Source organism: Stegostoma tigrinum, chromosome 7, assembly GCF_030684315.1.
Source record: "Stegostoma tigrinum isolate sSteTig4 chromosome 7, sSteTig4.hap1, whole genome shotgun sequence".
NCBI lineage: Eukaryota > Metazoa > Chordata > Chondrichthyes > Orectolobiformes > Stegostomatidae > Stegostoma > Stegostoma tigrinum.
Genome location: NC_081360.1, coordinates 7,770,885 through 7,915,063, shown reverse-complemented (window position 1 = coordinate 7,915,063; position 144,179 = coordinate 7,770,885). Strand labels below are relative to the sequence as shown.

Sequence of the window (144,179 nt, the reverse complement as noted above, 5' to 3'; positions counted from 1 at the left end):
GATCTTGCTTTTGTGCACCTTCTATGTAGCTGTAACCTTGTCTGCCTCACTCTGTCTAAACACTGCATGACCCGTCCTTGTATATTTATAATCTGCTAATATTTTGACCCAGCAACAACGAAGGCTTGGCCATTTATATCTGAGTCAACATAATGCATGATTTGCAAATAATGGCATTCCCTATGGCCTTTGATCGGAAGGTGCTGCTGAAGAGCACCATGCAAGTTCCAGGAGTGCATTTCTTTATTCATTTGTGGAATGAGGGTGTTGGTGGCGGGGCCAGTATTTATTACCTATATCTAGTTGCCCTTTAGACGATGAAAATGAACTACATTCTTCATCTACTGTAATCCATGTGGTGTAGGTAGACCCACCATGCCAATAACAGCAAATTACTGTGGATGTTGGAAATACTCAACAATTACAGAAGGCTGACGAAACTGAAGTCTGGCATCATCTGTAAAGAGAAATAGAATTAATGTTTTAAGACCTGTATGACTTCTCTTCAGAACTAGAACATTTTGGAAAGTACATTCCTTTTGTCTCAGTCAAAAGTATAAAAAAAACTATTTTCCAACACCTTTCAGTTCTGAAGAAGAGCCAGACCAGACTCAAAACATTAACTCTGTTTCTCAACATAGATGCTGCCAGACCTACTGAATTTCTTCAGCAGTCTGTGTTTGTTCTACAAAGTCTTTTGAAAGGAGGGCTCAGGATTTGACCCAGTGACATTGAAGGAATTGCAGTATATCTCCAAGTCAGAATAGCCAATCATTTGGATCTTGCAAGGGGTTATGATTCTGTGTATCTGATGCCCTTAGCTTTCTAAATGATAGCAGTCACAGCTTAGGTCGGTGCCTGAGGAGCCTTGGTAAATTTCTGTATGCTTGTGGTAGATGGTACACACTGCTGCTCCTGAGCATTGGTGGTGGAGCAAGTGAATGTTTATCGTTGTGAAACCAGTTAAGAAAACTGTTTTGTCATGGATGCTGGCAACCTGCTTAAATGTTATTGGAGCTGCTGTCATCCAAGCAATTGAGAAAATTCTATCACAGTACTGACTTCTGCGTTGTTGATGGTGAACAGACTTTGAGGAGTCAGGAGGTGAGTTACTCAGTGCAGAATTCCTTGTACTGACCTGCTTTTATTGGTAGTATGTTTTATCACCAACCTAGTTCTGTTTCCACTCATTGGTAATGCCCAATGATATAGATAAATTAAGAGTTGTTACTACATGTGGTACTCCGGTGGTTGAGGGAATGAATACTTAACGCTGTGCATGGATACCCGTTAGGAGGCCTGTTTGCCTTGGATAGCATTAGCTACCTTCCATGTTAATAGAGCTGCACTCGTCCTGGTAAATGGGGGGCGTTTTCAATTTTATTCATGATTTGTGATTTATAGATGATGGACAGGCTCTGGGAAGTCAGAAAATGAGTGTCACAAAATGCCTGGTCTTTGATTTGCTGTTCAAAATAATTTTTAAGTGGCTTGTTTAACCTTCAGGATGATGCTGGTAAGAGAATGAATTATGGCAATGTCATTGATTTGTCAAGAAATGATGTTTAGATTCACTTTTGTTGGGATGGTCATTGGCCCTTGTGTGCCACCAACGTAATTATCCCAAACATTGTCTAGGTCTTGCTGCATTATCTGTGATGTTGTGAATGGAACTAGACATTGTAATCATCAGTGAATAGCTCCACTTGGATTTTAATGGAAGGAAAATCATTGATGAACAGTTGACATTGGTTGGGCCTTTTTGCTGCCCTAAGTACCTCCTGGAGTGATTTTGTAGGACTGAGATGATTTGTCTTCACCTTCCTTTCGTGCTCGCAACTGGTGAGTTTTCTTGAGATGGCTGTTGATTTCAGTTTTCTAGGGTTCTTCGATGTCACACTGCCCTCAACACGATGGCAGCATTTGACAATCTCTTGCACTTCGTACCTGGAATTCAGCTGTTGTCCAACGCCTCATGTCTGTAGTTGTGACCCTATTGGAACCCAGCTGGCCATTACTGAGCAAGTTATGGATAAGTAAATAGTCCATACTGCCAATGACATGTACTGCTTTTCTAACTGAGGGAGTAGACTGATAGAATGATAATTTACTGATTTGAATTTGCCTTTCTTGTTGAGGCCATTTTTGCATATTGTGTAAGTGCTAAGTGTAATAGCTGTACTGGAACAGCTTGGCTAGAGGTGCAGCAAAGAATGGCTTTGGAGGGTATGTGACAGAGATTCATAGTCAGGATATTTTGGCTAAGTGTATTTATTATGAAACTCGGTTGCAGTGACAATCTCATGCTGCTTTTAGTATGGAAGATTAAGAGGTGATTTGAATTCACTTGATTGCTGGGTATTATTGCATAGAAGCAGGAAAAGATTAAGTTGCATAAAGGAATGTCAGTTTGCTGGTATTCAAGAAGGAAATAGTGTCACATTAAATGGGAATAAATTAAAATAGATTGCAGTTAACAAGCATGAAGAAATGCTCGAGAATGATAGACTGGTGATCTTAAGTGACATTACTCATAAAAAGTCAAGTGAAATAACACTAAAGGGAAAGGATACGGTGAAATTTGTTCAGGAAATTTTCTTGACTAGTACGTTCTCAGCCTAACAAGGGATCACATATTGCTGAAATTCGTGCTGGAAAGTGAGGTGGACTGAATGAAGAAGGGTCTAGGCCTGAAACGTCAGTGTTCCTGCTCCTCTGATGTTGCTTGGCCTGCTGTGTTCGACCAGCTCTACACCTTGTTGTCTTGAACTGAATGGATCAGTGTTTGTGAACATTTGGAAGAATAATCATCGTGTCATAAGGTAAGGTGGTCAAGAATGCATCTGGTATACTTGCTTTCATTGGTCAGGGCATAGGGTATAAAAATTGGCAAGTCATGTTACAGCTTATAGAACTTCACATAGGTCGCAGTTTGAATATTATGCATGTTTCTGGTCGCCACAATACTAGAAGGATGTGGAGGTTTTGGGGATGCTACAGAAAAGCTTTGGAGGGATTTGACAGACCTGATTTGTTTTAACTTGAACATTGAAGGCTGAAGGGTGATCTGATAAAAGCTTTCAAAATTATGAGAGGCATGGATAGAATGGATAATTGGAGTCTTTTTCCCAGGTCAGAAATGTCAATTGTGTGTAGGTGTCGGCTTAAGATACAAGAGGGAAAGTTTAAAGGAGATTTGAAAAGTAAATGTTTACCAGATGCCTGGAATGTCCTGCCAGAGGAGGTGGCAGTTGCTGTGTGACAATAGCAACATTTAAGAGGTATCCTGACAAATACATGAATAGGTAAGGAATAGAGGGATGTGAATCACATAGAGGTGAAAGATTTTTAAGTTTAGAAAGGCATCGTATGTTACACAGTCTTGGTGGGCTGAAGGGTCTCTTCCTGTGCTGTACTATTGTTTATTTAGATCAGTCATGGAGAATGTGCAGATGCATTGCCTTGTCAAATTTACGCATGCACTAGCAGTGGAACACCCCTACCAGTAAAGAATAAGGGCACCAATTAAGTAGTCAAGAAAGCAATTCCTGACCATAAGAACTGAAGTAGATCATTCTGCCCATCGGGCCTGTTCTACCATCTAATGCAATCGTGGTTGATCAAGCACATCTTTGCTTTAAACCAACACTATCACCATAATCCTGTGTGCCATTGGTAATTGAAATTTATTAACCTTCACTTTAAATATACTAAAAAAACTTCCACAACACTCTGGAGTTGAGAATTCCAAAGAGTCATGAGTAGAGGAAAACGAGAATGATCTTTCAGCTCGCACACTCTGGATGTCTCTGTCTGCCCTTACATTTGCAAACTGCAACTCAACCAACTGGAAGTCTATCATCAGACAGACTTTCCTTAATTCAAACATTCTTTGTGCTTGTGTGTTTCAAAATATCATCCTGATTGGTTCGAAAAACAATATCATCTTGCCCAGCAAAAAGTGTGTGCCACTTAACTTTTTGAGAGCTTCAGAACTCTTCTGATATTTCAGCTATGTAGTAGTTCAACTTTCATTTCAGTTTGTAGTCCCATGAAAGAAAAATTTGTGATCCTTTACAAAACTGTCCCCACCCCAGCTTGATATGTGAACCATATTTCTTAATGAGGTGCATTCCCAGCTGGTGGACAGCAGATATTGTTCTCCATGAAGCACTGAGTATTCTGACAGGCTGTAAGTGGAACACAGCTGCCAGAAAGGTTGATCACATGGAAATGATTGACTTATCCCTGCAATTATGCACAAGATAAAGCATGAGCTGTAAACCTTCCCCAAACTAAGATTGAGACTAATGTGAATTCTACAGCAGAACTTTATTCCAACAAGCGGATGGTGAGGAAACGTCATCTAAAATTGAATGAGACAACTATTTAAAAAGAAGAGAAATGGTCAAGTGAAGGACCCAGAGACAGGAAGTCAGCAGCACCTAAAGTAGATGTATCTAGAACCAATTTGGTACACTAACTTCCTTTACGGAAGGAGATCTGCTATCCTTACCTGATGTACCCTACTGTGACTCCAAATCCATAATTGCCTGGCAAACTACTTAGTTCAAAAGCAATTACAGATGAGCAGTACATGCTAGCCTTTCCAGCAACACCAGGACACATGAAAGAAATATAAGAGAAAAGGTGAGCAAGTGCAGAACCCTGATTTTTAAAAGAAACAAGAAACAGGAACAAGTTGTAAGTGATAAGAGAACTGAATCATTGAACACATGGCTGGGAATCTTGAAAGAAAGGAAGACATCTGATTTCTGATGTAATGGGATCAATTCTGGGGACACCAGATGTTGCAGACATCCTTGTTAAAGCCAACTGAAAAATATTACATGCAATAAGCATTGCGCAAGAGGAAGAAATGGAAAGATTGACATCGTTGAAAGTGGATAAAATCCAGAAATTTACGGATTATGTCACAGGGTATTAAAGAAATCCAGAGTGGAAATGATGTGTGTGAAGGTTATGCCATTATTTTTAATGTGAGGATAGGCCAAGTAGTCAAAGATAGTCAGCATGCTTTTGGTAAGGTAAGATCATGTCTTACCTATGACTGACTGAATTAATTTTTCCTTTTGGGAAAATCACAAGAAGGATTGATGAAGGTAGTGCAGAGGGCATTGTTGACATGGATTTTAAGAAGGCAGTTGACACAGTCCAACATGGTAGACTGCTCAGAAAGGTGGAAATCCATAGAATGCTGGGTAATTTGCAGAGCTTGATCCAGTGTTGGCTGAGAGACAGAGAACAAAGACTAATGGTGACAGATATTTTTGCAAATGTAAAGCAGTTCCCAATGGCATTCCACGCCACACTTTTCAGTGTTGTGTCTTTTGCTATTTGGGTATGTATATTAGTGATTTGGACTTAAACATAGAAAATAGGTGCAAGAGTGAGCCATTCAGCCCTTCAAGCCTGCACCATCTTTCAGTATGATTGTGGCTGATCATGCTGTGTCAGTTTCCCACTCCTGCTTTCTCTCCATACACTTTGATTCCTTTAGCCACAAGGGCCATGTCCAGCTTTCTCTTGAATATGTCTAATGAATTGGCCCCAACCGCTTTCTGTGGTATGGAATTCTACAGGTTTACAACTCTTGTGAAGAAATTCTTCCTCCTCTCAGTCCTAAATGGCTTACCCCTTATTCTTAGACTGTGAAATGTGAGAAACATGATTAGGAAGCTTACAAATGATACTGTGTAGTTAATAGTGAGGAGATCAGCTGTCAAGTCCACAATGATATGGCATGAGAGATAATAGGAACTGCAGATGCTGGAGAATCCGAGATAACAACATGCAGAGCTGGATAAATACAGCAGGCCAAGCAGCATCTTAGGAGCACAAAAGCTGATGTTTTGGGCCTAGACCCTTCTTCAGAAATGGGGGAGGGTGAGAGGATTCTGAAATAAATAGGGAGAGAGGGGAAGGCGGATCGAAGATGGATAGAGGAGAAAATAGATGGAGAGGAGACAGACAAGTTAAAGAGGCGGGTATGGAGCCAGTAGAGGTGAGTGTAGGTGGGGAGGTAGGTAGGGGATAGGTCAGTCTGGGGAGGATGGACAGGTCAAGGGGGCGGGATTAGGTTAATAGGTAGGAATTGGGGTGTGGTGCTTGAGGTGGGAGGAGGAGATAGGTGAGACGAAGAACAGATTAAGGAGGCGGGGACGAGCTGGGCTGGTTTTGGGATGCAGTAGGGGGAGGAGACATTTTGAAGCTTGTGAAATCTGGCATGATATGGTGTGGCTGAGTGTTAGGAAAAGTGACAAACGGATTTCAACCCGGAGAAGTGTAAGGCAATGCATTTCCAGAGGGCAAAACTGGGGAATATTCAATATACAGAAAGATATTGAGAAAAGTAATAAAAGTGCAAGACTCTGGAGTGCATGTCATTGAATGCAGAAGGACAGGTAAAGAAGCAATAGGTGGCATTTTGTACAAAGTTCTTGTCACCACATCTATAGAGGTGCGAGATGCCATCATTAATCACTACAGATTTTAGAATGTGGGAACACCTAAACTGATGTGAAGAAGTTACTTTCAGGATTTTGACAGTGATAATGAAAGAACAGCAAAATAATTCCATGTCAAAATTCTGTATGACGGTGGGGGCAATGAGAGCAATCTAGAAGGTGATTCTGGCACAAAAATAAGGAGAAAAATAGCTCAACTATGATTAACAAGGAGAATTACGGATTGTTTTTTATCCAAAGAAGGTGGCGTACAAATTGGCCAAAATAAAAACATGAGACTGACGATTGGGAGTTGTTTAGATTTCTGTATAGGAGGACAAATGAATTGATTAATTTGCAATGAAATGAACACGAGTAGGTTTGCTGGCAATGTGCAAACTGATAATAAAGTCAGAAACCAGGGGACTTGTAATATGAAATAGAGATGTTGATCACTTGAATGCATACTTTGGTTCTGTCTTCACAAAGGAGGATGTAAGTGTTGTTGGGGAACATAAGGTCAAGTAAGAGGGAGGAACTGATTGACATTAGTATTAATAAACAAATTATGTTGTGGAAATTGATGAGATTAAAGGCTGGCAAATTTCCAGAGCCCGATGATCTACACCCTAGAGTACTTAAGGACATAGCCCCAGAAATAGATAATGCATTAGTGGCCATCTTTCAAAACCCTGTATATCATGGGACACTTCTTATGGACTGGGGAGTAACTAATGCCTTATTTAATTATAACTATTTAATAGAGGATGTAGAGAAAAATATCATCGACGGAATTATAAACTGGTTAACCAGTGTATCTTGTAGTGGAGAATCTGTTCTTAAATGAAAAGTGAGACCTGACTGGCTGTGATTTAACGTGAAGGTCACCACAATTCAGGCAAGCAATGGGATTGAGAAAGTGGGACCTTTGTGGTGACCTTGGCCAGTATATGAATTGAACCCACGTAGCTAACATCACTCTGCATTCATGCACAAGCTGTTCGACCACTTTGGCTCACCAATCCCCAGACCCAATTATAGTACCAATGAACAGCAGTGAACTGCGTGGATACTTGAAAATTGGTGGTGGTGAAATGTTAGTATTTGATACTGGGTTAAATGGTAGTTCAAAATGTTTCAAATATGAAAGCACACTGAGCAGACAAAATTTTAAATGTTGATCTGATCCAAACGAATTGACTTGATGAGACTAGCAACAATAGAGCATTTCAATTTGCAATGTGAATGAATCAATTGAGTTTCAGTTGGAGAAAACGTCAAAATAACACAGATTTAAATAAAGAGATGGAAAAGCAAAAATTTGAAATCAACAAGGTAAAACTGACTAGGAATTGACAAGTGAATCATTTCCACTGGTGTAACACTCAAAAGGGATGACCGCACGACATAGGTGAGATTAGGGACTTCACCTGCATGGTACTGATGAGGGGAAGACACTGCACTAGTTGTAATACCGTCAATGAGAAAAATTGCAGCCAGTTGTTACTAAGGGTAGCGTCTGTAACATTGACCAGACTATGCTGCTCAGGATTTTAGGAGGAATGAGGTTGCTGCATAACTGTATTGGGCAAATGGCCCAGACTGAACTATAGTAAGATGGTTCCTGAATGACTATCCCTCTATTATAATCTTAAGTGTGACTGTTGGTCAAATGCCCATGTTCAGCTCCATTCGTATTCCATGGGTACTAAAACACACAGCAAGACCTAGTCAATATCCTGATTTGGAACAGTAAGTACCAAGTGTGATTCATGCATCATAATATCAAGTAGTAGTCACACCCAGACTTATCCAAGACAATTATTGCCATCACAGAATCCTGACATCCTTAGGGTCATCAGTGACAGGAAATCAACTGTTCAGTACCCAGTTCAGCACTCGACATTGAGCTGTTCACATCTTGTTTCACCAAACTTTCACCACCAGTACAAGCACGATTGGTTATGTCCCTTTATTGTCCCTTTCCTGAATGATTGATTGGAGCTGCAAAAATATTTAGTTTAGTACTAGCCAAGATAAAGCTGCCCACTTGATTGGGAGTCTGTCCACCAGATTGAAGATCCACTATCTACACCACTTGTCCCACTGTCTAGACTGTGTTCTATTTACAAGGTACATTGTAGCAGCTGATCAAGGTATCTTTAGTAGTATTTCCTTAAGTGTGACTTCATCACCTTGTAGAATAAGGACATCATGTCTTCCCAAATTCCCTTCCAAATTGCATACCATTCTAATTTGGCCACTTATTCCTGATACTTATTTAAAATTGTGGAGCTTCAACCTAACAACTGTAGAAGTACAGTTAGTTCTGATATAACGTGATAGTTCCATTCTTGTGCAAACTTGCGTTATAAGAAAATCACACAATGGCAACACCATTTAAACCTTGCGACCAGAATTGTGTCATAGCCAATACAAGTAAGGAAAGTTCGCATCAAACAAATAGCAGACCAAATTCTTCAATTGCATTAAAGCCAATTTGCATTGAAGAAAAACACATTGCAGCAAAACTAACTGTGTCTTCTCCACAGCGCTGTGGTTCAAGAAGAAACCTCACTGCCACATTCACTAACAACTAGGAATGAGCAGTTCATTCCATGTTTGATGTTGATGGCTTCATAACCAAGAAATAATGAAAATAAATGATTTTATCAGTTGTGTACTTCCCAATAGCTATTGCAGTTTTCAGATAAGTATGTTGCCTATGTTGTTATGTTAGCCAGTTTTCCTCCCAGCTACCTTTTTAAGGCAGTACATTAGTTATTCTTAATACGTATATATTTTTTCTTTACTCATTAACGGTATGAGGGCATTGCTGGCCAGTCAGCATTTATTACCCATCCCTAATTGCCCAAAGGGCTGTTAAGAGTCAACCACAGTGTTGTGGGTCTGGAGTCGCACATAGGCCAGACCAGGTAAGGACGGCAGTTTCCCTCCCTAAAGGACATTAGTAAACCAGGTGGATTCATGGTCATTATTAGATTCTTAACTTCCAGCTATTTTTATTGAATTCAGATTCCACTATCTGCCATGGTGGGATTCAAACCTTGTTCCCCAGAATGTTATCTGGGTCTCTGGATTAACATTCCAGTGATAATACCACTTGGTTATTGCCTCCACTCACATAATGGATATGAGTGTTGTCCATTCTTGTCCCAGTGTGCTGTGTTAATCAGCCTGGCTGTTGAGCACCAGCACAGAGGACATCCAAGCCCTCTTGATCATGCCCTTTCTAGCAGTCACAGTGAATGTTAGTTCTAAATATTACACTACAAATTACAAACTCCTGACTGAGGTCAGCTCGTTCATGACACGTTTGAATTAATTTGGAAATTTCCTGGATAAATATCTGTCCCTTCCAATTATTGCACTCCTGTAGGTCATAAGGAGAACTCTGTTACATGTACATTTTTATGAGAAATTGAATGTTAGTAATACATCTGGATAAAAGCCATGTGTATTTGAATGTCTGTTTTGATCTGTTTTTCAGTATTTGGAGAAGAGGAGAACCTAGAGAAATTCTTCTCAAAACCCATTCCGGACTTCAGTCGAGCATGAGATGTTTGCATATTTCATTTCATTTTGCAGTCAATCTGTGTTACTTGTTGAGAAATGGAGAGGATTGTGTCTGCTGTAGTGGTACATTTATTACACAGCGCACTTTAAAGCTGCCAATTCATTGCATTTGTTAAACTTCTTTGAGCTTCTGTTTTGTGAGAAAGTTAAATAAATTGATGAGAAGCCTTTCCTTTGTGAGGCCTGCTGAAGTATGTGAATTGGGAAGGTAATGATAGTTTATGCTTTAACTTGCATTCAAAGATGTGAATTAACAAGTACATCAAACTGGTTCACCATAATTAGCTTAAAGGTTCTTGAATGAAGAATGATGCTTGTCTAAAATACTACACTGTATGCTTGACATCCAATAAACTATCTCAACAAGAATCAGTACCTTCAGAAGAGTATGATGCTGGGGTGAGGTGGATAGTGGGGTTGTACACAGTTAAGAGAACATAACAAAATGCCTTCAGTAGTTTGTGTTAGTCTTTTATATGCATAGCTATATTAATCATGGCCAATTGTAATGGGAGGAGGTATTAACTTCAACAATTATTGCATAGATACTAGTGTGCTGTGTCAGTCTACAGTTGCTATCATGACAATATGATAAATCTTTATCAGAAAGAAATGTTAATTCACCATCCTCCCCAAATTCAACTTAGTGAGGGAGTACTTGAGGTGAATAGCCTAGATGCATTTAAAGGGGAAGTTAAACAAAAACATAAGAGGGTATATTAGTAGGGTGATATGAAGAAAAGTGAGAGGAATCTTATCTGGAGCATAACCCTGTGGTGCTGAATGGTCTGTTTTCATAACGTAAATCCTCTAAATTAGTCACCTTGCCTGTAGCTAATGTGTTTTCTTGCAGTGCTGTTGATCAGTGATATGTCTTCAGAGCTATCAGTTTTCTTGCATCTTTCCATCTCTTGTTGAAGCCCATTCTGTAAGAGTATATAAATATGTTGCTCCTACAAAGCACAAAATTTAGAGTATACAAAAGTCTTGAAAGAGTAATTCTTGCATTCTCAAGATGTTGAAACATATAAAATAATCAGAGGGTTCGATAGGGTGGATAGGGAGAGCCTTTTTCCTAGGATGGTGACGACGAGCACGAGGGGGCATAGCTTTAAATTGAGGGGTGAAAGATATAGGACAGATGTCAGAGGTAGGTTCTTTACTCAGAGAGTAGTAAGGGAATGGAATGCTTTGCCTGCAACGGTAGTAGATTCGCCAACTTTAGGTACATTTAAGTCATCATTGGATAAGCAAATGGACGTACATGAAATAGTGTAAGTTAGATGGGCTTGAGATTGGTATGACAGGTCAGCACAACATCGAGGCCTGTACTGTGGTGTAATGTTCTATGTTATTTGGATGAATTGGAAAATGTTCCTTGAATAACATTGTTTTACTGCTGTGTGGTTGCATGAGTATTACATTTCTGGTCAATAGTATTTGTTTTATTGGTATGTTAATGATTTTAAAGTGGCACTGTATTAAAAGAAGAGATAGTAGGAACTGCAGATGCTGGACAATCTGAGATAACAAGGTGTAGAGCTGGATGAACACAGTAGGCCAAACAGCATCACAGGAGCAGGAAACCTGACGTTTCGGGCCTAGACCCTTCTTCAGAAAAGCATTTTCCAGCTCTACACTTTGTTATCTCTATATTAAAAGAATATTGTTTTGACTTTCTTCCATATTGTGGCCTTTGATAAATAAACACAAATTTCATATAAAAGAATAACAGAAGTAATGAGGAGTAAAAAAAAAAGCTATGGATGTTGAAGATCTGAAAAGAACAAAAAGGGAAAAGGCTGGAGAAACTCAGCAGGCATTACAACATACATGGATAAAAAACAGTTAATAATTCAAGTCCAGTGACACTTCATCAGAAGATAGAAGACAATTATTTGAAGATAATAAGAGGAGTGTTGGAACTAATTAAGGACCAAAAAGGGGACTTATGCATTGATGCAGAGGTAATTGCTAAGATGCTAAATGAGTGTGGTCTACCTTCCTTTGCCAAGGACAAAGATACTGTCAAGTCATCGAGACGGTAGAGTACTGGAAGAGATAAAAATTGATACAGCAGTCATATTACAAAGGCTAGTTGTACTTAACATTGATAAGTCGCAAGGGGTCAGGTGTGATACATGAAAGAATACTGAGGACTGTAAGGGGAAAATTGGAGAAGTATTGGTTATAATCTTCCTATCCCCCTCTGGAGGGGATAATACCAGAGGACGAGAAAAGACCATAAGACATAGGAGCAGAATTAGGTCATTCAGCCTGTTGAGTCTGCTGTACTGTTCGATCATGGCTGATATGTTTCTCACTGCCATTTTCTTGCATTCTCCCCATAACCTTTTGATCCACTTACCAATAAATGCCTCTGCCTCGGCCTTCACAGCCATCTGTGACAATGAGTTCCACAGATCCACCACCTCTGGCTGAAGCAGTTCTGCCTCATCTCATTTCTAAAGGTGCTTCCTTCACTCTGAGGCTGTGTTACTAGTGGAAACATCTCCACATCCACTCTATCCAAGCCTGTCAATGTTCTGTAAGTTTGAATGAAATCCCGTTTTCTTCTCCCCAACCCCAACCCCCGCCCCCTCCCCACACACACACACATCCTCCTCTCTCTCTCTCCCTCTCTTCCCCCTCTCCCTCCCCCCTCTCTCCCTCTCTCTGTCTCTCTCATTCACACACGCTCACAAACTCACTCACTCACACTCACCAGGGGAGCAGGAAAGCTGAAATTTTCTGAGGAAGGGGCCTGACCCGAAACGTTTGCTTTCCTGCTCCTCTGATGCTGCTTGGCCTGCTGTGTTCCTCCAGTTCCACACTGTGTTATCACAATATTACAGATGTGGTCTGACCCAGAGTCTTGTACGCCTCAGCAGTACATTTCTGCCCTTGTATTCCACTTTAAATGAATGCTGAGATTACATTTGCCTTCCTTGCTGCAAACTGAACCTGAATGTTAACCTCAACAGAATCCAGAACTAGGACTCCCAAGTACCTCTTCTTTTTTTTCATGCCTTTCCCTATTTCGAAAATAGCCAATACTTCCATTCTTTGACCACTCTCCAAGCCTGTGCAAATCCTTCTGCACCCTTCCTGCTTACTGAAACTATCTGCTCCTCCATCTATCTTTGTTGCTATGTTTGTAGATGATACAACACTCTCAGTTCCTTCATCCAGATTGTTAATATTAACGTGAACAGTCCCAATGCTGACCCCTGCAGAACTCCACTAGTCTCAGACTGCCATTGGGAAAAGACCCTTTTATCCCTGCTCTGAGTTCTGTTAGTCAGCCAATCCTCTATCCATGCCAGCACTGTGCCCCTGACACCATGCGCTGTTATCTCGTTTAGTAGCTTCCTGTGCGGCATCTTATCAACAACCTTCTGAAAATCCAAATAGAGTATGTCCACTGGCTCTCCTTTGTCTGACTTGCTCATTATGACCTCAAATAATTCAAACAGATTTGTCAAACATGACATTCCCCCGACAAAGCCATGCCAACTCAGCTGTAAAATAAAGAATGCATTTCCAAGTACTTAATAATGGATTTCAAAATCTTGCCAAGTTGCTGAGGCCAGGCTAACCGGCCTATAGTTTCCTGTCTTCTGCCTCCCCACATTAAACAGGGGTGTTACAATGGCCATTTTTGAGCTCTCTGGTGCCCTTCCTTTTGATTCCTGAAAGATCACCCCCAATGTTTCTACGTTCTCCTCAATTATGTCTTTCAGAACTCTAGGGTGTAGACCACCTGGCCTGGATGACTTATCCAGCTTCAGACAACTCAGCTTCTTTGGCACCTTCTTAGTGATGGCCACTAAACTCACCTCTGCCTCCTGACTCTCTTGAAGTTATGGTATGCTGCTGGTGTCTTCCAGTGTGAAGACGGATGCAAAGTACCTAATGAGTTCCTCTGCCATTTCTTTGTTTTCTGTTGGTGCTTTTTTGGGCCTCATTTTCCAGTGGTGCAATGTCCATTCCTGCTGCTCTCTTAGCTTTTAGATACCTTTTTAAAAAAGGTCTTGCAATTTTTTATATTACAAACTACCTTACCCTCAGTTCATCATCTGCCCCTTTATTGGTTGTTTTGGCTAACCATTGCTGATTTTTAAAGGCTTCAAAATCTTCGGGTTTCCAGGTAATCTTCATCAAATTGTATGCTTTTTCTTCTGCTATTAGGGTAACCCAACTTTCCTTGTCAGCCATGATTGCCTTATCCTCCCCTTCGTATGTTTCTTCTTCCTTAGGATGAATTCCTGCTATGCCTCCCCCCTCAAATTATCCCCTGAAGCCCCCCATTATTACTCCACTGTCTTCCCTCTAAGGGGAGTGGCTCTGCTTCCAATAAACTCTGGCCAGCCCCTCCCACATGTCTTTGTAGTTAGTTTTACTCAGTTTGGCCCCAGAATAAGTCCTGATCTTCTGGAATAATACGTGAAGTGATAATACCATTGCCTCCCCTAATCTTTCCAGTTTATTTTTCATGGGCTGATTTTATAATTCCTTGCCTGTGGGTGTGAAATTTTCACAATACTGAAGCCTTAAGTATCCCAGTTTCTGACATATTAAAGACTTCTATGCAAGCTCCTAAGGCCAGAAACTCCACAGATTTTTTTTTTATTCATTCACAGGATGGAGGCATCACTGACTAGGCATTTATTATCCATCCCTAATTGCCCAGGGCAGCAATGAGTCAACCACATTGCTGAGGGTTTGGAGCCACATGTAGGCCAGACTAGGTAAGGATGGCAGTTTCCTTCCCAAAGGAGATACTAGTGAACCAGATGGGGATTTTTTTAACAACCAGCAGTGGATTTATGGTCATCATTAGACTGTTAATTCCCGATATGTATTGAATTCAAATTCCACCATCTGCCATGGTGGGATTTGAATCCAAGTCCCCAAGATGTTACCCGGGTCTTTAACAGTCCAGTGATAACACCACTAAGCCATTGCCTCCCCTAAACCACACAGTATTAGAAAACAATGCTGGAATGAGTAGTTTTCATCAAGTGAACTAAACTCTTGTTTCTCCTTAAGAGAATTAATTCTTCTATTCTTAAAAACAAATGTAATTTTCCCTCCCTGTTTACTCCACCAGTCAAGAACAACAATATCCATGGTCTCCCAGGTCTTTTACATCATTGTTCTACAAGAGTTTCTGACCATTTTTAAGATCCTTCAGAACTGGCCAGAATCCTTCAGCTTCTATTTGAAAATACAACCTTCAAATTATAATTGCAAAATAATAATAATGAAATAACCCCTTTTATCACGCAGGTGTTATGTGTTCATAGGAAGAATGAGAAGAGCCAGTACAGGTATGTATTTGATTGTAGCAGGGTAAATTGGGAAAATAACTTAAAAGGCCCATAGGATTATGTACTTTATAGAGGCGGAGAAATTAATTTCTACCTTCAGGCTGAGAATGAGTTGACCACCTGACTTAAGAACGTCAGCAGTTCCATGTGGAATTTTAGTCTCCAAGAGTTGTGTGTGAGCTGAATGTCAGGTTACCAACTCCCAATTAAGATCAGAGTTTGGCACATAGATAGATGGATGCCAGTGTCAGCATGTTAGAAGACTGGGACATAGTTCTGTAGGTCCAGTTGCTGGGACATAGTTCCATTTCTATTCATGAATTCATGTTTGTTAAGTGCTCAGCACCTCACTCCCACCGACTTCCATGGCCTCTGCCTCCATACCTACATGTTCCACATGCCTCATACCCTGTCCATTCTCCTATGTCTTCACCATGTATCTGTGCCCACTAACTGAGTATCCACAACAGACCCTACATAAAGTCTTTAGCGTGCTCAGGGGTTAAATTATTCAGCAGGGATTCAGGTTCCTCTTAAAATAATGACCCCTCTTAGAATCCCATAAAACTGTCTGTCAATCAATCAAACTCAACCATTAAAATTCCCCCTGAAAAGCTTACTCATCTGAAGTACATCTGCATCTTTCAAAGATACACTGCTCCCATTAGCTCATAGCACTATCAAACAAAGTGCAATCCCTCACAGCTCTGTCAGTATCTCCTGCTGAACTAACTCTTAACAGTGCTTAGAGCTCAGGCATACATTCACAATGAAATTACATCTCTCAATTGTCAATAAATCAGGGTGAATAGATGCACCCATTTTGGCTGATTGGCTCATTGTGAATGCCCACCAAGCACTAAATGGAAAAGACTTTGAACAGAAACTTAAAAATATTAAGCTATATAAGCCCCAAATGCTGCTGGGATCTATCCCAGAATATTGACAGAAGCAAGAGATCAAATTCCTAGAGTATTGACAAATGTTTGTGTCTTCTTTGGCCACAGGTGAGGTCATCGTGGACTGGAGAATAGCTAATGTCCCATTGTTTAAGAAGGGTAGCAGGGATAGTCCAGCAAGTTACAGGCCTGTGAGCCACATGTCCCTGAGAAACTTTATCCAGTAATCCCCCAGCTGCTGACAAGATCTATACACTTTTATAAGCAAATGGACTTATTAGTGATAGGCAGTATGGTTTTCTGCAGGGGTGGTTGTGCCTCATTAATTTGATAGAGTTTTTTGAGGAGGTAACAAAAGTGGTTTATGTGGACTTCAGTGAAATCTTTGACAAGATCCTCATGGCAGACTGGTACAAAACATGGTATTGGAGTGAGCTCACAAGATGGACACAAACTTTACTTAGTCATAGGAGACAGAAGGTAGCATTGGAAGGTTGCTTTTTGGAATGGAAGGTTGTGACTAGTGTTCCACAGGGATCAGTGATGGGACCTCTACTGTTTGTTGTATAAATAAATGATTTGAAGGAAAATGTGCCCAGTCTATTTAGTAAGTTTGCAGATGGTATAGAGATTCCTGGAGTTGCAGATAATGTGGAGGATTTTCAAAGGATACAGCAGAGGATCAGTTGGAGGCACAGACAGAAAAATTGCAGATGGAATTTAATCTGGATAAGTATGAAGTGATGCATTTTTGGAAGGTCAAGTACAGGTGGACACCATACAGCATATGGCAGAATCTTTTAGGAATTTTGATACACCAAGGATCTCAGTGTACAATTCTACAGATCACTGAAGTTGTCAGTGTAGACAGATAAGGTAGTTTAAAAAGCCTGTGGCATGCTTGGCTTCATTGGAAGGGGCATTGATTATAAGGATAGGCAAGTTATCCTGCAGCTTTGTAGAACTTTAGTTAGATCACACTTAAGATATTGTGTACAGTTCTGGTCACCACTGGGAGTTGGAAAGGTTGGATGGACTGGGTTTGTTTTCACTGGAACACAGGAGGCTGAGGGGTGACCTGACAGAAGTTTATAAGATTGTGAATGGCATGGATAGAGTGGAAAGTCTGAGGTATTTTTCTCAGGGTTGAGGAGTTAATTACTAGGGGACACAGGTTCAAGGTGCAAGGATGGGGCGGGGTGGGAGTTTAAAAGAGATGTGCAAGGCACGTTATTCACAGAAAGGGTGCTGAGTGCCTGGAATGTGCTGCCAGCAGAGGTAGTGGAAGCAGACACAATAGCAGCATTCAAGAAGCACTCCAGAATAGGATAGGGATCTTGTAAGTGAGAACTTTTTTAGTATGGAAGGGCAAAATGTGTCAGCACAGGCTTATAGGGCTGAAGGGTGTGTTAGTGCTCTCTACTGTTCTTTGTTTAGACCTAGCAACAAGTTGGGGGGGGGGGGTGGGGGGGGAACCTCGTAGAGACGTATAAAATTCTAACAGGACTGAATTAGGTAGATACAGGAAGAATGTTCCCAGTGGTGGCTGTTTCCAGGACCAGAGGTCATAGCAGGGGGATTTGGGGTAGATGATTTAGGATGGAGATGAGGAGACATTTCTTCACCCAAAGAGTGGTGAACCTGTGGAATTCATTACCACAGGAAGTACCAATATTACCAAAACATTGAATATATTCAAAAGGTGACTAGATACAGCACCTGAGGTGAATGGGATCTAATGTTATGGAGGAAAGCAGGATTAGGCTGTTGAGTTGGATGATTAGCCATATTTGTGAAGAATGGCGGAGAAGGCTCAAAGGGCTGAATGGCTTCCTCCTCCTATCTTCTATGTAACTCAAAGTTGTTCTGCTAGGCACTGCACTGTGAGCAATTATGCAGTATCGGAATGTCATGGCCTGGCATGTTCTCTACTCTAGCATGAGGGTTAGGAGTTAGGATTCGAGCGCATCGATGCAAAAGATGACACAGAAGTGTTTGCATCTATCTCCAACTAGAAGTCCTGAGTAGATGCTGCATCTTGGCCTTCTCATGAGCCCTTGGCATCAAGGGTAAGGGTTAGTGTTAGTGTTGCAGCACATCAATGCAAGATTCCCCATCCTGGCCTTCTCCTGAGTACCAGCAGCACAGTCTTTAGACGATTTAATTCACACCATGCCATATCAAGAAATAACTGATGACAATGGAAACTCTAAAGACTGTGGATACTGAAAACATTCTAGCATCAATACTATGATTTATAGTCCAGAACATTTTGCACCTGTAGCTAAGCTGTAGGGTTAGTGTTAGAGTTCCAGCACATCAATGCAATAGGGTTAAGGCTCCAGGACATCAATACAAAAGATGATACAGAAGTATTTGCATCTATTTTCAGCTAGAAGTGCTGAGTAGATGGTCCATCTTGGCTTTCCCTGCGTCCCCAGCATTCAGGGTTAGGGCTCCAGCACATCAATGCAAAAGATGATGCAGAAGTACATGCATCTGTTTCCAAATGGAAGTGCTGAGGAGATGCTCAATCCTGACCTCCTGACTACCCAGCAGCATAGTTATAAGCCTTTTAGCTAATTTAGTTTGCACCATGTGAATATCAAGAAACAACTAAAGACATTACATACTCTAAAGACTGTGGATACTGAAAACATTCAAGCACTAATAGTTAAGGTTTGTACTCCAGAACTGTTTGTACCTGTAGGTGAGCTCTTTATTCAGGCATATCCTGTTCACAAAAAATAGGACAAATCCAACCTGGCAAATATTCACCTTACTGGTCTACTCTTCATCAACAAACTGATGGAATGAGTTGTCAACAGTGCTATCAAGTTGCAATTACTCAACAATTGTGTTTCAGTTCAGTCAAGGTCATTCATTTTCTGGCCTCATTATAGACTTTGTCCAAAAAGAGAAATGAAAAAGAGCTGAACTCCAGAGATAAGTTGAGAGTGACTACCTTTGATATCAAGGCAGGATTTGACAGAGTATGATGTTAATGAGGCTTTGTAAAATTAGAACCAATGGAAATCAGGATGAAAATTCTCTGCTGGTGGTTGTGGCTAATGGAAATCCATCCACTGTTTAAGGACATCATTGCAGAAGATTCTTAGGATCTATATTTTCTCATTAACCTGTACAAAGCTGCTATTACACATTTCTCCAGCAGGTAAAAGTTTAACCAAGTCCAGAGGTAGAGATCTAATTGCTGAACCACAAGAGCCCAGTTCTTCAGATATATTTTTCTCATCAACCTCTTCAGAGATGTTATTTCACACCTATGGAGCAAGTTGGACTTGAACCTGGGCGTTCTGACTTAAAGGTAGCAACACTACCACTGCACCATAATAGCCCTTCCAGTTCTTCAGATGTTGTCCTAGGCCCAACAATCAATGTTTCATCAATGCCTTTGCCTCCATTGTTTAGAATTGGAAATGCTCTCTGATGATTACATAGTGTTCAGCACGATTCATGATTCCTCAGATCCTCAAGCACTGTGCATTTATTTACAGCAACATCTGGACAAGGTCCAGGTTTGGGATAGCACTAGGGTTAGAGTTAGGATTCCAGCACATCAATGCAAAAGATGACACAAAAGTATTTGCATCTGTCTCCAGCAAGAAGTGCTTGCAAGTCACATTACATGGCACACATATAGCACTAATGGCTATTTTCATTCAACAACTGTTGGCCCACAGTAACCATTGGCCCTCTGCATTCCATGGCATTACCATTATTCTGGAGGCAACCATTGACCAGAAACCAACCTGAACCAGCCATATGAATGCTGTGACTATGAGAATAAGTCAGCAGCTAGGAATCCCGTGGTGAGTAATTCATTTCATTGCCTTTCCAATGCTTGCCCACTTTCTACAAGGCACAAGTAATGAATGTGATGGAACACTCCCTACTTGCCTGGATAGATTTAGTGTCAAGAATACTTGAAGCTCAACAGCATCCGGAGAAAAGCAGTCCACTTGATTGACATTGCATCTAGCATTTGCTTCAATACTGACACACCCTGATATGTGTGTGCCATCCGTGAAATGCACCGCAGCAATTCACTGAAACTCAACAGCACCTTCTGAACGCCACCATCTGCAAATCCCTAAATGTCACACACCAGCCTAACATGGAGATTATATCACAGTTCCTTCCCTGTTGCTGTGTCAAGGTTTTGGAACTTGCTAAAGCCACCGTTGGTGACCCTCTCCACGAAGGACTGCAGTGGTCGAAGAAGACAGCTCATCACCACCTTCCCCAGGATAATTAGGGAGAAGAAATTAAAGCAGCTCTAGCCAGCGATGCTGTCTCATGAATAAATTGAAAGCTATGCTGCAACCCACTAATTGTTTCAGTCCTGAGGGAAATATTTAGACAGCAATGAAGAGGACTAATAGCTTTTTTGAGCTGATGGTTTCCTGGGCCTATTTATCCTACTTATTAAGTGATTTTAAATGCTTATTTTTATTGGATTTGGATTACGTTTAAGAGATTTGGGAAACCAAGTGGAGGCTTGGAGACCGCTTTGCAGAACACCTCCGCTCAGTTCGCAACAAACAACTGCACCTCCCAGCCGCAAACCATTTCCACTCCCCCTCCCATTCTCTAGATGACATGTCCATCATGGGCCTCCTGCACTGCCACAATGATGCCACCCGAAGGTTGCAGGAACAGCAACTCATATTCCGCCTGGGAACCCTGCAGCCTAATGGTATCGATGTGGACTTCACCAGTTTCAAAATCTCCCCTTCCCCAACTGCATCCCTAAACCAGCCCAGTTCGTCCCCTCCCCCCACTGCACCACACAACCAGCCCAGCTCTTCCCCTCCACCCACTGCATCCCAAAACCAATCCAACCTGTCTCTGCCTCCCTAACCGGTTCTTCCTCTCACCCATCCCTTCCTCCCACCCCAAGCCGCACCCCCATCTACCTACTAACCTCATCCCACCTCCTTGACCTGTCCGTCTTCCCTGGACTGACCTATCCCCTCCCTACCTCCCCATCAATACTCTCTCCACCTATCTTCTTTTCTCTCCATCTTCGGTCCGCCTCCCCCTCTCTCCCTATTTATTCCAGAACCCTCACCCCATCCCCCTCTCTGTTGAAGGGTCTAGGCCCGAAACGTCAGCTTTTGTGCTCCTGAGATGCTGCTTGACCTGCTGTGTTCATCCAGCCTCACATTTTGTTGTCTTGGATTCTCCAGCATCTGCAGTTCCCATTATCTCGGACAGAATAAAGAACTGTGGATGCTCGAAATCTGAAGCAAAAACAAAGTGCTGGAGAAACTCGGCAGGTATGGCAGTATCTGTGGAGAGAAAAATAGAGTTAATGTTTCAGTCCAGACAGTTTAGTAAATGTTAATTCTGTTTTTCTCAGATGCTGCTAGAGCTGTTGAGTTTCTCCAGTACTTGGAATTTTTGTGTCATAACCCAGAAGCCTGGGCTAATGAGTTGGAGAAATGGATTCAACTCCAAGGTTTCGGAGTAGATTTGTAGCTCAGGTTGTGGGTGTTGAAGTTTGTTGTTCCGCAGACATTTCGTTACCATGCTGGGCAACCTCATCAGTGCAGCCTCCGATGAAACGTCAGTGTGTTTTCCCGCCTAGTCTTTAAACTCTAGAGTCTATTGAGCTGGATTGCCTCACTTCCGGTTTTCCTTCATGGTGGAGTGTACGTGGGGTCAAGTTCTATGTGTTTATTAATGGCTTTCTTCATGGAGTGCCAGGCTTCTAGGAATTCCCATGCCTGTCTTTGATTATATTGTCCCAGGATTTTGGTGTTGTCCCAATCGAATTGGTGGTTCTCCTTATCCATGTGAATTGAGATGAGTGAGTATCGGTCATGTCTTTTTGTAGCAGTTGGAGTTTGTGTGCCCTTGTTAGTTTCCTTCCTGTTTGTCCGTTTCCTTCCTGTTTGTCCACTGTAGTGGTTCGCAGTCTCTGAATGGGATCTTATAGATGACATTGGTCCTGTCCATGGCAGGGAGTGGGTCTTTAGTTCAGGTGAGAAGTTGTCAAAAGGTTGATGTGTGTTTGTGTGCCACTTTGAAGCCCAGAGGATGTAGGAGTCTTGTGGTTAGTCCTGATGTGATCCTGATGTAGGGTAGTGTGATGAGTGTGTCGTGTGGTATCTTCCTGATGTTATTCATGTAGGCATCTTCTGACCTAGTTTTTTGGATATCCGTTATCCTTGAAAACCTGGAAGAAGTATTCTTCTTCCTGTTGGCTTAGTTCTGTGCTGCTGCAGTTTGTTGTGGCCCATTTAAATAGTGTTCGCACGCAGTTTCATTTGTGTGTCTTGGGATGGTTACTATGGACGTTCAGTACCTGGACCGTGTGTGTGGCTTTTCTGTGTACTTTCATTTGGGGTTCCCCATTTGTCTTGTGCTCTGAACTTCAACAGTAACCATCCCAACACACACAAACAAAGCTGCGTGCGAATACCATTTAAATGGGCCACAACACACTGCAGCAACACAGAACTACAAGACAAATGGGGAATTCCAAACGAAAGTACACAGAAAGGCCACACACAGCGATGTTATTAACTCCTGAAATTTAACCTCTGAAATTGCCTAGCAAGCCAGAGAAACTCAGCAGTAAGGTTTTTAATCTAAGTAAGAATGATTGCCTAAGATGTCAGCAGACCATTAAGCCACATATATAATGCTTCTGCAAAATCTTCAAGATATTGCCAATTGGATACAAAATTACCTTGAAATAGGAGACAGAAGGTGGTGATGGATGGTTGTTTTTCAGACTTGAGGCCTCTGACCGGTGGTGTTCCGCAGGATTGGTGCTGGGTCCACTGTTGTTTGTCACTTATATAAACAAATTTGATGAGAATTTAGAAGGCATGATTAGTAAGTTTGCAGATGACACCAAAATTGGTAGTATAGTAGACAGAGAAGAAGATTAGCTAAGATTATAAAGGGATCTTGATCAATTCAGTCAATGGACTGAGGATTGGCAGATGGAATTTAATTTGGATAAATGCGAGGTATTGCACTTTGAGGAAGGCGGGACTAACTTAATGGTAGAGCCATAGGTAGTGTTGTTGAACAGAGACATAAAGGGTTTCTAGTAAATTGTTCGTTGAAATTTATGTCACAGGTCAACATGGTGGTTAAGAATGGGTTTAGCACACTTGCCTTCATTGCTCAGACCTTTGATTATAGGAGTAGGGATGTCATATTGTAATTGTACAGGACATTGGTGAAGCCTGTTTTGGATTACTGCATATAGTTCTAGTCACCCTGCTATAGGAAGGATATTATTAAATTAGATAGGGTGTGTAAAAGATTTATCAGAATTTTTACCAGGAGTGGAGGGATTGAGCTAGAAGGATAGGCTGGGACGTTTTTTCACTAGAATTTTAGGAGGTTGAAGGGTGACTTAGATAAGGTGAATAGCAAAGGTCCTTTTCCTCTGGGGGATTTCAAGACTAGGGGACATATTTTAAAGTGAGAGGAGAAAGATTTAAAAGAATCTGAGAGGCAACCTTTTCATACGGAATGGTTCATATGTGGAACGATGGGAGATGCAGGTACAGCTTTAACAACTAAAAAACATTTGGACAGACACATGAATCAGAACTTTTGAGAGGGATATAGGGAAAATGCAGGCAAGTGGGACTAATTTAGTTTGGAAAACATGGTCAGGTTGGATGAGTTGAACTGAAAGGTCTGTTTCTGTGCTGTATAACTCTGTCTCCATTTGTATCTTCATTTCAAATGCAGATGATTCCTCTTGAATAATGTGACTTTTTCCTTCCTGATAGCTTTGTCTTCTTTCACAAATTTACTAATAGCTCAACAAGTTGTTTTCTTTCAATAAAAGAAAATAAATATTTATCTTATCACTTTTCTCAGTGTGTGTTAAGGTCAAGCCATTCATTTTGATTATTAGATCAAACTTTATTTTTACAGCCCCCTCAAGTGGCTGTACACACAAGCATTGGCTCAGAAGGTGTTGCATTAATCCTTCCCATGTTTTCTGTAACTACCTAACTAACTTTTGTTGCCCAAGGTTTAACATTTCTTGGAACTAACACATTTACCACGTGATTCCAGTTCCATCAACTTTCTCAGTAGGTTCTTGAAGCCAATCACTGTCTTCCTTTCACAGTTCACAATGCTCCAAAATCTCGTGTCATCTACAAATTGAATTGCGCCCTGGACACCCAAGACAAGATCAAAGCAATTTGATTATCAAGACAATGATCTTGGTGCCAGCCCGTGGGGAGCACCACTGTATACCTTGCTCCAGTCTGGAAAACAAGTGTCACGCGATATAGATAACAAGGTGTAGAGCTGGATGGACACAGCAGGCCAAGCAGCATCAGAGGAGCAGGAAGGCTGACATTTTTGGCCTAGATCCTTCTTCAGGAAAAGGGGAGGGGAAGGGCGTTCTGTAATAAATAGGGAGAGAGGGGGAGGTAGATAGATGATGGACAGAGGAGAAGATAGGCGGAGAGGAGACAGGTCAAAGAGGCAGGGTTGGAGCCAGTAAAGGTGAGTGTAGGTGGGGAGGTAGAGAGGGGATAGGTCAGTCCAGGGAGGACGGACAGGTCAAAGGAGTGGGAGGAGTGGATAGGCGGGAGGAATGACAGGCTAGGGAGGTGGGGACCTACTAGCTTGATATCAAGGATCTAACCCTTATGATTGATATGTTGCAGAGAACGGAAATGGCCATGATAAATCAGAGGACATTTTGTGCCGAATCCTGAGAGGCTCCTTCTGTATGATCTAGGCCACGGTATTGATGCTTCAGAATGCTGATAGTCTGCTCCGTGAAGTGCTTAGTTGCAGCATAGCTGTCATCTTGGGAGCATGAAAATGTGGTCAGGCAATAGGGAGGAATCATCAGTCACACATATACCAGGTAGCTTGTGCTGTTGAGCAGCTACCCTCTGGTTCACCCTGGCAACATAATGACTGCTGGAGTAAGTCATACAGGATGAACAGAGCACAATTCGGGTCACAACAGTGGACATTGATTGTCTTGGCACCATTGCATATGCACTGCATGTTCAGGAATTGGAACTCTTACTTCTGGTACATCTCCCCACCAAGTTGTGATGCCTGAGGAGCCATTAACTTGTACTTGATGGCTCCCTACACCATGAGAAAGGTCACTATTCTGGTATAGTTTTGTGCCCACACTGCCTCTCTGCTAAGTGACAAGATAATAAAGTACCCTCTGTTTGAGAGACCGCAAATCTATGTTTTATTTAAAATACTTAAATTCCAAACTCTCAATTTATAAATGGGATCCTCACTTCTGCTTGAACTAACAAGCTATGAAAACTGCTATTTATGAATCGAGCAAGATTTTGTGAGAACCTAGTAGAAAACTGAAGTTAATGTGGAAGTTTTCAAGACCCAGTATTTATTGAACATTATCAGCTTAGTTAATGGATTTCTCCTCCGGTCTCTGACCAGGTGTTAGATTGAACTTTGTTATAAAAAAATGCATCACATAAATCATGGTATTCTGTGCTACTAACTCTTTTTCCCAATTCCAAGGGCTTCTTCATCCCCTAGTCAGAAATAGTTTAAGTTAATCTTTTCCTTTGTTTTAAGTTTAGGGTTTTCTGGTATCACCTCACCTGTATAACTGCAAACATTACAACTGAAAAGGCAATATTAACCTGCTGAACTTGGATGTAAAGTGATTTAGACATAAATAGGACTGTCTGCGACCACTCTCCTCAGCTAGCTGTAGAGTTTGACAGGTATTTGCAGAGATTGTCCACTCTGGTGATTTAGACAAGTACTACATTGTCAACTTACAGGTGATTTTCAGTTTAGTTCATTTATTGAAACATCAGTTGAAGCTGGGAAATTTCCCGCTTTAGTGCAGTATTTGCCAGGTGTGTGAACCTCCCTTGGTATCCACAAGTCTTCCCAGCTTGGTTTCTTAGTCTTGTACATTTTCAGACATGGAATTCTGTATTTAAGGCATCTCTCACATCTGCATACTTTGAGAAATCAATCAAAAGAATGACCTTGAGAAGTTTTCTTACAAATATATTAATACAGATTTCTAAAGTCAGAATTCATACAATTTTTCCAAGGAGGTTTTGTTCTTGAAGTAGACACATTGCAAATTATGAATTAGTTCTTTAAAAGCAGCCATATTCATTTACCATCATATCTTTTAATGTAGTTTCTGAATCTATCTTGGCCAATGTATCTCTGATACCTCTGTAATTTGCATTGTTTTGTACTTAATTAAATTACTCTAAAATTCAACTTAAAATTACACATGACTATTTTCAAATATATCATTAACTAATATGATCCTTGGGGGGACTCCAGTGATAAAGGTGTGGGCACAGAAAGTAAAGCCTTTGCAAGTGATTCCCTAGTTACAATTACACAGATAAACTAGCTATGTGCAGTCCCACTCAGCTGGACAATGATAAATCATTGGAGTAGGGCAGTTTGATTGAACGTATCAATGGCTACAGAGCAGTTGAGAAGGATGAGGAGAGATGCCATTTGTGCCCTTGATAAGAACCAGTTCCAAAGAAGAATCATATTGAACTCAAAACGTTAACTCTGTTTCTCCCTCCACTGATATTTCCAGATCTGCTGAATTTTTCCAACACTTCCTGAATCTATTTAAGATCTCCAGCATCTGCATTTTGTTTTGCTTTAATTATCTTGGTTATATATTTAAAACCTTACTTTTGTAAATACATTACTCTAAAACTCAACATGGAATTATACAATGTTACTACTTTCTAAAATATCATTAACCAATATGATCCTTGGGGGTATAGAATCCTTAATCGTATTAGGGTTTTAAAGCGTAGTTCATTGCTGTGGCAGGTGGAAACCTGATTGAATGTGGAGTTGGAAAAGGTTTGTATTTACTTGGAAGGGGACAACAAATTCCAGAAATTTTCAGAGGAAACCTAGGCAGCTGTTTACAAGATAGAAGAGTTGAGGATTTTATTTAGAGAAGAGTAATTATGACAATTTTGAAAGAGAGGAAGTGAGTTCCTAATGAGTGGAAACCATTTGCAATATCAGTTAACACTGGGACCATGAAGGGAATTTGCATGTTTAATATTTTAAAGATAATGAGGTGTAAAGAGCAGTAGATGAATGTCAAAAAGCTGGCAGAGGGAAAGTTGAAGTGATGCCAGACAGAGATGTTTGTTCAGAGTTTTGGTGTGAACGGAACAATTTTGACTGGGTAAGCTATGAAGAGAAACAAAAGCAGTCAAGGCAAACTGAATGGATGATCATAATTTTAATTAGCAAGAAGTTTATAAATGCCTTGCAATTGTTGGCAGTGAGGTGGTTGGTCATTGTGAAAAGAAACCAAGGATTAATCCTTAAAGAATGACACTAGAATCATGATGTAAGACATTATAATGTTATATGTGTTCCATCATATGGGGGAAGAGTCTCAGGGTCTTAATGGGGACATGGTGAGGGGAGTAGTTAAGCAGATAATTAACTGCAAACGTGTTGCTGTGACTAGACAGCCAAAGACTAGACAGCTGGGAATTGGAAAATGCTACTGTAAGTAAAATAGTTGAGGCAATGGCCAGACATGAGTAAAGTTTCATATTTTTTTCCATGCAGTCAATTAATTTGTAACTGCATAACCACATCATACAAATGAAAGCCTCTCCAATTTTCCCCTGTTTGTTTCTCAACTTCTATCCAGTTTCACAGTCTTTTATCTTTAGCTCTGTATCTCAGTCACACAATTTTTCTATATTTTTTAACCTTCCTATTTGTCATAGTATTTTTTTTTTGTTTCTTTCTTCCATCCTGTCTCTGTATACTTCTCTTTCAATTTATTTCCTTAATCTCTCTTTCCTCTGTTATTTTCCGTCATAGATTTTCTGCCACTGGAATTGTTATTTCTAAGCTACTCGGGATAAAGGATTGAGTATCCAATCAGCTGAAGGTATCAGAGATAATGGGAACTGCAGATGCTGGAGATTCCAAGATAATAAAATGTGAGGCTGGATGAACACAGCAGGCCAAGCAGCATCTCAGGAGCACAAAAGCTGACGTTTCGGTTGCTGCCACTGTTTCAGTTTAGCAAAAGGAGTCCTTTACCCACAGTGCAGCCACCATCTGTGGTGCCAACATCTGGAGAGGTGGGCACAGTGGGATGGAAACAAAACAATAGCACTAGACTAAAAAGATAATTCTGTTCAGTGTCAATAGTTTCAGCAAGAGAGTGAAAGGGAGCAATAAACATGAAAGACTGTAGGAGGGAGAAAGGGAAATCGGAGACTTATTGTCAGTACTTCTAGTGCAGATATAATCATGTAACTTTCCCCAGCCCCACCCCTTCACTGCCACAAACCATTTCCTATTACACAGCATCATATAAATAATAGGTTCTAAATTCTTAAGTGCTATTTACAACATATGTAGTGCAATACCGACAGCATCAAACTCATGGCAACTCTCCGAAAATTATTGTTAGTTTTTCTTTGGATCTACACAATGCAAAGGCTGAATGGTAAGAATGTCATTTGGTTGTGGATTATTGTTAATAAGGTACAAAGAATATCTGAAAGATTTGGGTAGGCAAAGTGAGTGCGCAGCTATTTGGCAGATAGAACGGGTAAATGTGAGGTCGTCCAATTTGACTGGAAGAATAGAAAAGCAGAATTTCTTTTGTTTTAAAATGGACAGAGATTGCAGAATGCTGAGGGATCTGGATGTCCTTGTATATGAATCACAAAAAAGGTTAGCACTCATACAGTCAGTAATTAGGAAGGCAATGTAATGTTGGTGGAAAAATGTACCAAAATCTTTCTACAACTGTACAGGGTATTAATGAGATCACACAGCAAACGTGTCCAGCTTTAGTCTCTTAAGGAGGGATATACTTGCATTGAATAAAATTCTGAGTAGTTCTCTGGGCTGTTTCCTGGAATGGGGATAATGGAGATGACGATGAATTTCTTCTCTCAGAAAGTTGTTGGTGTTTGGAATTCTGGGATGGGAGGACAGATTTGCCTCTATATCTTGAACTGTAAGGAGCCAAGACTCCTATTTCTTATAACTTGGCAATGGACTCCAGTTGGAGATATGTGTGCATGGACTTTGGATAAGGAGAGGAAAGAGCCCACTTCTGATGAATAGGAGTTTGCACAAAAACAGGATGCTGGAAAATTGTGTAATGACAACAGAAAGAAACAGCATTTTTGATGTTATCGGGATGTCTCAAAGCATTGTCAAAGGGCACATGTTGCGCCAAGGTGTGAGATGGTCGTTCCACAGCTTAGAGATGACCATTAGACAGTCCAAGAGAACCAGACAATTAGTACAAGAGTCTTCTTAGATGATCTCATTCGCAAGTCGGCTTTCCACTTTGGATATGGGTGAGGCTAATGATTCCTCAGAGGAGTGCAGATAGAACCAAGTCTGAATAGGGGATTCTTTATGGGAACAGACTGGTAGCCGTAAACATGACTCCAGGATGGTATCTGAGATAATGGGAACTGCAGATGCTGGAGAATCATAGATAACAAAGTGTGGAGCTGGATGAACACAGCAGGCCAAGCAGCATCTTAGGAGCACTGTTGCCTCCCCGAGACTGGCTTTAGGAAATTCTCCTGGGATGGATGAACAGTCAGAGACCATGGTCCACATTGATACCAAGGACTTGGGGATGAAAGCCTTGAAGAAGATTTCATGGGAGCCAGGATGGAGTCTGAAAAGCAAACTTCCAAAGCAGTAATCTCAAATTTACTCTCAGTTTCTCATGCTAGTGAACATAGCAACAGGAGAGTTCCTCAAATGAATAAGTGGCTGGAAAACTGGTGTTTGAGGGACCTGTGCACTTTGGATGGGTTGTATCTTGGTAGGACCAGACTAACATTCTCACAAGGAGATTTGCTAGTGCAGTTGGGAAGGATATAAACTTGTTTGGCAGTGGGTGGAACCCTAAGAGGGGCCTCAGACTTAAGGACTGCAAAACTAGTAAAAGAGGAGAGTTGTAACTAAACAAAGAAAACAGATGGAGTAGTGGTAAACATTGAATACAAATAGAATGGAGAATAATTTTTAAAAGGCTGAATTGAAGTTTGTCAATCTGAATGCATGAAGTAGTCGCAAATAGGCTGATGGTTTAAAAGCAGAATTTGAAGTAAATGAAATGTAATAACTTCTATTGCAGAATTGTGGCCACAGAGTGACTGAGAATCAAATATTAGGTTTATTCTCCTTTTAGGAGGGATGAACAGAAACAGAGGTGTTTTAGCCCTCTGAATAAAGGATAACATCAGTATATTAGTAAAAGAGAATCTTCACTTGAAGAATCAAGAAGTAGAATCAGTGAAAATTGAAACAGCAAAGGGTAGCAAACATTGATAAGAGTTGATTATAGAACACAAAAACTTAGTGTTCCAGAAACCATCAGGCACACACTCCAGGAATTCATCTTCTGCATCATAGTGCTGACATTGTTAACCCAGTCTATAAACAACTGTATTACCAATGTTACATTTATATATAATTTCCTGATATATGAAGTATTCAACATTAATACTAAGGTTTGTTGAGAAATCAAATAGGACTCAGACTATTTTGGATTTGGTGTGTAATGAGAAAGGACTAATTAATAATCATACTGTAAAGAGGCCTTCGGCAAATAGTATCATGTAATATGATAGAATTTTACATGAAGATTGAATGAGTCATATTTCATCCTGAAACTAATGTCTTAAATTTGAGCAAATGAAAGTGAGGAGCAAGTTGGCTAGGGCGAATTTGGAAAATCACAAATAGTTCACAAACAGACAGGCATATTTAGTATTTATATAAATATTACAAGGTTTATACTAATTAAACACTCCCCTAATGTATAAAGAGAAAGATAAGTCAGTCACAGTTCATGAAAGATATTAATTTTGCATTAGGTCGAAGGAAGTGGCTTATAATGATACCACAAGTAGTGGAAGGTCTGAGGATTAGGAACAATTTATGATGCAACATAGGAGGACCCAGAAACTGATAACAAAAAGGAAACAAGATATGAAGACCAAGGTAGTGAGGAACATAAAGGTGAACTATGAAAATTCATATTGATATGTGAAAGGAAAACGATTAGCAAGGATAAATGTGGGCCCATTACAGATGGGAACAGGAGAATTTTTATTGGACAGCAGGAAAATGGTAGAGAAACTGAACACTTCACAGAAGAAGATACAGAAAATCTCCCAGAAATACTAAGCACCTGAGGGACTTCTGTAACTGAAGAGTTAAAAGAAATTACTGAAGAGATATTGCTTGAAAAAAATAGCTGGATTGAGGGTCGTAAATCTCATTGACCAGATTAGATTAGCTGCATCACAAAGTGTTGAAGGAAGTAGCAACAGAGATAGTGAATGCTGTGTTGTTTATCTTTCATAATTCTGGCAGGACTTTGATAGGGCCCTGGGAAGTGTTGTCAAACAGAGAGGCATAGGGGTGCAGGTACATAGCTCTTGGAAATTTGTGTCATAAGTAGACTGGATGCTTAAGGAGGTGTTTGGCGTGCTTGCCTTCATTGCAGAATCTTGTCAATTGCCTTAATAAAGTCTATGTAGACAAAATCTACCACTCTGCTCTCATCTATCTCCTTGGTCACATCCTCAAAAAACTCAATCAAGTTTGTGAGATTTCCCACACACAGTCATGCTGACTATCCCTAATCAATCCTTGCCTCTCCAAATGCATGTAAAGCCTAACTCTCAGAATTCCCTCCAACAACATACCCACCACTGGCACAAGACTCACCAGTCTTTGGTTTCCAGGCTTCTCCTTACAGCCTTTCTTGAATAAAGGCACAAAATTTGGATTCAGAGAGGTTTCAAGATGACTTGAACAGGTTAATTGAGTGGTCTAGAATATGCCAGATTGGATATACTATATATAGATTGTAAGCTATTGACTTTGACAGAAAAAAAAGAGCAAAATTATTCTTATGTGATGAGAGATTGAGAATTATGGGTATCCAGAAAGACCCAGGTGTCTATGAGTTACTAAAAGTTAGCGTACAGGCACAGCAATCAATTAAAAAAGCAAATAGTATTTTGCCAGGTTAATCCCTTGGATGGTAGGATTCTTATATAAGATGTTGAGAAATCTATATTTTACTTCTCACGTTTTGAAGAGTGAGAGGTGGCTCCATTGAAATTTACGAATTTCATAAAGGACATGACAAGTTTGATATAGATAGGATTTTTTAAAATCATAAAGTCAGAGTTTTACAGCACAGAAACAGACCCTTCAGTCCATCTCATCCATGCTGACCTGATATCTTAAATTAATATAGTCCCATTAGCCAGCATTTGACCTATATCCCCGTATACCTTCCTATTCATGTACCCATCCATATGCCGTTCAAATGTTATAATTGTACCAGCCTTCACTACTTTCTCTGGCAGCTCATTCTATATATACACCACTCTCTGCGTGAAAAAGTTACTCCTTTGGTCCCTTTTAAATCATTCCCTTCTCACCTTACACCTGTGCCCTCTGGATTTGAACTCCTCTAGCTTAGGAAAAAGACCTAGGCCAATCATCCTATTCCTAAACCTTTAGAAGGTCACCCCTCAGCCTTCGACTCCAGGGAAAATAGACCCAGCCTATTAGGCCTCTCCCTAAAGCTCAAACATTCTAATCCCGGCAAAATCCTTCTAAATCTGTTCTGCACCCTTTCAAGTTTAACAAAATCTTTCCTATAGTACCGCACCCAGAATTGAATGTAATATCCCAAAAGTGGCCTAAGTAATGTCCTGTACAGATACCACATGACATCCCAACTCTAATACTCAATGCACTGACCAATAAAGGCAAGTGTCAAAATGCCTTCTTCACCACCAAGTCTACCTTTGACCCCATCTTCAAGGAACCATGAACCTGCACCCCAAGGTTTCTTTGTTCAACAACAATCCCCAGGACCTTGCCATTAGGTGTATAAGTCCTGTCCCAATTACCCTTCCCAAAATGCAGCACCTCACATTTATCTCGATTAAATGCCATCTGTCACTCCTTGGCTCATCTGATCAGGGTCCCATCGTACTCTGAGGTAGCCTTCTTCACTGTCCACAATACCTCCAATTTTCCCGGGCGGGTAGCTTTAGAACCAGGTGAAACAATCTCAAGATAAGGAGCGGATCATTTAAGACTGAGGTGAAAGATTTCATCATTTAAGGGGGCGGTAATGCAAATTTCTGAAGGTTTTTTTTAGTGCTATCTTGAGGCACAGCGGCAGAGTCCCTACACCTGAACCAGGAAACCTGGGTTTGACTCCCATCTGCTCCAGAGGTGTGTAATAACGTCTCTGAAGAGGTTGATCAGAAAAATAGTTTAAACATTTTTAAGAAATCAAGTTCTCTATCCAAGGCATTGTGGAAGCTCTATAATTGAGCAGGTTCAAGGCAGAAATTAATTGATTTTTGGAGATTAATAACATTAAGGGATATGAGGATAGTGCAGGAAAATAACATTGAAGAGATGATCATCCATGAATTTGAATAGTGGGTATGCTGTATGGGCTGAATAGTCTATGCCTGTTGCTATGTTTCTTTGTTTCCATTGCTTGGACGATTGAAGGGGAAGTGAAATTACAAAAGCTAAAAAAAACTCTAAAAACTCCAGAAAAGAAAATGTCAGTATTTCAACCATTTGATGAGAGTTGAAAAGCTACAGAGATCCCTTCTCATTGATAACATGGAGACAAGCAGAAGAAGGTTCAATCTAAGCGTACTTGGATGACGGATGTTACAATTGCAAAGTATATTGAATATGAAGATGGTTCAGGACAGATGAGCATGTCTCTATGGCAAACTATACAAGCATAGCAGGTTAGAATCTGGAATACTCTGACAGAAAGGCAGAGGCATGTTTAATTATAACTTTTACAAGGTGATTGTGTTTACCCCTCAGCATTTGACTCTCCAGGGAAAATAGCCCCAAGCCTATTCAGCCTCTCCCTAAACTTCCAACATTCTAATCCTGACAAAATCCTTGTAAATCTCTTCTGTACCCTTTCAAGTTTAACAAAATCTTTCCTACAGTACAGCAACCAGAATTGAATGCAATATTCCAAAAGTGGCCTAAGTAATGTCCTGTAGACATGAGAATACTGTTAGAATCTGGAATGCACTGACAGAAAGGCAGAGGCATGTTTAATTATAACTTTTACAAGATGATTGGAAGGAGAAAAGTACAAGGCTGGGGAGAAAAAGCAAGGGTGTGGGGTGAATTAAATTGCTCGTGCTAAGATTTATCAAGGCTGAATGACCTCCACTGTGCTGTAGCCATTCTATGATTCAAAAGGGAAGAAAGTATACAATAGGCACTAACGGATCAAACAAAGTTAGGAAGAACTTTTTTTTTTTACACAGAGGGTGGTGAGAATATGAATTTGAAGCGTTGATATGTTTAGGATGATGCTTACGAGAGAGAAGGGATTAGAGAAATACAAGTTCAGAGTTCGAAGAGGTCATGCAAGTCGGAAGAAATTAGTGAGGAATGTAAACCCAAGCCGGGGCCAAATGGACTATCTCTGTGCTGTGGATTTGATGTTATTGCCTACGCTGAGGCAAATAGTGGAGAGGGGGTGAGACTGCTAGCATTGAAATTGATCTCACAATGATAGAAGAGAGTGATAATGGTAGATGCATTTATGGGAGGTGTTTCAGATCCCATTCATTAAAGTACCCCACTGAACAAATCTATTTTATAATTTTCTATGGCAAGTGTGTAATCATTTATGATGTTATTGCAAAAGGATTGCAGGCTTGCTCGGAAGGAGCTCAAAAGTGGACTGAGGAGGGCCAGGAGGGGGCACAAAAAAGGCTTGGCAGGAAGGATTAGGGAGAACCTGAAGGCATTTTACTCATACGTGAGGAATAAGAGAATGATCAGGGAGAAGGTAGGGCCAATCAGGGATAGCGTAGGGAACTTGTGTGTGGAGTCTGAACAGATAAGGGAAGCCCTAAATGAGTTTTTTGCTACGGTTTTCACTAAGGAAAGGGACCTTGTTGTGAATGAGAACTTTGAGGAGCAGGAAAAAAACAGATTGAAATTGAGGAAGTTGATGTGCTGGAAATTTTAGCAAACATTAAGATTGATAAGTCCCCAGGGCCAGACCAGATTTATCCTTGTTCCGGGAAGCGAGAAAGGAGGTTGCTAAGCCACTGGCAAAGATCTTTGCTTCCTCACTCTCCACGGGAGTCGTACCGGAAGATTGGAGGGAGGCAAATGTTGTTCCTCTTTTCAAGAAAGGGAATAGGGAAATCCCTGGAAATTACAGACCAGTCAGTCTTACGTTTGTGGTCAGCAAGGTTTTGGAAAGAATTCTGAGGGATAGGATTTATGACTATTTGGAAAAGCATAGCATGATTAAAGGGAGTCAGCATGGCTTTGAGGGGGTCAGGTCATGCCTCACAAATCTTATTGAGTTCTTTGAGGAAGTCACAAGACAGGTTGATGAGGATCGAACAGTGGATGTGGTGTACATGGACTTCAGCAAGGCATTTGATAAGGTTCCCCACGGCAGGCTCATTCATAAAGTCAGGAGATATGGGATACAGGGTGATGTGGCTGTCTGGATTCAGAATTGGTTGGCTGACAGGAGGCAGAGAGTGGTTGTAGATGGTAAGTATTCTGCCTGGAGGTCAGTGCTGAGTGGTGTCCTGCAGGGCTCTGTTCTTGGGCCTCTGCTCTTTGCAGTTTTTATAAATGACTTGGATGAGGAGGTTGAGCGGTGGGTTAGTATGTTTGCTGATGACACAAAGGTTGGAGGTGCTGTTGATAGTATCGAGGGCTATTGCAGGCTTCAGCGAGACATTGACAATATGCAGAGCTGGGCTGAGAAATGGCAGATGGAGTTCAACCTGGATAAATGCGAGGTGATGCATTTTGGAAGGTCGAACTTAAATGCTGAATATAGGATGAAAGGCAGGATTCTCGGCAGTGTGGAGCAACGGCGGGAACTTGGTGTTCAAGTGCATAGCTCCCTCAAAGTTGACACCCAAGTGGATAAGGCTGTTAAGAAAGCATATGGTGTTTTGGTTTTCATTAACAGGGGGATCGAGTTTAAGAGCCATGAGGTCATGCTGCAGCTCTACAAAACCCTGGTGAGACCACACTTGGAATATTGTGTCCAGTTCTGGTCGCCCTATTATAGGAATGATGTGGAGGCTTTGGAGAGGGTGCAAAGGAGGTTTACCAGGATGCTGCCTAGACTGGAGGGCTTGTCTTACGAGGAGAGGTTGACTGAGCTTGGACCTTTCTCTCTGGAGAGAAGGAGGAAGAGAGGTGACCTGATCGAGGTGTACAAGGTAATGAGAGGCATGGATAGAGTCGATAGCCAGAGACTTTTCCCCAGGGCAGGATTGACTGCCACGAAGGGTCATAGTTTTAAGGTGTTAGGAGGAAGGTATAGAGGAGACGTCAGAGGGAGGTTCTTCACCCAGAGAGTTGAGAGTGCATGGAATAGTTTGCCAGTGGTAGTCGTGGAAGCGAAGTCATTAGTGACATTTAAGCGACTGCTGGACATGCACATGAACAGCAGTGAATTGAGAGGAATGTAGGTTTGGTTATTTTATTTTTGGATTAGGATTATTCCACTGCACAACATCGTGGGCCGAAGGGCCTGTATTGTGCTGTACTTTTCTATGTTCTGTGTAATGTTTGATGTGTCTGTTTTAAATTTTAATCCTTGCTGTTTAATAGGTCAGATTAGCCTTGTTTCAACAGGCCAGGTTATGAACAGATTCAAAAATAACAATTTTGCTGCCCCTGAAAATCCCAGGATTTCCTGGAGCACATTATAGACAATGATCTGCTTTTTGACGCTAGTCACTGTTGTGATGGTTTATCTTTTACCTTTTACCTTTTACCTTTTGCAGTAAGATAAAGAAACATTGCTATCCCATGAATGAATGAGCAAAGTTAGAAAGTGGGTCACTCTCTAGAGTGTCAGCAGCTAAACTGAGTTGCTGATTTATGTGGAATCTTTCCCCAACCCCTCCGGAAGAGGCAAACGATAAACAAAGATCACAATCTGTAAAATTATTGCTGTATCGTTTCCGTGTTAAGTGATAAATTACATCATATCAGATGTCGATTATATTCCATCAACCCTTGTTTTAACTGAGTAATCTATGATTTACCTCACTCCTCACTCATTGTCAGGAATGCTTCAGACGCAAAAGCTACTGATGGTAAGTGATAAACCATGATGTAAGACTTGACTACACTGAAACCCTGTTCACATGCTGAACCAGCGTCAATTTTACTGTTGTTTTAAGTGTGACCAAGAACTGAAATAACAAATTGCAGAAAAAACGTGTGACCAAGTGATGGTTGTGAACAACATCCGTGACCACAGGTTGGAGGAGTCACAGTCGTAGTTCAATAAAGCTTAGCAAAGCCTGTAACACATTGAAAATCCCGATTCCCTTGTGAGGCTAGCCAATAAATATTCAACAGTTATTTAAATGTGAGAGACAGGACAACAATGCAGTACTCACACAAATCCAGCTACCAACCAGAGTTAGGGGAAGGACATGGCTCAATGGCTAATCGTCTTGTCTTCTGAGTAGAAGGATGAGAGTTCAAATACAATTCCAGAGATTTGAGTACAAAATCTAGGTTGAAACAGGACTGTTGTACTATTCTGTCGGCAGCTCCATTTACCCACTCAGGTCGATGTCAAAAATCCCATAGTATTATGCAGAAAGAACATTTACTTTTTATCATTGCCAAAAAGGAAATTATCTGTTCTAGAGTCAAACAGACCGTGTGGCCCAACTCATCCACGCTTACCAGCAGTCCTAAAAGGAACTAGTCCCATTTGCCTACATTTGGCCCATATCCCTCTAAACCTTTCCCATCCATGTACTTGCGTAAATGTCTTTTAGATGTTGCAATTATACTCATCTCTACCACTTCCTCTGGCAGCTTGTTCTATATGTGCACCACCCTCTATGTGGAAAAAGTTGCTCCTCGGGTCCCTTTTAAATCTTTCCCCTCACACCTTAAACCAATGCCCTCTAGTTTTAGACTCTCTTGCTTTAGTCTGCAGACCTTTGCTATTCACCTTTTCTATGCCCCTCATGATTTTATAACGTCACCCCTCAGCCTCCAACATTCCAGAAAAAATAGCCCCAGACTCTCCTTATACAAGCCCTCCTCTCTCAGTAATGTCCTGTAAATCTTTTTCACAGACCTCTTTGAAAGGCCTTGGTCTGTCTAAAATGGCCAATATCCTGTTGATATTGGATACCTACAATGATACTATTTCAAAAGCAATTCACTCTGTGTCTATTTCAGGGTGATTTTGCAAGAACTGCATGAATCCAAGTATTTTTGTTTAATATAATACTGTATTATATTGTGATAATACAAGAGATTAAACTATGTTTATAAAATTATGAGCTGCATTTGTAATTAAATTTCAAAGTTTCAAACTCTACTTGTTTGACACAAACAACATACAGACTTACTTTTGCGGAGGCCGGTCCTAGTGTATTAGCAAGCCTTAAACAATTTAGATGGTACTGTAAATGTGATCCCTCTAATTCAGAATGTCTGAACATCTGGAAACTAGATGCCTGTGTCCATATCCTACCACTGAGACAATTATAGATGAGGCCTCTTGGCCATCTATAACTACGTCCCAGTCCTGGTCATTCGTGTGTTTGTTGTAAAATATCCTATGCCACTATTTCATATTGAACAAAGAACAAGAACAAAGAAAATTACAGCACAGGATCAGGCCCTTCGGCCCTCCAAGCCTGCACCGATCGAGATTCTCTGTGTAACCTGTCATCTATTTTCTAAGCGTCTGTGTTCATTTGCTCCCTGCCCATCCATGTATCTGTCCAAATATATCTTATAAGACGCTAACGTGTCTGCGTCTACCACCTCCGCTGGCAACGCGTTCCAGGCACCCACCACCTTCTGTGTAAAGAACTTTCCACGCATATCTCCCTTAAACTTTCCTCCTCTCACTTTGAACTCATGACCCCTAGTAATTGAGTCCCCCACTCTGGGAAAAAGCTTCTTGCTATCCACCCTGTCTATACCCCTCATGATTTTGCAGACCTCAAATCAGGTCCCCCCCTCAATCTCCGTCTTTCTAATGAAAATAATCCTAATCTACTCAATTTCTCTTCATAGCTAACACCCTCCATACCAGGCAACATCCTGGTGAACCTCCTCTGCACCCTCTCCAAAGCATCCACATCCTTTTGGTAATGTGGCAACTAGAACTATACACAGTACTCCAAATGTGGCTGAAACAAAGTCCTATACAACTTCAACATGACCTGCCAACTCTTGTACTCAATACCCCGTCCAATGAAGGAAAGCATGCCATATGCCTTCTTGACCACCCTGTTGACCTGCATTGTCACCTTCAGGGAACAATGGACCTGAATACCTAGATCTCTCTGTTCATCAATTTTCCCTAGGACTTTTCCATTTACTGTATAGTTCGCCCTTGAATTTGATCTTCCAAAATGCATCACCTCGCATTTGCCCAGATTGAACTTCATCTGCCATTTATCTGCCCAGCTCTCCAGTCTATCTATATTCTGCTGTAATCTCTGACAGTCCCCTTCACTATCTGCTACTCCACCAATCTTAGTGTCATCTGCAAACTTGCTGATCAGACCACCTACACCTTCCTCCAAATCATTTACATATATCACAAACAACAGTGGTCCCAGCACAGATCCCTGTGGAACACCACTGGCCACAGGTCTCCAATTTGAGAAACTCCCTTCTACTACTATTCTGTCTCCTGTTGCCTAGCCAGTTTTTTTATCCATCTAGCTAGCACACCCTGGACCCCATGTGACTTCACTTTCTCCATCAGCCTGCCATGGGGAATCTTATCAAATGCCTTACTGAAGTCCATGTATATGACCTCCATAGCCTTTCCCTCATCAATCAACTTTGTCACATCCTCAAAGAATTCTATTAAGTTGGTAAGACATGACCTTCCCTGCACAAACCCATGTTGCCTATCACTGATAAGCCCATTTTCTTCCAAATGGGAATAGATCCTATCCCTCAATATCTTCTCCAGTAGCTTCCCTACCACTGACGTCAGGCTCACCGGTCAATAATTACCTGGATTATCCTTGCTACCCTGCTTAAACAAGGGGACAACATTAGCAAGTCTCCAGTTCTCCAGGACCTCACCCGTGTCGAAGGATGCTGCAAAGATATCTGTTAAGGCCCCGGCTATTTCCTCTCTCGCTTCCCTCAATAACCTGGGATAGATCCCATCCGAACCTGGGGACTTGTCCACCTTAATGTCTTTTAGGATACCCAACACTTCCTCCTTCCTTATGTCAACTTGACCTAGAGTAAGCAAACATCTATCCCTAACCTCAACATCTGTCATGTCCCACTCCTTGGTGAATACCAATGCAAAGTACTCGTTAAGAATGTCACCCATTTTCTCTGACTCAGCGCATAACTTTCCTTCTTTGTCCTTAAGTGGGCCAATCCTTTCTCTGGTTACCTTCTTGCTCTTTATATATGAATAAAAGGCTTTGGGATTTTCCTTAACCATGTTTGCCAGCAATATCTCATGTCCTCTCTTAGCCCTCTTAATGCCTCGTTTCAGATTCGCTGTACATTCCCGATATTCTTGCAAAGCTTCGTCTGTCTTCAGTCACCTAGACCTCATGTATGCTTCCTTTTCCTCTTGGATGGTCTCAATTTCATCTGTCATCCATAGTTCCTTAATCTTGCCATTTCTATTCCTCATTTTCACAGGAACATTTCTCTCCTGCACACTAATCAACGTCTCCTTAAAAGCCTCCCACATATCAAATGTGGATTTACCTTCAAACAGTTTCTCCCAATCTACATTCGTCAGATCCTGCCAAATCCTGGTATAGTTGGCCTTCCCCCAATTTAGAACTCTTCCTTTAGGACCACTCCCATCCTTGTCCATGAGTATTGTAAAACTTACGGAATTGTGGTCGCTATTTCCAAAGTAGTCCCCTACTGTAATATCAACCGCCCGGCCGGGTTCATTCCCCAACACCACGTCCAGTATAGCCCCTTCCCGAGTTGGACTACATATGTACTGCTCTAAAAAACCCTCCTGGACACCGTACAAATTCTGCTCCATCTTGACCCCAACACTGAGTGAATCCCAGTCAATGTTGGGAAAATTAAAATCTCCCATCACCAACACCCTGTTTCTCCTACACCTTTCCATTATCTGTTTACATATTTGTACCTTTATCGCACGCTTGCTGTTGGGAGGCCTGTAGTACAGCCCCAACATTGTTACTGCACCCTTCCTATTTCTGAGTTCTACCCGTATTGCCTCACTGCTTGAGTCCTCCATGGGACCCTCCTTCAGTACGGCTGTGATATCATCTTTGACCGGTATTGCAACTCCTCCACCCTTTTTACCTCCCTCTCTATCCTGCCCGAAGCATCAATATCCTGGGACAACTAGTTGCCAATTATGCCCTTGCCTCAACCAAGTCTCAGTAATAGCAATAACATCATACTTCCAGGTACCGATCCAAGCCCTAAGCTCATCTGCCTTATCTACTACACTTCTCACATTAAAACCAATGCACCTCAGACCACCTGTCCCTTTGTGTTCAACATTTGCTCTCCAACTACTATTCCCGTTATTCACACTGACTCCATTGTCTAGTTCCCTACAGGCTTTCGTTACTACCTCTTTTCTGTCCAATATTTGGTTCCCATCCCCCTGCCATATTAGTTTAAACCCTCCCCCACAGCATTAGCAAAAGCACCCCCAAGGACATTGGTTCCAGTCCAGCTCAAGTGTAGACCGTCCAATTTGTAATAGTCCCACCTTCCCCAGAACCGGTTCCATTGCCCCAAAAATCTGAACCCCTCCCTCCTAAACCATCTCTCAAGCCACGCATTCATCCTGGCTATTCTTTCATTTCTGCACTGACTAGCACGTGGCACTGGTAGCAATCCTGAGATTACTACCTTTGAGGTCCTACTTTTTAACTTGGCTCCTAACTCCCTAAATTCTGCTTGGAAGACCTCATCCCATTTTCTGCCTATATCGTTGGTGCCTATATGCACCACGACAACTGGCTATTCACCCTCCCCCTTCAGAGTGTTCTGCAGCTGATCGGAGACATCCCTGACCTGTGCATCCAGGAGGCAACATACCATTCGGGAGTCTCGTTTTCGACCGCAGAACCGCCTATCTACTCCCCTTACAATTGAATCCCCAATGACTATCACCCTTCCACTCTTTTTCCTGCTCTTCTGTACAGCAGAGCCAGCCACGGTGCCATGAACCTGGCTACTGCTGCCTTCCCCTGGTGAGCCATCTCCCCCAACAGTATCCAAAACAGAATACCTGTTTTGGAGGGAGATGACTGCAAGGGACACCTGCATGGCCTTCCTGCTCTTCCTCTGCGTTTTGGTCACCTCTTCGCTTTCTCCCTCAGCAATCCTAATCTGCAGTGTGACCAACTTGCTAAACGTGCTATCCACAACCCCCTCAGCATTGTGTATGCTCCAAAGTGAGTCCATCCGCAGCTCCAGAGCCGTCAGGCAGTCTAACAAGAGCTGCAGCTGGACACAACTTTCTGCACGTGAAGGAGTCAGGGACGTCAGCCCTGTCCCTGAGCTCCCACATTGAGCAAGAGGAGCACAACACGGGTGTGAGATCTCCTGACATTATTAAACTTAACTTCGATAAATGAAAAAGGAACCAAAAAAGTTTTTGGCAATCACACGATATATGTAAAGAAATGTGAAATAGAAAAAGCCTTACCTTATCTACACACCACCGAGTCTCTTTTTTTGGTTAGAGGAGGAGGGTGGGTGGGAGACACTTCACGTGCAGTGTCTCGGGTTCAGCCGCTGCCCAAATAAATTAAGACTGCTCCCGCTCGAGGTAAGCTTTTTAAAGTGGGAAAAAAAATCCTTACCTTCCCGGCAGCCTCCTGGTGCTTTCTCTGTCTCGCTCTCCTCTCGAACAATGGACTTCTTCTAGCTAAATGTATCCCTCAACCATGATGAGAAAAGCAGATTAGGTTATTTTTCTCACAACAGATTGTGTGACCTTGCTTTTTGCAAAGTGGCTGGAACATTTTTTCTGCAATTTGCGATTTCAGTTCTAAAACTTCTCAATTTCTCTTCCCTCTCTCTCTCTTTCTCATTTCTCTTTCGCTCTCTCTGTATTATTCCTGGTGTTGGTATTCTTAGACCAAAGAAGAATGTAATTCCAACTGGAGCCAAGTGCACTAATTTCTTTGAAGGGGGACAAAAAGACTGCAGATGCTGAAATCCAAGGTAGACAAATGAGAGGCTAGAAGAACACAGCAAGCCAGGAGGCATCTGGAGAAAAAGAAAAGTCAACATTTCAGGTTTTACCCTTCTTCAGTCCTGAAGAGCTGAACCATTGACCTCTCCTTTCCTCCAGAAGCTGGCTGGCTTGCTGTGTGGTTCCAACCTCCTGTTTGATTACCTTGCACTAATTTCTTTACTGCTGGGAGGATCTTGGGCTTTGCTTGGTTCTTCTGAATGGCTTGCTCCAGATGTTGCCTGGTACAAGTACCCTGGCGTGGCACCTTTTATGTCAGCAAGACCATTGGAAGTGAGGGATTCGTTTGCACAATACCTTCCACTTGACCTTCAATTTGAAAAGCACTGAAGGATAGGAAGAAATTGAGATGAGCCTTAAGCCGCACAATTTTCCTTTCCTTGATTGGAGACCTATTACTTGTGCCATCGTCCCGGCTGAATTGTCAGGTTGTTAGTATTTATCAGTATTGCATAGAGGGAGTGGAGTTTCTGTATGTTTCTATAGTTTGACAGTACTGAAGGAAATGTTCTACTGCATGGCATTTATTGGGCGGGGGTGGGACAGGGGGAAAATCTATATAGGCCTTTGATATCCCTTCACTCTGGTGTCCCTGTGAAAGAGAACATGAGGTTACACCTGAAAAAGAATTCAAATTAAAACAAAAGGAGTCACTTTGAACTCAATTTTCAACTTGCCACTCATTATAAAAAACAGCTGATTTTGATTCCCAGATCAGAAAAGTGAGTCAGGCAGTTTCTCTACTGGATGGTTGGTATGTGATGCCAATTTTGCTCCCAGACAGTATATTGAAAATTAATCCAGGGCCTGCCCATCTCAAATCATTTCACTTTCCCGACTACATATTGCACGATCTGAAGCCGTTGTATTGAGGGTGATCTTAATGTAACTCACCCCATGTGAAATTGGCAGGACTAAATCAGCTTCTGGTTTCACCAGTAAGTTTTAGCTTTCAAACAGTAAAGCTGAGTGAGGTATGAACCAGATGAGTATAAATTTGGGTAGGATATCAGTCAAGTGGAGAGACAAATAAGTGTAAAAGCAAACAGGAGTGATTGATTATAATGGACATAACAAATTGAATAAGAATGAATGATTATAATACCTCTAACACTTTTGACCAGATGAACAATTTCTCCTTCTATCTTTTTTAGTAGCTGGACTAAGAGTTGACCAACCTATGTCCGTGGAGGTTGAAAGCACTGGTGAGGCCACTCTAGAGTGTACTCACAACTGCAATGAAAACACTGAACTAAAACTAACAATCCTTAAAGGAAGCAATGAAGAAGTGATTTGCATTGGGAGAACAAATTCATCTGTACACCGTGTCAATTCTACAGAAGTCCTGCATTGTCAGATTAACCGGAAACCAGGCAGAGTTTCTGTCACATTATATGGATTTAACTCATCTTTAATTGACAACTATTTCTGCAAGATCGAGAAATTGTACCCACCCCCTTATGAAGGGAAAAAAGGGAGTGGGACCATCATCTTCACCAGCAAAAAGAATTGCCAGAAATGCGAAAGCAGTTATGGATTTGTATAACTTCTGTGTTAACTTGTGTATTTATTAATTTGTTCACACAGATGTATGAGATTGTTTAATTTTAGGCAACTTGTGTTAAAATTCAACACTCCTAGAACAGGTACAACGCAGGGCTAGATAGACAGTTAAGCTCTCTCCGCACCATCCCCATCAAACAGAAAAGTACATCACTGGGTCGTAGAGTCATACAACATGGAAACAGACCTTTCGGTCCAACCAGTCCAAGCCAACCATAAGCCTAAAATAAACTAGTTCCACCTCCCTGTACTTTGCCCATATCTCTCCAAATATATCCTATTTTTGTACTTATCAAAGTGTATTTTAAACATTGTAACTGTAGCTGCATCCACCACTTCCTATGGAAGTTCATTCCACATATGAACCACTCTGTTTTTTTTAAAAAAAGCCTCTCCTGTCTTATAGATTCCGAGCCATATCCTCTGTGTATTATAATTGTAACTATAATAAAACTGTAATAAATTTTAACTAAGCCTGCAACCCCAGGAGCAGCTGGAAGATCCATGCTACCTCCGTGTCCTTTCTAACACTTTCTCCTCTCAACTTAAAAATATTATCCATAGTCTTGAAAAGCCCACCCTAGGGAACAGACACCTGCCATTCACCTTATCTATACCCCTCATGATTTTATAAGCCTCTATAAGATTAATCTTAATGGGGTAGCACAGGGTTAAATATAGAATAAAGCTTTCTCTACACTATCCCATCAAACACTCCCAGGTTAGGGAGAGCACATACACAATAAATCTGCTTCTACACTGTTCCATCCAACAGTCCCAGGGTAGGTATATCACAAGGTTAGATACAGAATAAAACTCACTTTACACTGTCCCAGTCAAACAGTCCCAAAAAGGTATAGCACTGGGTTAGACAGAATATAGCTTCCTCTAAACTGTTGCAACAAACCCAATATCAGAAGAGATCCCAATGTACAAATAGAGTATTTTGGCTTACCCAACATCCCCTCTCCCACCACCTGCTCTCTGATGGCCAACTTCCAAATTAATTATTAAGAAATTAATTGTTAAGAAATTCATAAGCCACTGTTCTTACAGTTACACAGTAGTAATATTTGTGACTTTCATCAGCGCATAACAGTCTAAAACTGATCGGCTGCGTTAAAAATATAAAACCATAAATTTTAGTGACTTTAGCCATAGTTATGTACTTAGTTGGCTGTAAAGTGCTTTGGAAAGTTCAGAGCTTGTGAAAGGCACGATAATGCAAGTATTTCCTTCATTTTGTCACTGGGTTAGATAATGATTGATATGTACCTCAACTTCCTTTGCCAACCTTTGTCCCATAGCCTAAAATAACATTGCATAATCATAAAAAAACTTCCAGCTTTATAATTAAATGGTTCCAGCCATTGGAGTTAGGATGAACTGAATTTTCTCCCTGAAACATTACTTCTTGATTTCACTCCTGAATGGTCTAGCACTAATTTCAAAGCCTGTCCTCCTTTTTTCACCCTGGACTCTTACAGCAAAGGAAATGGCTTTCCCACATTTCCTGTATACAGTACAATACCTGCAATGCAGAAGCAAGCCACTCAGCCTATCCACACCGATTCTCCAAAGAGCATCCCACCTAGACCCAGCCCATCCTTGTAACCCTGCATTTCCCACAGCTAATTCACCTAACATGCACATCTTTGGAACTGTGGGAGGAAACACACACAGACATGGAGAGAATGTGCAAACTCCACACAGACAGTTGCTGAGGGTGGCATTGAACCCAGGTCCCTGGTGCTGTGAGGCAACAGGGCTAATCACTGTGCCAAGCCAAAGGGCCTGTACTGTGCTGTAATGTTCTATGTTCTATGCCACTAATTCAATGAGAATGCTGCAAACTCTACTTTTGAAGACATCTCTGGACATTTTTCAGAATACTAGGTGATGAAATAGATCTGTTTGATAGAAAGGCATGCAGTTATCACAATCTTGATTATATTAACATACCTGACGTTACAGTCTTATATTGCAGTGTTCTTTCAATCATATTTTTTATTGTGTTTCAGGCTTCCAGTTTGTAATGCTCTTGACCATGGGACTTCTCAGTATCCTGACTGTGTTAAGTGTGATCTACAGCACTGTACTGACATTGAAGACATGCAGAGCTAAAGTAAGTGCCTAATGGAACATCACTACCGTTACAGAAAGAAAAAGTATTGAAAAGGAGTGCTTTCAGCACAATGTACACGTTACTATATCTAACTACCATATGAATGACTCAGAACTTTGTCTCCCAATTCTGCTGGCTTTTGATGGCTCCCTGTGTTTGATAAAGTTGCCACGTCATGAAACATTAGGTTCCCTCATTTTGGGACAATTCTTTACATTAACCAATTCTAATCCACTTAGTGTGCCATTCCTCCTTATTTGCTGTTCATAAGGCTGAAGACTTCCCAGAAGCCACTTCTGCTGCACCACAGTCAGAGAGGAAAGCAGAATGATGGAAGATGTCGCCAGTGATGCTATAAAGTGTTTATTCAACAGGGGCCTGTTTACTGATAGTGGATCTACAGGAAGTCAGATTCACTAAGCTCCTGATCTCATTACAGCTTTTATCAAAAGAGCTGAACTCAAAAGGAGATGTTCCAGTGACAACTTTGACATTAAGGCAACCTTTGACCAAGTGCGGCATCAAGGAACCTTTTTTTCCCCTTTATTCTTAATGGGATGAGGGCATCACTGACCAGGCAGCATTTATTGCCCATCCCTAATTGTCCAGAGAGTAGTTCAGAATCAACCACAATCACTGTGGGTCTGGAGTCACATGTAGGCCAGACCAGGTGATGATGACAGTTTCTTTCCCTAAAGGATATTAGTGAACCAGGTGGGTTTTTCCCCAACAATCGACAATGCATTCATGGTCATCATTAGGTTCTTAATTCCAGATAATGTATCAAATTCAAATTCCACCATTTGCCAAAGCAGGATTTGAACCCAGGTCCCCAGAATGTTATCTAGGTCTCTGGATTAACAGTCCAGCAATAATACCACTAGGCCATTGCCTCTCCTGAGTTATACAGGCGCCAATGGAGGGGTATGGGGGATGGGCTTGGTGTTGGAGGTAATTCTCTTTACTATTTGGAGTCACATCAAGAACAAAGGAAGATGGTTGTTGGAGGTCAATTATCTCAGCTCCAGGCCATTCCTTCTGGAGATCCTCAGGGTCGTGTCCTAAGCCCAACCATCTTCAATTGCTTCATCAATGACCTTCTTCACCATAATGTCAGAAGTGTGGATATTCACCGATGACTGCACAATGTTCAGCACCATTCACAACTCCTCAGATACGGAACAATGTTCAAAAGCAATAAGTTCTGGACAATTTCCAGGCTGACAAGTGGCAAATAGTATTCACGACTCAAGTGTGCAAGAGAGAATCCAAGCATCTTCCATTCACATTCAGTGGCATTAACATCACTGAGTTCCCCAGCATCAACATCCCAGAGGTTTCCATTGAACAGAAATAGAACTGGACAAGACATTAAAAGTAGGTCAGTGGCTAGAAATTGTACAGCAAGGAGCTTGCCTCCTGTCTCCTGATGTTTGTCCACAATATGCAAAACATCAAGTCAAGAATGTGATGGAGTACTCTCCACTTGCCTGGATGCTGCAAGGGGTCTCAAGAAACTTCACACCATCCAGGTCAAAAAAAGTCCAGTCGACTGACAGCAATGTGCACCATCCATAAGATGTATTACAGTAACTCACCAAGGCACTTTAACAGCACTTTCCAAACCAGAGACCTTTACCACCTATACAAACAAGGGCAGCAGATATATGGGGACCTGCAAGTTCCTCTAAGTGAAACACCATCCTAACTTGGAACTATATCACCATATGTTCACTGTGACTGGATTGAAATCCCTTTGTAACAGCACTTTGGACATTCCTACACCATATGGACCACAGCAGGTCAAGGAAACAGCTTATAGCCATCACCCCAGAGCCCCATGGAGTGTTCTGACAACATCTCCTAATTTAGATTGATCTTCTGTTTCTACACTCTAGTCACTCAGTACATCTCCCTGACAAATCCCAGGGACGCTGCATACAGAACTTTTCCCCAACGTAGATCCCAGGGACAGTGCACTCGATACATCTCGCCAACATCGAGCCTTGGGACACCATACACAGTACATCCCCAAAACACAGATCCTAGAGGCATTTTACTCAGTACATCTTCCCAACACAGATCCCAGAAGCACCCCACTCAGTGTATGGATCTCTGGAACTCTCCCCATCCATGTATTATCTAGCATGTACCCCAAGGACATGTCATGTCAGGTCCTTCTGGACCCGTATAGTTGATACTTACTATTTTAGTTTGCTTAAGCCATGGATCCTTTTGAAGGATAATATTACTTTTTCCCAGTTGCCGGGTCATAATTAGGGCTTTTTAAAAATTCTCTGTCTTTTCATCTTTTGTGAAAAAGGGCATTAGAATTGACCTGTTTCCAGTTCAGTGGGATCTCCCAGATGCACTGACCCCCTCAAGGTGGCCATCAATCCCTTGTAATTTTCTCCCCACTCTTAATGATAGGTACTAGACATTGGTTTAGATTTGAACATATTTGAGAAGTGTATGGAAGCAATTTTATAACAATGGCTGTGGAGTTTTGGATAGACAAGAGCTGTCATTTACCGTTCATCCACTCCCTAGTTTTTCTGTCATTCAAAGCTGAGATTTACGAACCAATCTCCAAATTCGTCTACCCGACTCATCCTGCCAAATAATTTCTGATCTGGATACAAAGGCATAATGGGAGGACGAAGTGGCACCCAGTGCCACACCCTTCCATGGCATGCTTCTCCACATAAGACTAAGGTACAAGATCAGAAATCTCACCCAAAAAGTCATTTAATAGCTCTCAACTCACCCCGTTTCATTCATGGCAGCAGTGGTGTCAATGGAGTTACAAGTGAAAAGAGAAGTAAGGCAGCAAGTGAAGGAAGAGTGTGAAAGTTGTTGATGTGATTCTAAGCCAGTCAGTGAGACAGAATACCAAATGCACCTTGCTTTGTAGATAAAGTTTATTGACAACTTGGTTATACAGCCCCTTCAACCCCCAGGGTTAAAGATGCTCTATGTATAAACAATTATAATAATAAACCTGATGTTCTTGACCCTAAATGAAGATATTAATAATGTAACAATGTGATTAACCAGACCCTAACAAAGGATATCTCAAACTGGGAGGATTTTCGCCAATCTCCAGTAGAAGTGTGTAGTCATGGCAGCGGAGACATTTTAACAGCGACATGGGCAATTTCAGGTGGCTTTTTTCCCTAACAGTTGTTCTTCTCCCAAACGCTTATGGCAATTAATCATCAAACAAGCTAAAACCATTGTTTTTTGTCCCTATTGAAAAACTCAACTCAACACCATCCCTTTCCTTGGCCACTGCCTAAGATTACACTACTGTTTTGCAACCTTACTACCCTATTTGACTTGAACTAATTGCCATCTCCAGATATGCTCCATCACTACGATCTCTGTGCGAAAATTGCCTATCTTCCACTCTTTACTCCTGTCTAGAGGTTAATAAGAGCGAGGCAATTAAGATAATTCATTTTAGCAGAGAAAAAATACAGAACGGTCGAAAAGCTGACAATGCCCTAGAGGCTGACTATGTACATATTGGGATTTTAAAAGAGATAGCTGTGAAGATAATAGATAAACTGGCTATAATTTTCCAAAATTCCCTAGATTCTAGAACAATCCCAGCAGGTTAGAAGTTAGCAAATGAAACATTGTTAGTCAAGACAGGAAGGAGAGAGAAAACAGGAAACTACAAACTTGTTAACTTTCATTTAGTCATCAAAGTGCTGAAGTCTATTGAAGGAAAAATGCAGCAAATCCTGGAAATTAGTTATTAAGGAAGTTTTGACAAAGCTGCTAGAATATGTCAAAAATGTTTTAAATCATAGAATTCCTATTGTGAAAACAGGCCATTTGGCCCAACAGGTCCACACTGCCTGTCTTAAGAGCATCCCACCCTGACTCATTCCCCTAACTCGGTATTTCCCCATGTCTAACCTAAACATCCCTGGACACAATGGGCAATTTAGCATGGCTAATCAACCTAGCCCACACATCTTTGGACTGTGGGAGGAAACCAGAGCACCCAGCAGAAACCCACTCAGACATGGGGAGAATGTCTTTGTGGAGTTTGCGCAATCACCCAAGGCTGGAATTGAACCCAGATACCTGGTGCTGTGAGGCAGCAGTGCTAACTGCTAAGCCACCCCAAAAGTGAAATGCCATTTGATGAACTTGTTAGCTATTATGAGGATAAAATTAATTAATTAAATAAATAAAGGGGAACTGCCAGATGTATATTCTTGGAATTCCAAAAGACATTTGTTATAAGTTGCTACAAAAACATGTTATGAGCCCAGCTGACGGTAAAACTGGTTGCAGAGTGAAACCTGGCTTGATAGATCATCAGTTTTATTTTTGCACTTTAGTCATTACAGTAGTTGTCCATCACTGAATGTATTTGCAAGAAGCTGCCAAAGTACTTTTAAGTAAGGAGTGTAGGTTTATTAAACAGAAAGAATAATATCAAAAGAATTTGGATAGATCTTATAAATAGGAAGAAGACAAATGTAACCTTACTTCACAATAATATTATTCATAGACATTTAGCCCAGTTCGTTTTTGCTTCTATTTCCCATCTTTAATTTCTTGGTCAACTGACAAGTTTGCAAGCATTTCCTTTCAATAACTTCCTGACAATCACCAGATATCTAGAATATGTCCCTCAGAGGTATACTGACACAAGTTAACTCACTGACGTTTTTCACTAAAATGCACCAACAGCTAAGGTTATTTTCCAGCCTTCTTCATGGCTGCTAAAACAATTTTAGACTTCCTTCCAGCTTTGATATCCTGAAGATTTCTTTCTAGCTCAGACAACCTGGAGCATTTCACAAACTAACTGCACTTCTGCTAATATGAACTTTTTTAAAAAACTTGTTTGTGGGATATGGGCATCAGTGGTTGGGCTGGCAATCCTTGCCAATCCCTAATTGCCTAGCAATCAGGGTTGTGAACCACCCTTTTTAGCTGCTGCAGTTTTTGGAGTAAAGCAAGGCTTATAGTTCTGTTTCAACACTGAAGGAATGGCAATAATATGTCGAAATCAGGATGCCTTGTGGCTCGGATGGAATCTTAAGTGATGTTCCCATCTATCTGCTGCCTTGTCCTTCTAGATGGTGGAGATTGAGAGTCTGGAAGGTGCTGTCTAAAAATTTGGAATTTCTGCAATGCAATCTGCATTGATGGTATATACTTGTTGACACTGTGCATCATTGGTGGAGGAAGTGAATCTTGAAGGTGGTGAAGGAGGTGCCAATTAGCTGGGTTGCTTTAACCTGGATGGTGTCAAGCTTCTTGCATTATTGGCATGACATTCATCCAGGGATGTGGGGAATATTCCATTGTATTTTTGAATTGTGCCTTGTAGATGGTAGACACACTTTGGGGAGCCATTACACACTAACTTATCGTAGCTATTGTATTTCTATGGTTGATCGAGTTCCATTTCTGGTCAATGATAACCCATGATATTGACAATGAGGTTTAAGTAATAGTAATGTTTTTGAATGTCATTGGAAAATGGTTAGATTCTGTCTTGTAGGTGGTGGTCACTGAGGTGCTTATGTGCTATGAATGTAGCTTTTGCCACTTGTCAGCCCAATCCTTAGATATTGCGCAGATCTTGTTACATTTGAACACGGATTGCTTCGGTATCTGAGGAGTTGGCAATAGTGCTGAACATTGCACAAGCATTGGCTATCATCTTCACTTCTGACTTAATGATGAAGGGAAGGCCATTGATGAAACAGCTGAAGTTGGTTGGGACTGGGACACTGCCCTGAGGAACTTCTCTTTGTTGATGTTTCACTGGAATCAATTTGGCCAAGTGGTGTCGACAGCAACTCCTGACTTCATTGGCCCAAAGCACGGATCCCCAGAATGGTGGAAGGGCATTGGCTACAATGATGATAGAGCGGGGACTCTTGGCTGCAGTAGGCTTGGAGTGTGGACTCTTTCAGCAGCAGCAGGTCGTCAACTGCAGTGGTGTCAATTCTGGGAGCAGGAGCTCCTGGCTGCAGTAGGCTTACAGCAAGGACTTTGCAGAAGTCCTGGAGCCATGTTTTGGACTATGGCCATTGAAGCTGAGCTTTACTGAAATCCTTTCTTTTTATTCTCTTGATCTCAAAATGGCGCCAGGTTGTGGCAACAGAACACTTTTCACTGTATCCCTCTAGATATATGTGACAATAAATCATTCATTCATTCTTGCAATGATGTCCAGGGACTGTGACAACTGATATATGTGCCCAATATAATTCATTAAATCTACATTGGCTCCCAGTCCAGTATTACCTCAGCTATGAAATCCTTAACTTTGTGCTCTAACCTCTGCATTGCCTCAGCCTCCCTATATCTCTAATCTTTTCCAGACCTACAACATGCTGAGATCTCTGTGCTCCTCCAGTTCCAGACTTTTAGATAACGCAACTTGGGTAGTTCTGATATTAGCTCTTTGACTTTAAACATTGGAATTCTCTTCTCAAACCTCATGTTGCCTTTCTCTTTTTAGTTCACTTATTCTGTCTCTTAGTTTTAAATTACAGACAATCTTTGTAACCAAGTCAACCCTGCTAATATGTCTGGCAATGTCATGGTGGTGTTTTAGGGGGCATTTCCTTGGGTTGAAGACACAATTCAGATATGGATTGATGTTGAGTACCGAAAAGATATCTTCCAGTTAATTGTTGAATGAACCAGAAGCTATGGCTGGTAATGACCCTAAATATATGCATTTCTTTTACAGAGGGTGACAAAGAAAGAAGAGGACAATTCTGTGTATGAGCAAATGGCTCCCAGCACTGGTGGAGAACAGAGCAGGAGGAACACTGAGTCAGCTACAACTCTTATGCGCAAATACTAAAAGAAAATGTTTATCTAGTTCAGCACAGAACCTTCACCGTATTGGTTGAATTGCTTCAATATTTTCTAACAGCGGAGTTGATGTGGTCTCTGCAGTCTGAAAGCTTCAGAGAAAAGCTGAGTAAAATGGTCAGTGTTACTGCCATGCTACTTTTATTCTCACATCAACAAGTATCAATATGATGTGCAAGTTATTTTTGTATCAATGTTGCATCTAAAGTGCCACTAAAACAGACATTGGAGGAAAGCTTCCAGACAGAGCAAAGAGTGGGTAGTTCATCATTACTGGGGACTTCGTTACATTACTGGACATCTTTTTGAGTGAGGGAGCTTTCTCAAAGGATAGACTAGCCTCTGGCACTGGATTCACAAAGTTTTATATTTAAACCACACCATGTGAAGTTTTGAAATGAATCTTTGAATTCTCATTTGACAGTCCAAAAGGTTTGTTGTTTGTTTACAAACAAGATAATGCTAATGCTATTCCAACACCGTAGAATTCCTACAGCGTAAAAGCAGACCTTTTCGCCCATCGATTTTACACCAAACCTCCAAAGAGCATTCCACCCAGGCCCATCATCTACCCTATCTGGTAACCTTGCGTTCCCCATGGCTAATCCACCGAGGCTGAACATCGCTGGACACTATGGGCAATTTAGCATGGCCAATTCACCTAAATTTCACATCTTTAAAACTGTGGGAGGATACTGACACAGATATAGGGAGATTTGCAAACTCCACACAGTCACCCAAGGGTGGAATTAAACCCAGGTCCCTAGCACTGAGGCAGCAGTGCTAACCACTAACCACCATGCCACCTGTCTCCCCATATCATTTGGCTCTCCCTGAGATAGTAGTCCACATGAATTCCAATACACTCTTTGACCCAATGCCTTCAGGGATTAATTTTTGCTGATTTGAAGGTGAAATCAAATTTGAAGAACTAGTCTTCCTGCAAGCTCACGACAATCCCACTCTCATCTCAGTGTGATAGCTAACTCCCAAGCAGCTCAGCATGCAAGGCAGATAACCTGTGAGCAGTCATTCTCCCTTCCATTTAATGCTTTCATAAGCATTGCTCAAGCAACAGAAAAACAATCCAAACAGAATGCCACACTGAAGCAATTGAGGTTGAGCTACACACAAACAGCTGAGGCAGTGCTACCTTAGGGGAAGATGGTGTTGGCAAAGAATTCATTCCTGGATGTTGTACACATTGATACCCCTCACTGTGCTGTGCCCAGTCTGGCCGCTCAGAATCACTCCGTGATGCTCTGGTGTATCCAAACTGACTGTTTGTTTTGAGAAAAGGTTTGCGATTAAGGTGTTCTTTAGTTCCCAGGTTTGTTCCGGAGAAATATACTTTGTGATGAAAGTGTCTTGTCTTATTTGAATTTGTTCCAGAAAGTGATAATTTTTCAATATATAGCGTCTAATATGTTGGATGGGATTTCTGCGTATGAAAGCCCTGGAACATCTGGCACTTGAAAGATGTCACCCAAACATGTAGACATCATTTGCAGGAAATAGTTTATTTCATTTTCTGAACCTGTAAGATTAAATTTTGGTGACAAGTGCAGTCACGTTAAAAGCAGACACACGGTGGGTGGGTTTCTGTTTTCTGGTCTTGCAGTCTCTAAAAATGAATTTATAAATAAATTTCAGAACTTTGAGTCATTGTGAAAATTTCATGACACCTGCTGTATTTGCAAATGCTGAAGGTGAACTAACAAGCAGTAATCACACGCTGGCTCCCCTGATCACAGAATTAATACTTACCATCAGGAATCGTAACTCTGACTATATTAGATATAATTACATTTCATGTGTAGGGCTTGTTCACTTAAGTAGAAAACCAGCAAAGGCTAAGCTGGAACATTTGCAAGAACATTTTCTGAGAATTTGTGGCTGACTACAGTTTTGAACAGTGACAATTTGTGAACTTGACAGAGACCATCAAACCTGTTCCACCACACGCTTAGATCATAGATATTTTCATGTAATTTTCAAGCTTCAGAATCTCAGTTTCAAAATTTTCACTTGACTCACAATTTTTAAAGGAAAGAATTCCAGGTTTCCATGAGCCGGTAAAGAGCACAAGAGAAACTTTTCATAGAATTGTATACAAAATGATGTCAAAAGCTGTTTCAAGCGAAGAATTGTAAAACCTCAGACGAAACTGACAGGCTATCAGATTGACAGACTAGATTAAACCTGCCAGGAAACTGTGACACTTAAAGCCAGAAAGTAGTAAGTATAACTTTTTGTTATTTTTACTGCAAAATGTGGTGAATTGAAATTTTCAATGCTGACTTACATTTTGCATTGAATATTTTGTAGCACTGATCAAATTATTCTTGACTTCTGGCCTCACATTAGCTTATGTGGTAAGCACTACGTGATATTTTGTACGAGTTAGAATATGAACAACAAAAACAATAGAAGCATAAATCATCTTTGATGTAATAAAACATGCCAAGGCACATGTGGGTGTGCTCAAATTTGTGGAAGACAGTACTTGGAAGGCTAATGCAGTGGTAATGTCACCAGCAAGAAAATTAGAGGTACAGGCTAATTTTCTGGAAATGCATTCAAAAACTTCCATGGCAGCTGGTGGAACTCAAATTCGACAAGATCTGGTAATAAAAGCCAGTCTAATAGCAGCCATAAAACTATTGTTGATAGTCATAAAAGTCCAGTTGGTTCACTGATGTCCTTTAGGTAAAGAAATTCACTACTCTTACTTAGTCTGGGCTGCATGGAATTTTTAAACCCAATGTGTTTGACTCTTAAATGCCCTCTTAAAAAAAAAGAAATGAAGCAAGATAGACCATCTGGCATTAACCTAACACCTGAAAACAACGGCAAACCCTAATGAGTCAACCCTGCAATGTCCTCCTCATTAATATCTGGGCATTAAAGCCACAGCCTGACATCATCATACTCATGGAATCATTTCTTTCAAACAGTATCCCAGACACCATCACCACCATTCTGTGCCACAAGCAGAACAGGCACACCATAGGTAACAGCACAATGAATGCCATTGGGAAGGAGTTGCCCTGGGTGTTCTCAAGATTGACTTCAAACCTCCTGGAGTTTCACAGTATCAGGTCACTTGGCCAAGGAAACCTCCTGCTTCCTAACCTGCCGTCTTCCGTCAGCTGTTCATAGCCCTGACTCCTCCATGCTGAATACCACTTGGAGGAAGCACTGGGGGTAGCAAGTGCACAGAATGTACTCTGGCTGAAGGATTTCAATATCATTGAGAGGTAGTGGAATAGCAGCACAGTGGCTCAGTGGCTGGCACCGTTGCCTCACAGCACCAGGGACGCAGGTTTGATTCTAACCCCATGCAATTCTGTGGAGCTTCTATATACTCCCAACGTCTGTGTGTGTTTTGTTCGGGTGCTCCAATTTCCTCCCACAGTCCAAAGATGTGCAGGTTAGGAGGATTGGCCATTTGGCCATTGTGTTCAGGGATGTGTAGATTAAGTAGGTTATAGGGAGATGGGTCTGGGTGGGATGCTCAGAGCATCAGTGCAGACTTGTTGGACCAAAGGACCTGTTTCCACACTGTTGGGATTTGATGATACTTCTATGAATCATACATCGCGAAGGCTCAGCAGCACCATTGCTGATTGACTGGTTGATTAATAAAGGTCACAGCTGCTAAACTGGGTCTGTGGCAAATGAGGAAATCAACAAGATGAAAAAAAACCTACTTGCCCTGTTACTCACTAATCTGCCTGTCATAGATGCATCCATGCATGACAAAACTGGTAGGAGTAATCAGCACACAGTCCTTGTGAAGTTACCTTCTGTTGTGTGGCACTATTGCTGAGCTGAATGAAACAAATTTCAGACAGACGTCGCAACTTAAAAATGACATCCATTAGGTGCTGTGGGCAATCAACAGCAGCAGAATCATACTCCAGCACAATCTGCAACTTCACGGTCCAACATACCTCCCACTCTGCCACTGCTATCAAGCCAGGGGGTCTATCCTGGTTCAATGAAGGATTCAGGATGACATGCCAGGAGCAGTGCCAAGCATACCTAAAAATAAGGTGTCAACTTGGTGAAGCTAAAAACAGGACTACGTGGGTGCAAAACAGTGGAAGCAGCATATGATAGCTGGATCTAAGAGAAATGACAACAAATGGATCAGATCTAAACTCTAAGCTCATTCACTAGTGAATAGTGTGGTTAATTAAACAACCAACAAGAGGCTCCACGAGCATCCCCATCATTGGCGATTGAGAAGAGCAGCACATCAGTGCAAATGTCAAAGCTGAAATATTTGCATCCACCTTCGGCCAGGTGTTCCAAGTGGATGATTCATCTCAACCTCCTCCAGAGGTCCGCAGCATCACAGATATCAGTCTTCAGCCAATTTGATTCGCTGCATGAGATATAAAAAGGCATCCAAAGACACAGGTTACTACAAAGGCTCTGAACCCTGATAACATTCCAACAATAGTGCTTGATGGAAATCAGTCATTCAGCTCTGGGACATGTCTGCAGGAGCTCCTCAGCCCAACCATCTCCAGCTCCTTTATTCATTCATGGGGTGAGGGAGTCACTGAAGAGGCATTTATTACCCATCTGTAATTGCCCAGAGGGCACTTAAGTGTTGACCACATTGCTGTGGGTCTGGAGTCACACGAAGGCCAAACCAGGTAAGGATGCCAGTTTCCTTCCCTAAAAGACATCAGTGAACCAGTTGGGTTTTTCTGACAATTGTCAATGTGTTCATGGTCATTATTAGATTCTTAATTCCAGATGAATTCAAATTTCACCAGCTGCCGTGGCAGGACTCAAACCTGGGTCCTCAGAACATTATGTGGGTCTCTGCTGCTTCCCCAATGGCCTTTCCTGCAGATTGGAAGTAGGGATGTTCATTGTGCAACCATCAATGGTCAGCACCATCCACAACTCAACAGAGAAAGGGGGAATCCATGGCCAAATGAGGTAGGGGAAACACTGGAAAAAGATGAGAGGTCAAACATTTAATATTCAGTGGGAATAAAAAGCGATAGTACAATTCTTAGATAAAATGACCTCAGAAAGGGATGAAGGAAAATAAAACAGAAAACTAGGCAGAGCTAAAAGTTCAGCACTATGGCAGGAGAAAGATTTGCTCAGTGATGTAGTAGAGATGACTAAAGGATGTATTAGTCCTAGTGACAAAACAAGCACAAGTTCCTCAATTTTTTTGTTTAAAGTGAAAGGAGAAGAGATGAGGAGAGACGTTAAAGAAGCGAAGAAGAGAGCTAATCTTAGTATTCTGGGATTATCCTGGAATTGTTAACAAGAAAATAGGTGAGACAAAATAAGGACTGAATCTCTGAACAGAGGGAAAGGCTCTTCAGTGAAAATGAGTGTGAAGCTGCAAATCTGGAATCTCCTCTCTCCCCCCACTTACCCCTCCCCAAAAAAATGAGGAGTGGGAATGGGTTTTAATTTGTACATCCACAGTTCCTGATCAACTGCACATGGTCAGGTACAGCTGAGTCAGTCAGACCTGATCTTCATTAGTGGGCTTTCAAAAACATGACCATGTATATTTTAGACATGGCAGAAGAAGGTCTCAAGTTCTTAAGAGTTCTTTGGAGAACCATTTTAGTGAGATATGGTAACATTTTGGATAAAGTCCTGGGACACATTTACAAGATGTCAAGTGGCATTTGGGATAAGTAAGGTGGCCTTTGGGAGATACGAGGTGTCCTCTGGAAAAGACAAGCTACCCTTTGGAATGATTAACAGTAACATGGAGCTGTCACAATAATAGTCAAGAGAATTTTCAAGCGGTCAAGTTGTTTAAATTTTTATAGAGCAGATCAAACCCCCTTCAAATATATCAAGGAGATAGCCTAGACATTTGTCTTTGCCAAAAGTGTCTCTATGGGATGTTACTATATTGAAGCAGTTCCTGTTTAGTAATTAAATAATCTATTATTCTATAATCAAGTATATAAACTAAAACTCTGGTTCTGTGGGAGCCTGACTCCACTCATTCATGCTGCTTCTATTGTTCCAACTTGGAAAAGAATCCTGAGGCCTCACAACCTATTTACTTTATTGGCTTGGAAGAGAAAGCTTGATACATTTGGCTCAAACTTGGGATAAATTTAAAACTGAAATGAGATGACATTTCTTCAGCCAGAGAGTGGTGGGCTTGTGGAATTCATTGCCGCAGAGTGCAGTGGAGGCCGGGACGTTGGATGCCTTCAAGGCAGAGATTGACAAATTCTTTATCTCAAAAGGAATCAAGGCTACGGGGAGAGTGCAGGGAAGTGGTGTTGAAATGCCCATCAGCCATGATTTAAATGGCAGAGTAGACTTGATGGGCCGAACGGCCTTACTTCCACTCCTATGTCTTATGGTCTTTGAAAGAAACCAGGACAAAATACACCTCTTAAAGCCATAGTATCGTCACGAAATATCCTGACCCTTAAATATTTGGAAATAATTACTGTTAGTTGTTATTTCACACTGCCCTTTGCCATAGTCTTGAAAGTTCTCACAATAGGATTAGTGCTTCATGACTGGTTTCACAACCTTTCATTATCACAGTGGGGTGTCTATCTTTTTCAAAGTTTGATTGAATCTCCAAATTGTTTTAAGTTCTTTGAAGTGTGACAATGCGTTCAAATGTTTGCTGTTAGAAGAGATTGTGAGATATTAAATCAATTAGAGTGCTTCTTTTAATAGTGACTTTTACTCAAGAACTATATTTAATCTTGACATGGATCTTGGGATCTATCCATCGTGCATATTGGTTAATTTGCCACAGTGCATGCAAGGGCAAAGCGTGGTGTGGGGTAGGGGTATGGGTTGGAATGAAGTGGCACTAATTTGACACAGAAGTTATGAATATAGGTAGAAGGGAATAGGTTGGCATAGATACCCTGAACTGTCAGCAGTTGGCATGATTTGGGTATGGGAAGCGTGTAAAGTGTTGTGAGGGGTGATATGGTATGCGGGCTGTCCCTTTCTATTTTTGTTTAAGCTTTCCACATAACTTTGAAATATCGTTAGTGCACTTTCTGGCCAGACTGTCTACTTACCCAGAAATCTCCAAACATATTCCAGGGTCACTTCTCCAGCTTAAATGAAAATCAGAACATCAGGATACTCTCAATGGACCACAGAGTTTAAAAACCAGGCAGGAAAACACACCAACGCTTCATCAGAGGCTGCACATAGGATGTTACCAAGCATGGTAACAAAACATCTGCAAAACAACAAACCAGCGCAGTGAGCCAACCAACCTCATCAGGGTACTCCTCCTGGAGTCAAGTTTGTAGAGGCAGGAATTTTTCCAGCTCTGCAGAGCAAAATTTAATGCCTAAGAGTGTCTCTGGGTGTATGGGCATCAAAAGTAGAGCTGGGGGTGTGATTCAGCTGCGAATTATGAAATTTGCAAACAACACAATCCTGAAAAGAGAATCAAAATCATATTGTAGGTTGAAAAATAACATTGTAAGTGATGAGAAAGCAATTTTATCTGTGAATAAAGGCAGAAGAAAGGGGGCTTGGAAGGGGAAAAAGCATATCTTTGGAAAGGATTACAAAGAATGTGTAATTTCATCTGAAAATGGAAACAAAGATCACAGAAATGATGGGATTGAGAAATAATCCAGAGCCAACTTTTGAAATATGATTAACTTTTTCTTCACCAGAGTGAAATATTTTATTTGCTCTCAGCTTGATCTCACAAGTACCCATAGAATAAATGACCAAATAATCTATTTTCAAGGTGTTTGGATGGAGATAAGTGTTTACTGATGGAACTGTCCTCCTTCTAATAATGCCAAAAATCTCTGATGTTCATCTAAGGCAGAAGATAGGACTTTGGTTTAATATCTGAGCTGAAAAATGATATTCTGAACAGCGCAGTATTTCCTCAGTATGAGACAGCAGTATCAGTTTAGATTTTGGGCATAATTTCTGGAGTTACATTGAACCCAAGGCGTCTTCATTCAGAGACCAGAATGAAGATTGAACTAATGCTGACATCTAGAGGAACTACTGGCAATGTCAAAAAAACTAGATATGAGGGTAGGAGAATCTGACTACACTATCCCTGATTAACTACTTTTCTCATTTTTGCTCTCAGTTGAATGGCTCCCTGTATCATGGCACTATGGTCAGTTTGCTATAAATAAACTCACTTGCAGTCACACCATCCTGACCCTGAATTTTGATGCCATTGATGTAAGGGTGTGACTTCCTCCTGAAACACAGCATTTAGGTAAATCGCTGATGTGTTGTAGTGTTCAAAGCTCAGACTGGATGCAGAGTGAGCAATTAATGAATATTTATTTAAATATTAAAGAGAAAGCATTGAAAAATGCAACATGGTGATCGGAATAAGGAAAGAACAAGCATGAGCAAGAGTGCAAAAATTAGCATTGGAATCAATGAAGATTAATGAAAATCACAGATGGGTAAATGTTAGAATCAGAGAATCATGAGCTTTGGACTCGGTGAATGGTATTTAATCCATGAAGAATGATTGATGGACTGAACAAACTGTACGATTTGAAACAGTGAAGTGTCAATACGGGGCTCAATGAATAATGAACATTTGAATCAGTAGGCTTCATATAGTCAGTAAGGAGAGATTACATCCAGAGAGAGATATGCACACAGTGAATGTATATTTCATAGAATCCCTACAGTGTGGAAAGAAACTGTTTAGTCCATCTTTTCCACACTGACCCTCTGCTAAGTGTCCTGCCCAGACCCAGCTCTCTATGCTATCGCTGTAGTCCCACATTTACCATGGCTAAACCACCTAACCTAAACATACCTGGACACGATGGACAATTTATCATGACAACCCACCCAACCTGCACATCTTTGGGCAGTGGGATGAAACAGAGCACCCAGAGGAAACCCACAAAGTCATGGGCAGAACGTGTAAACATTCTGGGATTTTGGAGCAGCATGGGACTTGCGGGGGGTGGGGGGGACGGTGTGCAGAAGGGAAGAGGTCCTTTTTGTTTGCTTTTTTGGTTCAAAGTAAGTCCTTTTTAAAAGGAAGAGTTGAAGCCCAGGATTGGGGACCCAACATAAAGCAAGGAGTGACGTCACAAGAAAACCATTCATTCTTTTGTTGGTAATAGCTGCTAATTTGAATATCTAAGTTATTTTAAGATTAAGGGTAAATAGAAGAAATAAATCAGATTACAAACTAAAAAAATGTAAATTAGAAAAGACAAATTGGGAACTAAGTAAACAAAATAGAGATGTAGGAGCAGGTGATGTGATATACCTGCGTGATATGAGAGCAAGTGAACCACAGTGTGGTTTATAGTGACCACAACTGCAGCAAATGTTGATTGCTTGAGGAACTCCATTCAGACGTTACAAGCTGGAGTCTGAGAATCAGCCAACGCTATGAAGGGACAGAAATTGAGGTAAAGAGTAAACCTCATGTAGTAAAGGAAAAGGAGCTCTCACTGAAGATAATTTACCACAGGTTTAAAAAGAAACCCATGGGAGAGAGAAAAAATAAAAACCCTCAGTTTTCTCACTGTGATAAAGTAGGACACATGAAGTCACAGTATTGGCAGTTTACGAAAAGCAGTGTGAAGACAGATGTGGCAAAACAGGATAAGCCGGTGGGGTTTATTAAGTTGGTAAAGGAGATTCCAGTGGAAGCTAAAGAACTGCAAAAGAATGTACAGCTGATCAGGGGTTGGTTAATAAGAAAGTACCAGATCTCTTTAAAGGAATTTATCTGTGTAGTTAAGGTTTACTCATGTATACCAGGAGGAGTGGGAAAAGAAATTAAAATGTTAAGAAATATGGGAGTAAGGCCATCTTTGGTGACAGATGAGGAGGTATTTACTTTGAAAGGAGTATTGACAGAAAAGGTGGTAATATGTGGAATTCAAGGTGAGAACAGTAATGTTCCTTTGTATAATTTAAGGTTGGACAGCCCAGTGAAAAGTGAAGTTGTGGTAGAAGCAAGAGAAAAATTCTCCATTCCAGAAATAGACTTTATCATCGTGAATGATATAGCTGGATCACAGATGGGAGTGATGCCTACTGTGGTTGAAAAGCTAATGGATAATCAGGCAACTGAGGTACTACAGGCAGTATATCCTGGATTTTTCTAGACTGTGTGATAACAAGGTCACAAAACTACAGGCTGAAACAGGAGAAGAAAGAATAAAGATGAGGCAGTTAAAATTCAATGATCAGAAACTAGGTTTGATCAATTGACAAGGGAAAAACAAGACCAGGTAGAGGACACAGTAGATATTTTTAGTTCGGAGATGTTAATTGAATTACAACAAAAAGATGAAAAAAAGGCAGTTGTATCAAACAGCACACATAAAAGAAGAATCTGCATGTATCTCAGAATGTTACTGTCTTAATAAGGTCTTGATGAGGAAATGGAGACAATTACATATTCAGGCAGATGAAAAATGGGCAGAGGTTCATCAAGTTGTATTACCAATGGTTACAGAAAGGAGATGCTGCAGGTAGCACATGAGGTACCAGTAGTAGGGCATTAGGGAATAAGGAAAACAAACTAAAATACAAAAATATTTTCATTGGCCTGGACTGCATAAAGATCTTGTTGAATTTTTCCAGACATGTCGTGTAATAGACAAACCTCAGGCAGTGATAAAAACCAGAACCCTTAACACCCATTCCCACATTTGGGGAAGTTCTTAAGTGTGTCTTAATTGATAGCGTAGGGCCTCTGCCTAAAACAAAAAGTGTCCACCATAATGGATGTGCCTACTAGATTTTTGGAGGCTATTCCATATTGCAATATCACCACTAAAAGGATTGTAGAATGTATTCAAATTTTTTTTTACCAGATACTGCTGTGCCATGGAGATACAGTCAGATCAATGGTCAAATTTTACACCAAAGTTATTCAAGGAAGTTATGGATAGCTTGTGTACCATCAAATGTGTACCATCCAAAATTGCAAGGACCATTAGAATGGTGGCATCAAGCTTTAAAGACCATTCTGAGTGCTTATGGTCAAGACTGCCCAGAGGATTGGGATAAAGGAATTCCATTTATACATTTTTTTCCAATTAGGGATGCACCTAAATCAATTAAATTTAGTCCATTTGAATTAGTTTTCAGTCATGAGCTGAGAAGACCACTGAAATTAATTTTTTTTAAAAAAATCACTAAGTCAGAGTTCAGAGACCACAAATTTGGACTGTGTGTCAAATTTTAGGGCAAGATTAAACGGAGTGGGTGAGTTGGCTAGACAGCATTTGAAAGTTAGCACAGCATGTGATGAGGCAGGAAGCAGACAAGAAATCAAAAATTCATAGTTTGCTAGAGAAGATAAAATGATAAGAACGCCAGATAGAAGGAAAACTCAGAGTGCATCGTGTGAATCTGCTCAAATGACATTTTGATAGGAAAGGAAAACAAAAAGGAGTATGTGGTAACTTGGAGTGAAGAACCAAATCCAGATGATTCTTTAATTTGAGGAATGTCAAATTCATTGGATAATGAGGAAGTTCTCAAAAATTGGGATACATTAAGTTACTTCCCAGAGGAAAATCAAAATGACCTGAAAGAGTTATTATGATCACATGGAGAGATATGGGAATAAATTGAAAGGTACTAACATGATTACTAATAATGTAGAGATAGGAAATGCTGTTCAAATTAAGCAACATCCTTATAGACTTAACCCTCTAAAATTGGTACAGGTTCAAAAGAGACTGAATGAATGCTCAAAGGCAATATAGTTGAAGTGAGTTGTAGTGCATGGAGCTCACCCATAGTTATGGTGCCAAAATCAGATAGAAACCAATGGTTTCTGACAGCCTTCCTGGCTGTTCTGAGTGGACAGGTATGTTTTGCTCCTGCCCCATTTGCAAGGCAGCAGATTTCATGTCATTCACGTTAGTTCAGAACTGCCTCACATATCCAAACTTTGCATGTCATGGGACCTGACCTTGCATCAACTTTGCCTCATACCCACACCAGGCCATTTCTGTGGTACTGGCCCTGAACTTCATCCCTTGAAGTAAACTCTCTCTCTTGCTTAGAGAAGGCACACGGCCAGCATTAGCATTCTTGCTACGTTTTCACGCTCCCCCCAGATCCAGAAATATCAGGTTTAACCTGGTACGGAGTCTTCTCCCCATCAGCAACTCTGCTGGAGTTATCCCTGTAGTTGCGAGGGTTAGTCCTATAATTGAACAGGAGCAGAGACAGTTTGGTTTTGATTAAAGCTGTAGGCTGTTCCTCTAAGCTTGTCTTCAACATCCGGACTGCTATTTCCACTAGACCACTGGACAATGGATGGTATCGAACGTGTTGAATACTATTCAATTTTAGGAAATGCTCAAATTCCCTGCTGGTAAATGATTTACCATTGTCTGTGACCAGTGCTTCTTGGAGTCCATATATCATGAACAATGCTCGCAGCTTTTCAATTGTCATCCCTGATTTTGCCAAATGAACTTATGCACATCCAACCACTTTCAACGGACATCCACAATGACTAAGAACATTGAACCCATGAAAGAAACAGCATAGTCGATGTGTAACCAAGTCCAGGGTTTACCCGGCCAATCCCAAGAATGTGGTGGTTCGGCTGGCAGTAATTTTTGTCCTTGTTGACATTCTGAACACTGCTTCCTTAATGCAACTATGTCAGCATTCAGTCCTGGCAACCAGACACAACATCCTGCCAACATCTTCAACATTTTAGAAACCCCTGGATGACCTGATGGAGTTTAGCCAGCGTCTGGCAGTGACCTTTACTCAGGACAATTGCTTTTGCCCCCCAAGTAATATACCATCCTCTATGATAACCTGGTCCTGCTGGGTCCAGAAAGGTTTTAGTCCTGGCCCTTCTGTTTTCCCCATTACCACCAGCTGTTTTAGTATTGCCAGGACGGGATTTTTTGCTTCCACAGTTGGTTATTGTTAGTGGCGACCGGAAGGGTGTCCAGAAAGTTTAAAACAGAATGGACTCTTCCAGGGGAGGCACAACCAGTGGAGTAACTGCCAGTGGGAGGCGGTTCAAGGCAACCGCATTAGCCAATTGACTTCCTGGACGGTGTTCCAACTTATAATTGTACGCGTTGAGAATAAGGGCCACCACTGAATTTGAATGGACAGCCTTGACTTCTTTAAGTAGCCCTAACAGGGATTTGAGGTTCATTACTATGACAAAATTATGTCCATAAATGTATTGGTGAACCTTCTCACCAAATACGAGCACCAAACCTCCTTCTCTATCTCGGCATATTTGCATTCAGCATCAGCCAAAGTCCAGCAGCATATATTCCTCTCCATAGGGCTACAACTGATACCAGTTCAGGAGGCGTTGCATGTCAGCACCATCTCTCTATTGGGATGGTCATGGACTAACACCTTAGATGACAATAGCTGCTTTTTTCACTTCCCTAAAAGACTACTTCTTGGTTATATAGGATAACAAGGTGTAGAGCTGGATGAACACAGCAGGCCAAGCAGCATCAGCGGAGCAGTAAGGTTGACGTTTTGGGCCTAGACCCTTCTTCAGAAATATTTCCAAAGCTGACTTTTTTTCAATAGTAGGTGTAAGGGTCCCAAGATGGAGGCAAAGTTACGTATGCATTTTCTGTAATAATTCACCAACTAATGACCTAAGATCTGGTACAGATGTAGGAGGCAGGTCACCTTTATTGCCCTCACTACCTCCCAACAGGTGTAGCTTGGTTTTGTCAACACTGTAGCCCAAGTAGATCATCTAGGGTGTCTAGAACACATATGCTTTTCCTTCAAAGGCATTCACCAGCCTGGGAGAAACATGTACACACTATGTCCAAGGTCTCCAAGTGCTCTTTTTATTGGTCTTCCCAGTTATTAACATGTCATCCAGATAGATGTCAACCTTTGGTAACCCTTGTAAAATGGAAAAGGGCGCAGGCTGATGATACCCCAAATGATAGTCTTGTATATTAGTACAAACCCTTATGGGTATTAATCGTGGCATACTTCTGGGACTCCTCATCCAGGCACAATTGCAGGTAGGCGGGGCTCATGTCCAGTTTCATGAAGGACAGCCACAATAAGTCCTCTATTCAAGGGATTAGGTATTTATCCAGCTGCAAGAAGCAGTCCATCATTTGCTTAAAATCCCCACAAAGGCAAACTGAGCCATCAGGCTTCACAATCGGAACAACTGGTGCTACTTATCCCACAAACTGCACTAGTTTGATGATTTCTTCACTGTCTAGCCTGCTGATTTCTGTCTCTACTTTTGCATGTCAGACAAATAGCAGAATTGTTTCCTGGTCAACTTGTAAATTGGCCTTGGCCCCTTCGATAGTCTTTAGCCCTTCCTGAAAAACATCTGGATATTTAATTCAGACCTCACTCAGGCAGCCATTTTCTCATCAAAATGTGTCAAGCCAATCAAGTTGAGTCTTTATCAACCAATTCTGCCCCAGTAGGCTTGGGCCCAAGCCTCTTACTACAATCAGTGATGACTGCACCAACTGCTTCTCATAGGAAAGCAGAATCTGTAAAGGTTCCCTGGTGTATGTTCTCAGTCTGTCTGAGGTCTTGCACAAACTTAAGGATGGAGTCCTGAGTGAATCTTGTTAAAAACAGGTTCTGCAACCACTAATACAGCTGTGTTGGTATCAATCACCATGAGAACTAGGTGCACATTTAACCAAATATTTATTTTTATTAGCTTAATTTCTGAAGGAGAGTCAGGCCCAAAACGTCAGCCTTCCTGCTCCTCTGATGTTGCTTGGCCTGCTGAGTTCATCCAGTTCTACACCTTGTTATCTCATTTATTTTAATTAGTTCTGATGTGGATGTTGCTAAACAATTTAATCATTCTAACCTACATGTCGGTGGACATTCTAGGGTATGCACTCCCCTCAATACCGGCCATGTGCTCTCTTACTGAAGTCAAGCCTCAAAGGACTCCTTTTCTCTCAAGCCTGTGTGCTGGCTCAGATCCTGAAGAATGTTTTAAACATTTAGCCAATGCTCAGCTTTATTGTGGAGTTTTGCTATGGGCCCTAGAGTCCTTCTGCTCAGGATATGTCCTGAGTGAAGCTATCCAATTGCCTACGCTCAAGTGGTGTTCCCCAAGCTCAGGCAGACAGGTGAGGGTGTCAACTTCTGTTGGGATACCCAGTAGCACCTACACTCTATTTCCCACATTTTCTAATGACAGCCAGTTGTACTGCCTATTTGAAGTCCAGTTAGGCCTCAGCTCGGAGGATCTTTTGCATCATTACATCATTAATCCTATGTACCAAATGGTCTTTCAGCATTTATTCAGGGTTAACCCAAAATCACAGGCATCTGCCAGTCATCTTAACTGCATCAAAAATCCAGATACAAATTCACCTGGTTCTCAACAACCAAATAAAACCAGTCATATCTCTGAATTAGAGTCAGTTTGGGGTCATAGGCCTTAACTAATTGTTTTTTATTTATTCATGGGATATGGGCATTGCTGCCTAGGCCAGAACTTATTGCCCATCCCAGGGGATAGTTAAGAATTAACCACATTGCTGCTGGTCTGGAGCCACATATAGTCCAGACCAGATAAGGATAGCAGTTTCCTTCCCTAAAGGATATTTAGTGACCCAGATGGATATTTCCCCCCAACAATCAGCAATGGTTTCATGGTCATCATTAAAATTTAAATTCCAGATTTTTATAGAATACAAATTCTACCATCTGTCATGGCAGGATTCAAACTTGAGTCCCCAGAACATCACCTGGGTTTCTTAATGAACAGTCCAGTGACAATGCCACTAGGCCATTACCTTCCCATAAATTCACCAACACTTGAGATTTTAGTATCTTATGCCTCAGGGAAAGTTAAGCTCCTAATAGCTGAGAATGCTGCAGGTCTGCAAATACTCAGAAGGATTACTAGTTGCTTTTCATCTGCCCCAACATTGCCCAGAAAAAAAAAATCAAATTGTTTCCACTACTGGTCTCTGATTGACTGAGTCAAGCTTCCCAAATAAAGGCATGATGCCAGAAATGCTTACTCCAACTCAAAGACATTTGTTGCAAGTGAATTTTCTTTAGGCACATGCTGTTTTGCCTTGTTGAAACTGAAGCCAATATCCTGTTACCAAATCATTCTCTATGTACATGTGCCCAGTGTTTGGGGCCTGATCAGCCAGCTCAAAACCATTCCCCAGCCTGAGGGCTGAATCTCCTGTTTATATCTGTGAGCCAGGGCTCCCTGATTGGTCCAAGTTAACAACCCCATTCAAGGGTGTCATAGTCAATGGGTCCACCTGGCCACAGTTCCAATCACTTTATGGATAGAAATTTGCTTTCAAAGTGCATGTGTGATAGATGTGTTGGTGCACACCATTAGGCTCTATTATCCAACTCGCTTTCAAGGGTTTTCTATTTGTGCACTGCATTTTTTAAGAAGGGTCAGTTGACCAAATTACATCTGCTGTTAGACGTGTTACAACATCTTGGACTTCTTCAATGCAATTTTTCGTGGCCTGTTCTTTGTGAATGGTCACATATTGTTGTTGTTGGTCCATTCATAATCACCAGTTAAAATACTTTGTGTTTTCCATGTATTCTTGCCATAACTGTATTACATCATTAATAATTCACTGCAATGAATGGATACTGCATTCTACACAATTAGTTTAGTGATAATATTGTAGACTATCTCATGATGTGTACATGTCAGGACTCTGACGAGTAAGGTATTCACACTCATCTCCGGGTTGACTTTGTCTGTGAAGAAGTGTTTGCCTTTAAGCTTGGAGCAGAAGATGCTGAGAGTAGTGAAAGATTTTAACTGTTTGACTTCATCCACACATTGTACCACATTCACAACAAAGAATTCACTTTCTGATTGAAGATACCTTCATCCTGACTCTTCATTCATGTCTGTCTAGTTGCTAAGCTTGTGAATGTGTTTGTGTGCACAAAATGAGATGTGTACACAAACTGAGCTGTGTACGCAGACTGAGTTGCATGCACAGTCTGAATTGTGGATGCAAATAAATCCTGTATTTGCACACCTAGCTGTGTGCAGACCAGGCCAAGATCTGCAGTTTTCACTTCTTTCAGTGCCTGGAATATCATATGAATCAGTCAGTCTGTGGTTTCTCTTGTGGTTGCTTTTACTTATTTACTGATGAATCTTATGGGTCTTCCTTTGTGAGTGAGCAACAGCCTTGAACCAGCTTTTTAAATGTCAGCCTATGGCAATTATGAACAGGAGCAATCATCAACCTACAGATTGTGTGACAGAGGTGTTCGGCATGATTCCGACACTTCACACTTTTCTGTGGTGAGCTGTAGGTTTCAACTTGTCTCATTGTATCTGTGGCCATTAGTTTAAAGGCATATTGAATTTATATTGTGAAAAGGATTAAATTAGTGAATCTCAGTGCCATGAGAATTGGACGCTGAAGGTGCGGATTTAAATAACTCCAGAGGCTGGTATCTCATCAGCAAGTCACCCTGTATTTATGAATGGAGAGTCCTTGACACTGATTCAGCTGCCTCACAGCCAGCTTTCAGAGTGAACAGAACCTCTGACACTCCTGTTACTGTTTGTCAACCAGGTCTCCCTGATTGGACCAGATTAACAGCCCCAGTCAGGGAACACATTCTATGGGTCCACCTGGCTGACCTTGTTACAATCACTATATTCCTCCCCTCTGAGTCCAAAGAGAGAGGCCGGTTCTTTTTTTCTGTCGCTCCTCCAGAGGCATTTAGCACTGGGTCAGGTTTCCCCAACTCTGCCTCTGTTATGGAAAGCATGTAATGCACAGTAGCTTGCTTCTTGTGCCTGAAGCATCTTGGAAGAAATTAATTCACTTTTTCAGGCAGCAAAGGCATCGAATCAGCAACATCTGCCTTATCCATCTCAGATTCCGAGATATCTTAAATGCTTGACAGAGCGGGAGAACCGACAAGTTCCAGAACAATTAGAAAGGCAGTCGAGGAGCCAGGCACATTTTGCTCCCACTTCATTCGTAAATTTGCAGTTTTCATATGGTCTATGTGCTTGTTCAAGACTGTCGCACCTACCTGAATATTCTACGTCACTGGGTCTAACCCCATGTCAACCATGCCTCATACCCATGCAGGGCCATTCCTGTGGTTCCTACACCAAACTTCATCTCCTGAAGTAAACAGTCTCTCTCACTTAGCAGAGTCTTGTGTCCAGCAATGGCATTCCTGATGCCATTTCACCCTCCTCTCCAGGTCTAAAAAGATCAAATTTAACCTGGTGCAAAATCTACTCCTCAATAGCAACTCTGCTGGAGCTATCCCTGTAGTTGCATGAGGCATGGTCCTATAATCAAATAGAGGATTACAGGGACAGTTTGGTATCTAGTGAAGCTGCAGGCTGTTTCTTTAAGCTGCTTTCAAAGTTTGAACTGCTTTTTCTGCCAGACTGTTGGATAATGAATGGTACGGAGCTATCTTTATTTGATGAATGCCATTTGACTTTAGGAAACACTCAAAATCCTTGCTGGAAAATGATGGCCAATTACCTGTGACCAACACTTTCGGCAGCCGTATGCATATTGCAAAATATGCATACGGCTTTTCTACCAGTATCCTCATGTTTGACAAATGAACTCTATGCATGTCCAGCCACTTTGAATGAATGTCCACAATGACTAAGAACATTAAGCCCATGAAAGAGCCATTACAGTCAACATGTAACCGAGTCCAGGATTTACCCAGCTATTCCCACAAATGTGGGGAATCTGCTGGAGATCATTTTTGTCCTTGTTGGCACTCTGGGTACTGGCCAACCAACGCAGCTATGTCTGTGTCCAATCCTGGCCACCAGACATAACTTCTCACTAATATCTTCATTTTGGAAACCCCTAGATGACTCTGGTGGAGATCAGTCAGCATTTGGCTGTGACCTTTGCTTGGGAGAACCACTCTTGCTCCCCTTAATAACATGCCATCCTCTACTGTGATCTGGTTTCTCTGAGTCCAGAAAAATTTCAGTTCTGATTGTGATGACCGTTTGGTTTCCCCCATCACCACCAGCTGTTTCCATTTTTCCAGGACTAGATCTTTCTGTATCCAAAGTGATATTGTCAGCTGTGACTGGTAAGCTGTCCAGAAAATTTAAAACCATTATGGACTCTTCCAGTGGCAATACCTAGTGGTGTATCTGCCAGAAAGAAGTGGCTCAATGTGTCTGCATGCTACTTGGTTTCTCGGATGGTATTCCAACTTGTATTGAAGCCCACAGCTGCATTAGACCCAAAGCTACAGGTAGCACTGTCTCATCTTCTTTAAGTAGATCTAGCAGAGGTTTGCAGTCCATTATTATTAGAAACTTATGTCCGTGAAGGAACTGGTGGAACTTCCTGATTCCAAAAATGCCTGCAAAACCTTCTTTCAGGCTTGCTCGGAAGGAGCTCAAAAGTGGACTGAGGAGGGCCAGGAGGGGGCACGAAAAAGGCTTGGCAGGAAGAATTAGGGAGAACACGAAGGCATTTTACTCATACATGAGGAATAAGAGAATGATCAGGGAGAAGGTAGGGCCGATCAGGGATAGCGTAGGGAACGTGTGCGTGGAGTCTGAACAGATAGGGGAAGCCCTAAATGAGTTTTTTGCTTCGGTTTTCACTAAGGAAAGGGACCTTGTTGTGAATGAGAAATTTGAGGAGCAGGAAAACAGGCTTGAACAGATCAAGATTGAGGAAGTTGATGTGCTGGAAATTTTGGCAAACATTAAGATTGATAAGTCCCCAGGGCCAGACCAGATTTATCCTAGGTTGCTCCGGGAAGCGAGAAAGGAGGTTGCTAAGTCGCCGGCAAAGATCTTTGCTTCCTCACTCTCCAGGGGAGTTGTACCGGAAGATTGGAGGGAGGCAAATGTGGTTCCTCTTTTCAAGAAAGGGAATAGGGAAATCCCTGGAAATTACAGGTCAGTCAATCTTATGTCTGTGGTCAGCAAAGTTTTGGAAAGAATTCTGAGGGATAGGATTTATGACCATTTGGAAAAGCATAGCGTGATTAAAGGGAGTCAGCATGGCTTTGTGAGGGGCAGGTCATGCCTTACAAATCTTATTGAGTTCTTTGAGGAGGTCATGAGACAGGTTGATGAGGGTCGAACAGTGGATGTGGTGTACATGGACTTCAGCAAGGCATTTGATAAGGGTCCCCACGGCAGGCTCATTCATAAAGTCAGGAGGTATCGGCTACAGGGTGATTTGGCTGTCTGGATTCAGAATTGGTTGGCTGACAGGAGGCAGAGAGTGGTTGTAGATGGTAAGTATTCTGCCTGGAGGTCAGTGCTGAGTGGTGTCCCGCAGGGCTCTGTTCTTGGGCCTCTGCCCTTTGCAGTTTTTATAAATGACTTGGATGAGGAGGTTGAGGGGTAGGTTAGTATGTTTGTTGATGACACAAAGGTTGGAGGTGCCTTTGATAGTATCGAGGGCTATTGCAGGCTTCAGCAAGACATTGACAGAATGCAGAGCTGGGCTGAGAAATGGCAGATGGAGTTCAACCTGGGTAAATGCGAAGTGATGCATTTTGGAAGGTCGAACCTAAATGCTGATTATAGGATGAAAGGCAGGATTCTCGGCAGTATGGAGGAACAGCGGGATCTTGGTGCTCAAGTGCATAGCTCCCTCAAAGTTGCCACCCAAGTGGATAAGGTTGTTAAGAAAGCATATGGTGTTTTGGCTTTCATTAACTTCGGGAGATCGAGTTTAAGAGCCGCGAGGTTATGCTGCAGCTCTACAAAACCCTGGTGAGACCACACTTGGAATATTGTGTCCAGTTCTGGTCGTCCTATTATAGGAAAGATGTGGAGGCTTTGGAGAGGGTGCAAAGGAGGTTTACCAGGATGCTGCCTGGACTGGAGGACTTGTCTTACGAGGAGAGGTTGACTGAGCTCAGACTTTTCTCTCTGGAGAGAAGGAGGTAGAGAGGTGACCTGATCGAGGTGTACAAGCTAATGAGAGGCATGGATTGAGTCAATAGCCAGAGACTTTTCCCCAGGGCAGGATTGACTGCCACGAAGGGTCATAGTTTTAAGGTGTTAGGAGGAAGGTATAGAGGAGATGTCAGAGGGAGGTTCTTCACCCAGAGAGTTGTGAGCGCAAGAAATAGATTGCCAGTGGTAGTTGTGGAAGCGGCGTCATTAGTGACATTTAAGCGACTGACTGCTGGACATGCACATGGACAGCAGTGAATTGAGGGGAATGTAGGTTGGGTTATTTTATGTTTGGATTAGGATTATTCCATGGCACAACATCGTGGGCCAAAGGGCCTGTATTGTGCTGTACTTTTCTATGTTCTTTGTTCTCTATCTGAGTGTATTTACGTGCTGTATTAACCAAAAGTTCTGGATGCATACGCTATTAGGTGTTCCTCTCCATTGGGTCACCTATGAGTTAATACTATCCTGATGTCCTCACAGAGGCATTGCATGCCAATACCAGATCTCTCTTGGAATCATACGATGCCACTAAAGGATGATAACTGTTCTTCACTTCTCTGAAAGCTGTGGCTTGGTTATACGACCATTTCCAAGGCAGACTCTTTTTTCAGTAGTCGATGCAAATGTGCCAGGATGGAGGCCAGGTTATTCATGGCCATTCCGTAACAATTCACCAGCCCAAGGAGAGACCTAAGCTCCAGTACAGATGCAGGAGCCCGGCCCCTTTGATCGTCCTTGCTTTATCTTCCAATGGGTGTAACTCGGTCTTTTTGACTCTGAAGGCTAGAACACACATTCTTTCCCTTCCAGGATGTATGTCCACCTGGGAGAAACATTTAAGGACAATGTCCAATTTCTGTAAGTGCTCTTTATTAGTTCTCCATGTTATTTGGACATCATCTAGTTAAATGGTGAGCTGGAACCACACAAAATGACCTTGTAAAATGTTCTTCATCATCCAGCTTAAAACTGCATCGGGTAACAATACCCCAAATGACAGTCTCGCATATCGGTACAAACCCTTATGGATATTAATTGTAGCATACTTCTGAGAATCCTTACCTAATCACAATCACAAGTATGCATGGCTCATGTCCATGACAGATAGCACCCCCTGCCATCTTGTGAATGAATCCTCTTTGCAAGAGATTGGGTATTTATCCAGTTTTGAAAAGTGCTGTACTGTTTGTTTCAAATGTCCACAAAGGCAAATTGACCTGTTGGACTTTACAATCGGTACAACTGGTGCTACCATTCATCTATTTTTTTTCCTTAAGGCAAATGGCACTGAGTGGGCCTTGCAGAATAGGGAAATTGCTTCCTGGTCAACATGCAAGGTGGTCTGGGCTCCTTTAATAGTCCCTCGACCTCCCTGCAAAACTTTTGGGTAATTATTAGAACCTCACTCAGACAACCATTTTCTAAATGAAAAATGTTGAGTATATCTAGGTAAATCTATCTCGATCAATTTCGTCCCATCAAGCTCAGATCCGAACCTTTCACAACAATCAGTGGTAACTGAACCAGATGCTTCTCATAAAAGACTGGAACCAAAGTTGTCCCCTTTATCTGTAAAGGTTCTCCGGTATAGGTTCTCAGTCTAGCTGAGGTCTGATGTAAACCTAAGGGTTGGAGTCCAGAATGAATTTTGTTAAGGACTGATTCTGCTATCACTGGAACAGCTGTACCAGCATTGGACATCATTTGAATGGATGACCATTTAAACAGTTGTTTATTTTGATTGGTTCTGACTTGGATGTTGCTAAGCAATTTAACTCTTCCAAAGCAGATGTAGATTGGCTTTCCAGGTTGTGCACGCTCCTGGATACTGGCCTATGAGAGTTCTACTCCTTTTGAATCTAGCAGGGCTCTACTGCTGTCTTGAGTCTGCATACTAACTGCAAACACAATGGCTTGCTGGCCCAGATCCTGAAGAATATTGTAACTGTTTGGTCGAAGCTGGGCTTTGCTTTTGGGTTTTGCTGTGGGCTTACCTAGAGTTGCTCTGTTCAGGATATTTCCTAAGTAAGGCTATGCAATTGACTTCACTCAAGTGGTTTTCCCAAGCTCAGTCAGACTGGAAAAGGTGTCCACTTCCATCAGAATACCTAACAACTCATATGCTCCACTTGCCTCATTTTCCAATAATAAAGCCAGATGTAGTGCCTGTTTAAAGTCCAGTTAGGCTTCAGCCAATGTTTTTTTTGCATAGTTTCATCATGAATCCCACTTTCATGCCACTGAAATAATTCCACAGAAGCCAATATTCCATCCCCGAGTCATCTTTATTTATATGCGGAGAGTTCATGACAATTATCCAGCTTCCCCAGAGCCAGCTGTTAGAGTTAACAGGATGGCTGAAACTCCTAATTATTTCTGTATTCAGGGTTCCCTATTTGGACCAGGGTTAACAGCCCCAGATAGGGAGCTCAGATTCTGCGAGGTGTGCCTGGCAGACCTAATTACAATCACTACAGGAATAAACAAAAATCAGGCTTAAATTAAAGAATGAGTCCCTACACAGTAAATAGAAAGAGTGGCAAAATACCTCGCCTCTCAAAAAGGGACGTTGAAACTGATTTTGGAGGGTAGCAACTGGCAAAGAAGGTGGATGATCTCACCGAAAGACTAGCCATTAATTCCTTTCACATCTTCATCCAAAACCAGCATCTTGAGGACAGGAAACAGGGTCACTGGGCAGTGAGGAATGATAACTTCTTAGCAGGTGTCTGCTTTGGATTTAATGGTATCACTCGCAACTCAGTAGGTGCAGAGTCCAGCCTACCTGGAGCACTAACCCTTACATTCCAGACTAACATTTACTGGGGTGCCTGGGTCCAGTCAATGTGGGTTACCAACTCCTTACTCCGCTGAAGCCTCCACAATCCTCTTGCAGTGTAAGACCTACCACCCTCTCAGCTGTTGCAAAAGTGGTCTGTCAGGCTGTTTATCAACTTCCAAAGCCAACACTTCCAAAAGTTTATTTCCAAATGTGATGATATTTTTCAGTGCCAAAACTTGGAAGTCTGGTGATGAAGTAGTATCAGAGATAATGGGAACTGCAGATGCTGGAGATTCCAAGATAATAAAATGTGAGGCTGGATGAACACAGCAGGCCAAGCAGCATCTCAGGAGCACAAAAGCTGACGTTTCGGGCCTAGACCCTTCATCAGAGAGGGGGATGGGGGGAGGGAACTGGAATAAATAGGGAGAGAGGGGGAGGCGGACCGAAGATGGAGAGTAAAGAAGATAGGTGGAGAGAGTGTAGGTGGGGAGGTAGGGAGGGGATAGGTCAGTCCAGGGAAGACGGACAGGTCAAGGAGGTGGGATGAGGTTAGTAGGTAGCGGGGGGTGCGGCTTGGGGTGGGAGGAAGGGATGGGTGAGAGGAAGAACCGGTTAGGGAGGCAGAGACAGGTTGGACTGGTTTTGGGATGCAGTGGGTGGGGGGGAAGAGCTGGGCTGGTTGTGTGGTGCAGTGGGGGGAGGGGACGAACTGGGCTGGTTGAGGGGTGCAGTAGGGGAAGGGGAGATTTTGAAACTGGTGAAGTCCACATTGATACCATATGGCTGCAGGGTTCCCAGGCGGAATATGAGTTGCTGTTCCTGCAACCTTCGGGTGGCATCATTGTGGCAGTGCAGGAGGCCCATGATGGACATGTCATCAAGAGAATGGGAGGGGGAGTGGAAATGGTTTGCGACTGGGAGGTGCAGTTGTTTTTTGCGAACTGAGCGGAGGTGTTCTGCAAAGCGGTCCCCAAGCCTCCGCTTGGTTTCCCCAATGTAGAGGAAGCCGCACCGGGTACAGTGGATGCAGTATACCACATTGGCAGATGTGCAGGTGAACCTCTGCTTGATGTGGAATGTCATCTTGGGGCCTGGGATGGGGGTGAGGGAGGAGGTGTGGGGACAAGTGTAGCATTTCCTGCGGTTGCAGGGGAAGGTGCCGGGTGTGGTGGGGTTGGAGGGCAGTGTGGAGCGAACAAGGGAGTCACGGAGAGAGTGGTCTCTCCGGAAAGCAGACAGGGGAGGGGATGGAAAAATGTCTTGGGTGGTGGGGTCGGATTGTAAATGGCGGAAGTGTCGGAGGATAATGCAACTTTCCCCCCACGGTGATCGAGAACGCCCTTGACCGCGTCTCCCGCATTTCCCGCGACACATCCCTCACACCCCGCCCCCGCCACAACCGCCCCAAGAGGATCCCCCTCGTTCTCACACACCACCCTACCAACCTCCGGATACAACGCATTATCCTCCGACACTTCCGCCATTTACAATCCGACCCCACCACCCAAGACATTTTTCCATCCCCTCCCCTGTCTGCTTTCCGGAGAGACCACTCTCTCCGTGACTCCCTTGTTCGTTCCACACTGCCCTCCAACCCCACCACACCCGGCACCTACCCCTGCAACCGCAGGAAATGCTACACTTGTCCCCACACCTCCTCCCTCACCCCCATCCCAGGCCCCAAGATGACATTCCACATCAAGCAGAGGTTCACCTGCACATCTGCCAATGTGGTATACTGCATCCACTGTACCCGGTGCGGCTTCCTCTACATTGGGGAAACCAAGCGGAGGCTTGGGGACCGCTTTGCAGAACACCTCCGCTCAGTTCGCAAAAAACAACTGCACCTCCCAGTCGCAAACCATTTCCACTCCCCCTCCCATTCTCTTGATGACATGTCCATCATGGGCCTCCTGCACTGCCACAATGATGCCACCCGAAGGTTGCAGGAACAGCAACTCATATTCCGCCTGGGAACCCTGCAGCCATATGGTATCAATGTGGACTTCACCAGTTTCAAAATCTCCCCTTCCCCTACTGCATCCCTCAACCAGCCCAGTTCGTCCCCTCCCCCCACTGCACCACACAACCAGCCCAGCTCTTCCCCCCAACCCACTGCATCCCAAAACCAGTCCAACCTGTCTCTGCCTCCCTAACCGGTTCTTCCTCTCACCCATCCCTTCCTCCCACCCCAAGCCGCACCCCCCGCTACCTACTAACCTCATCCCACCTCCTTGACCTGTCCGTCTTCCCTGGACTGACCTATCCCCTCCCTACCTCCCCACCTACACTCTCTCCACCTATCTTCTTTACTCTCCATCTTCGGTCCACCACCCCCTCTCTCCCTATTTATTCCAGTTCCCTCCCCCCATCCCCCTCTCTGATGAAGGGTCTAGGCCCGAAACGTCAGCTTTTGTGCTCCTGAGATGCTGCTTGGCCTGCTGTGTTCATCCAGCCTCACATTTTATTAGTCTGGTGATGAATACAGGCAGATCCTCCAGACCCAGTGCAAGTCCAATGGCTACGCATTAAAGCTGATGGTCCTGCAGAAACAGGCTGATCCCAGGTCACTGTGCTCATCTGGCAAGGTGCCAGCCATTCCCTTTCCTTGCCTCACTCAGTGGTGGTCATTTCAAGCTGTCTGTCAGCAGGGTATTGCCTATACCCAGCCCTTTGTTGTAGAAAGTCAAAGCAACACCACCTGCTTCAAGGGGTGGCGGTTGTTAGTATGTGCCAACAGGAGGGACACGCAGCCAGGAATACAGCTGCTCAACCATCTCACCAAAGCTACTGATGCTTCCTTACCACCCTATGGACTAATGGAGGAGCTGCCCTTGATTGTCCTCATTAGCATCTCATTAAATGGGGAATCGGATAAAATGCCTGAGACCAAAAAATATTACAAAAGTTTTGAGGGGTAGGACAGAATATCTGAACTGGCTGAGTTATTCTTCTGGTGGCTGACATAGATACAACAGACTGTTACCATGTTATTGATTCTATACAACATCGTCTCCACTTCAGAGTCATCGACAAGAGCAATAGATGTTGGGTTATTCCATCATTGGCAGACTTAAGCTTTGGTTGGGTGTTCCCTTTTCTCTTCATTGTTACTGTTTTCCTTTAATTGTCTGTCCCATCAACTTTGGCAAAAACTCTTAATAGGTTAAGATGCCTTTTATACCTTTTTGAAGAAGTGTTTGCAGCTCTATTGTCATGTCTCCTTAATTGATCCTATTTACTTGCACTCTGTGTCTGTCCAGTTTTCCACTCTGACTTTAAGTGTGTGTCCCCTAAACTTGCCCAAATCTACACTTATCTCTGTGAATCTTTACACAGCATGTTAGTGACAGCACTGGGATAGCCTGATCCAGGCCTTCTATTTGTTCTACTGATTAAAAGAGGGCAGATGCATTCCCAATACATTGTCAAAGTCACCTCACCATCTCCGCTTCGGGGTTTAACAATATGTCAAAAAATTGAACTCAAAAAGCTCATATTAGACTGGAATGCCATAGCCTAATGGAAGGCATTGCGGAAACTCTGGAATCATGCATTTATCTTAAGATGCAGGGAGTAATGATAGGTGACAGGCAGTGCACTAATACTATCCTCTCACTCAGAATGATTCTCCTTCAAAAACCCTGTTCACACCAAAGACAAATAGCTCAGACTCGCGTTGGGTTGCATCTGCCCACACAGACCTCTTCCTGTCTTTTCATTTATCAGAGAGGAAATCAAGCACTCGGTAATCAAAACTGGTGGAGACAATGGAGAGGGTGAGCAGCTTGGGGGTCTTCATCCTGTGCCTTTCTGCAGCTGTCAAACTGAAAGGTAAAGTTTCACTTTTTCTTTGTTTGTCCTTAACCCTTGTTTCCGATGTCTCAGTGAAATTGTTAGTGAAGTCAGACCTATAATGATTCAGGAGCTACTACAGATGTAAGACCATCTCTAAATGCATGCCCAGCTTTGCAATGTTCCTAACATGCAGATGGTCACTTCAAGATTGCAAAGCCCCTGATTTTAGTCCCCATTAAGCACCATTAACGTCTGTCTCCCGAGTACCAGTTGGTCACTTTCCCTGAGGCCCTGTGCAACAGTCACTCTGTATTACAGACTGACCATTTGCATCGTAGACATTCAGTTTCTGTGCTGCTGGTGAGACAGAGCAGGCAAGCGTGTGTGAGGGAGGGGAGAATTGGCCTCAGTGCCATACACCAGGAAAATTGAAGTTTAGCAAGTTTCTGTGCAATGGAATTTGATTCTTATTCATTCAACATAATTGACTGACATGCAATATGTCGAGGAATGATGTGGGTTTCATGGTGGGTATGTTTGGGACTGATTATACATTATAGTACAGGAAGAGTGTGGGAATGTTGGTCTGAGCAAGAACCAGCAAGGGCACATCATTTGTGCATTTTTTTTTATTCATGGCAAATGTGCATCGCTGGCTTTGTCACCTTTATTATCCATCAGTAATATGTGTATCACGAAACAGAACAGTGATGGCTGACTAAAAACTGAAAGAAATGTGGATGCTGTAAATCAGAAACAAAAACAGAAGTTGCTGGAAAAGCTCAGCAGGTCTGGCAACATTTTTAAAGAGAAATCAGAGTTAACATTTCGGGTCTATTGACCGTTCCTCACAAGTCAGTTCCCACTGACTTACAAGTAGCCAGTATGATTTTTATGTTTAATTATTGTGGAGGCAGTGAGATTGTGGTAATGTCACTGGATTAGTAATCTAGAACCAAAGGCTAATGTTCAGGGGACACGGGTTTGAATGGCAAATAGTGAAATTTGAATTCTGTAAGAATCTGAAAGAATATACTAATGGTGACCATTGTCTATTGTTGTCAGAATCCATTTGGGGTCGCCAATATTCTTTTAGGGAAGGGAATTTGTCATCTTTATCTTTATTCACAGCAGTGAATTTAGGGGAATGTAGGTTAGGTTATTTTATTTTTGGATTAGGATTATTCCACGACACAACATCGTGGGCTGAAGGACCTGTACTGTGCTGTACTTTTCTATGTTCTATGTCCTATGTTCTGTGCACTTGTTAATTTTGTTTTTGTCCATGCAGACCTTCAAGGTCCGTGTGCGGCACTGACATCTGGAATTGGTCGTCAATGCTGGGAATGGCACTGGCACACCAGTCAGCATGCATGGATCATCAGAGCAGCTTAGAGGGAACTTTGCTAGCCAATCTGGCCGACATATGAATTCAGACCCACAGGAATGTGGTTAACTCTTAACTGATCTCTGGAAAGTTAGGGGTGGGCAATAAATGCTGGCCTAGTCATTAAATCCCGTAAACAAATAAAACAAAAAAAACAGTTAATCTAACGTCTATGGTAATGAAAGATAGCAGGTCTTGCCTTAGGAAAGTCTTTTTAAAAATTAGAACTGAAATCATATTCTAAATATTAAGTAGTCAACACAGTTGATTGTTTGGCACAAGTCTAACTGAATTGCCTAAAAAAGTAACTGAAAGTAAACAAGATTATCAGTCAATACAATATATTTGAATTTTCAAAAATGACTTTAATATGTGGGAGTCATACCTGGCACACAGAAAGATTATTGTGGTTGTTGGAGGTCAATTGTCTCAGCTCCAGGACATCTCTGCAGAAGTTCCTCAGGATAGTGTCCTAGGTCCCATCACCTTCAGCTGCTTCATCAATGACCCTCCCTCCGTCATAGGGTTGGAAGTGGGATGTTTGCCAATGACTACATAATGTTCATCACCATTCACGACTGCTCAGATACTGAAGAATTACATGTTCAAATGCAACAAGTTCTGGACATATCCAGGCTTGGGCTGACAAGTGGCAAGTAGCATTCGCACCTCGCAAATGCCAAATAATGACTATTTCAAATAAGCGATAATCTAATTCGCACTCCTTGACATTCAATGGTGTTACTATTACTGAACTTCCCAATATCACCATTTTTGAGGTTACCATTCAACAGAAAGTCAACTGGACTAGCCACATAAACACATGGCTAAAAGAGCAAGTCACAGGCTAGGAATACTACAACAAGTAACTCACCACCTGATTCCCTAAAACCTATCTACAAAGGAGTGTGATGGAATACTCTCCACTTGCCTGGATGGTGCAGATGCAATTCAAGAAGATTGACACCATCCAGGATAAAGCAGCTGGCTTGATTGGTGCCATATCCACAAGCGTCCACTCCCTTCACCCCGATGCTCAGTAGTAGCAGTGTGTACTATCTATAAGATGTGCTGCAGAAATTTGGTGAAGATCCTTACACAACACCTTCCAAATCCCCACCCACTTCCATCAAGAAGGATGAGGGCAACAGGCGCATGGTAACGTTACACTACCTGCAAGTTTCCCTCCAATCCACTCACCACCTTGACTCACTGTCACTGAGACAAATTCCTGGAATTCTCTCCCTAAAGACATTGTGGGTCTATCTATAGCACGTAGACTGCAGCAGTCTAGAAAGGCAATTTACCACTGCCTTTATAGGCAACAAAGAACAGCCAATAAATGTTGGCCAGCCAGCAACACCCTGTACCTCGACTGAATTTTAAAAAATCTGTTCCTGTTGGTGTCATAATACATTGTAACTTTTATACACAGCAGCAACTGTCTTCTGATATTTTAGTGATCGTTCTAACTCAATTATCTTTTCATGACAATGGGAATGGTCTGTTTTCATGTTTCCTTCACATGTTTTCAAACTGAAAACACCCCAATCTTACTCAAAGATAATAAGGTGTAGAGCTGGATGAACACAGCAGGCCAAGGAGCATCAGAGAAGCAAGAAAACTGACATTTTGTGTCTGGAACCTTCTTCAGGAACCAGACCCGAAACATCAGCTTTCCCGCTCCTCTGATGCTGCTTGGCCTGCCGTGTTCATCCAGCTCTACACCTTGTTACCTCAGATTCTCCAGCATTGGCAGTTCCTACCATAACTCATTCTTACTCTAGCTAACTAGATTTACAATTTCTCTCTCTTCATTGTCGTCAGTTGTTCCTTGTAGCTGTTGACCTCTCGAGGTGTTCTGCAATAATAATGCACTTTTTTAGATTGCTAATGCCATCACTGTTTCCACATGAAATGCAATGTGTTGTGTATGCTAGGAACTCTGAAGCTTTAGCTGATTTCCACCCCTTGATTATATCTTGCTATTGACATAAGAAATAATATCACAAAATGATATCTCCTCCAATGTTCTAAACTCTTCACCTTCCCCAGAGAAATGCTCTAGCTTCCTTCAGTAGCTCAGTGACAGGGAAAGACCAGCACGGTGGCTCAGTGGTTAGCACTGCAGCCTCACAGCGCCAGGGACCCAGGTTCAATTCCAGCCTCGGGCAACTGTCTGTGTGGAGTTTGCACATTCTCCCCGTGTCTGCGTGGGTTTTCTCCAGGTGCTCCGGTTTCCTCCCACAGTCCCAAGATGTGCAGGCTAGGTGGATTGGCCATGCTAAATTGTCCGTAGCATTCAGGGGTGTGAGGGTATAGGGGGATGGGTCTGGGTGGAATGCTTCAAGAGACGGTGTGGACTTATAGGGCCAAAGGGCCTGTTTCCACACTGTAGGGGATCTAATCTACACTTGCCTTCATTAATCAGTGCAATGAGTATACGAGTTGGGATTTCATGTTGTGGCAGTACAGGACATTGGTTAGGCCACTTTGGAATACTGCGTTCAATTCTGGACTCTGATACAAGAAAGATGTTGATAAACTTGAAAGGGTGCAGAAAAGATTTATAAGGATATTCCTGGTTTAAATTATGGGTAGAGGCTGGATAGGCTGGGGCAATATCCCTGGAGCATTAAAAAATACTCAAAAGGCAATTTTTTTTAGATAGACCGTGGCTCACATGTGGAATGAACTCCCTAATGAAGTGGTGGATGCGGGTACAATTACAATGTTTAAAAGACATTTGGACGTATAGATGAATAGGAATGATTTGGAGGATATGGGCCCAAAGCAGGCAGGTGGAACTAGTTTGGGATTATAAAAATGAAAAGAACTGTAAATCAGGAACAAAAACAGAAGTTACTAGAAAAGCTCAGCAGGTCTGGCAGCATCTGTGAAGAAAAAAATCAGTTAATGTTTCAGGTCCAGTGACCCTTCCTCAGAACTTCCGCAGAGCTGCCAGACCCGCCGCGCTTTTCCAGCAACTTCTGTTTTTGTTCCTGATTTAGAGCATTCATGGTTCTTTCAGTTTTTATTTAGTATTTAAGTCACTGCCACATCTCTTCTAGGCATGCCCACCTTGAAGAAGTTCTGCTTCTATTTCTGACAGTTCTGAGGAAGTGTCACCAGACTCGAAATGTTAACTCTGAATTTTTCAGATTGGCCTTCAACAGCCACTCCTATCTTTCCGTGTGACAGGTATAACTCCAACCGTCGGCCTGTTTGCCCCCAATACCCATTGATTCTAGTTTTGCTAGAGCTCCTTGATGCCACATTCAGCAAAATGCTGCCTTGATGTCAAGACCTGCCACTCTCATCTGACTTCTGGAAATCTCAGCTGTTTTGCTGAAGTTTGAACCAAGGCAGTATTGACCTCAGGAGAGGGATGGTGTTGGGGACTAAAGACAGCGGCTTTGGTCATCTTTTTATTTAATTGGATGAATATACTTCACCTTGTGCTGGATGGGAACTGACTATTTGGAAGCAGTTTGTGGTGATGGTTGAGAGAGGTGGTTGTAAGGTACAGCTGGGTATCAACATTGCACATGCAGAAAGCACAATGTTGTGAGTTGATTTTCAAGCTATTGCTTTGGAAAGGCTCTGCAAAGATCACTTGATGATTTATGTGAACAGTTGGCCCAGGGGTGATGATCTGGTTACAAAGTTCTATGGTTCTACATGGAGCTGAACACTTCCATAATCTTCACCAATTTCTGGAGCTCCTGTACCAGACTGTCACATTCATCCAATCCTTGATCTTCCATAGGCTTTATGTAAAACAGATATTCTTCTTCACTTCTCCCTCATAATCCTTCTTGTTGGTAAACCGTACATGCTCCAACTGCTGTCCCATGTTCCTGTGAGTGTTCTGCTGCCCTGTTCTCTATCAACAGGCTCCAGCTCACATTTCAAAGCATTCTGCCTGCCTACTCCCTCTTCATATGGTTAGCCACATGTTGTTTATACAGTGGTTGCTGTTTCTGAGGCATTGCGTCTGCAGATCAATCCCACCTCCTGGGACATGTTTCCTTGTCTTTGACTGATACAAACAATCTGTCCTAATTAATGTTTCCTTACAGTTACACATGTGGCAAAGATTGCAAAGGTAACAGAGTAATAATGTGTAAAATGAAACTGTCGGGACAAGATTAGCTCAACACTTGTGAAGTGAATGGGAAAGGCCTGTTCAGCTTTTCTACAGTGAGTCACAGAGGCCTGCTATAAAGGATGAGAATAAAAACCTCCAGTCTTCCTCACGGGTGGTGGTGCATTTGATCAGTTTTAGATTAGATTAGATTCCCTACAGTGTGGAAACAGGCCCTTCAGCCCAACAAGTCCACACCTTGAAGCATCCCACCCAGGACTATCCCCCATAACCCACACACCCCTGAACACAATGGGCAGTTTAGCATGGCCAATCCACCTAACCTGCACAACTTTGGACTGTGGGAGGAAACCAGAACACTGATGCCTCACAGCCCTTGGGTGCTATCTGTGAAGATTGCACATTATCCCTTGTGTCTGTGTGGGTGTGCTCTGAGTTCCTCCTACAGTTCAAAGATGTGCAGGCTAGGTGAATTAGCTATGGGAAATGCAGGGTTGCAAATATCTTCTGAGCTAAATGGCCTGCTTCCACACTGTCGGGATTTTATTATTCCATTCACCATCTCTACAGCTACTGAGGGGCTCACCACCACCCACACCTTGATAGCTGTGTCTTTATTAAAATTGTTATTGTCTCTCACACTGGTCTTTCCCTTTTCTCCAGACCTCACCTTCACTTCAGTCACAACACAAACTTGACCAGGTTTGGCAGACAACGAGTGAGCTGCTCACAGCCATAAAGAACTGTGGGTCCCGCCCTCATTTGTGAAATCTGCCCACTCATCCAGGATCATCCTCATGTGCAAACACAGCCTCTGGCTTCTTGTCATCTCCTGCAAACCAGCTTTAATCCCTTTTCCCCTTTCCCTCCACCCTCACGTCCAGAAATGTGTGAGATCATGATCGTGTCACTTAGGTCAATTGATCAGTTTTCTCTGTGGCTTTCCTTTCTTAGCTCAAAGGGTCGAACATCCTCTAATGCTGCCCCCACCCCCAAACTCTTATCTTGAATGCACATCTTTCTCCAGCCATTTTCCAATATTCCTCATACCCTCTCTGAGTTCATGTTATCCAGGAGACCAATCTCCTCCTTCAATAACCTTATTGCTATTTTGTTCTGTCCAACCAGCTTCCTCTCCTGCTCCCTGCATTGGCTGGTATCTTTATCTGTTCTGATGTTACAAACAGATCTAATATTGCTAAAGAGATAGCAGAAACTGCAGATGCTGGAGAATCTGAGACAACAAGGTGTAGAGGTGGATGAACACAGCAGGCCAACCAGAAATTTTCTGAAGAAGGATCTAGGCCTGAAACATCAGCTTTCCTCCTCCTATTTTGCTGCTTGGCCTGCTGTGTTCATCCAGCTCTACACCTTGTTATCTCTAATATTGCTAAAGGTTTTGCCTCTTCAGGTAATGTTTATTTCTGTCCTTTGAATCTGCCCTCATCATCCCGCTCCTCCATAAATCCACCCTTTACCCATTGACCCTTGCAAACAACTACCCCTTATCCAAACTCCATTTCCCCACCAAAGATCAATGAGGCCATTAAGCCATAAAATGTAGGAACATAAGTTGGCCATTCAACCCATTCAGTCTGCTCTACCATTCAAAGATAATCCTCACCTCCACTTTCCTGCCTTTTCTCTGTAACTTCACATCTCCCTACTAATTAAAAATCTATCTCATGCCACCTCTAATGCTGCTGAGCATCACCTGATTCCAATCCTGCCTGAGCTCACTCACTGCTATAACTCTCAGCCATGTCTTAGTTATCTCAGTCATGAATTTGACTATTCTCACTCAGTCCTGGCTGAACACCCACATTCTATTCTACTTAAACCTGAGCTCATTATAACTTCTGCTGCCTTAAACACTGATCTTAATTCACATCAGGTGGTCTTCCCTGGTCATCCCTGTGCTTGCTGATCTATGCTGATCACCTCGATTTAAAAATTCTCATCTTAATTTCCAAATCTATCTGAGGCCTTTGCCTTCTCTGTTTCTGCAATATGTTTCCAAATTCTTCTGGGATGTCTGCACTCTTCTCATTTTGGCCTCTTGATCATTGTATATTTCAATTTCTCAAACACTGATGATAGTGCCTTCTGCTGCCTAGATCCCAGGTTCTGGAATTCCCTGCCAACATTACTTCACATCACTGACATTTTAAAATAACTCCTTGAAGTTAATTCCTCAAAATCTATTTCTTTAAACCATCTTTCATCATCTGCTCTAATAAACCCTCAAGTGGTCTGGTGTGAAATTTTGTTTCATGATGCTACATAAGCACTTGTTTCCCTTACATTTTCTTGATTCAGCACATTTCCCATTCAGCCCATCTCTGAAAGAACACTCACTGTTCATTCCACTCCCTAAACCTTTTATCATGGCCTGGCAAATCTATTTCCCAAATATCATGCACTTCACTTGCAAAAGGTATGCTGAATATTGCTTCAGGGAGCACAGAACAATTATAATCTTCTTTCATGATCTTAAATCATATACCACAGGTTATCATTGAATCCCTACAGTGTAGAAGCAGGCCATTCAGCAGACAAGTCCACGCGGACCCTCTGAACAGCATCCCACCCACACCCACTCTCTCTACCCCTGCATTTCCCATGGCTAATTCACCTAGTCTGCACGTCCCTGGACACTATGGACATTTTAGTATGGCCAATCCACCTAGCTTGCATATCTTTGATCTGTGGGAGAAAGCCCATGCAGACACGGCAAGAATGTGCAAACTTTACACAGACAGTCGCACAAGGGTGGAATCAGATCTGGGTCCCTGGTGCTGTGAGGCAGCAGTGCTGACCACTGAGCCACTCTAATTAGACCTGCTCTGATGTTATTCCTCGTGAAAGTCAAATGTTTGGCTTCCCTGCTTATTCGATGGTTTTTAGTTATCCCAAGTGCATCTTTTTCTTATAATCCGCACAACCTTTCCAAAGTCAGGTAGCCACAATATAGAAGATTACAAATCAGTGGCATGGCAAATTTGCCCTCTGAAAAAGTAACTTGACAATATTAAAGGGAAGTAAAACAGAATAGCTAACAGGATATAATAAGGTAGGAAAGAGTGACAATACACTTCTACCTCACAGTTCTGTCTGACACTGGTGATTGTAACTTCAAATTGATTTGGAAAAAATGTGACAAGTGCTCCCTGCAGATTACTGAACTGCCCAGGGAGGACATGGATTAATTTTGCTGGGGCTAAAAATGTTTTTTTTAAGATTGGGCAGAAATAGGAAATAAGAAGAAGAAATAAGAAGGTGGCACAGTGGCTCAGTGGTCAGCATTGCTGCCTCACAGCACCAGGGACCCGAGTTCGATCCCACCCTCAGTCTGTGTGGAGTTTGCACATTCTTGTCGTGTCTGGGAGCGTTTCCTCCAGTGCTTCAGTTTCCTCCCACAGTCCAAATATGTGCAGGTTAGATGGATTGGCCATACTAAATTGCCCGTAGTGTTCAGGGATGTGTAGATTAGGTGGGTTATAGGGGTTGGGTCTGGGTGGGATGCTCCAAGGATCCGTGTGGACTTGTCGGGGTGAAGGGCCTGTTTCCACACTGTAGGGAATCTATTCTATAAAGAAACAAAGAGGGATGTTTCTATGGCAGTCCTGCTGCAATTCTTAAAATAAAATCTGGCTTGCATCTGGGCTGTGCGGCAACATTTGCCATGTTCATTCAGTCATAACTAACCAGCAAAGAGGAAGTCCTTGTTCCACACAAACTTCATCCAACAGCCTCTTCATACTGACTCCCAAAAGCCCTCAAAGCTAGGGGATCCAGTCCATAGGTCTTAAAACATAAGAACTAGGGGCAGGAGTAGGCCATTCAGCCCTTTGAGCCTGCTACACTACTTAATACAATCAATGCTAATCACATCACGGCCTCAACATCACTCTCCTGCCCACTCACTATAACCGTTCAACCCAGAATAATTAAAATCTATCTCCTCCTTAAATTCATTCCATGTCCCAACATCCACACATTGTGTTGCATCTTCACTGTGTGCTTCCGCTGTTTCACCACAGTAAATATTCATTCACCTTCAAAGTACTACAGGCCCTTAAGTTGGAATCTCTGATTTGCTAAGAGTTCATGAGAAGGTGCAGGACACACATCAGCAGTGTGTCTATTTCATTCTGCCGTTGGGGGTAACCATTACTAATATAAATGAAGAGTATTTCTTACATGGTGAAAACCCTTTTAATATTGAAGTTCATATATATATGTTACTGTATTCCTATACAAATGCAAAGAAAAATAGCATTCAGGAACAGCAAAAATTGGTAACTCAGCTTACAAGTGGGCCATTTTCAACTGGGAACACTGCATAAGTTTGAACATCTCTGTTAAACATCCCCTTAAATGTCTCCATTCTTTACACAACAATCCCAGTTTCTCTGGTTTCTTCACTCAACTGACGATGCTTGCAGTCTGGTAAATCCTGTATGCATCAGTTCTAAGACCTCCATATCTTTCTGAAACTGTGTAGCCCACAAGAGGACACTATATCCCAGCTGAGGCCCTACCAGGAACAAAAACAAAGTTGCTGGAAAAGCTCAGCAGGTCTGGCAGCATCCGTGAAAGAGAAAACAGAGTTAACATTTTGGGTCTGGTGACCCTTCCTCAGAACTGGACTTAAAATGTTAACTCTGTTTTCTCTTTCACGGATGCTGCCAGACCTGCTAAGCTCTTCCAGCAACTTTGTTTTTGAGGCCTTACCAGGTTTATCAGAACTTCCTTGTTTATGCCTCAGCTTATGAAGCCAGTTTGCTTTTTAACAGCTTGTGTGACTCACTGTGAAATCTCCAAAGCTTGGTTTACATATGTCTTCAGGTCTCTCTGATCCTGAACTTCTTTCCAAGTTTACCAGTTAGTTTATACTGTATCCTCTCATTCTTCCAACTAAAATTCATCACTTTGCTTCAAAGCATTAAATTACATTGGTGAGATAGTGGTGTAACTCTTAAGTTACGCTGCTTAGCAGTCTTCAGGCCAAAACTAAGCCCTTAGGGAAACAGATTCAATCCTGCAGAAACTGATGGAATTTCAATTGAAAAATATCTGGAATTGAATCTCAGTTGTATATCGTTGACTATAATTGATTGTTGTAAAAACTCATCTGGTTCACTAATGGCCTTTAGGGGAAGGAAATCTGCCATCTTTATTTGATGTGGTCTACATGTGACTCCAGAACCACCACAATGTGATTGGCTTTTCTGTCCGCACTGAAATCGACTAGCAAGCCATTCATTTCAAGGACAATTAGGAATGCACAACAAAGGTTGTTCTTATGAAAAAAATCTGCTATGTGTCTGCCTATTCCCTCTTGGTTTGTGTTATAATCCTCTTTGTTGTTTACTATATTTTCGGGTTTCATGTTATCTACTCTGCGCACACAGTACAAGCTGTTTGCAAATTTCCAGTTAAAGACATCCGTGAGTCCGTGCTTTATCTTCTGCTCTTTCACCCATTTCCTTCCTCTCACACTCCCTGCAATATTTTGCACAACAAGTTTATCACCTCTGAACTTGTTTGTCAAATGCCTTTTTAAAATGTGCACACTCATAACATTCACTATGTAATCCTTATTAATGTAATCTGTTATCACATCAAAGAAGTTTATTAAATTTCTCCACCACATCTGTGTTTTACACATGTATACTGATTGTCCTTAATTAACTGATATTTGAGTGAGAATGCATTTTATCCAATGTGTCCTATCCTAATGCTTGCTCGCTTTCGACTTTAGACTGACTACTCTTTCATTAATTACTTTAACAATTTTTCTCCCTTGGTGTAGAATATAGTCCAAGGGATATGCTGGTTTGGGAACTGCTCTGCCCAAGTTGTAGCACTGTGCCAAAATGGTCAATTGGTAAAACTTGGTAAATTGCCAAGGGTGGCTTCTTCTGGCTGTAGGGAACTTTTGAATGTTTCCCTTTGATTTGTATGTTAGAATGCAGATTTTATCTGTGTTTCAACCAAAGTCAACTTGCATCTCTCTGCTTGCTTTTGCTTCTCACAGGCCCAGTTTTAGAACTGGAGTTGAATTGCCAGGTTATTTTGATGTTGTGGTCCTCTCCCTTATCATAATTTATGAAGATTATGTGCGACTGTACCGTGCACTGTCCAGAAGGAGATATCACCTCCTACTAGGGAAAACTAAACAGGAACAAATTTGAAATTGTAAAGTGGTTTTATATCTTTACTCACCTCTTCCCTTGAAAAGTGTAGGCTACAGTCAGCGATGCAATAAACTTCTCTGAATCTAATATATTTCATCTTCTTCCAATTCAGTTCTTTGAATGTAAGCCCACAAGTTGGTGGAAATATTACGAGGTACAATATGCCCTCCAACACTTTGCATATCAAAGGGATTCCAGCACCCTCAATTTGAGTCTTTTTGCATCTTTTATTTGCATGTCCTTTTAGAAGGATGAAGAACGGAAAATGAAGGACTCAAAACTTCAAATTAGAAAAGGGGTGATTGCAGGGCTCTGGTTTGCGATCAGTAATTTGCTGAAGTTAGGTGGTTCAAATCAGCCCAGATCCCTGGTTCTAGACATTGGAATTATTTCGGGAATGTGAAAAGAAGGAATCAGCAGACAGGTGTTTTAGGGCAAAAGAATCTCTACATTTATTTACAATGCAAAAGGTAAGTATAATACAAGAAATAAAGGTAAATGTAATTAACAGTGCAATTAACACAATCAATTACACCAAATACACTATTAGCCAGATTAAACACTATTAGAACTTAAACCATGGCTTTTAATTGTAGAAACTTTAATCAGGCTTCCTACCCTTGGGGTCCCATGCACTATCATCATCTGCCTTCCCCTCCCTGCAAGCTAGGCTGGAAACTCAGGGGTCTGGCAAGTTTCAGATCACCACTGATTGTGATCAGCTGCTGTTGAGCTTCTTGTGATCAATTCCTTTAGTTTGGAACAGGCCCATGTCTGAAAGTTCTTGTTTGGTTAGCACTTGGTTGGCCTCCCCCTTCTCAGATTTCCTTTGTTGCAATGATGCCCTTGGTTTGGCCTCCCGATTCAGCTTCTCTGTTCAGCCCCTGTGGTTCTTGGTTCCAAAGCTGCTTGTTGGGGCTAGAAGCCTCTGGGGAAGCCGTTCTCTGCAGAAGCTTGTTGTTGAAAAGGCTCTCCCCTCAGGTCAGATCAGGGCTGCCAATTATACAAACACTAGGAACACAATGGATAACATTGTCAACTCCCTTCAAATCTGTGTTGACCATTGTTTTCCTGGTATTTCCTTCCAAAGTCAACTGGTTTCTCGATAGTTAACTGTACGTGTAAATAGATTTTGACGAAAGCTGAATGTTCGGTATCTATATAGGCCCCACATTGTCTGTGCCATGTAGCCTGAGGTGTAAAAGTTAGTGTCGATCCTGAGTTAATAAAATGTGAGGCTGGATGAACACAGCAGGCCAAGCAGCATCTCAGGAGCACAAAAGCTGACGTTTCGGGCCTAGACCCTTCATCAGAGAGGGGGATGGGGGGAGGGAACTGGAATAAATAGGGAGAGAGGGGGAGGCGGACCGAAGATGGAGAGCAAAGAAGATAGGTGGAGAGGGTGTAGGTGGGGAGGTAGGGAGGGGATAGGTCAGTCCAGGGAAGACGGACAGGTCAAGGAGGTGGGATGAGGTTAGTAGGTAGCTGGGGGTGCGGCTGGGGGTGGGAGGAAGGGATGGGTGAGAGGAAGAACCGGTTAGGGAGGCAGAGACAGGTTGGACTGGTTTTGGGATGCAGTGGGTGGGGGGGAAGAGCTGGGCTGGTTGTGTGGTGCAGTGGGGGGAGGGGATGAACTGGGCTGGTTTAGGGATGCAGTGGGGGAAGGGGAGATTTTGAAACTGGTGAAGTCCACATTGATACCATATGGCTGCAGGGTTCCCAGGCGGAATATGAGTTGCTGTTCCTGCAACCTTCGGGTGGCATCATTGTGGCAGTGCAGGAGGCCCATGATGGACATGTCATCAAGAGAATGGGAGGGGGAGTGGAAATGGTTTGCGACTGGGAGGTGCAGTTGTTTGTTGCGAACTGAGCGGAGGTGTTCTGCAAAGCGGTCCCCAAGCCTCCGCTTGGTTTCCCCAATGTAGAGAAAGCCGCACCGGGTACAGTGGATGCAGTATACCACATTGGCAGATGTGCAGGTGAACCTCTGCTTAATGTGGAATGTCATCTTGGGGCCTGGGATGGGGGTGAGGGAGGAGGTGTGGGGACAAGTGTAGCATTTCCTGCGGTTGCAGGGGAAGGTGCCGGGTGTGGTGGGGTTGGAGGGCAGTGTGGAGCGAACAAGGGAGTCACGGAGAGAGTGGTCTCTCCGGAAAGCAGACAGGGGTGGGGATGGAAAAATGTCTTGGGTGGTGGGGTCGGATTGTAAATGGCGGAAGTGTCGGAGGATAATGCAACTTTCCCCCCACGGTGATCGAGAACGCCCTTGACCGCGTCTCCCGCATTTCCCGCGACACATCCCTCACACCCCGCCCCCGCCACAACCGCCCCAAGAGGATCCCCCTCGTTCTCACACACCACCCTACCAACCTCCGGATACAACGCATTATCCTCCGACACTTCCGCCATTTACAATCCGACCCCACCACCCAAGACATTTTTCCATCCCCTCCCCTGTCTGCTTTCCGGAGAGACCACTCTCTCCGTGACTCCCTTGTTCGTTCCACACTGCCCTCCAACCCCACCACACCCGGCACCTACCCCTGCAACCGCAGGAAATGCTACACTTGTCCCCACACCTCCTCCCTCACCCCCATCCCAGGCCCCAAGATGACATTCCACATTAAGCAGAGGTTCACCTGCACATCTGCCAATGTGGTATACTGCATCCACTGTACCCGGTGCGGCTTTCTCTACATTGGGGAAACCAAGCGGAGGCTTGGGGACCGCTTTGCAGAACACCTCCGCTCAGTTCGCAACAAACAACTGCACCTCCCAGTCGCAAACCATTTCCACTCCCCCTCCCATTCTCTTGATGACATGTCCATCATGGGCCTCCTGCACTGCCACAATGATGCCACCCGAAGGTTGCAGGAACAGCAACTCATATTCCGCCTGGGAACCCTGCAGCCATATGGTATCAATGTGGACTTCACCAGTTTCAAAATCTCCCCTTCCCCCACTGCATCCCTAAACCAGCCCAGTTCATCCCCTCCCCCCACTGCACCACACAACCAGCCCAGCTCTTCCCCCCCACCCACTGCATCCCAAAACCAGTCCAACCTGTCTCTGCCTCCCTAACCGGTTCTTCCTCTCACCCATCCCTTCCTCCCACCCCCAGCCGCACCCCCAGCTACCTACTAACCTCATCCCACCTCCTTGACCTGTCCGTCTTCCCTGGACTGACCTATCCCCTCCCTACCTCCCCACCTACACCCTCTCCACCTATCTTCTTTGCTCTCCATCTTCGGTCCGCCTCCCCCTCTCTCCCTATTTATTCCAGTTCCCTCCCCCCATCCCCCTCTCTGATGAAGGGTCTAGGCCCGAAACGTCAGCTTTTGTGCTCCTGAGATGCTGCTTGGCCTGCTGTGTTCATCCAGCCTCACATTTTATTATCTTGGAATCTCCAGCATCTGCAGTTCCCATTATCTCTGTCGATCCTGAGTGTTAGGTTTGGTTGATTGTTCTCTTAGATTGCAGGTGTAAATTGGAATTCCAGGCTGAACAATGGTTCCAAGCAGCCACCTCTGTGAGGCCACATGACATGGGGGAGATTTTTTATGAATATTTTTCCTCAGTGTTTACTAAAGAGAGAATCATGGATGCTAAGGAAATAAGGGAAACAAGTGGGGATGTAATTGAGTACATACATATTTCCAGAGAGGAGGTGTCTGCAGCATTAAGGTGGATAAATCCCCTCAGCCTGTTCAGTCCATCCTTGGAAGTTGTGGGAGGCTAGAGAAGAAATTGCAGAGGCCCTTGCAGAGATTTTTGCTTCATCTTTAGCCACTCACGAAGTTCTGGAATACTGGAAGGTTGCTAATGTTGTTCCACTGTATAAGAAAGATAGCAAAGGAAAGCCAGGGAACTACAGTGGTAGGCAAGTTATTGGAGAGGATACTGAGGGGCAGGATCAACCAATATTTGGACAGTCACGGTCTAATTAGGGATACATGGTGGAAAGGATTTAGAGGCAAATGCAGATAATTGGAACTAGCTGAGTGGGCACCATGGTCAGCATTGACCAGTTTTGGCTGAAGGGCCTGTTTCTATGCTGTAGTACTCTATAACTCTATGAGTCTATGACCCTCTGTTTATGAGTATTTTTCCCAGAGCTCACCCAGCTGTCCCCTTTACTTTTAAAAGTTTTGAAAAATCCAGGGCTTTGGTCTAGTATTTTAGATGATTGGGATGTTTGCTCAATCGTATAGTGATACCAAAAATACTTTTTCAAACAAAGGGTTGTGGAAATTTGGAATCCTTGCCTCAAAAAGCCATTGATGCTGATGTCAATTACAAGTTTTGTCATTCAGATTAATCAAGGGTATTAAGGGTTATAGAACCAGTGTGGGGGCCCTGCATCTGTGCTTTCTAAACTTTCTTCCACTCTGACCCACTTTCAAGGCTTGGAAACAAACAGAAACAGAAAGTGCTGGAGAAATCAACAGGTCTGGCAGAATCTCTGAGTTAACCTTTCCAGTCTAGTGATTCTTCTTCAGAACCTCTGAAGAAGTGTAACTGGACCCGAAATATTAACTTTGTCTTCTTTCAGATGCTGTGAGATCTGCTGAGTTTCTCCAGCACTTTCTGCTTCTCTTTATCCTAATTAACCTCTGCCGAATTCTCATTATTGTCAACATTCTCTGTATAGTGCACAGCCCAAAACTGCAAGCAGTAATACCATTGTACCCTTTATAAGATTTCATACCTATTACCTCAATTTTTACATTGAAATAAATGTCTTGCCTATGGACTTAGAATGCTGCTTTAAAGTCTCATCAACCTAAGCTTCCAAAATCTTTCTGCTTTTCTGTGTTGCCTAGACATTTCCCCTTTTTATGGAAAATAATCTGCCTCACATCTACTGACATTGACCCTTTTTTCCCGTTCCTCCACCCCATTAAATCTTCCTTTGGTCCTCAGGATTGTCCGATATCTCTGCTGTAATGTCCACAACTTTGGACACCACTCCTCTAGATCCAGATCATCAATGTTCCCAGGGAACAATGGCAGACCAGAACTCCATGGACAGCATGACACATTGCCAACCACCTGGGAGATTACTCAATGTCTGATAGTTCTCCTCCTCCTTTCTAACCATTTTTACATTCAATTTGGTCATCTCCCGCTCGTAATCATTTGAGATGGCATCTGGAATATTGTGTGATATTGGCTTCTTTATTTAAGGAAGGACGTGAATATTTTGAAAGCAGTTCAGAGAAGAGATGCAAAACTAGTCTCTGGAAGGCACAGTTTACCCACATTAACTGTTTCGTCACAGTTGCCATTTGCCCTCAGCTTAGCTTGCCCTGTCGGAACTATATCCCGTTCGAAATGGGAGGAGAACAAATTTCCTTCTATGCCCTCATCCAGGTGAGCAAAGTCACCCTCTGTACAGGGGCACCCTCCCTCTCTGTGATTCCAATTTTCTGTCTGCAAGGAGACTGGGAGAAACTGGCAATATTCTCCTGGGAGCAGAGAGGAATGGAGGTGGGTGCGATTGAATTGAGGTGTTTAGAATCATGAGATGAGGTTGGTTTTGACTGAGCCAGTGAGGGAGGAAATCTTCCCAGCAGTAGGTGGGTGGGTGCCCAGTGGGTGACATAGGATTGAGGGAAACACAGGGGGAGATGGAGTAAGGGGAATGCGACAAAGAGCGAGAGTGGGAGACAGATTGAGGGGGATGGGCTAAAGAACATTACAATGTTTAAAAGACATGTAGATGGGTACATGAATACGAAGATTTTAGAGGAATATGGGCCAAACGCTCAAATGAGACTAGACCAGTTGAGATCAAGTCTAGATCTGGTCAGCATGTATGAGTTGAGCCGAAGTGTCTGCTTCTATGCTGTGTGACTCTATGATTCTACAACTGTATGATTCTCCAATCTTCTCCAATGTGGGAATCTACAGCAAACTTCAAATGCTGAATATCTGGAATAAAAACAGATAATGCTACAAAAATTTAGCCGGTCTGACAGATTCTGCAGAGAGTGAGACTGAGGTAACAAAGGAAAGTTAGAAAGGTAATAGAACATAGAACATTACAGCACAGTACAGGCCCTTCGGCCCTCGATGTTGTGCCAACCTGTCAAGCCCATCTAACCTACACTATTCCATGTACGTCCATATGCTTATCCAATGACGCCCTAAATGTACCCAAAGTTGGCGAATCTACTACCATTGCAGGCAAAGCGTTCCATTCCCTTACTACTCTCTGAGTAAAGAAACTACCTCTGACATCTGTCCTGTATCTTTCACCCCTCAATTTAAAGCTATGCCCCCTCGTGCTCGCCGTCACCTTCCTAGGAAAAAGGCTCTCCCTATCCACCCTAACTAACCCTCTGATTATTTTATATGTTTCAATTAAGTCACCTCTCAACCTTCTTCTCTCTAATGAAAACAGCCTCAAGTCCCTCAGCCTTTCCTCGTAAGACCTTCCCTCCATACCAGGCAACATCCTAATAAATCTCCTCTGCACCCTTTCCAAAGCTTCCACATCCTTCTTATAATGCGGTGGCCAGAACTGTACACAATACTCCAAGTGCGGCCGCATCAGAGTTTTGTACAGCTTCACCATAACCTCTTGGTTCCGGACCTTGATCCCTCTAATAATAAAAGCTAAAACACTGTATGCCTTCTTAACAGCCCTGTCAACCTGGGTGGCAACTTTCAAGGATCTGTGTACATGGTCACCGAGATCTCTCTGCTCATCTATACTGCTAAGAATCTTACCATTAGCCCTGTACTTTGCCTTCCGGTTACTCCTACCAAAGTGCATCACCTCACACTTGTCTGCATTAAACTCCATTTGCCATCTCTCAGCCCAGCTCTGCAGCTTATCTATGTCTCTCTGCAACCTACAGCATCCTTGTCACTATCCACAACTCCACCGACCTTAGTGTCGTCCGCAAATTTACTAACACATCCTTAAACGCCCTCATCCAGGTCATTTATAAAAATGACAAACAGCAGTGGACCCAACACCAACCCTTGCGGTACACCACTAGTAACTGCATTTACTAATGGCTTTGCACAATGGTTGGGTGGGACAAGTGAAGGGGAAGGTCTCTGATAGTATGAAATGCAGGAGAGGTTAAAGGACTAGTCTCCCAGAGTCAAAGGAAACAGTGACGAAAAGAAACAAAAGTTATGCCTAGCACATGTGGGTTGCTGACTCCAAGCAAAATAAGAGGAGAGAAAACTAAATCAGTAAAGAAAAGGAAACAGAACAGGCATGCAGATCATGGTATAAAACTATTGAACTCAGTGTTCAATTCTGAAGGCTGCAGTGTTCCCAATCAAAAGATGTATTGTTCCTAAAGCTTACATTGAAACTCACTGGAGCAGTGCAGTCAGCCAAAAAAAGTCAGTGTCACTGCAAGATGCAGAATTCAATGACAGGCCACCAGAAGCTAAGTATCATGCTTGTGGGCTAAATGGAAGTATTTTCCAAAATGGTCACCCAATCTGTGTTTAGTCTCCCCAGTGTCGAGGAGACCGCACTGTGAATAGTAACTATAGCAGTCTGGATTGTAGAAGTATAAAAATGCCTGAACATCCATTGGAGCTTTGGAGGGTGAGGAGAGTGGAGATGCAAGGACTGGTCTTGTACTTCCTATAATTGCACAAGAAGGGAACAGAGTGCTGAGGGTGATTGCAGATTGGATCAGCGTATGAAAGAGGGAATACTCTCTTCAAAATGTTGACTCAGGAGGGGAGGGGAAGATGTGTTTAATATTGACATTATGCTTGAGGTGGTGGAAGTGGTGGAAAAGGAACCATTGAATACTGAGGCTGGTGGGATGGAAAGCGAAAACAAGAAGAGTCCTAATGTGACTCTGGAAGGGAGAGGAAGGGGTGAGAACGAAAGTGTGAGTTAGCCACAATGGAGAAGAATCATAGGTAAAGGACAAGAGAAGACACCTTTGTTGTGGATACTTACATCTCCAGAACAGATGGATGATGCCACTGAGGGGGAATGTGGATGGGGAATACGGAAAGGGCAAGGCTAATCCCACAAGGTTTTTAAGAAACACCAATGTTGTTATCTATCTCTAAACATCTTGGAGAAGGTGGTGGTGAGCTGCCTTCCTAAACTGCTGCAGTCTATGGTCACTCACAATGCCATTAGGAAGGGTGTTCTAGGATTTTAACACAGTGACAATGAAGGACCGACAATATGGTTCTAAGACAAGATGGCGTGTGGGACGGAGAAGAACATGCAGATGGTGGTGCTCCCATGTCCTTTTAGATGGTAGAAGTTGCAGATTTGCAGTGAGAGGAGCCTGTGTGAGCTGCTGCAGTACATCTTGCAGATGGCACACCTCACTGGTGGTGAAGGCAGTGAATATAGACAGTGATGGGTGTGGTGTCAGTCAAGCTGATTACTTTATCCTGGGTGGTGTCAAACTTCTTGAATGTTGTTGGAACTGCACCCATCTGCATAGATAGAAAATCAGTACTGGTCCTAACGAGTGATGCCCACAAAGAAACCAAAACTATCTGAGGATGTGAAACCTGGTAAAGGATACCCAATTGCACAGCGAAGGAAAGCCATTGAAGAAACGTGTTAGAGGCTTCGAAACGTGTTAACCATGTCAAAGGGAAGAGGAGACTATGTAAAGGGAAAATATATTCATGGGTCGCAGTCACAGAGAATAACATCTATGACATTGCGAAAAGCTGTTTATAAGTGAACTAGCTTGGAAATCTCTCTGATGAAGGGTCTAGGCCCGAAACGTCAGCTTTTGTGCTCCTGAGATGCTGCTTGGCCTGCTGTGTTCATCCAGCCTCACATTTTATTAGCTTGGAAATCTGATTGGAAAGGTTCAAGCATGGAGATGGGAGACACCAGCACCATCAAGGGCTGAGAAAAGGAAAAGGAAATTGAATATGGGTCAGGAGGTTTTGGGTGGTAGATAGTCAAGTACATTTTTATTAAACAGCATCAACCTAATTTCCTTCCATTTAACTGACTCCTTTACAGTCTTTCCCTTTCTTTACTGACTGCCCCTCACTCATGCACTAATCTAATGGGCCCATATTGAACATTTCAGCTCATTGCACAGCAAGCCACAACTGGACCTGAATCTTTCAAGAGGTTCCAGTCCATGAGGCTATGAAGCCACAGACAGGAACCACAGCAATGAGCCCAAGAGCTATCATTGTTAGAAAGGAAGTAGCAATGCACCTGCGCAGTTGAGCAGGCGGCAGTTCTGGGCTTCCTGTTTACAATCTTTGTTCACCGTAAATTCATGGCTTTTGTTATGAGCCAGAGTCCTGGGATCGAGATTACCTTGCTTCGATACCAGATTACCGGCCATCCATTCAACAAATAGCCTGTGCCCCAAACATTTGCGGACTTAAAAATGAGCTCCAAATTTCCTCACTCACCTATCGCACAAAACTGAAAACATTCCTACCCCTTGGCTCAATATAAAAGGCACTGTCAAGTAAATATTGGGATAAAAACAAAGCCAAGACTCGATCCCCAAAAAGATGGTGAGGCTCGGAAGAATTTCAAATTGAAATTGATACCATTTAGTTAGTTAAGAGAATTGAAGGATACATGAAATGAACATACAGGTCAGTTATAATCTGACTGAAAGGTGGGTAAAGTAGCTGACTGTTATCTCAACATTCCTACCTGTGCCAACTCTTAGTTTCAGCCATAACAATACTAGATCCTCTATAATCCAACTCGCCATTCTTTGGCTGGGCTGTAGGATCTCAGTGAAAACCCAACAGATTCATATGTGAGGCAAAGATGTAACCAAGCTTGATGCTAATGCCTTCTGTGCAGTAATATATTCACAGTCAACACTCAAATGTGACTCTTGGCATGAGGCATTACAGGGCATTGATGCCACAGAAACTTCAATGAGTTAAAGCTCTCTGCACCTATAAGGCCACATGGGGAGAGTACAGAGGGTTCTGGGTACTGGAAACACCATTATTGACCAATTGCATTGAGGTAGGAGATCAAACCAGGCAAAAAACAATCCAACCCTATGCCAGCGCCATCAGTGAACTGGACAGGTTGGCTCAAAAAGCAACTGCTGCACATCTGCCTTGTTCAAAGTGTTCAATTATTAACCCTAGCACTAGAGCAGATTAGCTCATCCTCGATCTTCCTAATTCTTGGAAGAAAGATTCTCAGATGTTTGCAGGACTGTGGAGTTGAGGTTAAAATCCTGAAGCCTTTCTTTGGTCCACACTGCAAAGTCTTAGAGTCATAGAATCCCTACAGTGTGGAAACAGGCCCTCTGCCCCAACAAGTCCACGCCGAGCCTCAGAGCATCCCACCCAGAACCACACCCCACCCCCTATAACCCATCTAACCTACACCTCCCCGAACACTACGGGTAATTTAGCATGGCCAATCCACCTAACCTGCACATCTTTGGACCGTGGGAGGAAACCAGAGCACCCAGAGGAAACCCACGCAGACACGGGGAGAGAATGTGCAATCTCCACATTGACAGTATCTTCTATAGTAAGTGAATCTATCCTTCTCCTGGCAACTGTCTGAGATGAAATCAATCTATCCAGACTTGATGTCACATTTAATGCTATGGTATGCTTCTGACTGGATATTTGCACTATCATTGAGGCCACCGTTTTCCACCTCTGTAACATTTCCTGATTCCTCCTGCCTCATCTCATCTACTGCTGAAACCCTCATTACCTCTAGACTGTTCCAACACGCTCCGGGCCGACCTCCTACTACTGAAAACTTAACGTTATCCTAAATGTCACTGCCTGTTTATTAACTTTCAACAATACTCACTCAGTCATTAGTCCTGTGCTCACTGACACCCACTGTCTCAAAGTCTCAATTTTTAATTTCCATGCTTGCTTTTCAGTGTGTTTCTGACCCTCAATATCTTGATCACAACCGTCCCACAACCCTCCAAAATATCTTCACTCCTCTAATTCTGGCCTCTTGTGTACCTCCAACCTTAATTGTTTTAATACTGGAGGTCATACCTTCCATTACCTCAGACCAAATCTCTTAAATTCTCTCCCTCCACCTTCCACTTCTCTTTTCTTAATAATGCTCCTGAGGCGCACCATGTGAGGGTTCATTCAGTTAAAGGTTGTATACAAATGTAAGTTCTTGTTGTTGTTGAGTTGAAAATAAAGAGTTTTAGAGAGTCAAGACCCATCCCGTTCAGTCATGAGGAATATGTTGACCTCTGATTGGTTGCAAAAGATGGTATGCAATGAGCATGTCCATGCAGACATCAAAGGGAGCATGGAGGCAGGAGGCCATGAACTAAAAGGCACAGAAAGGCATTCAACCAGGCTTGCCAATCCTAAATTCACCTTTTGGTATTCTAGAGCAAGTTAGACAAGGCATGCCACTGTGCCAAGGAAGTATTATTTTAAAGACACCACCTCATCCCAGACTTTGTGCCATCAGCAGCAGATTCCAGGCCTTCCTGTGAGAGACCTTTTTCCGAGGGTAAAAAGGCAACTCTTGTCTGATAACTGAGAGGTCAGAGCCATCCGTTGCTCCTTTCTCACTTAAAACACACCTTCTGGCATCTTGTATATTTCAATAAGGTCACTTTGCATTGTTCAAAACTCAAATAAGTACAGATTCATATGCTCAATCTTTCCTCCTAAGACAACATCTTCATCCCAGGAATTACCTTACAGAACCTTCTCTGAATTGCTTCCAATGCAAGTTTATCCCCACTTAAGTGAGAAGGCAAAAATTGTACACGGTACTTTAGATGGGATCTCATCAAAGCACTGTACAACTGGAGCAAGACTTCCGTTCACTTACACTTCATCCCCCTTGTAATAAGGCCCAACATTCCATTTGCCTTCCTAATTTTGTTCTCTACCTGCAAGATAATCTTTTGTGATTTGTGTTCAAGAACATCCAGAGTCCTCTGCATCACAGTATTCCACAGTCTGTCGTCACTGAAATAATATTCTGCTTCTCTATTTCCCTCAACCTCACAGTTACCGACATTGTATTCCATCTGCTAAATGTTGGGCAAATCATTTGACCTAATATGAGTCCTGTTTACCTCCATCTCAGCTCCTATTGTCCTCTCTCCTGTAACTTCATTTCTACCTCCACAGAAATGTTTTTGTCAGACTCACAGCCATCCTCCTGAACTTGCATCTCACATAATCTCTTTACTCCTGAGAACCCAATCACTGACAAGACTATCTTTGAGCATGCCCCAATACTCCGCACCTTCATTTCCCAGATCTAACCACAACATTCTTCTGATCCTTCCACTTACATTAAAATCCCAAATTTGACAGTCTAGTTGATCATGATGTTTCTGAAGTTGCAGTTCTGACATAAATTAGGACAAAGGGCACCCCATCCAAGGCATCATAGCTGGGGTGTTTGCAATCTTCCAAATGCAACCCATGACCTCTTCAAAAGCAATATCCAAGCACAGGACATGTTTCATTGAAAAGGATTAAGCAGCAACTGCAAAGAATCGCCAGCCCAACAAGTCACACACCATTTCAACTTGTAAAAGCATCAACGAAATTTCACCATCACTGGGTCAACAGCCTGTAACTCTCTCCTCCTCCACCCATTGGGAGCTCCGCATGGGCTACAATGATTCAGGGCAGCAGCTTATCACCACTTCCTCAAAAGAGGCTAAGGGATGGTCTAGAATTGTCAGCTTTGCCAGTGGTGTCCAAATCACCAGATATAGAAAGAGAGCTTTCAATCATGAAACATCTTCACGTTATTTCATAGGGTCAAACATGGGCATCTTCAAGCTACACTTTGTGAAGGCCAACCATAGTGGAGAGGCCAGCCTGGCATGTGGGTTTGATGGCCGTCAAATGGGTGAAGAATTCCAAGTCGTCCTGTATAAAGGCATGCAGAGTAAAGACACCGAGGTTTGTACAACTTCCTTCATCAATGGTACAATTATAGATTCGGTGAGAAAGGGCCTGTACCACTGCCAAGTTTCGCTGAGTCAGAACAACATGTCGATAACCATCCGGGGCCTCAATGTGACTGACACAGACAGGTACATCTGTCAGGTTTTGAAGACACATCCACCACCATTTCATGAGAGCGCTGGGCAATGGACTATCATCTACATCAACCAGGCAATCACCTGTCCCGAAGGTGAGTGCTCAGGTTAACTTGTTTCCTTTATACCTCAGCAACACACTGGGAAGCTCCTTCATAAGTGTCCACCTCAGCTGTGCACACACTGATTCCCAGCTCCAATTCCCAATCCATGGTGAGATCCCTAGCTTCAGAAAGGCCACTTCCGCACTCAGTGAGTCTTCATAATGGAGTGGAAACAAGCCAGCCAAGACCCTGCCCTGTTCACACACAATCATAAGATGGCCTATCCCCTCTCCTTGATTCAGTCTGAAGTGTATGTGATATTGTTCTGAAGTACACGCACCCATTACCATCCTTGATTTAAATATTACATAACTTACTGAGGGCCTCTGCGGGCAACTTGCAATTACTACAGTCTTGCCAACTCACTGAACAACAACACAGAAACCTAGAACAACATACTGCAGGAGACACACTGTTACTCCACAAACTCCTTACACACTTGTTCGTTGGATTTTAACTCCATGTGAGCGAAAGAGATTTAAGTGAGTTAATATCAGATCCATATCCAACTCCACCTTGAGGTAAGATAGCAGAAAACTCACCCTATAGATTGAAGATATGAACACTGCATTTTATAATATATATTTATAACTGGGACCAGGGATTCAGGGATTAAAGTTAAGATGTGCAGATCCTATAAAAGTCAGTATTATTTGTGACAAACTTCAGGAGAACACAATCAGGCTTATAAACCAGGACACCATGTGGCAGGTGAGATTGAATGCAGAGGAATGTTAAATGGTGGATTTTGCTTGGAAGATGAGTGTGCAATTTGAAGGGGTTGCAAGAACAGAGAGACCTGGCACGTATATACACAAGTCTTTGAAGTTAATAACACAACTTGGGAAATCTGCAGTCCAAAAAGAATTTGCAATATTTGAATTTAAAAACAGAGCCTTAAAGTACAAAAGTAATGGCATTATGCTGAATATTTATAAAGCACTGGGTGACTCCAGTAGAGGAGTGTATCCAATTTTGGGAACCTCACTTCATGGTGAGGTCAAGGCCAGTGAAAGGCCACAGGAAAGAATAACACAAGTGTAATCACGGATATGGACTTGAGTCATGTAGAGAGACTGGAGCAGCCAGGATTGTTTTCCTTGGGAAACTGAAGGAGATTTAATAGAAGGTGTTCAAATTCATGAAAGAGTTTGATTAAATAAATAATGAGAACATAGGATATATGAATGAAGAGCAGAAGTAGGCCATTCAGCCCCTTGAACCTCCTCTGCCATTCAATAAAATCATTGCTGATCCGATTACTCACATTCCCACCAATCACACCCCAATAAATTCTCCAGCCCTCTGGGACCGCCCTCTATCTAAGACTGAGAAATTATAACCAGTGCTTCTGCAACTCCCACTGTCACTTCCCTTAATATCCTTAGATACTTCTCTTCCAGTCCCTGTGCCTTATCAACACTTTAAATATAGATAGACTATTCAATATTTCTTTTTCATCAATTGTAAACTCTTCTTATAACTGAATTACCCCCTCTTTCTCCTTGGCCTATTCAGCATCTTCTGCTCCTCATCCAATTCCTCACTCTTTCACACAGACACTGTCCCCCATCTTATTCCCCAACAATTTGCATGTATCACAGAAGTACAGAACTTTTATGGTAGAGAAGGAATCCAATTCATCCACTGGGTTTGCAACAGCTCTCTGACCAAATTAACTTAGTGCCATTCTGTCACCTTTCTCCTCCACACTGTTTCTATTTAAATGGCCATCCAAGGTCCTCTTGAATACCTCAATTAAACCTGCCACACCATACTCCCAAGGAGTGAATTTTATCCCCTACCCATTACTGCAATTAACAAGTTTTCTATCAACTCACATTTAATTCTTTTGCAACATTGTGCCCTCTGGTTCTCAGTCTTTTTATGACTGAGAATAACTCGTCCTATCTACTCTATCCAGGCCCATCATGATTTTGAAAACTTCTGTCAAATTTCCTCTTAGCCCTCTCTCCTCCAAGAAAAACAGTCACAACTTCTCAAATTTTACCTTGTAACTGACATAACATTCTCTTCAACCTCTTCTGAACCCTCTCTAAGCTATTTCCAACCTTCCTATAGTGTGGTGCACAGAACTGTAAACAATACTCCAGCTGAGGTCTTACCAGTATATAAATTCCTACCTGTTCTTGTGCTGTATGCCCTATGCTCTAGGGATTCAGGATCAAGATTTTCCTAATGTTATCACGTAGATTCATTTGGTAGTTAGGAAGGCAAACACAATGTTTTGAGAGGGCTAGAGTATAAGAACAGGGATGTACTACTAACGCTGTATCAGACTGCATTTGGAATATTGTGAGCAGTATTGTGCCTTGTTTCAAAGGAAGGATGTGCTGGCCTTGGAGTGGTCCACAAGATTGATCTTGGGAATGAAGGGCTTGTCATATGAGGGGCAGTTGAGGATGCTGGGTCTATACTCAATGGAGTTAAGTAGGATGAGGGGAGATCTGATTGATCCTTACAGAATAATGGGAGGACTGCATAACATGGACATGGAAACGATTTAATAGGAAAGACTAGGATCCAAGGATACAGCCTCAGAGTGAGAGGTGAGGAGAAACTTCTTCAGCCAGGGGATGGTAAATCCGTGAAACTCATTGCCACAGAAGACTGTGGGGGCCAAGTCATTAAATGTATTTAAGGCAGAGATTGATAGGTTCTTGATAAGCAAGGCGATCAAAGATTACAGGGAGAATGGAGTTCAGAAACAATGTCAGCCATGATTGAATGGCAGAGCAGGCTCTATCAGCCAAATGATCTAATCGTGTTCCTATATCCTATGGTCTGTAAATAAATTGATACCGTCTTTGAACCCTCTGAGATATTCTCTTTCTCAGAATTGAAATGTTCTCCTTCACCAAAGACACCACCCCTTTTTCTAATTTCCTTTCTATCTTTGCTTAATAACTTGTAATCACGAATATTTAACATCTAATCCTGTCCTTCCTTGAACTAGAACCCTGTTATCACCACACATCATAATCCCACAGACAATCTGTGCCTATAATTCCCCAACCTGATTAGTTATACATTTGCAGTTCAACCCTGACTTAGCCTTCATTACTTTCTACCATATTCTGACTCTATCTATTAACTTACTATTCTCTATTTTAGAGCTAATTGCCTCTCCCAGCATTTTGTGCATCAATAGTATCACTCTCTAATGTTCTCTACTGGTTCCCACAGCCCTTCTGAGCTAGGTTACAACCTCCTCAACAGTTGTAGTAAATGCTCTGCAAGAACTCAGTCCTGACTTTGTTCAGATGCAAACTTTCTGGATTTTGCAGGAGTCATTTCCGCAAGAGCCAGTCCCAATGTCAGGGGAATCTAAATCTCTCCTTCCAATATCAGTCTTCCATCATCACTCTGCTTTCTCTTCCCATTCCTGTACTCACTGGCATATGACTCTGAGTAATCTGGAGATCATTATTTAAGATTGTCCTGCATGCTACTCAGACCGATTGCAGGACCACATACCCCTCCTAGTGACATCATTAGTCTCAATGTGAACCATGACCTCTGGCTGTTTGCCCTCCCCCAGGCAAATGTCCTGCAGTAGTTTTGTGACATCCTTAACCCTTGCATCTGGGAGGCAAGAATCTATCTTAGACTCACTGCAGAAACACCTATCTGTTCCCCTAACTAAGGGATTCCCTATCAGTACTGCCTTTCCACCTTCTTCCTGGCCTCCTCCACCATGCCTCCAGCTTTCTGTCCTTTCATAGAAAAACTGTACAAAATTCAATTCCAAATCCTTTTGGTAAGAGACTGTACTTGATCCAACCACCTGTCCTATGCACTGTAACCCATCTAAAAAATTTGAAATGTTTACCTATACATCTAGAAGCTGTGTCCCACTTTGATCCCCATGTTTTTTCAGACGCATTATTTCCCATCTGACTCTCTACCCTTCCATAGACATGCTGTACCTTTCCAGCATACCACCCTTTCACAGAGATTGTGTATTTAATCCCTATTCCTCCTGGTAATCTTGGAGTCTGTGGATTACACTGGGATGTCTTCTCTTTCAGACGGTGAAGCCACTGAGGGGTTCTTGCCGACAATAATTCTTATCGTACTTGCTGCACTACTGCTCCTGTACAGCACATCCTTGACGTTGTTGTACTGTAAACACAAGGTATGTACCCGAAGAATTTATCCTGCACTATCCTTTGATAACCCCCTACCACGTATCCCCAACACTAAAGCTCCTAGTACATCCCACACATTCATTTTAGAGTTAGCTAAAAATTATAAAATGGGTTTATATTCGGTTGTGAGTTTATCTCTGGCAAGAAAAGATATTAAAAACTGATGTCTACTCTCGTAGTCTCCTGGTGTTAATCTTTCCATGACTTACTACCTGCCGGTTCATTCATTCCTCCATTTCATAGTGCTTTAATATTTGTCAGTATTACATGGTCCCCAATCCCGAGCCTTTCTGACAATATGACAAATTTGTTCACTAAGACTGAACTAATTCTAAGCAGTGCAGTGACTTGGAGTCTATCTTCCTGCCTGTATAATGATCCTGGCTGATGTTACTACAGGCCAAATCAGAACCCAGAATGAAATTCAATATTTCATATTTTGTTTAGATTTAGCGTGGTGGTCTATCAGTGATGCATAAACACACTGGGCTACAAAATTGGTTTTAACAGAAAACAGGAGTTTATTACACAAAATAAATAAAGGTAAAATATTAAATACCAAACTAGCTACACATAATGCAGTGTGAAGGAAAGGTCTGGAGTCCAAATGCAGTTAGGTGGGACGAGTTTGGTTTAGGAACATGGTCAACGAGGACTGATTGGACTGAAGGGTCTGTTCCAATGCTGCATGACTCTATGACTGAAAAAATGGTAAAACAAAATCCCATCTACTCCCCCCACCATAATTTTACAATTAATCAAAATCCAGAGAAATTTTCCTTCTCTGTCCAATCGGTAGGCTTGGCTTAATTGCTTCTTCATAATTCCTTTCCTATGACCCATGAAGACTTTTCCTTGAAAACTCACACAACGAAGAGTTTAATTTTTCTCAGTTTGAATAACCAATGTAGGTTTCTAGTCAGGAAGTTTCACAAGCTACACACTTCCACTGGAGTACCTTATTCCCTAACCGTAATCTCCTTTTCCAAGGAGAGATTATAGTTTCTCTGACCCTATGTAACTCTCCTTCAAACTGAACCTAAAAGCTACTGAATGAAAACAAAACTTGCTCGTCGTAGATCCTGCAACTGCTAATGGTTTAATGCTTTCACTCTGGTGTTGGAAACCCCAACAAAATAAACTTCAATTATCACTCCAAGGGTCCTTTATGATACATGCTGGCTTAGAACATCATGGTTCCAGAAAGACTGACCTGATTAATTTTAAACCCCTTCACAAAAGTAGGTCAACATGAATACAACACTAATTTGAAATCCAAACTCTAATAAAATGATATTTATATATAAATCACACACCTTTCATTAGCTTGTCTTTTGTAACCTAAAGACATCAGAGGAACAGTCTTCCTCATTGTGCACTTCTACTTACTGATTGGGCCTTTGAGCTTTTGATTTTCTCATCACGCTCCCATTTTTGACCAGCCAGCTTCCCTACCTGGTCTCCAAAACAACTGACACACTAAACTAAATGTATACTTTACCTTGACACTGTAAATGATTGATTGTATCTTTCTTTTCACTTCTCAGATGAAGGACGATACTATTTACATAAATGTACGGAAGTAGCAGCATTGTGGAGTGATCAGATGTTCTTCATCCCTTCATCTACAGTTCATGTGATCATTCTATAACCACCATAACCCCCCCCCCCCCGCTTACTACCTGAGACGTCCTACTTCAGTGACCACTAAATCTATTAGCTTATTGATCTTGTAAAATATTTGCTACTGCAACCTTTGTCTCAGTAACATTCAATTCACACATTTGACCAATGTCAAAACATGTCGACAACTGATTCACCATAGTCCCTCAGTGTGGACAGAAATATCTGGCTCTGTGCTTTTACTATTGAATGCCTGCTTTATGCCCAGTTACTCCCAATTGCCATGTGACTCTGGGTGGTTCTGCGCTGTTGTACGATGGCTGGTAAAAACCAAACAAGAAGCAACTCAAAGTGGTAATCTTCAAGGCAATGCCAGGGAAACCATATTTATTTCCATAACCGAACTGTACATTCTTGTCACTGCAATGTGTGTCACTCTCAATCAATAAAGGCCAGTGTAGAGTGATAACCTGGACTGGGGAGAGATCATCACTACTTGCATCTATTTCATTTGAAGTGTACAGGGCGATATATCTTCCTGAGAGATAAGAATATACGCTTGCTCTGGGCAAATAGTGCAACTAGAAAATACTGAACAAACATTTAGGACAGCTGATGACTTTATCAAAGGGTTGAGGAGTCAAAACACAAGCCTAAATGAAGGAAAGAACACCAAACATACTCAAAGCTGCTGTGCCAACAAGTCCAATGCCAACAGCTAAAAGGTACTGAGGGCCGTAACATAAATGACACTCCTGTGAGAACCATTTATCAACTACAAAATATTGTAGAGGACATTCTGTTTCAAACACCAGTAAGGGAGCACCATTACCACAAAGAGTGCAACCAATTTGAAGAGGTGGAGGAATGGGCTTGAGCAATACAGATTGTCAAGTGCTTCCCTGTACTGAGGAAATGTAGTATGTAAATATGATGTTGTGAAGGTAGTAGCAGGATCATTGGGTGTAGACCCGGTGTCATTGCTGAGTGAGTCACATACATATTACTTGCAGCTCAAAACCTTTCTACAAACACATTTTTATTGAGCTTGCCGCTCATTGAGTAGTAAAAATGCAATAAAATGAACCTCATGTTCAATGATGTTTGCCTCTTTACCTGTAATGTCTACATTTCAGTAGTTGAAATACTGGGTGATATCAAATGTGAGTGCTGTGGGCGAGAGTTACTAAGATTGTTATAGTGGGTGAGTTTGATCAAGGGAGTCGCTATTTGTGTTACCGCAAGTGAGCGCTCTGAACAAGAGTTCCTCAGGGAAGTTCCCGCAGATGAGTGTTATGGAGATATAGGGGCATGTCAAAATCGTTAAATTCTTATTAATCCAGTTTATAGTCAGCAATGAAGTAACAGGTGACCACAAAGAAAGCTATCCACAAAGCAATCTCTGTGCCATGGACTGATGAAACGTAAAAATCTGACATCAAGTCAAGGATAACAAGGTGTAGAGGTGGATGAACACAGCAGACCAAGCAGCGTCAGAGGAGCAGAAAGGCTGACGTTTCAGGCTTAGACCCTCCTGGGGGGGTCGAGGCCTGAAACATTAGCCTTCCCGCCCCTCTGATGCTGCTTGGCCTGCTGTGTACATCCAGCTCTACACCTTGTTATCTCAGCTTCTCCAGCATCTGCAGTTCCTACTGTCTCATCAAGTCAAGGATCTCTGGATATGCAGCACCGAAACCAAAGAGCAGGGCAAACAGTCAGGTGCACTTAATTATGCTCCACAGACAGCAAATCAGGAGGCTAAAAGCATTTAGTTCCTTTAATTTTAATTTCTGCCAGTGGAATAAATGATTATATTTGGATCAAGATGGAAACTAAAATATTTTGACAAACTTTTTTAATATGAACACAATGTTGAATTTCACATCTTAATATTTTCGTCAAAGAAAACATCTGAAATTACTAACCAGTAAGACTGTTTAGCAGTAATTATGAACTTAGTAGACCATTGTCTTTACAGCCAGACTAGAGCATAATCATAGAAGTTCTGGTAAGTGTAATTACACAACAGTGCTCCTTCTGGAAGAGATCAGAGTGACTGCAAGCAACTTCCAGTTGTGAGGGAGAGTTAACTCTAATTTTTCTTCCCAAATGCTGCCAGACCTACCGAGCCTTTTCAGCAACTTCTGTTTTTAATTCTCAATTTCCGCATTATATTGCACATATGCAGACTCCTGAAGTTGCTGTTAGTGGAGTTTCGATGCTAAGCACTGACAGTTTCATTTCCACAGCACATTCTGGGCTGTTAATTTTATAGATGTGATTATTAGTAAGAATAATAGTTTCCATTATGAACTTAATCCTTATGAATGCCAATAAATATCTTTGAACGCTATTACTTTGAGGAACAGGTTCCACATTTATAAGTAAGAGAATCCATTATGTAGCATAGGTTGGATTACTGGTTACTGAAGGTGACAACTATGAGGGATGTTATACATTGGGTGTGATATGCTCAGTATGTTTCTACTGAGGGATTTGAGAGAAGTGGTGTTAAATAAATAAATAGACAGTTAGATGGATGGAGAAATTGTTGAATGGCTGACTAGCTGGGCAAATGGACCAATGGATAGAATGATGGAGGACTTGACAGATGAATGGAGAGGTAGACAAATGTTTTGATGAGGGGAAAAAGAATGGGTGGGTTGACAGAAAGCGGAATTGATGGACAGATGGAGAGATGGACAGAAAATGGATGGATGGTTAAAGGATGGAAATGGAAGATTGCTAATGGTTGAAGGGGTCAGATAATAGAAAGTTGAAATGATGGAAGGATAGAGAAGTAGAAAGATGGAACGATGGGTTTTTAAACAAATGGAAGAATTGATGAAAAGCTGGAAGATACATAGGTAAGCTGTACATCCAAAGCAATTATAGCTTCAAAACACCGTCTCATTGAAGCCGCTTCCATTTGCCCACATTGTTACCTCAAAGCAAACTTAGAATCTGGTTGACAGACTACACATTGGCTCCTGAAAGAAACTGAGGAAATTCAAGGCCTCTGTGCTATTCACACAGATGGTGTCCCAGTTAAAATTAGAGTAACTGAAACACTCTACTGTTTCCGCCTTATTGCTTTCATCAAACGTTTGTCAGTACATTTACTCTGCTATCTCTTCCAAGGATCTGAGAGGATGTGATTGGGTATAACAAACAAGTGGCTCAGTTTCTCAATCTTCAAACCCAGTTTAGCAGTCAGGAATGAAAGAAAGGCTGCAGTTATATAGCACCTTCATAAGCACCTGATTTTACAGCCATTGAAGTACTTTTGAAATTATAATCTGAGAAAATGTGAGGTTACGTGCTATGACAAGAAGAATGTGAGAAGGTAAATACTATTTAAAAGCAGAAAGCCTGCAAAAAGCTATAAAGCTATGAAACAGAGAGATTTAGGAGATTTCCTCTATGAATCACAAATAGCTTGTACCCAAGTTCAGCAGGTAATAGGGTAGACAAATGGAATGAGGGCCTTTATTTCCAAGGGAATGGAGTATAAAAGTTAGGAGGTTTTGCTGAAACTGTACAAGTTACAATTCAGAAGGCACTGGATAAGGTATCACACATTAGGCTACTTAAGAACCAAGGTGTTAGCGATAGTAAATGAGCATGGACAGAGGATTGGTTAATTAAAAGAAGACAGAGAGTTGGGATAAGCGGCAACCTATAACTAATGGAGTGCACTAGGGATCAGTGCTGGGGCCACAATTATTACAAAGTATGTTCATGATGTGGATGAGGCAAGTGAATGTATTATAACCAAGTTTGCAGAAGACACAAAAATAGCTGGGGAGGCAAATGCTGAGGGTGAGACAACAAGTCTGCACAAGGATACAGATGGGTTGAGTGAGTGGACAGAAGGCTAGCAGGTGGAATATAATAAGAAGAAATGAATGGCTATGCCCTTTGGCAAGAACAATAGAGGAGCTGAATATTATTTAAATGGAGAAAGAGAGATATGAAAGTCTTTGTCCAGGTATGGCAGGACTGTCTTATGAAGAAAAGTTGTATAGTTGGGGCCTTTACTTTTTAGAATATAGAAGAATGAGAGGCAAACATCTTGAAATACGTGAAGAAGTTGTTTCCCATGTGGGGTCTAGGACAAGAGGGCATAATCTCAAAATAAAGGGTTGCACATTTAAGAAATAGGTAAGGAGGAATTTCTGTTCTCTGAGGGTAGAGAATCTGTGGAATTCTTTAGGGCTACTGAGGCTGGGTCATTAGTATATTCAAGGCCGAGGTAGACAGATCATTAATCAGTACAGGAATTGAGGGCTATGGGGAAAGAACAGAAGAGTGGAGATGAGGTTTATTAGATCAACCATGATCTCATTGAATGGCAGAGCAGATTCAATGGGCTGAATGGTCTTCTTCATTCCTATGTCTCTGCTCTTAAACACAACAGTCAAATTGTAAAGGAAAACTCCACAAATAGCAACGAGGCAATGATCAGAGCAATTGGTTTGGTCACCTTGATTGAAGGATAAATATTGATCAGGACACTGCAGATACCTTTCCAATTTTTCTCTGAAATAGTGCTATCTCCACCTGAAAGGGTAGAAATGGCTTCAGTCCAACATCTCATTCAAAAGGCAGCACTTCCAACAGGCCAACACTCCCTAAGATTAGATTCTCTACAGTGTGGAAACAGGCCCTATGGCCCAACAAGCCCACACCACCCCTTGGAGCATCCCACCCAGACCCATCCCCCTATAACTCACACACCATTGAACACTATGGGCAATTTAGCATGGCCAATCCACCTAGTCTGCACATCTTTGGACTCTGGGAGGAAACTGGAGCACCTGGAGGAAACCCACGCAGATATGGGGAGAATAGGCAAACTCCACACAGACAGTTACCCAAGGCTGGAATTGAACCCAGGTCCCCGGCGCTGTGAGGCTGTGGTGCTAACCACTGAGCCACTGTGCCGCCCAAAGTACTGCACTGGAGTTTTTGTTGTATAGTGGATGAGACTTGAACCCACAGCCTTTTGCCACAGATGCAGAGTACTCCAAACTGAACTATGGTTGACAGAACAGTTGGAATGTAGCATTAGCAATAGGGCCTGACCTCAGCAAAAAAATCTATTGGCACCCATGACCTATCGCCTGCTCTCCAAGAGCCCCGACAAACTAAAGTATCCAAGAAGCAGTAGGAGGCCTCTTGTTAGAGTCCTATATCCATCCGGGATGTTAAATTGCAGAACTTTCTTATGCAGGGTGTGTAGCCCATTCCCAGGAGCTTTCAGCCAATCAAAGACCACTAATCGTACCAGGCTACTCATGATTGGTCCAGATCCACTCTTTGTTGGTGGGAAGTGGAAAGGCATGGTGATCTTCAGCCCACACCTCCCTACATCCTGATCACATGCTGCATGCACGCACTCCTGCCCCTGAGCTCTGAACCCTGACTTCTGCCACCTAACTCCTATGCTGTACCTGTTCTGGGAGTAATTGATGGGGACACTATGGAACGAACTTTAGTCTATATCTGATCCCATGCTGACCCTGCCAGAGAGTGTTTGATGGGGACAGTGTAGAGGGAGATTTACTCTGTCGCTAACCCTGTGATGTATCTGTCCTGACAGTGTTTGATGTGGACAGTGGAGAGGGAATTTATTGCTGATAATCCACATTGTTGACTGTTTGAGAGGGTTTAGTGAGATATTGGTTTCCTTACTGGATATCCCTCATCCTAAAGGGTGAAATATTCATAGAATCTCAACAGGGCACCAAATAGAAAACAGATGATGTCCCAAAATCTGGAGGCAGTCTTACCAGCTGTGCTTTCCTGCTTGGTGTCTGAATAATTCTGAATCAATTGAATGGGAGTTTCTGCGTTGTGTAAAATTGCTTTCTGAAGTGTGAAATTGAAAATCTCCCTTGTCAGCCTCCCACATAGTTTTGTTATCAAGGCCGTGGCTGCTTGTAGACAAGCGACCACATCCTGTCAGCTAATCGGCTTCCACATGACTATAATAGTCATTGTTCCTGTTATACCTGAGAAGGATAAACCATGAGCATCATGAAGCATCTGGGTCACTTTGCTGCCTTGTTCCTCTGCCTTCTAGAGGTCCTGATCACACCAGGTAATTATTCCTGCTCTTTTCTCCTCTGGTCTCCTATGGCACAATATTACTTTGCAGCATCCATATTCCCTATTATACTGGGCAATGTCTCTTTCTGTTGAAGGTTTACTACACAGTCAGCATTCCCTGCTCCTTGCAACACCCTATCGGCCACTGATAATCGCCTTCTAGAGGTTGGGTTCAATTTTTGGACATTACCAAACTGCACAGGGGTTCTGCCTCCCATCCGCACCGACTGCTGATTTTTGTGTCAACCTTAGCTCAGGGACAGCTGCTTCGGTCCGTCATCAGTACGTTAAGCGTGTCAGCCTATTCTGGGGATTTAAGTCCATAATCCAGGCAGACAATTCCTAGCGCTGTACTGAATAAGTGGTGCCAGTTTCCAGTAGAGGCACTCAGCTGCCTATACAGAATTCCCTGCAACTCTGAAAAAAAAGCATTGTGTCGTATTCAATATTTATCTCTAAGTCAACATAGCAGAAACAGAGCAATGGTTATTACCATATTGCTGTTTATGGGAGCTTGTTGTGTGCAAATTGGCTGCTGTGATTCCTATGATGCAATAGAGACCATATTTAAATGGCACTTCATTGAATGTAAACCGTTGCAAAAATGGATATCTTCCTAATTTCAGCTAGAGTAGGAGATGGGTCCCTTACCAACATGCTAATGTGTTACGATCCACTTAGCCAAGTACTTCCACAAGTATGTAGTAACCTGGAGCAATGGATGAAATAGGCAAGCTTCCAATTTATTTCTGTTCTTAAAATGACCAGGAATCTCTCCCACTTTCCCTCTGCCATTGATATGCAGTAGAAGGATTTATAAAGTTGATTCATATCCTGTTTGATCACCAAACTGACAAGTCCTGGTGTGGGCAGTTAGTTCAGACTGCAGAAGGTCACCTGCTACCCCATAACCCTTACCATTCACAATTTGGCATGTAGTGTTAAATCAAGGAGGTTTTGGAAAAGTTGCACAACATGTAATCGTACAGCATCCAGTTCTCAGCATTGCTCTAAAATGGTCATGTCAGGATCATGGAATCACAAGGGTGACAAGAGATACAAGGGAAGACATGATGAATGGTAGAGCCCTGAGAAGACTGAGGATCAGAGGGACCTTGTTGTGCATGTCCACTGTTGCTTAAAGGATCAGGACATTTAGATAAAATGGATACCGTTTATTAGCTGAGGCATAGAGTTTAAGAGCACGGAGATTATGCTAGAACTGTATAAAATGTTGGTTAGGCCAAAGCCAGAGTATTGCGTGCAGTTCTGGGATCCACAGTGTAGGAGGGACCTGATAGTACTGGAGAAGATGCTGTGGAGATTTACCAGAATTTTCCCTGGACTGGGGAGTTTCAATTATGAAGAGACATTTTCCAGACTGGAGTTATTTTCCATACAGCAAAGGATATTGAGAGAGTACATGTTTGAGATGTATCAAGTTACAAGGGGTATAGTTGAGGTAAACAGGAATAAATGTTACCTCTGATGGAGGGATCAACATCAGGGTAAGGGGCAGAAGGATTAGAGAGTGGTGGGAATCTGAAACTCACTGCCTGCAAGAGTAGTAAAGGTAGAAACTGTCAGAGCATCTAAGAAGTATTCAGATGTGCACTTGTGATGCCAATGCATACAACACTATGGGACAAGTGCTGGAAAATATAATTAGAATAGTTAGGTGGTTGTTTCTGAACAGCATGGGTGCGATGGGCTGATGGGCCTTTTTCTGTGCTATGGGTCTCTATGACCCAATAACTTTATGACACCAGTTTTGAGGGATTAGGATCAAGAAGCAAGGCTCATTTGGGTCTTTTCTCCTATGCAAGAAAAAAGGTTATTTGCAGAACAAAAGGAAAGTATGGTTATTTTGAAAGACTTCAAGAGAAGGAATAGGGAACAGTTGGTTCATAAGTTGTTAGCAAGGATGAAACTAAACAATCCAGACAGAGGTTGTGAGAAATAATTTCACACAAAGTTATAAGGCTATGGAAGGCTTCGTTACTAAGTGATAACGACAAACCTAAAAGGATTTGAGGAAATTGGGGTTCCAGCAAATAGCTTCGGGTGAAGACTTAACAACAGACAGCAAACCCAGCTTATTGAACCTCCAGTGGTACAATAACAATGATTGGTTAATTGGCCTCAGTACCCCTGGATTTACGTACTTGCTGCCAAAAGCAAATGATTCCTGCTGATGTGTCAATATGGGTCATGAGCTGGAAGTGGATTCAGGATTGTGGGAGTCTCCAAACTAGTTCCCACTAACACCTACTGGAAGCAAAAGGTTTGCATTTTTGTCATGTCTTTGACAAGTTCGGAATGTCACAGATGTTTCAAGTCATTAAAAAAATTATTGTGAGAACATGGTCAGCACAGGAATGTAAGTGATAACAAGATCCTGTGGCAGTTAATGAGATTAATAACTAGATCATCTGTTTTAGTATTGTTTGCTGAGAAATAAAACCTGACACCAGGGAGAACCTCCTGCTCTACATGCCTAGGGAGGCAGGAACATGCTCATCCAATGGTTGGCACCTGTGATAGTGTGGCACTTCCTTCACAACACACTTGCAAAGTTGTGGTGAAAATTCTGGATGGGGCTGAGATTTTGTATGGTATTGGGAATGGAGGATAAAGTAGGATGTAGCTAGTGTCTCTGAAGCCAGGAATCTTGAACTGCACCCTCACCCATCTTTCAAAAGGAAAGGTCTCAGATAACCCCTCATGCGTGGCAAGCTCTGAAGATTGTACTTTGTGCCGTACGCTGCCAATGATTTAGGTGGGAAATTTGATCTCATTGTTGCAGCAAAGTATTAGAGCAGGCTGACTAGGCGTGCTCACTCAAAAAACAGGAGTGTGTAACAAACACCAAGAGAGTGCTGGAGAAACTCAGCAAGTCTAGCAGCATCTGTGGAGATAAAAACAGAGTGAATGTTTCAAATCCAGTTGGACTTCTCTTCGTACAGTGATCCTGCGCTTCGAAATGTTAACTTTGAATTCCTCTGGCGTTCTCTGTTTGTTTCAGATTTCCAGCACCTGCAGTATTTTACATTGACTGGAGTAGGAATCTGTGGTGTTCTGAATGGTAACCTTCACTTTGACGGTCTCTCAGCAGTGACAGGAGCCAGTGCTGTATCCTGAAGTCCTGGTGACACTGGCAGTGCCTTCCAGTACCTCATCCAGATGGGCCTCAGTCTCAGTTTAGCTATGTACTGTTTGCAGGCTGTATGCGAAAGAGAAAAGCCAAGGCCACCCTCTACCCAAGCAGCTTTTTGCGCTAGGCTCACAGACAGGGAGCAAGTGCAAAGAACTTTGGAGGACTTTGACTCACCAGTGTCTAACCCAATGCAGAGTTCCTCCGTAATTGGGTTAAAGGTGCCTGAGCCTGAAAGGCTAGCATACAGATAGGGTCTTTCAACTGTCATTGCATCAAAGTCCACAGCACAAATCTTTTGCTCGAGGTTTTAATCCCTTACTTGGAAATTGAAAGCCTGAAATTTGGTTACTTAAAAGGTTGAATGTTTGCAGGCATTCTATTTCACAATTTCAGACAAGACATTCTGTAAGGCATGTGTGTTAGAGGGAAATGATCAAAGGCAAATAGATGGAGTTAAGATACAGATCAGTTCTGATCTAACTGAACGGCAGAGCAACCGGAAAGAAGCAAGCACAAGTAGCGTTTCAGTGAAAAATATCTCAGATAAACAAAAACATTGCACATTTTTCTATTTATTTGTTCAGGAAATGTGGGTGCCAATGGCTTGGCCATCATTTACTACCCATCCCTGGCTGCCTTTGAGAAAGTGGTGGTGAGCTGCTTCTTGAACTGCCACAACCCATGTGCTGTATGTAGACCCACAATATGGTTAGGAGGGAATTCAAGGATTTTTATTCAATGTCACTGAATGAGTGATATATGTGGAATGACACCATCTATTTAAGCTCATCCCACACTCTTTCCCTAAATCCCTTAAATTGCCATTCCTTCAATGTCATTGGATCAAAATTTCCTCCATAACGGCATTGTAGATCTACTTACAGCATGTGGGCTGCAGTGGTTCAAAATGGTGGCTCACCACCACCTTCTCAAGGGCATCTAGGGATCGGCAATAAATGCTGGCCCAGCCAATGATGGCAACATCCTGTAAGGAATTTTAAAAAAAGACTTCCTACTGTATACTGAAATTATGCCACCTATGTTAAAATCCTTCCCTGATGCTTTAGTCTACAACCTGGCTTCCCAATGGTCAGAAATTCATCTCTATTTCTCTCCTCACTTTTGATTACTGATTTTAAACCCATGTTCTATGGGATTTAAACCTTTTGCCCTTGTGAAAAATTGACTTGGTTTGAACTTTTCAATACGCTTTCAGAAACATGTTTGTTTTGATTGTATTGTCCTGAATTTTCCAAGTGAGAGGTAAGATCACTCCCTCAGAAATTAATTCTTTACAGAATCCTCTTGATGATCAAGAATCCCCTTCTGAAATTGGGAACTGGATTGCACACAGTGCTCTCATTGTGGTTTTTTACGGTAACAAGATGACATTTCTTTCCTGACACTCATTTTTTTCCATTTCTGTCACTTAGTTCAGAAACATTACACTTCTGCGCTTTTTGTTTTGGGTTGATGCCTTCAGACCTAAGATAGAACAGCAGAATTAGGCTCATCAAGTTTGTTTCACCATTCAATCATGGCTGATATCCTTCTCAAGCTCATTCTCCTGCTCCCTGTAACTCTTGATCCCCTTATTCAAGAACATATCTATCTCTAAGGAAGGTTCATCTTTACACAGATGCTGCCAGACCTGTTGAGCTTTTCCAGCAACTTCTGTTCTAGTTTCTGACTTACATCATCCACAGTTCTTTTGGTTTTTAACCTATCTCTGTCTTAAATACACTGAGCAACTTGGCCTCCACAGCCTTTAGAGCAATGTGTTCCACAGATTCACCACCCTCTAGCTGAAGAAATTCCTTCTCATTCTCAGTTTTCAAGGATTGTCCCTTCATTCTGAGACTGTGCCCTCAGGTCCTACTTCTCCTACTAGTGGAAATATCTTTTCCAAGTACACTACACCAGGACTCTCAGCGTTTTGTAAGTTTCAGTGAGATTCTTCCAAACGTCAAGTACAGTCCCAGAGTCCTCATCCACTCCTCATATGACAAGCCCATTATCCCTGAGATAATTCTTGTGAACTTCCTCTGGAACTTCTCCAAGGCCAGCACAACCTTCCTCAGATATGGGGCCCAGAACTGCTCACAACATTCCAAATATGATCTGATCAGAACTTTAAACAGTCTCAATAGCATATTTCGGTTGTTGTATTGTAGCCCTCTCAAAACGAAAGCTAGCTTTGTGTTTACATTCCTAAATGCCAAACTAACTTGCACATTAACCTTAAGAGAATCCTGAACTCAGACTCCTAAGTCCCTTTGTGCTTTAGATTTCTTAAGCCTTTCCCAATTTTGAAAATAACTTCCATCTCTATTCTTCCCACCAAAGTCCATAACCTAACACTTTCCCACATTGCATTTCATCTGCCACTTGTTATCCCACTCTCCTAGCTTGTTCAAGTCCTTCTGCAGCCTTCCCATGCCTCAATGGTACCTGTCCCTCCACCTACCTTTGTGTCATTTGCAAACCTAGCAACAATGCTCAGTTCCTTCATCCAGATCATTAACATGAATAGTTCTGGTTCCAACACAGACCCCTGTGAACTCCACAAGTCACCAGCTATCATCCTGTAAAAGGCCCCTTCATCCCAACTCTCTGATTTCCATCAGTCAGCCAATCCTCTATCCATGCCAGTACTTTGCCCCTAAAACCCTGGGGTCTTACCTTATTAAGAAGCCTCCTATGCAGCACCTTGTCAAAGGCCTTCTGGATATCCACATAAATCACACCCATTGGATCTTCTTTGTCTAACTTGCTCATTACCTCCTCAAATAACTCTAACAGATTGGTAAGGCATGACCTCTGCTTGATTAAGCTGTGCTGCCTTTGCCCTATTTTATCATGCGCTTCCAAGTACTTCTCAATCTCATCCTTAGTAATGGACTCTAAAATCTTACCAATGTCCAAGATCAGGCTAACCAGTCTATAATTTCCTATCTTATGCCTACCTCGCATCATAATCAAGGAGTGTTACATAAGCCATTTTTCTGTCCTCTGTAACTCTTCCTGACTCCAGTGATTCCTGAAAGGTTACCACCAATGCCTCTACTATTCAATAATCTCCTTCATAACTCAGGGGTGTAGATCACATGTTCCAGATGATTTATCCACCTTCACACCTTTCAATTTCCCTAGCAGCTTCTCCTTAGTGATGGCCACTACGCTCGCCTCTGCCCCTTGACTCTTCTTCTGGTATGCTACTGGTGTCTCCCACTGTGAAGGTTGACGCAACGAACCTATTCAGTTCCTCCACCATTTCTTTGTTCCCCTTTACTGCTTCTCCAGCCTCATTTCCCGTGATCAAATGTTCACTCATGTCTCTCTCTTACCTTTTAGATTGCTAAAAAATATTCTTGCAATTTTTTTATATTACTAGCTAACCCTCAAATTTCATCTTCCCCCCACTTATTGCTTTTTCAGTTATCCTCTGCTGGTTTTTAAAAGCTTCCCAATCCACTGGCTTCGCACTAGTCGTCACTACATTGTCTACTTTTTCTTTTGCTTTTATGTAGTCCGTAACATCTTTTTCAGCCATGGTTGCCTTGTCTTCCCCTCAGCATGTTTCTTCTTCCTTGGGATGAATTTCTGCTGTATCTCCCAAATTACTTCACGGAATTCCTGTCATTGCTGCTCCACCATCTTATCTGCTCGGGTACCCTTCCAATCAACTTAAGCCAGCTTCTCCTTCATGTCTTCACAATTATTTCTAGTCAATTGTGGTACTGTTACATCTGATTCAGTCTACCCTTTTTCAACTTGCCAGATGAATTCTATAATATTATGGTCACTGTCCCCTAGGGGTTCCTGCACTTTAATCTTCCTAATCAAGTCCACCTCATTACACATCACAAAATCCAGAATTGCCTGTTTCCTAGTGAACTCTACCACAAGATGCTTTAAAAAAGAAATCTTGTAGACATTCTACATTATCCTTTTTTGGGAATGGCTACTAACTTGATATTCCCAGAACACCTGCAGGTTGAAATATTCAAGCTTTAGGGTGTGACTGCCTGGATTACAGCATCAATGTAACTGTCCCCCTTCCAGATGTGTCACAGTTTCTAAAGTTCTGATTCCAGCTCTAACTCTGAACTGAGGTTCCTTGAGCTACAGACCCTTAATGCAAACATGGTCACTGAAGCTCACAATGAGATCCACCACCTCCCACATCATCCAAGAACAGCACATCTTCTTTACTGCCATTTCTTAGTTAATTAGGTTTTATTTATTGTTTAAAAATATTATTTTCAGATAGTCCCTAAATAATTAGATTCCTTTCTGAATCTACTACTATTTAAGGGTAGTCCATAAAGTAGGTCCTTTATTAGCCAATCAGAAGGCAGCTTCACTGTGATGTTTCTTCTTAAAATAATTTAAAACCATATGAACAGCATAATGATCAAAATCCCTGAGTACAAATAATACTCACTGCCACTGGCACTGCCTTTCCTTCACTCAGATGAATCCGAATACCTTTTCCGTGACACAAGCAATAGGGTTTAAATGATACTCATTACAACTGGCGCTGACCTTCCCCTACTTGTTTGTGACTCAAGAATCCCATCTAGAATATATTTTGCTTCCGAGATTGATATGCATGTGGCTTTGCTTAAATGTCACTGTCGCACAACAATGGCACACAACTGAGGCATCAGTAATAGATCATCCAGATTACAGTCTGCTGGTGGTAGGTCCACTCTCTGTTTTCACTCAGAGCAATTGATCCATACCTCAGTGACAAAGAATACAGGTGTCATCTATGTCATTCACTCCCAAGCCTTGCACGCACAAAGACTGGCCCTTTGTTTCAAAAGAAGACGTCCACAGCTGTTATAAAACAGGGGGTAGCACCATTCTTCTGTTTTCACTCAATCTTCATCTCCATCCAGATAGGATCCCAGAAGGAAAACCCAGTCAAACTTGTGAATGACGGACAAGGGGCTGACTTGTTTTGTATACCTCAAAACAGCAGTCCATTTTGACCAGTACATTAATTTGCAGATCCTGTTTTATTTACAGGCTTTTCCCTCTGGGATATGAAGGGAGAAATGGAAAATATTGAGGGCCAGTGGTCTGAGGAGTGCCTGGGTTGGTTGTGGGCGGGAAACTAAAGGTCATGAGTTACAACTTGCTTCATGTAGTATGTGACTAGGGCAAATTTTCAACCTCTTCACACAATACTTAGCGCAGAAACAGGCCGTTCAGTTCAATTGATCTGTCCCGGTGTTTATACTCTGGACGCACCTCCTCCCACTCAAATTCACTCTGATCCCGCTGCTCCTGTATCAATCTATGCACTTCTAAACCAAACATGCAACAAGCACACCAACTCTTCCCCTGCTATCTCTTATACACATCACTGGTGTCTATGTCCACTCTATCTGCTCTTGACGGTGGCACTTCTTGCCATGTTCAGTTCTGCCAGAGGGACATATCTGTTCTGTCAGTATGAAATGACAGTCCTGCATGTCCCACTGCAGGTTGCGAAATCCAACTGTTGGTTCTGTGACTGGACAAATACTTGCCTCAAATCATGACAGTTCTAAACTGCCCACAGCTGAACAAGCCTCCTGACTTCATGGTTTGATCTGTTGTCATGTTTTGTCTTGCGGTTCGAACTCTGTGGCTTTTTTGTTTGTGGCTAATTAGAAGTCTTTACTTGTAGAAAACCATGCAGAAATCTCTGATCACTGGTGTATGTTTAAGTAGGCAGCCCTTTCAGAATCAATTGTCTATTTCTATTTGTCCTCTTTCTCCATTGAGTATAATCAGTCAAATCTTAACAAACTGCCTCTCCCTCACCTTTCGTTGTCTCTTTCTATAATATTGACACTCAGTACTCATTCTTTTCTTTCTGACCTTTGAATTCCCCATCCTCCCTGGGATTGATAACAAGGGCCAACAAATCCCTCTCCTCAAACACATTCTTTCCAAGGATTTCAATGTGGGGGCAAGCTTTCACCTTCTCCTAATCCCATTCATTCATGTGAAGTGTCCTGTGTGAGGGAAGGCCCTTGCTCATTGTCTGCTGGTACTTCACCTTGAGACAATTTTCTTGGTAATTATTTTTCAATACTGATAGTTTATCATTTCCCTCCACATTCCAGGTGTGGGTGAGAAACAGATCCAGAATCTACCTCATGCTGAGCAGGATTTGGACCTTTCATTGTTGTTATTTTTGGACTTCATGCTGAGAACCAGTTAAATGAGCTAACCGGTACAAATCAGTAACTTGAAATAAAAGCCTTACAGTCTACTCATCACTTGCGAACAATTTATATTATCATATCAAATGCTTGTTGACAACTTGTACTGAATTTGGGATCTCCTCTGTTCCTTTGACATAAATTGCACATCTCTGCTACTTAAGGGGATGTTGTGCAGTTTTGGTCCTCTATCCAATTATTTTATGACCCTAACAAGATCACCAAACTATGTTAAAATCTGATTAGGGGCCAATAACTTTTGTTTTAGAAATAAAAAGAAGGAAAGATCCAGGGACTTACAAAGAGAACAAAGCCACAAGATCCTATAGTTCTGGGCAGACAACACAACTTTACTACACAATTTACGACAGTAACACTAACGTAAAACACATATGTAATTTATTTCTAGCACCAGGATTAACAAATGGTAACCATAGGTAATATAGATTATAATTGAACAACCCACAGTTCACACCTAATAACAAATGCTTTCAACTCAAATTCCATGGATTTCTCAGTAACTTCCTCCAAACGATAATAATATAATGGATCATCAAATCTCATTAAAATTTACAAAGGATTATAATTCTATACTTTGACAATCTGGCCTTGAAACACCCTCTCAAGAGCCACCCCAGTATTGACTGTCTCAGCAACTGCTCCTGTTATTGTCAATCAAATATTATCCTGGCCTGGGTTTATACTTCCCAAAGCATTGAGACAGTTCTCCAGTGCTTATTCACCAGCACACTCCAACTTTTCTCTGGCAGTTAGCTTCACCACACTAAAACCTGTCCTTGGGTATCCCCGAGTTCTATTCTTACTTAATGAATGAACCCAACTCACCCTCACAGCTGCACTGAAGTATTAATTTTTATAGATAACAGGTTGTAGAGCTGAATGAACATGGCAGGTCAAGCAGCATCAGAGGAACAGGAAAGCTGACGTTTCGGGCCTAGACCCTTCTTTAGAAAGATGCTGCTTGGCTGCTTGGCCCGCGTCTTGATCCAGCTCTACACTTTGTTATCTCAGATTCTCCAGCATCTGCAGTTCCTACTATCTATTAATTTTTATAAGCTTCTTCTGAGGCCCCCATGGCTTCCCCCAATACACAAACCAGGGGACCTTCTCATTTTAGATCCCCAGGATTCCAACTCTTGGCTGCTTACTAGTTCCTAGTCCCTGAGTTTGTTCAAGCAGCACAACCATCGATATGTTCTTGACTTTTTCTCTGCTAAACTGCTAAAATTCATTCGTCCTAACTTGAGGTCTGCCCTGAGGGACATATCTGTTCTGTCAGTATGAAATGACAGTCCTGCATGTCCCACTGCAGGTTGCGAAATCCAACTGTTGGTTCTGTGACTGGACAAATACTTGCCTCAAATCATGACAGTTCTAAACTGCCCACAGCTGAACAAGCCTCCTGTCTCTCTTTACAACGGTCTGTGACCTTGGAACTGCTTCTCAGTGGCCCTTGAACTGTCCTAAATGATCTGTTGAAACCCTTACAATAAGCCCCATCAGTTTACATGGCAGTAATGAACACTACCCATCCCCTACACTAGAACTAAAGTTGCTCTGCATATTATATTTCACTGAGATTGTTGTGTTCCCAGGTCCACCTGGATATATGGAAAACAAACTTTATCACACCGTCTTGTTTATAATTATCCTAGTAATGACTGTGGATTTGCTAAATCATTAGAATCAACCATTGCAGATTTAAGTTGTTTATAATAATGTTTTACTTCCTTCAATGGACCATATTGGTTGGATGATAAGTGATTGAAGTCTCAGTTTCCCACTTGCTCTACCTCACTCACACACTCTACAGGCCCTCCTCCCAACTCTAACACCCTCACTGACTCACTGCAGTCCTTATTCCCATCACCCTCCACCCTCACTCACTCAGCCGTACCTCTTCCCAAATCTCTCCCCTCTCAAGTACCTGTTGGAGATGGCTCCACCCGGTGGGCAATGTCCTAAGCCAACAGTGGAAAATTCCCTTAGACCACACCTCCCAAATCCATGTCCACTTCCTTCTGGAAGGACAGGAGCAGCAAATACAAGGTAACACTACCAACAGCAAATTCCCCTCCGAGTCACTCACCATCCTGATTTGGAAATGCATAGCTGTCCCTACAGTGTCACAGAGTCAGAATCCTGGAATTCCCTCCCTAAGGCCACTGTTGGACTTCATAAACACACAGATCACAGCAGTTCAAGAAGGCAGATCATGGCCACCTTCTCAAGAGCAAGTAGGGATGGGAAATAATTGCAGGTCCAACTAGCGATACCCACATCCCATGAGAGAATAAAGGAGAATTCTTAAATCTTGAGAGTTGAGCTGGTTAATTGACACTGTTTGACCCACTGCTCAGTAAGTATTTATTTCTGTTCAAGTTTAAGTTCCTTTGTCTTCCTCCTCTTTACCTCAGGTCTAGCATTTCAAGTTCTTCAGCCTAGACGAATCCTTGTAGACAGTCACAATGTCACTCTCGAGTGTGAGTACAACATCATTGGAGATGGACCTCCTGGGCAGATCGGGATCGCCATTTATAAAGGTGAACTCAAGGCTGACACTGAGATCTGTGCTATGTCCTTCAATACCACTGTGAATCATTTTGAGAGGAAAACAGCTCCAAACTGTCTGGGACAATCCCGGAACGGCAGTGTCTCAGTAACACTCAGTGGGCTAAACACATCTGATAGTGACTTATATATTTGCCACATGGAGAAAATACATCCACCTCCCTACATCGAGAGCAAAGGAAATGGGACTTGTATTTTCATCACTCCAGAGATGCCTGGTGAGTACAGAGATCTGAAATAAAAACAAAATAACTCTCCGCATACTTGGGCAGCGACTCTGGAGTGAGAAAGACACACAATTAGCATTTAAGTCTTACAATCTTTCGTGCAGTGGAGGTGTTTAAGATAGCATCAGTTTTTAGCTAGGGGAAATCTAAAGCAAAAATGAAGTAGTGATATTCTAAAAATCTACTCAAGATTGTTTCCTGCATCAGTAGAACCAACAAGGAGGAGTCTCAATTTTTTTCTTCATCCTCCATGGGATATGGGCGTTACTGGTAAGACAAGCATTTGTTGCCTATCCCTAATTGCCCTTGAACACTGTGTCTTGCTCAGCTATTTCAGGAGGAGATGATACCAGGTAGGAATGGCAGACTTCCTTCCCTGAAGAATAGGAGTGAACCATTCAGTTTTACAATTGTTTCACGGTTGTCATCATTAAGACTAGCTTTATATTCCAGATATTATTAATTAAATTTAGATCCCTCCTGCTGTCCTGATAGGATTTGAACCCACATCTCTGGAACGTGACCCTTATACCATAAGACCATAAGAAATAGGAATTGGAGTAGGTCAGTCAGCCCCTCAAGCCTGCTCCACAATTCAATAGTATCATGGCTGATCTGAAATTCCTCACATCCACTTTCCTGCATTTTCCCGGTAACTCTTATTCCCCTACTGATTGGTAGTGTATTTATCTCAGCCTTAGATATAAGCAAGCGCTCTGCTGTCTGTGAGAACGAGTTCCAAAGAATCTCAACCCTCTGGGAAAAGAAATTCTTCCTCATCTCAGTCTTAAATTGGTTCCTCCCCTTTTATTCTGAGACTATTCTTTTTGGACTCTCCCATGAGACTGTCCCAAAAAGAGAAACAAAGAAACTAAAAAGAAGTGCAGCTCAGGAACAGGCACTTTGGCCCTACATGCCGGAGCCAATGATCATGCCCAAACTATACTAAAAAACAAATCTTCTGCCTTTATTCGGTGCGTATTCCTCTATTCCCTCCCTATTTATGTAACCATTTAGATGCCTCTAAAATGTCATCAACGTGTCTGCTTCCACTATCTCCTCTGGCAGTGCATTCCAGGTTCCCATCTATGCCTCTCATAATTTTGTAGACCACTATCAGGTCTCCTCTCAGCTGCTGTATTTCCAGTGAAAGCAAGCCTAGTCTTTTTAACCTTTCTTCATAGCCAATGCCCTCATGACCAGACAACATCCTGGTGAACCTTCTCTGCACTCTCTCCAAATCTTCCACATCCTGCTGGTAGTGTGGCAACCAAAACAGCACACAATACCCCAAATGCAGCCTAACAAAGGATTTATGGAGCTGCAACATGGATTGCCTACTCTTGTACTCCAAGTCCCGGCCAATGAAGGCAAGCATGCCACATGACTTCTTAACACTTTGGCCACCTGCGTTGCCACTTTTAGGGAACTATGGACCTGCACGCCCAGATCTGTCTTTATGTTAATTTTCCCAGGGATTCTGCCATTTACAGTATAATTCACACCTAAATTTGATCCTCCAAAATGCATCACCTATCTATCTAAATCCTGTTGTACCTTTCACTCTTGTCAGCACTATCAGCAACTCCACCAATCCTGGCCACCTGCAAACTTACTAATCAGACCACTGACATTTTCCTCCAGATCATTTATATGAAGTACAAACAACAGAGGACCTAAGACTGATCCATGTAGAACACCTCTAGCTACTGGTGTCCATTCTGAAAACCATCTCTCTACCACTACCCTCTGTCTTCTGTAACCAAGCAAGTTTTGATTCCATCAAACCAGCCCACCCTGAATCCCATATAATTTTAGTTTCTGGACCAAAGTATGTGGAACTTTATCAAATGCCTTACTAAAGTCCATATAAACTATATCTGCAGCCCTTCCTCCATCAATCATCTTTGACACCTCTTAAAAATATTCACTCAGGTCGATGAGACATGACCTTCCCCTTACATAACCATATTCCTGTCACGAACTAGTCCATTTTCTTCCAAATGTGCATATATCTTGTCCCTTAGTACCTTCTCCAGGAGCTTCCCTAGCACAGACGTCAGGTTCACTGGCACATAATTTCCTGGATTATCCCTACTTTCTTTCTTAAACAAGGGAACAACATTGGCTATTCTCCAGTCCTCTGGAACCTTGCCTGTGGTCAAAGAGGATGTGATGATATCTACTAATGTCCTAGCTATTTCCTTCCTTGCCTCTTGCAGTAACCTGGGATTGATCCCATCTGGCAAAGCAGACTTGCCACTTTAATGGAATTTAGAATATCCAAATCTTCCTCCTTCAATATATTGACATTCTCTTGAGTATTCGTACATTCATCCCTGACCGCAACATCATGTCCTTCTCCTTGATGACTATTGATACAAAGTATTCATTAGGGATCTATTCCACTCCTTGTGGTTCCATGCATAACTTCCTCCTTTGTCCTTGAGTTAGCCTATTCTTTCTCATGCCACCCTCATTTTTCTAATATATGCAGAAAAAGCCTCGGAATTCTTCTTGTTTGACCCTGCTTGCTAAAAACATTTCATGGCCCCTTTTAGCCTTCATAATTCCACATTTAAGTTCCTTTCTAATTTCTCTATTGTCCTCAAGGGCTTTGTCAGTTTGTAGCTGCCTAGACCTATCGTATACTTCCTTTTTCCTTTTGGATAAGCTTACAATTTCCCTTGGTTCCTGAAGCCTACCAATCCTATCCCTTAGATTTGCAGGGACATGCATGCCCTGCACCCTAAGCAATCAGTCTTGAAAAGCCTTCCACATGCCAGATATAGATTTGCCCTCAAATGACTGCTCCCAATCCACATTCCCCAGGTCCTGTCTAATCTAGATGTAGCTGGCCCTTTCCCAATTAAGTACCCTCAACCAAGGGCCACTCTTGTCCTTGACTACTTCGAATCTTATGGAGTTACAGCCAAAATGCTCTCCTACTGAAATCATCTGTCCTGGCTCATTCCCTAATATCAACTCTTGTATGGCCTCCTTTCTGATTGGATTGCCTGTCTCAAAAAGCCCCCCAGACACATCTAACAAATTGCTTTCCATCCAAGCCCCTGGCTCTAAAGGAGTCCCAATCAACAAGAGGAAAGTTGAATTCACCCACTGCAACTACCCAGCTTTTTTCACATCTTTCCAGTATCCGACAATATATCTGCTCTTCTGTCTTCCATGCGCTTTGAGAAGGTCTATAGAAAACAGTCGACATTGTGATTTCACCTTTCCTATTCCTGAGCTCCACCATAATGTCTCACTGCAAGATCCCTCTGACATGTCCTCTTTCAACACAGCTGTGATGTGATCCCTAATCTGCAGTGCAACTGCCCCACCCTTTTTTCCCCTTTCTGTACCATCTAAAACAGCCATATCTCGGAATGTTAAACTGCCAGTCCTATCCTTCCTTTAACCTGTACAGAAGACCGCATCAGGAGCATCGGATGCAATAGACAAGGTTGGAGGAGATGAAAGGAGCAATAACATCATAATTACATGTAGTAATCCTTGCTCATAGTTCATCTGTCTTACCTGTTATACGTCTTGCATTGAAGTAAATGCACTCCAGACCTCCAATCCCTCTGAGCCCTGCAATTTCCCTCTGCCTGTCTTACTCTGTCTCACTTTTGTGCCCAGTCCCTGCACTTCCTTGCCTGTAGTTCTGGTTTCCCCTTACTCCACCACATTAGTTTAAACACCCATGAAGAACTCTTAAAAAGCCTCCCACCCAGGATATTGTTGCCCCTGCACATCAGGTGCAGCCCATCTTTCTTGTACAGGTCCCACCTTCCCCAGAAAACATCCTAATAATCCATATATCTAAAGCCGTCGATCCTACACCAGCTCTGTAGCCACATGTTCAACTGTACTCTCTCGCTGGTCTTAACCTTCTATCTTTTCAGCATTTACCCTGTCAAATCCCCTAAGAATGCCAAGTTTCAATGAGGTCACATCTCATTTTCTAAGCTCCAGTGAGTAGAGTCCCAAACTGTTCAGGCAAACAGGAGGCAGGAAGAACACAGCAGGCCAGGCAGCATTTTGAGGAAAGGAGCAGTCAATGTTTCAGATCTTATCATTCTTTAGGACTGGATGTGGGGGGTAGGGGAAGCTGCAGATAACGGTGCCTCAAGGAGGCCAAAGGAGGGGTGGGGGAAAGGGGGTGGTAGCATGTGATGGGTAAGAATTGGACGTGGTGTGATGGGGAGTAGTTGTGGGAGGGGAAGGAGGGTGGGAGGGTAGTGCGCTGGTGAATAGGATGGTGGATTGGATGGGAGGAGGTTTAGATGGGAGTTATGTTGAACAGTCCCTCTTCAGTACTTACACCGGTACTGTTGCCCAGCTCTTCCGCTGTGACATCAATGACTGCATTGGTGCTGCATCCTGCATCCAGGTTGAACTGGAGCAGTTCATCGACTTTGTTAACAACTTTCACCCTGCTCTCAAATTCACTTGGTCTATCTCAGACACTTCCCTCCCCTTTCTTGACTCTTGGTTTCCATTTCTGGTGACAGTTTACAGATTGGCATTTACTATAAACTCACAGACTCCATAGCTACCTAGACTACACCTCCTCCCACCCGGCATCCAGCAAAATCTCCATCCCATTTTCCCAATTTCTCCATCTCATCTGCTCTGATGAGGAGATGTTCCACTCCCAAGCATCCTGGATGTCTGTCTTTTTTAAACAATGTTATTTTCTCCCCTCTACCATCCACACAGACCTCCACCATGCCTTCTCCATTCCCAACTCTTAACCATCACATCCCATGCCAAACAATAAAGATGGGGTCAGCCTTGTCCTCACTTTCCACGCCACCAGCCTCTGCATCCAATGTATCATCCTCAAGTGCTTCCACCAACCCTAATAACAGCCCATCACCTGCAACATCTTCAACTCCCGACCTCTCTCTGCCTTCCACATGGACTTTTCGCTTCACAACTCCTTAAGTCACGCTGCACTCCCCACCAGCCATTCCAACCCACCCGGTACCATCCCCTGTAACTGTAAAAGATGCAAAACTTGCCCACACACCATCTCCGTCACCTCCATTCAGGATCATAAACAGCTCTTCCAAGTGAGACAGAGGGTCAACCGCATCTCTTCCAACCTAGTCTATTGCATCCGGTGTTCCTGATGTGGTCTTCTCTATGTCGGTGAGACCAAACATAGACTAGGTGACCATTTCACCAAACATCTCCACCTGGCCCTTTATGGCCAACCTAGCACCCAGTCACTGCCCATTTCCACTCCCCATCCTCCTCTTCCCCTCTGACATGTCTATCCTCAGCCTCCTCCAATATCGCAGTCACTCAGAACACAACTTTGAAGAACATCACCTTATCTTCATGTTGAGGACTCAATATTGAGTTCTCCAATATCAAATAACCATGCCACCCATCTCCCACCTCCTCTCTTCCATTCCACCTTCTGATCCTCCCTTCCAGCCACCAACCAGATTTATCCCTCCAATCGACCAACCAGGTTGTACCAGTGTCCAACTATCACCACCACCCCTCCCCTTTATCTGCAATTTCCCCTACGCCTACATCCAGTCCTGAAGAAGGGTAATACCCGAAACATTGGCTGCTCCTTTCCTTCAGATGCTGCCTGGCCTGCTCTGTTCCTCCAGCCTCCTGTTTGTCTACCTCAGATTCCAACATCAACAGTTTTTTTTTTGTCTCTCTTCAACCTTTGTTCATAAGAAAATCCCTCCATACCAGGGATCATCCTAGTGAACATTCTCTGAACTGCTTCCAATGAAACATCTTTGCTTAAAAAAGGTGACCAAAACAGTTTATGGTACTCCACATGCAGTCTCACCAGCACCTTGTACAGTTGCAGTAAGAATTCCCTACTCTTATACTCCAACCTCCTTGAAATAAGTGACAACATTCCTTTAGCCTTCCTGATTACCTGCTGTACTCGTGTGTTAGTTTTCTGTGTTTTGTGCACAAGTATCCCAAAGTTGGTTTGGTTTGCAGTTTTCTGCTGTTTCTCTCCAATCAGAAAATACTCTGTTCCTTTGTTCTTCCTTCCAAAATGAACAACCTTGCATTTTCCAGCTGGGAATCCCCTGGTTTACTAGTTTGATGACACTGCTTCCAAGTCACGATTGTTCTGTTACATTATATTTAGTAAAATAAGTGTTCAGCTAGATTTAATGAGCCACCCTATTGGATTGGGGACATGTATTTTCTCATTATAATGAGATGCAACTGCTCAGGAGTACTGAGAGCAGTCTGGACATCTGACCTTAGACAGAATAATAATGGTCTTGTTGGAAGTGCAGTGTAGATTTATCAGAATAATATCTGAATTTGAAGATTTAGGTTAAAGGAGACATTAAACAAACGCATTCTCCAGAACTTAGACAGTTATGAAACGTAAAAGACACTGAGGTGAACTGACCTGTTTCGGTTGAAGAATGCAGGCACACAGAGAACGTGCCAACTCCGTACGTACAGTTACCCAAGGGTGGAATCGAATGTGGGTCCCTGGTGCAGTGAAGCAGCAATGCTAACTACTGAGTCAGCACGTCACTCTTCTATTAGTGCTTGCACACACACAAAGTTGCTTTGATGTTCCACACACAGAGATTGACATTGGCACATTGATCGTAGATTGGACATTGAATTTCAGGCTTTGCTGCCATGCATTCCACAAACCGGGTGAGAAAAATCAGAGGGAACGCTGCTTTCCAGACAGCCTCCTATCCCCACTCCCTCAGCAAAGCTGCTGGTGAACTCCCTTCTGAAAGTGCTGAAGACCATGGAGTGTAAGACCATCCACCCACAGCACCAACAGGGCGCTTGACCCCAGTGACAGGAAAGGGACGGCAAACATGGCTCCAAGTCAGGATAGTGAGTGGCTTGGAGACAGAAGGATACAGAGTCTATGAATGCAAATGGCAACACACAAGCACTGAGGTCAGAGAGAGGAAAAAGTGGGAAAAAAGTAAGAGGGGAGACAGGGAAGGAGAGAGGGAAGGAGAGAGGGAAAGTGAGAGAGAAGACAAGAGAGATGACACAAGGTGAGAGAAAGAGGAAAAAATAAAGTGCTGCTGTACTGTCTGCATCTGTCACAATTGTGGTCCTGTTCATTTAATGTCCAAAGGTGTTCTGACCAGTTGTACCATCAAGGCAGAAAACTGTGATAACATTGTCCTGTCTGTTTCAGAGATAAAGGCATGCCAACAATTCACTCAATCCTTTATGATTGTATTGGTCATCGCTGCACTCTTCATGTTCTACAGTATCTTCATTACCTGCATACACTGGGTAAGTATCACAAAAGCTTGGAAATTATGTTTGGAAAAGGAAATATACTTCACTGAGTGCCAGCTGTAGTTTGCCAACTGCCAGATGCAGCTTACTGGGTATCAAGTGCAATCTATCAATACTAAGTGTCCCATACGAGAGTTTAACAAGACCATAAGACAGATTACTGGCTTCAAGATTGCAAGATTGTGCTTACAGAGCTGAGTACTGGTTAATGAGTGGACAGTACAAATAAAGCTGGGTTATCAAGTAGCAAGTGCAGGTTACTAAGCATTGGACACAAATTGTCAAACACTGGTTTACTGATTGCAGGTGGCTGAACACAGTGTACACGTTATGAAAGTGTCAGGACAGGTTATTGTGTACACACTATCCAAATCTACTTACCCACTGGCTCCTTGGACTCACCTTCTGGCTTCCACCCTCAGTCCTACCTCCTCATCCTCTGCCCCAAAACTAGAAACACCCCTCTTCTAACCCTACTGAGCCCCTCATCCTATCCCTCACTCTTATCTTGCACCTACTCATATTAAAAAGGGACAGTAACAGAGGGAGACAGACTAACAGATATGTTGACAAACAAAGAATTGGATAAAAGCAGACAGCAACAGAGAAAGAAAGATTGAAAGAGAGAGAGGGACAGATAAGCAGAGAATCAGACACTGACAGAAAGAAGAAGAGACCGAGGGCCAGAATGGTAGGGCCTTGGGCAGTGTTGTAGAACAGAGGGACCTAGGAGTTCAGGTACATAATTCTTGAAAGTTTGTGTGACATATTGACAGGATGGTTAATAAGGTGTTTAGTACGCTTGCCTTCATTGCTGAGTCCTTTGAGTACAGGAGTTGGGACATTATATTGAAGTTGTTCAGGACATTGGTGAGGACTCTTCTGAAAAACGGTGACCAGTTCTGGTCACCCATTATAGGAAGGATATTATCAAACTGGTTCAGAAGAGATTTGCCCGGTTGTCAGGTATGGAAGGTTTGAGTTATGAGGAAAGGATGGATAGGCTGGGACCTTTTTCCACTCAAACGTAGATGGTTCAGAGGCGACCTGATTGAAGTTTACAAAATAATGAGAGGTACAGATAGAGTTGATGGTAGTTTTCTTTTCCCTAAGACTGGGAATTTCCAGCCTAGGGAGCACATTTTTAAGGTGAGAAGAGAGAGATTTAGAAAAGATGTGAGAGGAAAATTTTTTACACAAAGGGTAGTTCGTGTGTGGAGTGAACTTACCGATGAAGTTGAGGAAGTGGGTACAATTACAACATTTAAAAGACATTCGGATGGATATATGAACAGGAAAGGTTTGGAGGGATAGGAAGGTGGGACTAGTCTAGTTCGGGATTATGTTCAGCATGGAACAGTTGGACTGAAGGGTCTGCTTCTGTGCTATATGACTCAATGGCACTGCAAAAATTCCACATAACTAGGAGCTACTCCTTGCAGCACCTAGGGCTGAGGAAGTCAATAAATTGCAAAGACCACGAAGAACTATTACCCCCAGACAAAAGTAGTTCCCTCTATCAACCCTAGCCGAACACCAAACACAACCATTGAGTCAACTCACAGGGAAATCTCCCACAAGCACCATATGCAGTGACCTCAAACAAAGTACACTGCAATGGAAACCCATTCAGTTGGACGTGAAAGTAGCGCCTGGTCAAGATGTCAATGGACAGCTCTCCCATCACAACCTCACCTTTCACACTCACATGCACCCCTGCTTCTCTCCAGCCCTCTTCCTCTCTTCTTTCCCCTCACTGTTCCTTGTGCTCTTCTCTTCCCATCTGTCTCCCCATTGTGTTTTGTCGCGTTAATGTGTTTCTCTGCTCTGTATTCGATTTCGCCCTCCACAGCCTCTTGGTACCACCGCTTGTATTCTCAGGATGAAGGAGGCAGTTGACATGAAATGTGAACTGATTCACAATTCTGACGAGCCCGCTACTGCTACGTGGACTGGCCAGCGCTGGGAGACGGGCCCAAGGCAAGGCAAGTACATCCAAGCTGGTCTCTACCGCTCTCTCAAGCCTCTCCCTCCATCTCCCTCTTCAAAATTCATTTTCAAGATGCTATTGGCAAGATTGGCATCAATTACCCGATCCTACTCACCCTTTTGAAGGTGGGCTTATGTTCCTTGAACAACTGGTACCTGACTGACCTTAAGGACTGCTTCACAGGGTAGTTCCAAATCATTGACTTAAGTGTGGGTCCAGAGACCAGTTATCAATGGTGGGTTTCCTCCCTCCAATGATAGACATGAGCCAGTCAGGCTTTTAATGACAATCTGTCTGCTTCATGGTCACTCATACTAGTTTTAATTTCCAGAACTTTTATTTGCCGAATTTAAATTTTTAATTGGCCAAAAGGGAAGGCATATCGAGCTTGCTAATCCAATAATGTGTCCTACAACACCATCATGCCCTTTATACATGTCATTCTCCTTTCTCAAGCTTGCTGCTTTCTCCTCTTTGTTTCTGCTGCAGCCTACGTCTTGTGCCCAAGGTTTCATTTGTCAGACATCTGGTTCTCACCCCTCCCCCAACCTCAATGACATTATCTGCGGACAGGCTGCTCCAATCACCCATCTCCCTGCTCATGTCAACAAGAAGAGTTCAGGACAACTGATGTTTTTGTGCATCAGGACCATCCAGAGACATCACCCTCACATTTCATCAAGTGACCCACTTTTAAGTCCCCTTTCAAATTGGTTTTCTCCCCTCCACTGACTGTGTTTTTACACCCTACAGCCGATTTGCTACTAGCTCACAAATCCCCTTCTCCTTATACAGGTTTCTTTCTTCTAGTTTGGAGGCATGTTGACTCTGTTCAGTGATGGTTGAGAATTTTGTTCAATACCAGTATTACTTTTGAAAGAACATTTCAAATGGCAACATTTTAAACTTACCTCATGAATTTTACAAGAACAGTGTTGGAGGTGTTTCTCTTTGTGCACATTGAATGCAAAAGTATTTGTATTTATGTTCTGACATTATACAATCGACATGCTTAATATAAATTGTTGCTCTGTCCATATTTTGACTGCTCTTATTTACAGCTCAGAAATCTCTCATCTTTATAATACAAAGACGACATTTGGATGATGAGAAACTATAGGGACTGTAGAGAAGCAATGAGATTTGGGATCAAATGTATGATCTGAATGGCCTGCTTCCACACTGTAGGGATTCTAATGAAGGGTAGTTGCTCTCTGGAGCACTATCCTTCTAAAGGCTGTGGATGCTGGGCCAATTGGACAGTCAAGAGTGAGACTGACCAATATTGTTGGTTGAAGGTATGAAGAAACACAGGCCTAAAGCAAGAGAATAAAACTGAGGTGCACATCAGCCATGACCTAACTTAATGGTGAAGCAGACCCATGGGGCTGAATGGCCATCTTCTAATCCTAATTCCTCTAAGAATTATATGACTCCATGCGAGAACCGGCATAAAGACCACAAATCGTGGCTTATTTCCACATCAGGTGAAGATCTCTTAATTTTTATTTAAATTTTCAGTTGACAGTCCCCAGCCTTAACCCAACATGTCAGGAGGTGGTGTGGATCTGCTGTTCAACGGGTTCTTGGGGTTGAAGGATAGCCCAGAGTAACATTGCCATTGTTGTGTTAATCGGACCCACTTGGATTTACAAAGCCTTCCTTTGTCTGTTTCTTTCTTGTTCAGAAGTTGATAAAGAACCGAGAAGAACAGAGCAATGAATATGTGAACATGGAACCTCCTAAGCACAGCTCTGGAAGAAGGCGAGGGAACCACGTGGGATACCGCATGTAACACAAAGTCATGTATCAAACTCACTGGGAGGTGCAACTGAGGCCTTTCCTGAAGACATCTGAGCAAATCCTGGAAGATTCCTGAAAGAGCTTCACCTTCTTCATCTTTTCCACATCCCTCATTGAGTTGATGTAAAAGCCACTGACTTGCGTGTTACTTGAATTCTCTCCAATGTTTGTTGAAGGTGGCAGGGTTGTGCAGTTCAGAAACACAGACACCACAAGGTTATTTTCACATAACAGAGAAAATTGGAGTTGATCCAATCCTCCCAGAGACCCAGGCCTCATAGAACTATCTTTCACATCCAACACCACTCTACATTATATTCTCTTAGATCAAAAGTTTTAAAAGTAACGCAGGAATAGGAACCCAGTCATTAAGGCTGACTTTCCCAATTTCATGGACATATGTTTCATTCCTTTCTTGATTCCCCTTATCCATAGACCCTCGCCACCTTCCCAATACACCATATGTGACTCCATCGGTTGAGAATATCCCTTGATCTCTACACCCTTGTTTCCTCTTTCCTTATCTGTCTCTCTTTCTCTACTTGCCCCTCTTTTTCTCTCTTTCCCTTCCTTTTCCTTCAGTCCCTTTCACTCTCACTCATCAGTCTCCTGAAGGGGAGGCCATACAGAGACAAAACAGACAGATATAGTCAGACACTGCGAGACACAGCCAGCAACATGTGAAGACACAATAAGCACCAGAGTGAAGTTTACTTGAGTTGATATTCAAGCAATATTAATGTAGCCGATCAAATCATTGCTACCATTATTTGTGCCTGTGGGTTTGTGCATCTATATTTGCATGTGTATCTGCATCTGTGCTGTGTCCCTGTGTGTGTGTGTGTGTGTGTGTGTGTGTGTGTGTGTGTTTGTGTGTGTGTGTGTGTGTGTGTGTATGTGTGTGTGTATATGTATGTGTGTGTTTGTGCGCGCGCATCTTTATGCTTGTGTGTCTGTCTGTGTTTCTCTCTCTCTCTCTCTCTTTGTGTATGTGTCTGTGTATGTTCACATTCTCAGTTCCTTCTTCCTGAGAACTCATAGGAATGTCAACACAAGTGTTATATGGATATACCTGTGTGTTCGCATGTGAAAAGCCTTACAAATCCCAAAACTGTTTTAAAATTTCTTCTAAACATTAAAAATCTAGAAGTTATTACCATCCTGTGAGACAGGAATGCTGAAGTAGTATCTTTAAATGTTTATGTAAACAATCGACTATTTATATCAGGTTATTACTGGATTTATATCTGCATTTCCACTATCTCAAACTCTGTGCCACCCAAACATTGAGGCTGAGTGGCTCACCGAACTGGTTTGTTGCTCCGCAGATGTTTCATTACCCTGCTGGGTAACATCATCAGAAAAAAAACCTTAGATACCCAAACATTGCTGTACAAAATGGAGCACCAACCAGGTCCTGGCTCTTCAACATGTCACATATAAACATACAAATCTGCACAGCTGATGGCACAGACCGGATGATCCATCTGCCTGCTCACACTAACAGGCTGTGCAGAGGGAAGTTGCTCACATAAACAAAGGTGGTCCTTGGTAAGAAGTCCTGACAGAAGGTCACTTCAGCATTGCCTCAGAGTGCACAGAGACTGGACCACAGCAGGTACAGATTCAAGCACCAGCTCCAGTTACACTCAAACCTTGAATGAATGTTCAGAGACACATGAACTCAATCCCACAAGGTTGTTGCCTGGCATTATTACAAATTGCTTGCTTTTTCCTTCAGTAGGTACATTTAGTCTGATGTCAACAATGAACATGCTTGTTTGATAATTGCTAGTTATAGGCATCTGTTCTTCAATCAATTGTCACATTGAACTCATACTGCCCGCTTTGTGAATTCATGCTAATCAACCATTTGTGCATTAAGTAATAAATGGATCCTTGTCTTCACCGATACTCCTGCATTTTTTCGGACTGTTCATATCAACATTTAGGGGGAGGAGGTGGCCTAGTGGTATTATTGCTGAACTATTAATTCAGAAACCTAGGTAACATTCTGGGGGCTTGGGTGTGAATCCCGCCACTGCAGATGATGGATTTTGAACTCAATCCTAATCCGAAAATAAGAGTCTAATGGTGAATCCATTGCCAATTGTTGGGAAAAAAATCCATATGGTTCTCTAATGAAGGAAATCTGTCATCCTTGCCTGGTGGCTGACTCTCAGATGCCCTCTGAGATGGCGTAGAGGGTCTCAGCTTCCAACTTGAGAGCTGGTTAACCCTCTGCAAAAGTTCTTTCCCAGAGGTCCCCCTGTATCTCACTCCACACAGATACTTAAAAGGCCAGCGATGGCAGGACCTAACTCATGATCAAGGATCCTAAGGGCAGAAGTGCCATCTCACAGATGCTGCTGAACAACAGCGTTATGGAGAGGTTGTCACTGCTGGTGGTACGACATCCATCTAAGGCCTTGGTTT

General features: G+C 42.4%; 3 protein-coding genes across 4 annotated transcripts; all 3 read left to right on the top strand.

The window, feature by feature from the left end:
* The first annotated feature begins 28,707 nt into the window (after positions 1-28,707).
* On the top strand, positions 28,708-55,819 carry LOC125454274 (T-cell-specific surface glycoprotein CD28 homolog). The gene is made up of 4 exons (XM_048534882.2): positions 28,708-28,804; positions 44,803-45,177; positions 47,233-47,336; positions 54,073-55,819. The coding sequence occupies exons 1-4, from the start codon at positions 28,741-28,743 to the stop codon at positions 54,187-54,189; spliced, it is 660 nt and encodes a 219-aa protein (XP_048390839.1). The 5' UTR covers positions 28,708-28,740; the 3' UTR covers positions 54,190-55,819.
* A 443-nt stretch (positions 55,820-56,262) lies between these two features.
* LOC125454275 (cytotoxic T-lymphocyte protein 4-like) lies at positions 56,263-112,360 on the top strand. Its single transcript, XM_048534883.1, has 5 exons — positions 56,263-56,438; positions 81,647-81,751; positions 106,159-106,539; positions 110,601-110,707; positions 112,268-112,360. The coding sequence occupies exons 2-5, from the start codon at positions 81,688-81,690 to the stop codon at positions 112,304-112,306; spliced, it is 591 nt and encodes a 196-aa protein (XP_048390840.1). The 5' UTR covers positions 56,263-56,438; positions 81,647-81,687; the 3' UTR covers positions 112,307-112,360.
* A 5,998-nt stretch (positions 112,361-118,358) lies between these two features.
* LOC125454356 (cytotoxic T-lymphocyte protein 4-like) lies at positions 118,359-143,599 on the top strand. Of its 2 annotated transcripts, XM_048535037.2 has the most exons (5): positions 118,359-118,449; positions 130,277-130,648; positions 137,844-137,944; positions 139,803-139,935; positions 141,628-143,599. In XM_048535037.2, the coding sequence occupies exons 1-5, from the start codon at positions 118,377-118,379 to the stop codon at positions 141,660-141,662; spliced, it is 714 nt and encodes a 237-aa protein (XP_048390994.1). In that variant the 5' UTR covers positions 118,359-118,376; the 3' UTR covers positions 141,663-143,599. The 2 variants fall into 2 exon arrangements, with proteins under 2 accessions (XP_048390994.1, XP_048390995.1); XM_048535038.2 differs by lacking the exon at positions 139,803-139,935.
* The last annotated feature ends 580 nt before the right edge of the window (positions 143,600-144,179 follow it).

Bases quoted from the DNA above. Each gene is read 5' to 3' on its own strand.
- LOC125454275 (XM_048534883.1), top strand. From the start codon at position 81,688: ATGGAGAGGGTGAGCAGCTTGGGGGTCTTCATCCTGTGCCTTTCTGCA. The intron at 81,752-106,158 runs GTAAAGTTTCAC...GTTATTTCATAG, and splicing joins TGCAGCTGTCAAACTGAAAG to GGTCAAACATGGGCATCTTC. The intron at 110,708-112,267 runs GTATGTACCCGA...TTCACTTCTCAG, and splicing joins TGTTGTACTGTAAACACAAG to ATGAAGGACGATACTATTTA.
- LOC125454356 (XM_048535037.2), top strand. From the start codon at position 118,377: ATGAGCATCATGAAGCATCTGGGTCACTTTGCTGCCTTGTTCCTCTGC. The intron at 137,945-139,802 runs GTAAGTATCACA...CGCCCTCCACAG, and splicing joins TCATTACCTGCATACACTGG to CCTCTTGGTACCACCGCTTG. The intron at 139,936-141,627 runs GCAAGTACATCC...TTTCTTGTTCAG, and splicing joins GGAGACGGGCCCAAGGCAAG to AAGTTGATAAAGAACCGAGA.
- LOC125454274 (XM_048534882.2), top strand. From the start codon at position 28,741: ATGGCAACTCTCCGAAAATTATTGTTAGTTTTTCTTTGGATCTACACA. The intron at 28,805-44,802 runs GTAAGAATGTCA...TATCTTTTTTAG, and splicing joins CACAATGCAAAGGCTGAATG to TAGCTGGACTAAGAGTTGAC. The intron at 47,337-54,072 runs GTAAGTGCCTAA...TTTCTTTTACAG, and splicing joins TGAAGACATGCAGAGCTAAA to AGGGTGACAAAGAAAGAAGA.